Source organism: Choristoneura fumiferana, chromosome Z (assembly GCF_025370935.1).
Source record: "Choristoneura fumiferana chromosome Z, NRCan_CFum_1, whole genome shotgun sequence".
NCBI classification, from domain to species: Eukaryota; Metazoa; Arthropoda; class Insecta; order Lepidoptera; family Tortricidae; genus Choristoneura; species Choristoneura fumiferana.
In genome coordinates this window covers 19,424,918-19,544,178 of record NC_133472.1, presented here as the reverse complement: position 1 = coordinate 19,544,178, position 119,261 = coordinate 19,424,918, and the positions used below count along the sequence as shown (strand labels likewise).

The 119,261-nt window shown below is 37.3% G+C and overlaps 4 protein-coding genes across 15 annotated transcripts; 1 reads left to right on the top strand and 3 right to left on the bottom strand.

Annotated features, from left to right (window-relative positions):
- Positions 1-15,978: 15,978 nt before the first annotated feature.
- Positions 15,979-30,979, bottom strand: LOC141430883 (gustatory receptor for sugar taste 64a-like). Of its 2 annotated transcripts, XM_074091752.1 has the most exons (11): positions 30,901-30,979; positions 29,913-29,996; positions 27,184-27,257; positions 26,030-26,216; positions 25,719-25,928; positions 22,438-22,542; positions 19,775-19,959; positions 19,412-19,584; positions 16,537-16,705; positions 16,362-16,451; positions 15,979-16,124 (listed from the first exon to the last, which is right to left on the bottom strand). In XM_074091752.1, the coding sequence occupies exons 2-11, from the start codon at positions 29,983-29,985 to the stop codon at positions 16,026-16,028; spliced, it is 1,365 nt and encodes a 454-aa protein (XP_073947853.1). In that variant the 5' UTR covers positions 29,986-29,996; positions 30,901-30,979; the 3' UTR covers positions 15,979-16,025. The 2 variants fall into 2 exon arrangements, with proteins under 2 accessions (XP_073947853.1, XP_073947858.1); XM_074091757.1 differs by lacking the exon at positions 29,913-29,996 and having other exon boundaries at positions 30,901-30,972.
- Positions 30,980-34,440: 3,461 nt separating this feature from the next.
- On the bottom strand, positions 34,441-76,177 carry 5-HT2A (5-hydroxytryptamine receptor 2A). 10 transcript variants are annotated; one of them, XM_074091704.1, is made up of 11 exons: positions 75,811-76,169; positions 64,355-64,373; positions 63,591-63,653; positions 58,019-58,121; positions 55,587-55,708; positions 55,299-55,497; positions 52,381-52,506; positions 46,741-46,938; positions 44,982-45,151; positions 35,357-35,483; positions 34,441-34,716 (listed from the first exon to the last, which is right to left on the bottom strand). In XM_074091704.1, exons 3-11 carry the CDS (start codon positions 63,619-63,621, stop codon positions 34,530-34,532), a joined length of 1,263 nt encoding a protein of 420 aa, XP_073947805.1. In that variant the 5' UTR covers positions 63,622-63,653; positions 64,355-64,373; positions 75,811-76,169; the 3' UTR covers positions 34,441-34,529. The 10 variants fall into 10 exon arrangements, with proteins under 10 accessions (XP_073947805.1, XP_073947817.1, XP_073947783.1 ...); XM_074091716.1 differs by having other exon boundaries at positions 58,019-58,171; positions 75,811-76,168; XM_074091682.1 differs by having other exon boundaries at positions 63,591-64,373; positions 75,811-76,172.
- On the top strand, positions 71,050-72,040 carry LOC141438860 (uncharacterized). Its single transcript, XM_074102901.1, has 2 exons — positions 71,050-71,547; positions 71,597-72,040. Exon 1 carries the CDS (start codon positions 71,117-71,119, stop codon positions 71,477-71,479), a length of 363 nt encoding a protein of 120 aa, XP_073959002.1. The 5' UTR covers positions 71,050-71,116; the 3' UTR covers positions 71,480-71,547; positions 71,597-72,040.
- Positions 76,178-84,801: 8,624 nt separating the features above from the next.
- cyp33 (peptidylprolyl isomerase cyclophilin-33) lies at positions 84,802-112,857 on the bottom strand. 2 transcript variants are annotated; one of them, XM_074091664.1, is made up of 6 exons: positions 112,766-112,857; positions 112,451-112,690; positions 108,834-109,025; positions 107,093-107,299; positions 85,084-85,256; positions 84,802-84,957 (listed from the first exon to the last, which is right to left on the bottom strand). In XM_074091664.1, exons 2-6 carry the CDS (start codon positions 112,658-112,660, stop codon positions 84,813-84,815), a joined length of 927 nt encoding a protein of 308 aa, XP_073947765.1. In that variant the 5' UTR covers positions 112,661-112,690; positions 112,766-112,857; the 3' UTR covers positions 84,802-84,812. The 2 variants fall into 2 exon arrangements, with proteins under 2 accessions (XP_073947765.1, XP_073947772.1); XM_074091671.1 differs by having other exon boundaries at positions 112,785-112,851.
- Between the last annotated feature and the right edge of the window lie 6,404 nt (positions 112,858-119,261).

Here is a 119,261-nt window from a genome sequence, read left to right as displayed (position 1 = left end):
CAGATTGTGTGATTATTTCAACAGTATAGTTTGTTGAAACTACATTGCGTGACTTGTTAAAACAAAGTTACAAGTGGTTAAAATAACATGGCGGCATTTCAAATTGACATTCCCTTAATTGTAAAATCAACATTACAGCTACCTTGTTGAAATAACAACATAAATCCTAATCACGTACAAGTAACAAGTTGAGATCACGTTAAATCAACAAAAAAAAATGGGTTATTTTATTTCTATATTACTGCTCGTTGAAACCACATTGTGTTCTTGTAAAATAATGTTTGAAATAACATGGCGGCATTTCAAATTGACATTCCCTTAGTTGTAAAATCAACATTACAGCTACCTTGTTGAAATAACAACATAAATCCTAATCACGTACAAGTAACAAGTTGAGATCACGTTAAATCAACAAAAAAAATGGTTATTTCTATATTACTGCTTGTTGAAACCACATTGTGTTCTTGTAAAATAATGTTTGAAATAACATGGCGGCATTTCAAATTGACATTCCCTTAGTTGTAAAATCAACATTACAGCTACCTTGTTGAAATAACAACATAAATCCTAATCACGTACAAGTAACAAGTTGAGATCACGTTAAATCAACAAAAAAAATTGGTTATTTCTATGTTACTGCTTGTTGAAACCACATTGTGTTCTTGTAAAATAATGTTTGAAATAACATGGCGGCATTTCAAATTGCCATTCCCTAAATAGTAAAATGAACATCATAAATAACTTGTGAAAGATAGGAATACTGATGTCGTGATCTTAATTTTAAAAAGTAAACTAAACAGAACTGTCATGTCAATGTCAATGTCATGCCTGCCATGTCACTTGTCAACCATTCGCATTTGTTTCGTTGCCAATACAAGAATTTGTTATTTGCGTTTGCTGCTTTGAGTTTTGTAAATCTTTCTATATAATAACGACAGGAAGAAAGTAAAAGTATCACCAAGACGTATGCATATACTTGTGTTCTCTGTACTGTTTACTGTATTGGTGTGCAATAAAGAGTTATTGTATTGTATTGTATTGTATGCCCAAGTTGCAAAAACACCGCGTATATATTCGTCGTGCATGTAGATGTTCGATCCTAAATAAAAAGATTCCGAAAAGTGCAATCTATATAATGTGAAGATCATTTCAATGTAAGTCTCAGTCTCACCGGCCTACGAACACATGTTTATAAAACAGGCCTCACTTGGCTGTTTACCGCTCTCCATCTTTACTTTTTTATTTCATCTGAGATGTAAGTACGTAAGACGTTCTTTAAAGTCATTGTAAATTATGTAATAAAACATTTTTAAATCTTTTAATTTTACTTATATTTTAATGTGTTTTTTTTTCTTTTTTAGCTTGAAGATGATTTACATAACTTTTAAGCATGGAAATTTGAAAATGTCAGAGGGATACTGAAGCCCAGAGTGCCAAAGTATGTCCAGGTTCAACCAACAGCGGTAGACAGTTCAGCGTCTACAAAAAAACAGTACGCATGATAAAGATTCACTTGTAATGCCATTGTCAAAATATATATATATATATATATATATATATATATATATTATTTATATATATATTCTTCTGTTGATGGTAGCACCACTAAGTTTATAGGGTCTGAAACTTCCAGCGAATCAGTTAACTTCAAGACGGAAACCCAAGAATCTTTTTGGCAGAAAGTATTAGTTATGTCTGATCAAGGAAAAACACCACGTCTTTATAACATAATTTTAAATTAATGATCTTGATGCATCAATAAGGTTAGGAAAACGCCTCAGGCCAACTCGAACTGACTCAGTTATGTAAGAAAACATTAGACCTTTAAACTTTCATATTTTATTTCTTTTAAAAATGATTTTATTTTGTAAATGTAAATTTCTTAGACAACTATATTTACATTATTAGGTACTAAATTTACTTTTTTGTTATGTATTCAATCTATTATTTTTGCATTATAATTTGCCTAAATTAAAGAATAAAGAACTGAACTGTAATCAAATAAAATATAAATATTATTAACACATACTGTTTTTTGCTCCTACACTCCTGACTAACCTAGCCTTAATCAGTGCAGTGGTATCATTTAACTATAAAGTTGTATGCACCATACCACTTGGTATCGATATACATTAAAAAACTTAATCCACCCATGCCCGTTGAGAAGTGCATCAAGTTGACTATAAGTTATCTTGATGCACTTACTGGGTGCACAAAGTGAATAAAGGTTACTCTTAAGCTTGAGGTCCCCGGTTCGATTACCGTGTCGGGGCAGATATTTGTATGAAAAATACGAGTGTTTGTTCTCGGGTCTTGGGTGTTTACTATGTATTTAAGTATGTGTATGTATCTATCTATATAATTATATTTATCCGTTGCTTAGTACCCATAACACAAGCTTTGCTAAGCTTACTTTGGAACTAAGTCAATTGCTGTGAATTGTCCCATGATATTTATTTATTTAAGAAATAAATTGATTCACCCAGGTGAATCAATCCAAGTGCTTGTAGTAAACTACAGGTGAATTTAAAAAGTATCACCGCTAAGTAGGCTTTACAAGTTAACTAATAGTACTTTTTTGGTCGCTATTAGTTTTAGTCTCATTTCACCTTGATCTTGTATTAGTGTATTTTAGCGCAAACATCAATTAACGCCTCAATTTAATTATTCCCAAGCAAGTATCGATGGCGGCGAAATACGTCTATAGTCAAGGGTTTATGCTTTTGAGGTAAAATACCAACAAATTTTCGCAGCGTAGGCAGTTCATTAGTTCATATAATAGTCATTGCCATTTCTGTTAAAGTACCAACGCTGATGTTTTGTGGCTGTAGTCAATAAATATTAAGTTTTTTTTATATGCCAGGGTTCCCAATTAGTTGCGCGCATTACCACAGGGTAACTATTGAACCGATTGCCATGAAATTATGCTTACATCATACGTACATATTAGAAGGCCAGAATAAATAATAGGATACCTTTTATCCCTAAATTTTTTTAGCATTTATAAATATTAGTATGGATTATGACACTGTTGCATATAATGCTACTGTCAGCTGTCCAGTACTTAAATTTTATTAAATTTATTTGCAGGAAACATCTGAACGGGTTACAGATGTAGGGGAAACCGCGAAACAAAATATCACAAAATTAAATTCATTGATTAATGGAGATGTGGCAGAGACATTAACGTTTGATTCATAATCAAATGAAACCGAATCGGTAGAGGTCAATTCTGTAAGACCAATTCTAATCTACTAAAGTTTATAATTATTATTAATGTTTGCAGGTTCTAAAATTACTTAACAGTTCCATTGATGGAAAAGCCATTTTAAATAGTGGCCAACAAAATCAAGGCTTACTTGACCAGACGCTGAGAAGTCGTCTAGCCAGACTCATCGCCACAAAATAATTGACGAATAATCCTACTGGTGCAGTGCTGGGATGTAGGCTTTTGAAATGTGCACTTGAAATAGCTCAAATTTTTCCAAAGGAATCTCCTTCAGTATATTATATTCCATATATGAGCGCTACATCTCAACAGATAAAAAGAAATGCGCCTGGAAAATTATATGATGCCGTCGTAAATAGAAGGAAAGACCTACGTAAGAGAGGAGTAATAGCTGGATCTTCGCGGTGTTCTAGGAGTTCTTCCACAGACACTAATTCTAGTAATTCTGCAACAGAAGGGGCACCCCTGACACCTCTATCAGTAAATAGTGAAGGTAGATAATTGTTTTTTTTTTATTATTTTATTAGAAAAATAATCCTACAGCACAATTACAATAATGATTATAAAAACGCATATAAACAGCAACATGGGCCAGTTACGGATTTTCACTGTACTGCAAACAACTTTTTTTAAATTGTTTTTTTTTTTTGTCCTGTCTTTGTTCTACTTTTTGTGGGATCCCTTTGTTTCCCATACATTTTTTGTTCCGAAATTTCGATGGTTAGATATTGATATCCATATAATTTATAAACATAAACATTAGCCATAATTTTTGTTGAGTATAATGCTTATTAGCTCTAATATTAATGGCATATAACATTAAATTCTATAATCACAATAAAGTACTTTAATACAATTTATAAAAAAAAATATTTTTCTTTAGAAGTAGAAGAATAGCTGCACTGGTTAAAAAACTGTGTAGATCCATGGCACTTAGTCGAAAGTAATTGGGAAGCCACCACAAATGTCAGATTGGCCACACTACAATCAAAATCTGGAACAGTAGAAGAATAGTTGAACTTGTATCCGGCTCTCAAGCTACCTCAAGGTTATCGTTTGGTAAGTATTGTAGGAACTAGGCTGTATACCGCTGGCAGGTGGTAAAACTGACCACCTGGCAGGTTAGATTAACCTAGTTTTGTATAAAAGGATAGGATTTTTTTATATTGTGTTTCTAGAATTTAACTTTAAAACCTATTGACAGCGGTATACATGCCGGGAGCGCAGATTGCTCCCAATAGCCTAAGTGGCTGGTGCCATTCTATGTAAATGTATTTATAAGTTCTACAATAAATCTGAATCAGCGGAACAATAGCCTTGTTTATTTCTTAACAGTTTAAAGTCACGCGCGTTGATCCCCAGTACCTAAGCTCTTACCAAGTTACAGTCCCCACAAGTGGTGGAGTTAGGCGCGGTCGGTGTACTTTTTATGTTTTAGCTATCGCTTCAGAGGACGACGGAGTACCGCAGCGATTCCAGCGGTCTGTGGACGATTTTAACGAAAAGACGAGCTTTGATGACAACAAAGCGCATGAAAAGTGAAGCAATTTGGTAAATGTATCGATTTTTGAGGAAGCAACTGTGAGTTATTTTATTTTTTCCTCTATCCCAGTGTTTAATAGAATTTGCGGGCAGATAAAGTTTATTGCGGAGAAGAAAAGAAAATGGCGGAAAAATTCGCAGGATATTCGGATGTGGACGATTTTATCGACCAGTTTGAAACGATCGCGATCATAAAGAATTGGTCCGCAGAACAGAAGCGAGTAGCAATGGCACTCTACTTAGAAGGACCTGCGTTGTCCTGGTAAAAGGCCAATTTTACGACATTGGAGTCGTATGATTTAATAAAGCAGAGATTGGTAGAACAATTCCCGTCGCAAGAAGACTATGCCCAGTCTTTTTATTATAGAAAGCAGGAACCGAAACAACCGCTACTATCATTTTATTATGACCTAGAGAAATTAGCGTTGAAAGCAGGAATCACTGAAGATGGCAGATTTATCAAGCATTTTATTAAATCTATCAATTCGCAATGGCAAGCACATTTAGCGTCCAGATTATTCGCGTCAAAGGATGAGCTAAGGAAAACGATTATTCAATTGTGTGATGTATTTAATACAGAGTTGAATATGAAAACACAGAAAGTGGAACTGCCGATTAATGTTCCAAAAGATCATCAACTTTCGTGGGAGCAAGGAGACGCTCCACCGCTCGGATTCACGCCGCGTTCTGAGTATAACACGCCGCAAACGCGGCCAGCAACGGTAGTCCCACAAGAACCACAGCAGGGAACATACGGAAGGTATAATTTGAGGCCGCGCCAGCTACAGCCAATGCCGCAGCAGCGTCAATGGTATCAAGGCCACACGGCAGGTGCGAGTCCATCTCCAGCGGCATATCAGCAGCGTCAGGGATACCAAGGCAATGCAGCAGCCCCGTCGACTTCGTATCAGCAGCGGCGCCCGTATTACGGCAACTCAGCTTATAGGGGGAACCCAAATGCGAATCCACGTCGGTAGAACGCCGGGGGAATCAGGCGTGGACATCATCATCTCCGGTGTCGGAAACTTATAATGTGTATAGTACTGCTAGTAATAAATAACGTAGAGCCCCATTTATTAATGTAGTTGTAAATAATATAGTATGTGATGCGTTGGTGGATTCCGGGGCTTCTCTTTCAGTTATTTCAGATTTTTTAGCAGAAAAATTACATTTGAAAGTCGATGAGACTCCAAATTTCCCGCTTCGAGCAGTAGGAGGTACCCGTATCGGCATCCAAGCATCAGCCAATCCCCATTTATTAATGTAGTTGTAAATAATATGTATGTGATGCGTTGGTGGATTCCGGGGCTTCTCTTTCAGTTATTTCAGATTTTTTAGCAGAAAAATTACAATTGAAAGTCGATGAGACTCCAAATTTCCCGCTTCGAGCAGTCGGAGGTACCCGTATCGGCATCCAAGCATCAGCCAATGTGTCATTGGAAATCAGGAATAATTGTTTTCAAACAAGGCTGCTGGTCGTACATGACGATTCAGAATTATTAATTTTAGGTCAAGATTTCTTAGCGGAGCATGCCGCGATAATTGATTTTTCCGTAGCGAATTTAATTTTAAATAATTCATTGACAATCCCATTCAATTCAATGTCTGATGTCACACAAATTCAGCCAGTATCGGAAACTTCAAATAAAACAACACTAAAAAGTTCCGAATACTTGTATTTTGTGGATTTAGTGAAAAACAATGAAAAGCATTTATTTTCTGCAATTGAAGAGAAAAAGGTAGAATTTAATGTTAATAAGGCATTACCAGAACAATTTAAACAAGAATTGAATGAGATGTTGATAAGTTTTAGGGATACTTTTTCTTTTGCAGCAGGAGAGTTAGGTTGTTATAGAGATTCATTGATTGAATTGAAGACAACTGATGAAGAAGCGGTTCATAAAGTTCCTTATCGAGTTTCGCCGAAACAACGAGAAATCATAGAGGAGCAGGTGGATGAAATGTTGAAGTATGGGATTATTCAGGAGTCGAACAGCCCCTATGCTTCACCAGTTGTGTTGGTGGATAAACCAGAAGGACCCCCAAGGTTCTATATTGATTAAATAGAGCACTGAACAAGAAAATAAGGAGTGATTCGTATCCCATCCCAAGGGTGGATGATTTATTGAGCTGCCTGCAAAGGGCACAATATTTTGCAGATCTGGACATGAATTCCGGATATTGGCAATTAGCCATAAACGAAGGCAAGGAGAAAACGGCCTTCGTGACGCACTCAGGATTGTACGAATTCAATGTACTGCCGTTTGGATTGAAAATCAGCCAAGCGGTATTTCAAAGAGTAATGGATAAGGTGCTCGCAGGAATGAAGTACCGTAATGTCATTGTATATGTGGATAATATTCTAGTATATGGAAATACATTTCAGGAATTCATGGGAGCGTTACGAGAAGTCTTGTTGCGGTTTAGAAAAGCAAATTTAACCCTTAAGCCGTCCAAGTGCAAATTTGGGTATCAAAAAGTGACAGTTTTGGGACATGAAGTCTCAGCTGAAGGAATTGGGCCCGATACCAAGAAGGTGGAAGCAATTAAAAATATGAATCCGCCGAGTAACCTAAAAGAAGTTCGTGCGGTAGTAGGGTTATTTTCCTATTATAGAAAATTTGTCGAAAACTTTGCAAAAGTGGCACTTCCATTAGCCCGTTTATTAAAGAAGGAGAAGAAATTTATTTGGTCAATTGAGGCGCAAAAGGCGTTCGAAGAATTGAAAAATCAGATTACTACTGCACCGATTTTGGGTTATTATTCCCCAGATGAAGGGTTAACTCGATTATTCGTGGATAGCAGTGGATATGCTATTGGAGCTTGTCTGATGCAAGGAAAGGAAGAATTGAAACCAATTGCCTACGCTTCAAGGAAGTTAAGTGAAGCGGAACAAAAATACTCTGTAACCGAAAAGGAATGTTTGGTGCTCATATTAAGTTATTTATGGGGACTTAAATTTCAGGTAATTACGGACCATCGAGCATTGGTATGGTTAAAAAGTAAGCGTGATATGAATGGGCGCTTAGCAAGGTGGGCCTTGTCGGTACAAGGTTGGAATTTCGATATCGTATATTGTCAAGGAAAAGATAATGTAATCGCAGATTTTTTGAGCAGGAATCCACTACTTGAGGAGCCAGAAGGAAAGATAGAACGCGTTCCAGAACAAGAAGACGGATTAAAATTATACGCGATTAGTTTGATAGATTTTCAAACAAAGCAAGAAGCAGATGCATTTTGCAGCCCCATAATTAATCGATTACGAAATGAACAGATTATTAATTATCGTGGTTTTTTTTTACAGAGAGGATTATTATATAAGCAAACCCGGGTCGAACAATCTATGGTAAATTTGTTGGTTATACCTAACGCTTTATTCACAGTTTGTATGGAAGAATTACATGACGACCCATGGACCGGTGGACATTTGAGTCTATATAAAACCTTTGCAAAGTTCAAGCTCAGAAACTTTAAGGTCGGAGCGGAAAAAAAAGTAGAAGCATACGTCAAGTCATGTCAGAAGTGTCAAGAGAGGAATTTGCACAAGACTATCGCACCGCTAATGCCAATTCCAGTTTCCGAAATATTCGAAAGAGTGGGTGTGGATGTTCTTGGCCCGTTTCGCAGATCCGACCGAGGAAATAGATACATAATCGTATCGGTAGAGTATCTTTCGAAATACCTCGTGTGCAAGCCCGTTCCCAGAGTCACGGCAGAAGTGATACAAGAGTTCCTCGTGACGGAAATACTGTGCAGATGTGGAGGCGTAAAAGAAATATTGGCAGACCGTGGAAGTGTTTACGGTGCGTTTGGTACAATGGCCTGCATAAGTGGATGGACACCTTACGTTCTATAATCGTTTGAACACGAGAGTTGACGATTTGGTTAGGTGTTCACAAGAAATGAACTAGATGGCGCTGTTAAACAGTTATTATGATATGATCGATATTTTATCCCCGTAACAGCAATGTGCCGATAGCTGAGTTGGTCGGCTGCTTAGATAAACTCGTAAATGATCATAAGTTCGTATCCTACATATCAGAATTGTTTTTTTTCTTATTTTTTATTTATAAGTTTCTATTTTAATTTTGTAGATAACTGATATGGAAATAAAAAAAAACTCTGAAAAAAGGATAACGTTGCAACAGAAATAATACACGTTTTGAAGTTTAAAACATAATTTTTTTATTCCTAAAACAATATTTCTATTCATTAAATATTGACGCGGTTATTATATACTATATATCAATTAAATAACTGAAAACCAGAAAGTAGTTTGCGCAGAATCCAGAGTAGAATCGATTACACTATGTTTTAAATCAGGTAGTGTTTGAGTTTTTAAATCCTTTTTTTATTGTGCCCAGTCTAAATATTACGAATTCATACGCCAATTAAATGTTTTAGGGATGTTTCAACAACTAACTTAAAATAAAATGAAAAAATATTTTCTGTGTGTCGTGTGAGGTTTTCAGTTATTTTATTAGCACCTGATCAAAAGTTGTATTTTAAAATTTTATTGAGGTATTAGCTTAAGTATTCATTTCCGATTCTGGAAAGAGGATTGAAGCTGAACCACAATAAAAAAATAGTATTTGAAAGTAAATTATACCTGAGACCGGGTTATCATAAGACTCGTACGCGTTATAAACTATAATAATTGAAGTTTTCCAGTTTTAAACATTTACTTATCAATAATTGATGGCGTAGATCCACTGTAGTGTGTTACTGACAGTTATAATAAGATTACAGTCATATATTGAACTTTCACACTTATCTCACATAAGTAAACAAAACTATCAAGGTATAATTAAAAGTTTTGTTCATAATAATCAAATAATTACTTTTCATAACAAAGTGATACCTACAGGATCACAAATAAAGATAAATATTTTGGTTCATATAATACAGTGTGCTAGGAAATCAGATGCGGATATTTTAAGGATCGATTATTTGCATCGTCGTTAATTGGTTTCAATTAAATTAAATTAAAAAAAATACAGTTAATTTAATGTTAATGCGAGGATGAATTTTTTGAACGGAATGGTATTTTTGTATGAAGCAAAAAAATATTACCACACTATACTTAAATAATTTATGTGTATAATTAATTATTAGGTTATTAATTACATACCCTGAAAATATCCGCACCGTATATATTTTTATAACATAATTGTTTGAGTATATAACCCGGTCTACACGTAACTATCAATTTTATTTTAATAACTGTTGTAACCACCATGATTGTCGATAACTGCTTGCAAAAAGAATCGCATCGATGCAACTAGATTTTCACACATATTAGAGCCGCGAATACTGTCCCTTATTTTTACACAGTGGGCTTCTAACGTTTCCGGAGTTCGCTTATTTTTGTTATCCCAACGTTGGACATGGTTATAACAACTCATAATTTTTCAATGGGATTTAAATCCGGTGATCTGGCAGGCCAAGGAACGACTTTAATATTATTTTTGTGTTGATTAAACCAGTCTTGCACAATATAACTGTTTTTATCTGTAACAATAAAAATAAACATGAAATAATATAACGTAGATATCATTTTAATGAAGAAGTTGGTAGGATGAACGTAACCAAAAAAAACTCACATTAACATTTCTCTAGAAATTTCCGACATATTTTTTCCTTCTTCATATAAATTAATAATTTCACAACTTTTAACCATCTCAATATTGCGATGAGAACTCATTTTAAAGAATAATTACGATAATCAGCAGATTCAACTTGAAAGAGACGATCAAACGATGTTGCAAGCAGCTGAACAAGTAGCAAAATCTTTGTAATAAAACTTAGCCTGGTAGTTTGAAGATCTTCAGTCTACCCTCTTTAAGTTTCGTTAAACACGCATGACTTACCGATTAATTTTAAGACGACCCGATATAGATCCGATTTTCATCGCTTATGATAACAGTAATATGGTCAAGTGGTTATGAACTTCGTTCTTCGTTCGTATGTCACAAGTTCAAATCCCACCAGGAGATAATATTGAGTTTGTGTTTTTGTAAATTTACTGCTAGATTTGGAGATTACTAAAGTTGACACTCATTCGCAACATGGGTCATCATAAATAAAGAATTTCATTATCATCAGCCTCCCAGCCTATAGATACACGTCCCACTGCTGTCACAGGCCTCCTCTCAGAATGAGAGGGCTTGGGCCGTAGTTCCCACGCGGGCCCAGTGCGGATTGGGAACTTCACACACACCAAAGAATTGAACAAGAAACGATAGTAATGCGAATAATAATATTCTCCTTCTCTTACGATAAGTACGAAAGAGACAGAAAATGTCGTTACGCGATTCGCGGTATCATCCCACGGTGTCCCACCCAGGCAGGGACATAATTTAGTTACTACGGCAGCGAAATATAAAATTTCTAACATGAGTATAAAATATTTTTTAAGGTCAGCGCCAGCGCCATCTAGTGAGATATTAATAAACTAACTAAGTTAGTAAATAAGTAAATACCGCTAATACACTTCAAACACATAGATGGCGCTGTTTCTCGCGTCAGACGATTATGTTTTGGAATTGTCCATCGACTTTTGCAGGCCATAGTACATGACACGGTGCAACAGTTCGGCGCTAGGATGGTGCATACTACAGCTTTCAATCCAAAGTGCAATGGATTAGTTGAAAAAGCGAATAACACGTTATTGGCCATGATGGCTAAATATATCGAAGACCGGCAGTCAGTGTGGTGTTCTGTGTTACCGTTGGTGACCTTTGCATATAATTCGAGTAAGCACAGAACGACAGGAGTGTCACCTTACAGGGTTTTGTTTGGTAGGGAACCTTTGTGTGCCACGGATATTGCACTGAGTATTAATTGTGTAAATGTTTCAGAATCAGTTCGCGTCAAATGCGACAGGCAGGCAGCCTTGGTTGAGACAATAAGGCAGCGTATAGGACGAGTCCAGGCAAAACAGAAGGCAGTGTATGACAGGAAGGCTAAGGCAGTTTCATTCGAGCCAGGAGATCTGGTAATGTTATTTTGCCCCAAAAGGCTCACTGATAAGTCTATTAAATTGTCGAGATTGTTTAAGGGGCCTTATAGGGTGATAAGGCGAGTCAGTAGGGTTAATTATGTCATTCGTAGATTGGGGGTTCGTAGATCAGGAAAGCAGCACTTAGTGAATGTGAATAGACTGAAGAAGTTTTTTTGTAGGGAAAGTTTATAGGTAATAGTGTGAAGTTTAGGTTAGTTTAGATAGTTAGGATAATTTGATTAAATAATATTTAATTAAATTTACTTTTCTTTTATGCTATTAATGATATAATGAAATTATATGACTAATGGTGTGTTGTAATATTATTGTGACTAATATATGTTTTTTTGTGTGTTTTCAGATTGAGAGATCAGTTAATTAGATGCAGAAATGAGATGGCAATCTGCAGCAGCCATGCAGTGGCTGATGAAAACTGATGGCAGCTCCCAGCTGCTCTTGTCAAAACTGATGACTGACGACATCGCTGGAAAACCAAATAACTATAACTTTTATTTACATTTTGAACTTCGTTTAATTGTTTACATATTCAACTTCACGAATATGAGATTGCCTGTTCATACATCTCCCAATGTGAACTGTAATCATATATGATGATAAAGAATGAGTAATTTTAGTTTATCTCAGCATGTGGGAGTACTTCATAATACCTTCATGTGTTCAATATGCTCAGAAATATGTGGTGTTAATTGATGGTGTATATAATGATTGATTTTCTGTGCCTTTCAATAGTTTTCAAGCAACAGAAGTTCACACAGCCAACTGGGATCGCCGATGGAGCTTGCCCAGTTGGTGGACCAACTTGGATCTATGGCTGTGAAATAAGAAAAAGATGGAAAACTTGGAGCTATGGCTGAGAAATAAGAATAAGATGGAACACTGAGGCCATGGCTGTGAAATAAGAATAAGATGGAAACCCAGCGGCCATTGCTGTCGTTGTTGAACGGCAACTCCGCTCGGGGGTGCTGAGAAGCAAGAACATGAACACCAGGAACCTTCATCACCTGATGAAGGACGATGGGCAGAACATGCAGCATGAAGACTTCCTCAGCTGAAGAAGAACATGAATTTACTTGATCCTGTGGTTTTACAATAAATGATTTGAATCTTTGTCTTTGAAAAAGTAGATAATAACAATTTCAGATTTAGGATGGTAAATTAATGTGTTCAGCTTGGTATTTTAGGTCAGCACATTGATCTTGGTAACCACGAGCTGGATGAAAGCTCAGGTGCACCTCATGGAGGGACCTGGGTTTGCATACATCTCATCTATTCCGGTAATAGATGGAATGTTATGGCAGTTACCGCTGTCATAATGCTCTGTCCAGGAATAGACAAAAACGGGTCTTGTTGGCAGCAACTGCTGTCAAAGCGGATGCTGACAGCATAGACAAGTTATGCTAGCAACATTTGCTAGTAGAGCAGATGTTGGCAGTATGATATTCTTGCCATGAAGCACAGTTGTCTAGTGGCATTATGGCCAAAGATTAAATATGACACGGGTGTTTCTGAAGCAAGAATGACGTGTCGGGTTGCACAGGCAATGCAACGCGTCTTGCATGTAGCTAGGTTTTTTTTTTACTGAAAAGGCGCCGTGCCTTTTTTGTTACGGGGTTTTTTTTTGACGGTGAAGTCCCGTCCTTGATTTGAAAATTTTGAAATGTATAAACCTAATTATAATTGTAGAATTTCATGAAAAGGATGTGACTAAAGACTAGTAAAGACCCTTTTCTGTCTGTAGTATCCCCGTTAGGTAGGGCCCGTAGATAAGGTCCCCACCTCTGAGAGGAACGAGGGATATATAGGAACTAGGCTGCATACCGCTGGCAGGTGGTAAAACTGACCACCTGGCAGGTTAGATTAACCTAGTTTTGTATAAAAGGATAGGATTTTTTATATGTGTTTTCTAGAATTTAACTTTAAAACCGATTGACAGCGGTATACATGCCGGGAGCGCAGATTGCTCTCAATAGCCTAAGTGGCTGGTGCCATTCTATGTAAATGTATTTATAAGTTCTACAATAAATCTGAATCAGCGGAACAATAGCCTTGTTTATTTCTTAACAGTTTAAAGTCACGCGCGTTAATCCCCAGTACCTAAGCTCTTACCAAGTTACATTCCCCACAGTATCTTGAAATGGTTTTCCTCAAAACAAAATTTCATTTGTGTATCATCAGCATCATCTCGGCTTATATATACAGCGTGTATTTTTGGTACTACCTCAAACTTTAAGGGTAGTTAGTGAAGGCCTAATAATCACGTTTTATTATGTTTTAGTAAAAAAAATTAACTTATTATTTTCCTTACAAAATTAATTAGCACGCAATGTCTACGTGATACTACTTTGGTTTTAACCCCTGACGCAAAAAGAGGGGTGTTATAAGTTTGACCGCTATGTGTGTCTGTCTATGGCACCGTAGCGCTTAAACGGGTGGACCGATTTGAATGCAGTTTTTTTTATTTGAAAGCAGGTTTTCTAGCGATGGTTCTTAGACATGTTTTATCAAAATCGGTTCAGCCCAGCCTATACGTCCCACTGCTGGGCACAGGCCTCCTGTCAGAATGAGAGAGCTTGGGCAGTAGTTCCCACGTGGGCCCAGTGCGGTGCTTGTCGGCGCGTAAAAAACGTCAATTAGAATCATCATAAAATGCGTTTAATTACAGTAAGGTAAATCATCAATAACTGGCCACCGTTAGGCGGTAGCCAGTTAGGGCCTTTTCTGGCTTTTGAGGTTCAACATTTTTTTTTTTACATCTATTAAACCTATATATATGTATGTTTCTTACATGGTTCGATAGCAAAATGTATGTAGATTATGGTGATATCAATAACTCAATACCGACAACAAGGTACCTTTTCCCAGATAACGCCACATATTTATTCCGGGTAAAACTCCAGTACCAGAATTTAGTAACCAACTAGGTAATTGAAGTCTTTCATTTCAGTTGTTGCAGGATTTTGATCACATATACCAAAATACCAAGGACTTCCTTTTTTCAAATATCATCCTACACCAAAAAAGCATTGTCAAAGTGGCTAAATCCAAGTTAACGCAGTTAAAAGACAAGGACGTCAAACAAGCGATAGAGAATTACATAGATTCCATTAGTGGTAAGTTCCTTCTCTATTTTGTAACTGACTTCAAAAAAGGTGAAAGTTCTAAATTAGTGGTTCTCTTGATTAGAAAAGAATATCATGAGGAAACCTGCATAGTGAAAGTTACCCAGCGTGCGTAGAACCTTTTTATACAGAGTGAGCAATCCAAATGGGCCAAAACTCATTTTGTTACTTAAGCTAAATAATTTACGAAATAAAGGAGTAGGTTTTTACTATAATTTCAGATAGCAAACCAGAGTCGGAAACAAATGCGGCTTTGTTGTTACTACCATATTTGGTGCCTTCAATTGTGTCAAAGAAAAAAGGAAAGTCGCCATGGAAGCCATCGCGTAGTGAAATCCGGGATGGATTTTTGTTGCAAATAGCTGGCGTTGATGATCAAACAGCAATATCAAGTAGGAGAAAGAAATTGGCGAACATAGGACGAACATTTCAGCCCATGGTTATCTACACAGGCACCGTTTGTGATATAACAAATATTTATGTCGTTGTTGGTCACACTATTTACAAAGTAAATTCATTACTCCAGGGAGTAGATGTGGCATTTAAGATTATACAAGCGACAGGAGCAGAATACTCCGACGAATCTTATCTCATTTGGCTGTTTATACAAAGAGCATTGTATAACATAAACACTAAATTTGATAAATCACCTGTGTTCTTCATACCTTAATCGGCGATTTAAATTTGAATTAGAATGTTAACTTGTTTTGCGTGTAAGGCTCAATTTTCGACTACCCGATCTGTGCTTTGCTGCCTTAGACAAAACAGTGTTTCACTGCGGAGAAGAAGGATGTTTTCGGCATTTTCACTCTATAAAATGACTGTCAAAACATATTAATTTATGTCATGGAAGTGAATTTTCTATCAATAATTTAGATGAACCTTTAAATAATATTCTCTTGTAATGGCTATGTTTATTTAAATAAAGTATTTTGTATTTGTATCCAAACTTTCACATTTATAATATTTGCAGGGATAATTTATTCCATAAATTGTAAACAGTAATATCAAAACTAAAAAATTAAAACATTATTTAAAAAAAATAACTTTAATCGATACTTCTATGATTTAAAACGTCGCATTACTTTCAGATGATCGATACTTCGATGATTTAAAACGTCGCATTACTTTGAGATGGTATGTGTGCCGTTGTTCCATTATCATCAAATTGTATAAGAACAAGCTCGTATGTTATGACTGCACCGGCCATCTGAGGAACAAAAGTTAAATTAACTCACTGATCTGTACTAAATTTAAGTAAATCGCTGCAGGCCGAGTCTTCATCGTAAGCGAAAGCCTGTGTTCCAATTTTTTTACCATACTGTATCCGTATTTATATTATTGTCGTATCAGGTGCGTCAACCTACATATACTATTTATTTAGTCCTTTATTCTTTTGTGGTTTGGCAGCAAATTCATAGCTCTATAAATTTACATCTTTACGTACTTTTAGCAAAATAGATCTGTTCAGCGAAAAAAAACCCATTCCAGTCAACGCAATATATTCCTTACTGAGCTGATTTTGTAGCCTTTCAACCTACAAAGTAACAATTAAATTAAGTTATTCATAATATAGATCAATAGATACCTACAATAATCACTTCTTGGCACACTGAACTTACTTCGATGTTATAGCAATGGGCATCACAAGCGTAAAGGTAGCGCAGCGCTCTTTTCGACTGTACATTGATGTCGGCTGCCGCGAGCACGACGCAGCTCACGCGCACGCACAGCCACACCAGCGACACCAAGTAATACAGGCGTTTTATAAACGACCCGGAAAGTCCTTGACTGTGGATTTAATGTTAACACAAAATATCAAGCTGTTTTTGACACGCCCACCGGCCTATAACATCGGTTAGGTAGTAGGAATTTATGAGATCGGGCGGCATCGAAATGATAGTTTTTACTTAGCATACCTACTAAACACGATGGTATAGTTCCTACTGATAATAGGAACAATGTTTGTGATTATACGAGGAAAATGAAGCATTGGTAAAGAGCAATGTGATAACATAATAATATTCGTCTTCTAACTGAGCTTTAATTTCATCATAACCGCACTAAATACCCAGCATAATGCGGGCCATTTTTGCTTTAAGGTAGAAAAAAATTATGAAAATCCTGTATTGCTTTATTTTTAATTAAATTAGCCCCTTGCCTGCTGTGTACCAAAAACATAAAAAAATTAGGCAAACCGCCGAAAAACCGAAAAGCAAAAAATAACAAACATATTTTAATTATATCATTATCATTTTGTATGAAAATATTACGCAAAAGTTTGGCGGTCATTTTGAGCACTTGATATCGTAGGGCAAGATTTTAAATAAGAATAACATCATCAAGTTATGTTAGTTAATAAAATAAAAATCGGCCAAGTGCGAGTCGGACTCGCGCACCGAGGGTTCCGTTTTTTTTTTTTTGCCAAAATAAAGACAGCTGCCATACAAAGCAAAAGTTTGACAAACTTATTGGCAACCGCACTGACAAGTTTGTCATGTTTGATAACAGGGTTTGTTGCTGACATTAGTTTTGAGATCCAAGATGGCAAACGCGACTTTAAAAAAAAATCAATATGGGTATCAATTCCATGGTTTTTTGGGTTGTCAATTCTGAATACCACATCAATTTCAACATCCAAGATTGCGGACGTGATTTTTTAATAAAAATCAATAAGGGTAAAAGTATCATTTTTGGGATGCCGCTTTTTTTTTAACTTTACTAACGGGAGTTTTTTTTTTCAAATGATGAAGGGGACTAATTTGCGAAATAAAGATGATTTTTGCCTCGCTTGCTATTTACAAAATGTACTTGTTCTCAGAAGCAAAACACGCTGCTTTTTCGACTCGCTCGCTGCTTTTAAAGCAGCGAGCGCACCACCCACCGTACTAGTTTATTTATAAATGATTCAATAATATTATAATATTTAAAAATTAAAATGATTAAAGATATGATGTAGTGCTGTCTACGATGTAGTGTAAAACCGACCTTAAAGTATTGTGAGTTGACTATTAGTGCTTATTCGATATATGTAATGAATTATCTATTTTTTGGTCTGGTACCTCTCCTTTTTTAATTTCAATAAGAAAGAGACGGGAACAATCATTTTAGTACCGTTTTAGTTCGACATATCAACCGACTTTAACGCAATCAAACCTGCGACCCGTGTATTTTATTTTTAATTTGGTAGGGTAACGTCGTTTAATCCTCTTATAGAAGCAGAATCTGGCAGAATAGACATAATACACTGATCGCACGTTTGGCTGCGTTCCTCGCATGATTTTTTTATTTATTCGGTAAATACGTCTAACTAAAACGGTGCTAAACGGATTATACCCGTCCTTCTCTTTTCTTTTCTTATTTTTAAAAATATATTTAGAACTGTTTAAGCGACATGTTTATTACAAATGTCACTTATAAGCTTGTTAAGGCTGGGCGTCACGGCTTTAGCAACACGAGACGGCCGGCGTTTCTATCGTCAAAATTGTTAATCATTTATTTATAACGGTAATATTATTATTTTTTAAATTTACCATTAGTTCAGGGGGAGCTATTATACTGGTAGCACTGAAATATTGCCAAGATTATTTTTTAAACTAATTTTTTTATTAAAGAGTCATTGAATCTTGATACGAAATATATCTCAGGGTGATATTTAATTGAACACAAAATCAGTTTTAGAACAAGAATGAACAATTCTTGACGCAAAAGACAAGGTTGCATTTAGATTCTAGATTCAAAAGATTTGAATGAAGACTCAAGAATTTTAAATTAATAGTATTGTTTTGGTCAGAGAAACTCAACGTTCTTTAACAAAGACGACAGGTATTTATTAAATTAAATTACGGTGATTACCAAAGCGAGAAGTTATGTCCGAGCCTCAACGAACTCCAAGAAAAACATTTAGTTTTAAAAAACAGGACAGTACAACGGTAGAGGTATGTATAAACCGTACTAGTTTTAGTAGTTTTACGAATATCGAACTACCGAATTCCGCGTCATAGTTTAGTCTTCACACTTCATATTTTTTTAATTTTAATATTTTAATTATACAGACTAAAAACTTCCCTTCATACTTTATACAGGCTTAGGACTGTCAGCAATTTTTATAAAGTTTTCAATAAAAAAGTGTACATAAATGATTGTTTTCAAGTTGGCGGAACGTTGTCAGCCGCCGTACTCCTAAATACTCGTACGCTAAAAGAATCGCGGGCGGGAACGCGTACTCACGCGTCCTAGCCAAAACCTATTCCAGTAAATACGTCTCACCTCTGCAAACGGCAATCATAGAATCTCCGGTTCAAAAGGCAGATGCCAAAAGAACCGTCTCTAAATTTTTATATAATCATTTTGAGAAAGGAAGCCATTAATATTAGTATACTTAGATTAGTATAAAAGTATTAATATACGCCTATAAAGTTGCGCGGGCAAAATCCCAATTTAAATAAACAAAATTGACATTGCGAAATATATGTTTTCCATAATGTTCATACTTACGTTATTCCTAAAAAGAGCTGCAAACAAATAAAGTAGAAGTTTACAAGACTGGACAGTAGGATGAGACCTCCCAGCCACGCATCCACGCGGCGGACTAGCATAGCTTGCTTAACATACGCTTCGCGTATTTTTCGCCACGTATACTCATTACGACTATTAAGACTGTTACTTTGCTAAAACAGACGAATTATAATAAGTTTTTGGTTGGTCACTTTACTTAAGTATACGTGTTTGAATGTTTTAGTGCATCATCATTCAATGAAGCGTTCGTTAGATATTTGAGACTAGCACATCAGGGGATCCATTTAACTGTCATGTCTTTAAATGCATAAGGTTTTAAACAAAATATGTGATTGTTCTCACCTTATTTCGGGATAAATCCTTTTTGACTGCTACTGAGAATTTAGCTACAAAGTTATTGAGCCTGTAATAACGTGACGTCAAACCCATGCTCACCGTCACAATCAGTGTATCTTGGTAGTTCCAAAGTATCGTCGCTACCTTACTCAGAAATAGAAGCGGTATAGCAAACCATATCGAATAGTCAGCTTTAAACAAAACAAAAATACATGAAATGCCATACGTTCAAACATAGTATATTAATATACTAATACTGGGATGTCCAAGAAGTTAAGAGACAAAATCCGAAATAAGTCTAATGTAAAAAAATATAATTACATGTTTATACATGAGCTTCAATAAAACGTAATCGTTTTTGCTATTTTATATTAAACTAGCTTTTGCCCGCGACTTCGTCCGCGTGGAATAATAACTTTGGGAAGTATTTAATTTATTTAGGATACATATTCTGCCAATAATAGCACATATAAACTTCCACAGTTTACTGAATAAAATAAACTTAACTGAACTGAACTGAACATCCATACACCCATGTTCTTTGGTAAAACATAAATATTTTGCGGGTAGCCACATTTTAGCAATACGACGTGTATTCTACCCTACCAACACAAAAGGACTAATTATTATTCCTCATAGTGAACTCTTGACACCTTACGTCCTTTATTGTAAGTTAGGAGGGTAGGATTATAATTAAAACGGCATTTTTACTAAGCACAGCTACACATATTTCCGATAAACATACTTATAGTAAATTTGTTTGTAATTACTTAAGAACTTTCATCCCCATATTTATAGGTCGAAATTTTAAAAGCGCCGGAATAAATGATTTTTGGGTTCCGTAGCTCAAAAGGAAAAAATGGAACCCTTATAGGATCACTTTGCTGTCCGTACGTCCGTCTGTCTGTCAAGATCCTCTATCTCGTAAACACGCGGAGTATCTGTATCGAATTGAGATTAAAACCCTAAACCCAGGTCAATAGTCCCGAAATCTGTGAAAAAATCAAACTTCTAAGTCAAGGCAATCAAAAGCTACAGTCATTAAAAAGGTGTGTCCATACAAATTGCCTTAACAGAAAAAGTTATAGGGCACTTCCGGCTGTCCTAAAAACTTGGATTTTTTTTGCATAAAGGTAGCTCTTATATAGCACAATAAATAAGAAAAATCTGGAAATCATAATTTTTCATGTCTGACTGTCTATGTCAATAAGCCATCTATTATAACCCCACATTGCGTACATTTTGCTATGAGCTTAAAGGGCACTGCTAACACTGCATCATTTCCTGTGCTAACATCCCCTCGCCGGTAAAAATTTCAAAAACGCTTGAACAAATATCTATTTATTTCTTATAATGTCCAAATGCCAAGTTTCACAAAGAACCATCGATTTATCTTCAATAATGACGATCTTCCATATAAAGTTTCATCCGTTATTTCACCCTCTCACAGGAAGAATTTTAAAAAACGCGCGAACAAATATCTATTTATCTCTTATCACGTGCCCAAATGGCTAGTTTAATAAATATTCATCGATTTATCTTCGATAATGACGACCTTCCATATAAACTTTCAACCCCTATTTCATCCCCTCACAGGTCGAATTTTCAAAAAAGCTCAAACAAATATCGATTTATTTCTTATTAAGGGCCTAAATGCCAAGTTTCATGGTTTTATCTTCGACAGCGACGAACTTCCACCATATTAACTTTCATCCCCTATTTCAACCCCTTAATAAATAAAGTTAATGATTATATCATGGACAGGGATATTTGGAAATAATTCCGATCCGCATTAGCGATCCCTTCAAATAGCGAACCTACTGTGTTAAAAATAAAGTTGTGTTAAATACTTGTGATGTATACATATCATTTAATAATATTGTAAATCTGTTTTAAAAAAAATATATGTATACCTCGTTGAGTTTCTTGCCGGATTCTTCTCAGCAGAGGTTTTTCCGAACCGGTGGTAGATTTTTCTTGACATTCATAAGTGCTTGTTATAGCCTAAATTGAATAAAGATATTTTGACTTTGACTTTGACTTAAAACCTTTTTTTCGCAATAAAAGATAGCCTATGTTCTTTCCCAAGGTCTATTCTATCTCTGCACCAAATTTCATCCAAATCGGTTCAGCCGTTTAGCCGTGAAAGCGTAACAGACAGACAGACAGACAGAGTTACATTCGCATTTACAATATTAATATATGGATTAAGGGCCTAAATGCCAAGTTTCATGGTTTTATCTTCGACAGCGACGAACTTCCACCATATTAACTTTCATCCCCTATTTCAACCCCTTAAAACCTTTTTTTCGCAATAAAAGATAGCCTATGTTCTTTCCCAAGGTCTATTCTATCACTGTACCAAATTTCATCCAAATCGGTTCAGCGGTTTAGCCGTGAAAGCGTAACAGACAGACAGACAGACAGACAGACAGACAGACAGACAGACAGAGTTACTTTCGCATTTATAATATTAGTATGGAAGTATGGATAGTATGGATTTGCTTGTGCAATGCCTTTTTATACGGCTCATGACGGCTTTTCCTGATCTAGCTGCCACAATTTTAGCTACTGGTCCATCTACATATGTTTAAAGGCAGCCAATGGTTTGGGTTATTCTGCTTGTTTTTTTTTTGTATTCTCGTCTGTTACCAATAAACATGACTTACTCCTGAGTAACAGAAATCCGTGTGACATGAGCGTGTACCGCTTGAGTATAAGCGACGCTGGGCAGTCAAAACCAATTTGCGACATCATGCACATCGTGTGTTCAACTGTTGGAAATGGTATGGGCATTATTAAACATTTTTTTTTGCAAACTGTACTTCGTAATTTGAACATATGAAGGTGCCGTACAGTCAAACCATTAGATATCAGATTAGTACACATTTTTGATACATCTTTAACTTGGGTGGGTAATATATATCAGTCTTTTCAATCTACAACTAGAAACGAAACTGCTAATAGTGTGAAATTACAGAAAAACAATCATTTTTTTTTAACTTCTACAGAAAGTACAGAAGTCAGTAATAAAACCTTCATAAAGGTTTTCTTACATGATTCTCGAAATAAAGGATCAATTTTATTTCGATATTTTCGTTCGGGTGTCAAAACAACTTCGCCGCTTTACAAAAATCCACTTCAGTTGTCTAAAAGATTTTTCGACTTGCACCGATGTTATGGGTACGTAGCGAAAATGTAGATAATGATTGAGTGTTGTCAGTCTGTCATTTTCATTCAACTCAATTTTTTCATATCTAAGTAAACTAGCTAAAAGCAGAACCTTTGTGAAGGCTCGCGTAGTTACCTAGTAGTAATTTTAAAGGTAGTTTTTCATTAATACCTACTGAGTAAGCGTAGCACCTAAATCACAGTACCTACCTAAATGTTTACCTTACCACCACCTTACCACCTAAGGTGTCTGAGGTGCATTTTGAGGATTAAGTGGCAGGATCGCGTTCCTAACTCTGAGGTCCTACGTCGTTCTGGAATGCATGGCATAGAAGCTCTCTTGATGCGGCGGCAGCTTAGGTGGAGCGGGCATGTCCTTCGAATGGATGACCGCCGCTTGCCTAAAGCTGTACTCTACTCTGAGTTGGCGGAAGGCAAGCGGAAGCATGGCGGACAGTACCTGCGCTTTAAGGATGTGCTCAAAAGGCATCTGAATGCCTGCGCTATCGATCCTGAGTGTTGGGAGGAACTTGCTGCAGGGCGGTCGTCTTGGCGGTCTACCATCTCGAGGGGCATCGAATTGTTTGAGGAGGGGCGCCTTACGGCGTTAGACGTAAAACGCCAATTACGAAAAGAAAGACCCAAGTCCTCCTACACGTATACATACAACTCAGCTGGGCAACTGTACTGTCACGCGTGTAGGAGAGTATTTAAAAGTAAATTCGGCCTAGCCAGCCATATTAGAGCCCACAATAGGCGTCTTAATGCATAGAGGATAGTTTTTATGGGGTCGCCGTCATCGAAACCGATGAGGAGGACTATAAATGTTTGGGCTTGGTAACACTAAATGCAAGATGGTGGTTTCAAAATCCTTATTAGTGGTTTCCACGGGTAAGTAAAAACAACAATGACATTCTTTAGGGTAACCATGAATTTTGCAGCTCAATCAAAGTTTTTTTTACAATTTCGTAGTAGGTAGTGGTATAGATAAATTAACGAGAGCGTGGAATTGCATATGTAATATGTAGTGGTATTGTGTGTTTATATGCATTCAGCTAGTTCTTGCAGTACCATCAGCATAAAAAGAGATTTGTAATAATTATATTGAAAAAAATAATGTCAGTGTCAAATTCTAAATATTATTTACGTTGTGCGTATATTTGAAAGAATGTAAATAAAATAAAATCATCATCATCAGTCATAAAATATTATTTCTTTAAATATATTCTATTTTAATTTGATATTTGACATAGGAAATTTGTAATTGTAATAAAATAATTATACGCCTCTCAACATTGCACGCCTGCATGCCGGCTGAATACACTGAAATAAATAAGACCTTCCTGTACTGTATTCTGGCAAATAAATACTTTTGACTTTTTTGACTTTTATTATTATAATAATCAATACCTACTAGTGACAGCACAGATAAATAATTAAGTGATAGCGAATGAAAGCAAAACAGAACTGAGTATTATTTTACTTGTTAAGAAGAGAAGGGTATAATTTTTTTTTATTCGACTGGATGGCAAACGATCAAGTGGGTCTCCTGGTGTTAAGAGATCACCAATTTCATTAAATTAAGAGAAATATTTAGGTTGTTCTCGTTTTCATGCGAACCGTCCAACCACTACAAATGCAATTCCAAGCTCTCGCTAATTTATCCATAAATACGTACCGACTGTATTACGAGGGCTGCCTTTTAAGTTAAAATGAAATTACCGTGAGACTCACTCATATAAATGATATTGTAACGGATAACTCACGTCTTAAATCGAGTTTAACTCGACATGTTTCGGGCTATTTCGTAGCCCTTCTTCTTTCTTCTTCTTGTTAGTGTCGTCGGACAGTCGCGCGAGCAGAGTGGTGGCGCGTAGTGCGAGTGTTGCGGCAGCCGCCGAGTCGCGTGCTCCCTTGAAGAAGGGCTACGAAATAGCCCGAAACAAGTCGAGTTAAACTCGATTTAAGACGTGAGTCGACTTAAAAATTTCAAGTAAATGGTGTCATCAAATCACTACTTTCGATTCTCGTTCTGGTGCACAGATAGCCAATACTTAAAAATAGGATTACCCATGTCGCGGTACACGGTCGCCAATATAGCGTTACGAGAACAACGTAGTCTCTCTGAAGGAAGCGATACGCTCCCCCCTCACTTCGGCGAAGAAATCCGGGACTCCGGCTTCAGCAAACATGGTCGAGGCACTGCAGAACCTCTGTAGCCTCATCCGCGTTCGGAATATGTCATTATACTACACTCTGATGGCGCTATGGCGTTTTTGGTCGTCCTTCACGATGCCTATCACTAAGGGGCCTGTTTCACCACCTGTCCACTAACTTTAAGTGTCAGATAAAAGTAATGCCGTCTGTTTTCAATCTTGTCAACTTTGAACCGACGCTGTACTAAAACGATCTCGAGTCATTCTTTTGTTTTCCGATTCTAAATTCAAATATTTTAAGATGATACTAGTTTTTATTTTTTAATAATCACGGGAAGCTTGCAAACGACAGAACTTAAAAGGCAGCCCTCGTAAATGATATTCATGAGATGAGAGGAATAAAATGAAACGCTTGATACTATTTTGCCACCTTCTTTCTTATTGGACCGATTTGTGTAAAATTCCGAATAGTTACTACATAAGTACTTATGTATTCCTCTATGACGTTGAAGTGGTACGTATCGATAACAGGATTGTCGATGTTATTATTATATCAAACACAAACCACGCGGCGTTCGTGCCAGGAAAATCTCTAGGTCTACTTATAACTTTATTAAACTTACGTATAACACAGGCCATTATTATGAAAGTGACTGAGATCATACGGTTCTTTAAGTTCTTATCAGGCGGCACATTTATCGCCATAGTCTGGTCCACTGAGGCCCAGAAAGCAGCTAATTCATCCCAAGAGGATGATAATTTCCAAGAAAGAATTAGAGTGACGATAGATGATGCATAAAACATCGTTCCAGCCAGCCGAGCGGTAACGCTTCCTAGAATAAATAGAATAATCGAAGTGTAGTCACTACGGTTTTGATATTTGACGTAGGTATAATCTAAAATATTTAAATGCGACACAAATACAAGTACTTACGATGGCCTATAATATCAACTGCCCATCCAGCCAATGCTTTAATAACGCGCCAAATGGCTACGCCTTCTATGATTGCAAGAAGGAGTAATATTAAGATTCCAAATATTTTCCAGACCAAATTACCGGATCCTGCTACTCCAAACCAACGAGAGTAGCAAAATATTTTCGTCATTGTCTGCAAAAAATCCTGAAAAATATGAATTAGGGCGTTTTAAAAAAAGTGCAGGTACTTTTTCTTTCAAAATCTATTTAATTTTTCCATACAATTTTTATGAGTCAGATTTGTGACGCCCATACTGAGCGTTGAAAAAAAAGGTCACGAAACCTGACTTTCTTGTTTGGGTATTTTTTTGATTGAGCTCTTAATTCTGAGTAGGAAAAAACAATTTTCTTCTAAAATTTAAAAAATAAGGAAAAGGTAGGTAAACCAACGAGAGTAGCAAAATATTTTCGTCATTGTCTGCAAAAAATCCTGAAAAATATGAATTAGGGCGTTTTAAAAAAAGTGCAGGTACTTTTTCTTTCAAAATCTATTTAATTTTTCCATACAATTTTTATGAGTCAGATTTGTGACGCCCATACTGAGCGTTGAAAAAAAAGGTCACGAAACCTGACTTTCTTGTTTGGGTATTTTTTTGATTGAGCTCTTAATTCTGAGTAGGAAAAAACAATTTTCTTCTAAAATTTAAAAAATAAGGAAAAGGTAGGTACACCTTTTTGTGAAAATGCCCCTATAAGATTATTTCATTTTTGATACCTACCACTCTTTCACAGATGGACTAAGTATCATGACCCCTTACCCACTTCTTAGTTTAGTTTATTTATTCATTCAAAATAACACATCATAAATTACAAAAATGTCAGCTACAAGTATCTAAGTGTATGTAAGTGCCAGTTGTACGTAAATTTTGAAAATTGTAGGAAGTACGACATAAGGCTTAAATTTGAATATTTAACTTTGAAACGAGTGGCTATTGGGTTGTTATAGTGTTTCCTCCTGTTTTGATTCGCTGTAGTCAGATGGAAAAAATCCCTTTTAACCTTTCTAGTTTCAGTTCTTTTTTATCATGTAGTTGACAATTTCCTATACTTACTCTAGCTTCCATTGTACTCCTATTTATGAGTATATATAAATTAAAAACATCCGCACTCACGTCTGGGTGTAGCTCATAAGGTATGTATTTTTTTACACATCTGCGAACTTGGTTTCGTTTCTTCGCCATACTGTCTGAAATGATTAAACAATCATTGGATAGTTGTGTCCTGCGTAAAAAAAGTAATACCATAACCAATCCTATCAGTCACGATTTAAAAAAATGAATTAGACATGGGGAATAAATAACGTCACGGTGACATTGTCACTGTCACTGTGACTTTGCACAAAAAAAGAAAGTTACAAAATCACATACGTTCCTGCTGTTCCTAGTGCCTAGCGCAGTCTCTGTTACTCAAATCACGACGCTATGGAGTGCTGCGACTGTAAGGTTATTTTGGATCCGGTGCTGTGACGGTAAGGATATTTGGACTTGTGTGACGGTGTGACCAAAACAAGGTCGTAATAGCACCGCGACAATATCGCATGGTGATATGAGTAACAGGCATGACATAGTCACGTTGAAATAACAAGTGTAACCAAAAAAACGTTTATTACAGGACCGTGACGTGTCACTAATAACATGCAGTGATACGAGTATCAGGCGTGACAAAGTCACGATGACTTTTCACTGTTGACTTTTTTGGAACGGAATTGTCAATCACTGACATCAAAATGCAACGCTTTTCCCCATGTCTAAAATGTATACTTTTCTCTTATCAAGCAAAACAAAGCGGTGTCAGCGACATTCAGCATTTTATCTTAGCCCTCTAAGTGTTGCCGGTGTCCATGGGCAGTGGTGATCACTTACGATCAGGTGTCCCATTTGCTCGTTTACCTTAATTTTTAGAGAAATAGACAGATGGCGTTAATGACGTCTTTATTTAAAGTTGAATAAATTAGTTCCAGCAGTTTTCCTGCAATATGGCGAGGTTTTTTTAACTCCTGGTGGGGCTTTACCTACTTATTGAAAACGATTATGTTGCAAAATTGACAAATGACTAATTCGACTATGTGAGAAGTTGGGCAATTAAAAGTAGACAAACTATGATATTGACGAAGCAATAATTCGCTCATTTCCTAAACGAACGATTTCAGATAGCGGCAAATTGAGAAGTAGATCTATTACGAAGTTTGCAAATTATAGTTATTACAAATTAAGAAGTACACAAATTACGATATTGACGAAACAATAATTCGCCAATTTACTAAACGAACGAATTCAGCTAGAGGCAAACTCAGAAGTAAACCAATTATAGTTATGACGAATTAAGAAGTAGGCAATTGTCGCTGACACCGAATAATTTTCAATATTGATTGTGTTTGACGACATTTCTGTGGTTTACTGCTACAATTTACAATTTGTTTATACACTGAATAACTATATTTATAATTAAAGTAACTCTGACTGTCTGTTACGCTTTCACGTCGAAACCACTGAGCCGATTTTGATGAAATTTGGTACATAGATAGTTTGAACCCCAAGGAACAACATAGGATACCTTTTATTCCGTAGACCCGACCGATAACCTAGATCCGCGCAGACGAAGTCGCGGGCATAAGCTAGTAACCAATAATAATTTATCCGGTAATATATCTGTAATCTTCTGATAATTCCTGAAAAACTTTTCTGAGCCACGCTCTGCTACCATGTTGAAATTATTGACTACATTATATTAATTAAAACAAGCAACCTGGAATATCGTACTTATTTAGCGAATTTGTAATTTTACACATAAATGGTTAATTCGATGACAGAAAGAAGACAAAGTAAAAATTGTAGAGGCGCTAGCGTCGCGCCTTAGGGATGCTTTCTATTTCTTCAAAAAGGTACATGACCATGACGTCACGTCTGAGTAAAAAGATTGCACGCGTTACGACACACGAAGCCTTGACGAGCTAATCTTTATAATTCATTCGTTTAATTAACGAAAACAATTAGTTTCTAATATTTTTTGATGATATTACTGACAGACTAATCATATATTTTTATTAGAAATGTATCCGATCCAAATAAATTCATTAATAATCAAAGTTAAAATCAAATGTAATATTAAATATATGACTTTAAGGAGCTCTTTCACCATCCATTGATTAGTGTTAACTGGCGATTAGGTGCGATTTGTGATGCGGTCTCTACTTGTTTTGTTCGAATAGACGGAGACGGCATCACATTTAACCGTCAGTTAACACTAATCAATGGATGGTAAAACAGCCCCTTAATGTCATATTATTTATTTATTTTTAAGGATTTTTAGTTACAGATATGAAATTGGTTTCATTTTTTTTGTTGGAGTATAGACACAGTGTAAGAAAATGTACAGTGGACAAAGTTCTTTATCTGAGCGCGAAATGCCGACAATCGGCTAAACACTAGAAATGTATCAGGGTTGTCACAAAAAGTAATATGCAAGTACGTTCCTCAAGACTAATAAGGTATGTATAAATTAATGTGGGTATATTATGTACCTGCATTCATTTATGCCTAGTTATAATAAAATATTACTTGTGAATATAACCTAACCTAACCAAGAAAAAGTTGGAAAACCCCCGACTTTGTCACTTCAAAGTTCAAGGGCTGAATCGATTTTGATAAAAACATGTCTAAAAACCATCGCTAGAAAACATGCTTTTAATTAAAAAAAATCGCATACAAATCGGCCCACCCGCACACACACACACACACACACACACACACACAGGCACACATAGCGGTCAAACTTATAACACCCTTCTTTTTGCGTCGGGGGTTAAAAACACGACAAATTCGACATCCTTCGCAGCCAGTACCATCGCGCACTGAACGTCGGCGTGGACGGGGCGCCCGCGGAGCCATGCCGCTCTCCCCCGCACCGCACCTCATCGTTGCTCTGTCTAGACAGCCGAGTTTGGTGACTTTAAGTTCTTAGACTTTGGTCTAGATAGTGCCACGAGAGTTGAAGCGAATGGATTACACACACAGCTAAAAAAGGAATAAAATAAGTGTGGTCTAGAATTCTTAAGTAGCTAATTTAAAGTTCAAAAGTCGGGACTCATTAGTAAGAGTTTTTGAGCGTCGTGATTTAAATAGGTCCAGACTGTTGATCTTTTAATTAGCTACTTAACAGTTCTTATTTTCTTCCTTTTAATTTTGGAAGTCGGGTTTTTCGATTTTTTCAATTTAATATTTTTTTTTACACTTTTTTGATATTTGTGTGAAAACGGTAGATTAAAAGTATTATTACCCAGATATATTAAGAATGGGCTAATTATTCGTTTTCATTTGATACCCATGTTGTTACAATACAAAACATTTTTTTTTCATTCCTCCGCCATATTTTTTTTCGCAGACGCCATATTGAAATATTATATAGCCTATGTCACTCCGACAGTTATGTGATACCTCATATGTTAAAACCCGTCTAGCCGTTTAGGCTGCAGTGCGGACCAAAGAAATGGACATACATACATAATACGCTCGAAAAACATAACCCTCCTTCGGGCAGTCGGGTAAAAAAGAACTGATTGTACAAAAGGAGAACGAATGAAATGATTGACTAAACTAATTTATTGAATCAGGCGTTACTTTGCGGAGGTCCATATCAATGAACTAAATGTCAAAATCCTGGTGTTATTATACGACATGTTGTAGCTGTGTGTGCAATCATTTACTTCAACGCTCGTGGCACTATCTATACCTACGAACAAGATATAACATTCGCCTGGACAGATATTTATCTTGTGTTAAACAAGGGTATTTTAAAAATTATTCATCATATTAAATACAATTTTAACTTACATCAGAATAATATGTCACTATCTGCATCCATTTCAAATACAGTTAAACGTTCAGCAAGATGAAATGTTAAATACACAACTACCAATACCTAATGATTTTTGCTTAATCATGGAACACGCGATATGGCGAGTGAAGGTTTCATTACAAGGTATTGATTTTTGAAGTTCAGCTATAATAGTATGTTTTTATACATCTCACGCGATCGCTTTGACCTTGACCTTGAACAGAAAACATGTTTTTTTGTGACCACAAACATCTTGTTATTATGACTGTCGCAATTAAATAATTATATTTTATAAATAATAGTTAGTTTTTATAGCTCCGTACCACAAAGGTGACAAACCGAACCCTACTGCCGTCATACTGGTTTCAGAGCCAAACGGTTGGAGCTACAGTCTCTCAAATTTTCGCAGTAGGTATCTTATCTAAGCATCTTGTTAACCCAAAGGGTGAGGCCATTCAAACGTAATGTTTTGAGTTGTGAATCGTATTATTTCAACTGCATTCGGTTTTATACAAAAGTCCAGTTTGTAGCACACGGCGACGCAAAATGAGTTTTTCTCATAAATGACCGTAAACGTTGATATTATTCTTTACATATCAGAAGGTGAAATGCATAGTTTATGGTCAGCGAAAAATTAAAAAGTTATTGGTAAAAACGAGATACGAGGGGTGATTGAAAAGTTCGCAGCCTGGCCAATTAAAAAAAAACTATTTTTTTTCTGCCGCCATTTTGAACTGTCATTATTGAAATATCTTCCCGCAAATTTTCAATTTGAATAAACTAATGCAATCAGAATGCACACAGATAGAGTCAGCTGTCAGGACAATCTTAGCATATGTCCTAATCCAACATTATTTAAATGCCACACCAATTACTATGAAGTAGATTTCAAAAATCCGAGGCATTTCAAACAACTTGAAGAAGTATATATGGGAGCTAAAGTAACCTTGGGGCTTCAAAGTATGGATAATCCAGAACATGTCAAAAATGACAAATTACGCATTTTAGATTTTTATATTTAAATAAAACAGAGGTTTTCTTTTTTGTATGAAGCGTTTACACAATTGGAGATTTTAGATCCGTTAACAGTGAAGTCGCAAAAATATGGCACAATAGCTCCACTTGCAACTAGATTCCCAAATCTCTTGGATGATGCTCATCTTCAAGATTTAGAGAATGAGTGAGAGAGAAGCCTCCTTCTCCAAAATACAAAACTGGAATATGAACTTCCAGTTGAGTTGTTTTGGCTCCAGGTTGATAAACAACGCTTTGGAAGTGAAGCCCCAGCATTTCCAAACCTCAAGTTTTGTTAATAGCCTTTCAATTCTCCCGCACTCGAGTGCATGTGTAGAACGGGTGTTCTCCACAGTTAATTTGAACAAAACCAAATTACGCAATAGGCTTGGAATCGAAACATTATGTGGGGTTTTACATACCAAGAGAGCTTAGAGGGAAAAGTCAGCATGCTACAATCATGATGTTACTAAATATCTCGAAAAAATTATTAATAGCATGTACCAAGATAGATGCTCTAGATTCTAATTCGGATTCCGACAGTGAAGCATGAAGCATGAGGTTTGTACTTGTGAGCTATATATAACAAAACAAGCTTAAATAACCATACCATAGGTAACAAACATAATCTATCTTTTTGTTATGATCTTTATAAAACACTTACTCTCTGGGGTTATTTTTAGTCTCTGCATTTACTTTTGTAATATTAGTTTTGTTTTTATTAATGTTTTCATGATGAGAAGAAAATAACTATGCAGGTTATTTTTAAGCATGTGTATTGATCCACATATTGTAACATATTCCTTTCATGTACCTTTGAACCTTAGTAAGGAATCACTTCCTTTGAAGATGAGACATGTAATAAAGAATTGTGCCTAAAAAATGATACAATTCCAAAACCGATAAAAATAATTGGTGCTTAGTCTTTTAGTAAGACATTTAGTTTATTCTAGCTTCCACATTCAGAGACTTCTATGTAATGGTTACTTAAGTTAAATAGATATTTTATATGAGCTGTCGGTGATAGGATTTATTACCTTTTAATCACTAACTTACTTTGAGTTATGCAGCTAGAGAAATTGGATTGGTAGATTTTTATAGCTTGTTACTTTAAATAAATTTTTACTTTTAAGTAAATTTATGTAGTTGATAAACAATATTCATCCTTTGTAGTCAATGAAAATGTTAAAAATAAATCATAAATTCAATAACCTAGGGAATACGAGGATTATAAATAAAACATGTTTCCATAAATGTTTTTATTTAAAGTCACCTGTTTTTTTCAGATTGGACCTGGCAACACTGATGATAATGAAAGACCGGCGAATAAAGGTACGGTTTTTTTTTTTGGTGATTATGGCTTGGTAACGAGTACGGGAAATAACTCACTTAGTAGGCACAGAGATGGGCATTTCGTAATCGATTCCTGATTACACGATTACTTAATTTTACTTTGTAATCCTCTATTGGGTGTCAGATTACATGTAACGTAATCAAGTGAAACGGGAAATTACCAATACATATTAAGGAATCCGTAATTATTATTATTATTACTAGTAACAGGGAATCAATGTCTATTCCAAATTACTGGAATTGTTCAATAGATTACTTCCAGATTACTTATATATTATTATTATTATTTAGAAGCCTGTAGAGGTGTCCCACTGCTGGGCAAAGGCCTCCCCCCATGTCCTCCACTCTACCCTTTCTTGGGCGATCTCTGACCAGCTGCGAAGAAAGGCGTCCAGATCGTCCCGCCATCGACGCCTGGGTCTGCCACGCCGCCGAAGTCTATTTTGTGGTATCCAGTCTGTGGCTATTTTAGCCCACCTATTGGGTTCCATACGGCTGACGTGGCCTGCCCAGTCCCATTTCAGCCTGGCAGTCTTGACACCTACATCAGCAATGCGTGTTTTGGAGTATATATATTAAGTTTAAATAAATTTAGCGGAGTTAAAATTGGGCGGGAGTTCGGTCGGTCGGTCGATCAGTCCATCCCTCATTCTGTCCGTTACCTTTCAAGCTTAAGCCTTTATTTATTTATTTTTTGCCGTTTTTGGCATTCCCTTGACTAAGTATAATTATTTCTAATTTTGCCACAAGTTCCATTTTAGAACAACGAAATTCCTCAACAGCAATAATGCATGCCATTGTGTATATAGTATAATATACACCGTGATATTTTTTTTGATATCCGTTAACTTCGGCAGACGGCACATTTCGGTGCTATGAAACGGTCTTTCTAAATTGTACTACAATTATTGTAGTGTCGCGATTACACTACCCTAGATCGTAAACAATTTAGGAAGTAGAGAGACTTGAACCTCAATTTTAGCTTGATTGGATCCGATCTGTTCTAACTAGGTGCGATTTCATTTTCCTGTTTCCTAATTAGAGTTCCTACAAAATAAATAGTGTAATAACACCTTTTTAGAGTTTCGTTAGTCACTCTTCAGGTATGAAACCTTAAACATAAAAAAAAAACAAAGATAAACTATTAATTGATATGAGTAATTTAATTATATAATCTACAATGTACAACAATTTCGCCAATTCAAATTATGCAGTAACATTACGATACGTTTATGAACGTTAAGAAAACGATGTGTGTTTAATAGCGCCGAAACTCTGGTAGTGGCGGTTCTATCATGATAGTTTCGGTAGACTCTGGCATTGCTGTTTCTGGTATATCAGAGGGTCGAAGAGATATCGCCAACGGAAGTGCAGATTGGGCGCACAATTGCGCTGCGCCTCGCGCGGACCCGGCAGCGGACCGGTAAAGCGTGCAACGTCCTCGCCTGCAAAATTATGTTCAACTTAGTAGATAGCAGATACTGATAGATAGTAGTACATTTTGTCAAATGGCATTGTCGTGGTATCTTGTTTTCCTTAGTCTTCAAAATAAACATTTGTGTTTATCAATTAAGTTGTTCTCATAGTACGCAGTATTACAAGCTTATATTTAGTTTCACCTGTTCCGTTATCTGCCTGTTTGTCTGTCTGTAGTCAAATCTTGCAAGTTAAATTCGGCCAACTTCCAGTAGTCGGATTGACTTGAAATTTGGATTACCTCTAAATTGCGCGACAATAAATACAATAAACTGGTAGTGACATCCTGGTAGTCTCGCCAGGATCGTCTCCTTAGGGTTGAACTTTTCAACGGTTATTGGCATCGACTTGAAATTTGGTATCCAAATGTAGACTGACAAAGCAAGTAAAGTCGTCAAAAAGTACAGTTAGCAAAAAAAGCTTGCATTCAAAATTAGTATTTTACCAAAAACTTATTCTATAAATATGGGTAGGTAGTAAAAATTACATAAAAAAAAAGATTGTACATTCACATGTAGAAGATTTGATATATTATATGCGTGTGATTTAGGCAGTGAATTCACCCACCAGTCTCTAGCTAGACGTGAGAAAAGTTATATTATACCTTACCTCGAGCATTGGCAACATAGCAGTCTGAGAAATGCGGCTCGGAAAGTTCTATTAAATATTGTGTAGATTATGGGGTTAATGGTTGATGAAACGTAGCCCAGCCACAAGCAGACATCCACTACGTTATCTGAGAAGAAACATTATGATTTATCAAGTCCGCATTCATAAAATAAGGGGAGAAAGGTGTATAAATTAGTAATTAGAGTCAAAATTATCAAATAATGAAATTATTACACCAGGCCGCGATGCCGACTTTTTGAGCTCTACCCTGGCATGTATTATAATCGAAAAATGGTCCACTAGTAGGTAGAAAATTTTGTAACTGGGTACTGAAAACGATTGATTTCTTTTTCGTCGTATTCTGATTCGACATTTATTCTTGTCGAAAATACAAACTGAAACATAGATGCACAGAAAAACCAGAAAAAGATACCAGCGCTGGGAATCGAACCTAGGTCCTCAGCATTCCGTGCTGCGTGCCATACCGCTACACCACCACTGGACTGGCATTGTTTGTATTCTCGATATGGATTTTACGGGATGACCGTAAAAGTAACAAAATTTGGAGTTTAATGAAATAGAAAATACGAAAAGACTCCAAAAAAACAATCTTAATTTATTCTTGTCTCGACACATTCTTACAGCCTTGGCCAAAAGTATTGAGCACCCTATAAAAATATAAATTCACAAAATATGTTCATCAGAACTTTTTAAAATATTAGTAAATTATAAAAGATAATACACAGTCAATGGTATTCTGGTTAGCAATAAAATAAGCTTAAAAAAAAATATAGCTTTTTTCGCAATCGGTTCTTGTTCGCTTATAATTGAACGTAAACACATACATCAGTGAAAACAAGTAAACATACGTATGTTATCCTTTTAGTATGACAAAAAAAGAGAAGTTATGTTAGTGTAACGCTCACAAATAAAGACTTTTATGGAAGCAGGTCCAGTCGCAGGTGCAAATATCAAAAACTGTTAAATGCTCACGGCTTATTATGCAAAATGCCCTCCAAGGACTGGAAGTGCACTGGCTCAGATAGCACCAGACATAAATCAGGCCGAAATCGTTGCATTACGAAACGCAAAGACAGCCAATTAGTGAGGCTGTCCTTAAAAATCTGCAAGAAAACTTCTTCTGAGCTCACTGCTAACTTTTCTATAGCCACTAATGAAAATGAGAAAAATGAAAATGAAAAGATTTATTCGGGACACACACATATAAATAATAGATACAGAACAAAAACATAATAATAATAAAGTGAAATAAAATAAAATGAGATTACAGAATACAAAAATAAAAAAAATACTTATATATATGCGCCCGAAATGGTCCCGCCTCAGCATAAAATGCGGACTCCTTTGGTGGAGCCAGCGCTGGTCTTCCGGCGAGACCATAAGAGACCATAATAAAAATATTTCTGGACTGGCTGCAAAGCCAGAAAGAAGCCCTGGCTCTCTGACGAAAACATAAAATCTGGCTTCAAGTGCAACACCAAAAGAGAACTGAAGAAGTTTTGTCTAACATTGTATGATCACGCGAATCAAACTATAAAAAAAAGTCAAAATAATTTATTTTCGGATAACTGAGTAGATCCAAGTATTGTTAGTGTATAAAATATTTTTATGAGACTATGGTAGTAAGCAGATAAGATATATTATTATTACATTAAATTAAATTACATTAATTTCCATGACATTCATGTACACTGCCTAATTAATTAATTAACTTCTGTTTCATTTCAAATTAACACATCACATCCAATTAAATTAAACTATATATGTCAAACCAAATAAGTAAAAAATTAATTAAATCAAAGTCACATTTAATTACATTATAAATTACATAATAATATTAATAACAAAAACGTTTATTTCCGGATCTGGTCCCATGTATAACTAAAAGCCTAATTTTCAATTTAATAAATATTGTTTGGTTTCATTAATAAAATAGACGACCATTGTATTAGGGTTACAACTATCATATTGTTTTTATTAATTTGCAGGAGTTCGGGACGTCCGGTGAACCCTACGTACAGTCAGCGTCATATATTACGTCGCAGTCAAGATCACCAAATACTTGGAAACATCCAAATAGTCATTAGCATTGAGCCAATCAAAGCGATCAAATTGCTCAGGACATCCATTGTGTACAAATAAGTCGGAGCACGCACTCACCACTGGTAGCGTAGCAGCCATAATATCCAAAAGTATGGGACACACTAGAAAACTGAGCTTTATTTAAAAGGTTTAAGGTTTAATCTCGAGTTGAGTGCGAAATAACTTAACACGTCATAAGATCCGACTTTTTGTTTTTGACAATCACCGAAAAGAGTACCAACTTCTCAGTGATAGTTCCGTCTCTTTCATTTGGAGCCTGACAGTTTTTTTTTCACATTTTTTATTTACATTGTCAGAATTCCGAATTAACGGATTTCCTTTTAAATATGGCTTGAATTGGCCAGTATATTTATTTAATTAAATAGGTAATGACATGATCGACATGTGCATTTTGCACCAAGAGACTAGCTAACTGGATCATTGGACCCTACACGGTATGTAATAAAGTCAATTTTCCTGTGGTGTCCCATACTTTTGGATACTTTGGCTGCTACGGTACTTATGTCGGCTTGAATGTTATAAAGTATTTGGCGACATGCTTGCTCCGGTATATTTGTACACGATGGATGTCTCGAACAATTTGACCACTTTGACTGAGTCACCGGTAATGACTATTTTGTATGTTTCCAAGTATTTGGTGATATTGACTGCTACGTACTATATGACGTTGACTGTACGACGTCTACCTGGCGAAGAACATACACCAAAGTGTAATGTACCAACAGAAAAACACGGTGGGGGTGGTATAATGGTTTGGGGGCAACGTCTGCCGTGGGACAAATGTACGTGTGTGAAGCCCAGAGTATTAGAAAAACTACATAAATGTGCTCGAAACTACATTAATGCCGTTGTTGTCTGTTGTCACAGCCTTTTGGTGAGCACCTGAAGCGTAAGATCCAAAGTAGTAATATTAACTTCAAAGCAAGAATTGAATCAGTGTTTTCTTGAAGAATGGCAGATGATTATCAGCGATGTGTGTAAAAAAAACTTATCGCCTCTGTGCCTAAAAGAGCAAATTAAATATAAATTTTGGCAATAAATAAATGTGGCCAAGTAATTAAAATTGTGTTGATTTAAATTTTGCATAGATTCACTAGCGAAATCTCATCAAATTATAGGTGTTCAATACTTTTTGCCAAGGCTGCAGTTGGACGTGTTTTAGGCACAGTCAAGGTCAAAGATATCACCATAGAGCGACAAAAAAGCGTATTCATCTAAATAGTCATAAATTCGGCGACATAATAATGTAATCGTACATAAATTAGTATACATGGTTTGAGAGATAAGTATGCATACAACGGATGCAATAATATGTCCTCATTTATTAAACCATAAACTTACAAACACCATAAAGTTCAAAAATATGTATACAACTAACAACCATAACTATTTATATCCAACATGATAATCCATACTTAATATTATAAATGCGAAAGTGCGTGTGTTTGTATGTTTGTGTGTACGTTTGTCCGTCTTTCACGTCGAAACGGAGCGACGGATCGACGTCATTTTTGGCATAGAGATAGTTTATGGGCCAGAGAGTGACATAGGCTACTTTTTATCCCGGAGGGAACAGCGCGCGATAACCGGATTCCACGCGGGCGAAGCCGCGGGCAAAAGCTAGTCTAAAATATGTATACAATCTAAATTCCATAAACACAACTCTATTGTCAGCGGCATAGAACGTATTTTCGTAATATCGAACTCCATAATCTTGATGTAATCAGCCAGCCACTGACGCTTTTCAAGACTTCAGGTCGTATACAACAATTGCTATTGCAAACTCTTAATTTGATACAGTTATTTTGATACAGTAATTCACCATGGGTCCTCCCAAATTGACGTGGGCTATAAATCGGAGTGAGTGGAAGAGGGTGGAAGTTCAGATGCACTGACTTTGCTCTCTAACGCTGACCGATTTCTAGCGAGTATAGAGGAATACCGCTATACTGGGGAGAAGACGCTGGTGGATGTCGGAATTCCAACTCTAACCGAGTGTTGCGAGCTAAGGGTAGAAAGTCAATGGACAACTGCCATCAATCATTATAAGATCAGCCCCGATTTTCGATATTTTAAGGCGTGCTCCCAGTGGGGAGTTCTTAACCCTGTCGACCCCACTTCGGTATTTCTAGGAACTTGGAAAATTGACGAGAATGCGTCGTATCATCAAGCTTTGGCTGGCAGACTACGTGAGACGATGACATATGGATGCTTCAAGCCTTTTCAATGGATTGCGTTTTTTGCAAGACTGGGGCTTACCGATAGCCTCGAACTGCGATCCATTGCGGGCCTAGTCCATAAGAGTGGCGGCGTTCCGTTCAAGGTAAAAAGAGCCGACAACTCAGTGATCGAAGATGTGAGGTTGTTTTACAATGTCGTGAACCTTGTTGAAGCTCTTCTCAATATTGCGAATTTGAGATGTTCCCTGAGTTATCACGAGATAACTCTTTACACTAGCGAGTTACGTGAGAATGTTCACGTTTTGTACGGAACACGATCGTTCTTGACGCCATTCTTGATGAGCTCGTACTAACTTTCGCCGTTGCTCCGAAACAGACGTGCAGGCAGATTCGCACATTTCTAATTTTAATCGTTAGAACGAGTGGCTCTCTTACCATAAAGCAACGAAACTTTGTGCACAATAACGTTAATATGGCTACTAAAGATCGCACCAGCGATCTGAGGCCCTTTGACTTCGACGCTCGTGAACTACTATTACCATTCTTCAACAGTGCGACAATGCAGCAGAGCTACCGTGAGGGCTTAGCCCTTCTAGCTTCGCTAAGAATGAATAAGCTTTCAGAGGCCATACTGCTATACATGCGAGTTTCTCTCATAAAAACTAATCCGGATCATTTCGTGGCCTTTGGAAGTTTCCTACAGGCCATAATGTCCCTCGCCGGTTACGGACGTGCCTTGCCATGTGCCGCCGCGCCTGAGCAAGGTGAGGAACGACGCGATGACCCCCTCAATATCGCTCGTGATATTGAGCAACTTTGGATTGAGCTCGACGCCCAGGCGAAAAACAGAGGATTCGTCCCTCCCGTTGATGAGAAGTGGATACCTGCGTGCATCGCATACTGGAAATCCACCTCCGCGGGTGTTGCTCCCGAAAAGATTGAGCTAGTTATTGATGGAAAGGCACAAGAAGTGAAAGTGAGAAAGAAGGCAGCAATTGGGGCTCTCATGGGAATAAAAGCATTCTCACGTGAGAAGCTGCAGACCAGAGCTGAGAAACAGACAGACTCTTTAGCAGAGAATTACTTACTCTATTTTAAAACATGTGTCACTTGGATTTTTAATACCATTTGAGTTACTTACCGTTTCATATGGTTTTTCAATAATTTTGAAGGCGAAAATGTATCACATAAGCGATCATTTAAAACATAGGATTGTTGCCTTATGCGAGGATGGTATATCCGTGTCTGATATAGCTGACGAATTGGGCATCACGGTAAGAAAAAAATAATATGTCATGTTAATAACAAGAACTTAACGCCGAAAATATCACTTTCTATGGGCTTTAGAATACTTTGTCATAAATAGCACGAATAATTTTCCATTTCAGAGAAAAACAGTTTAATTATGGAAGCAAAGATGGCCTGATGAAGGCGTTATTACGAATCATGTTGCGCACCAGACTGCTTTCCTGCGGTTTTCCTGCAATCTGCGCTTGAGGGGTGGGGTAACTCGAACCGGTGCGGGGCCATTCTGCTAGAATTAAATAGTTTTCAAAAATGGAGAAAATTAAAGTACGTGCCGTATTTTTTTTTATCGAACAGATGCAAACGATCAGGCGGGTCACCTGATGGTAAGTGATCACCGTTGCCTGTGGACACCTACAGCATTATTAGGACTGCGTGTGCGTTGCCAGCCTTGTAATAGGCGATACACTCGCCTTTTGAAGCTACCCAAATCATAGCTAGCACCCAAAGCATAACCCCACAGTGGAAGAGCACCAATCATCGAGATGGAGCAGGTGGAAACCACCCTTATGCCGAGTGCTACGGTGTTGGAACTTAGCAGCTGGGATGAGTTCGAAGAGTTCATCGGAACACTCCCCATTGTAGATCTTATAAAAAACGCAGAGAGAACTAACGCCTCTGCGTAGGGCCAAAGGATCAAGTTTCCCAGAAAGTATTGGATCGCCGATAATACGAGTTGCCCTACGCTGCAGTCGATCAAGTAGAAGCAGCTGATACTGAGGGGCTCTAGCCCAAAGGTGAGAGCAATACTCTTAGTGAGGACGAATCTGAATCTGAATGCCTTGTAGAGCTGTAGGCGATGGCTCGGTTCGAAGTATCGCTTCGCACGGTTGAGAACCCCTTACTTTCTGGCGGCGATTTTGGCTTTATTTTCCACATAATCACAAAATTGGACATTGCTCGAGATGTCCACGCCCTGGATTCTAATACTCTCTGAGACCTTCAAAGGCAGGTTCTCGAAACTCGGTGCTACAGTGAACGGTTTTTTTTGCGGTAAACGCACAAACACCTTGGAGGGGTTGAACCTGACTAGTTTCAGTTGACCCCATTCAGAGACCCTTTCCAGTGCGGAATCTAGGTCAGAAACAAGTTTGTGTCGTCTCTTATCTAATTCCACCCCCGTGCGATTAGTCCTACCGGTATAGCAAGTGTCGCCGGTACTCACATCCACATACCAATGAATAATACCTGAAGCCTAAATGCTTGAGCTATAATTTATTACCACAGAGCAAGTTTAGACTTTCAAGATATTTCAGGGGTTCCTGCTCCTTCTTATTCTACAGTTGCGCGGTGCTGTGCTGAATTCAAAAGAGGAAGACGTTGCACATTAGTCATCATTATGATGAACCCCCGCTCGGGGCGCCCTACCACAGCAGTATTCGACCAAGTGACCAAACATTTCGAGATTTTTTTTTTGACAAATCGTCGTGTTAGGTACTGTTCGTTTTATAGTTGAGGAAGTTAAAATTTCGATAGGGAGTGTTCATAATGTTTTAAGGCTTGAAACGTTACGGATTCGCCAAATTAAAAATGATGCTATTGGGCTCCACACCAACCTTTTTTGTAATGGTTTTAGTAATAACAGCTCTAAAGTCACAAGAATTGAATGGCAGAGAACTTTTTGTGAAAAATTTGCTAAATACCAAATAAAATGAATCAACGTGAACGCCGAGAACTAATCGTCGCCAAATGGCTAGAACATCCTCAACGCCCATACATACATTTTATCAGCAGGGATCTTAAATTGGCGAGAAAAACTGTGGATGACGTATTAAAACGGTACTTCGTGACCTTGTCTACGGCTCAGAAGCCAAGAACCAAAGAACGTAGCGGTCCTCGTGACCTCGCACTGGAAAAGAAAATTCTAAGGACTATACGTTAACATCGCAGTATGTCCGAGCGAGATACAGAGACTATACGTGGAACTAATTAAAAAATGCGTGACATTATGCACGTTAACCGTCAAGGCAAACTTTCAAAAGTTCTGTTTTTTCAACTTGTTTCACCAAAAGTGGCAATGGCTTCCATTAAAGATGCTGGCTTTGAATTGATGAAGCACCGTCCGTATTCAACAGACCTCGCTCCTAGCGATTTCTATCTATTTCCGCGTTTAAAAGAGCATCTCATCTCAATATAACTGCCACCTTACCTTTCACATTACTTATCGAACACCCCTCGTATTATGTGAATGTGATGCCCTCGCCAGATAAAAAATGACTTTTTCACTTCTCATGCTCGTAAAGTTCCTGTTTATGCTGGATCTAGGCGACATAAAATGACTTTTTATGCTCTAGTGCATAAAGTCAAATCTTCTAAGACGAAGGCAATCAGGTGTTAACAGCCACAAACAACGAAGTTTCAACTTATATTTTTAAATTATTTTAAATTTATATAAAACTAAGAATCAGTCAGATCAATCAAAATAACCATGTTTTCAGTCCGTTTCAGGCCACCCTCTATCCGATGACGCCATAACCTGAAAACCCGTTTTCAGGCGTTTTCAGAATCCCTTATGGGCGGCCTCTGAAGTACATTTCAGTATATGGCGAAATTTTCAATAGGAGTGAAAGAGATAGCACGAATAGAAAGAGACAGCTATACTGAGAACATTCTAGAAGGTGTGTGACAAGGATAGCCTATATGTGTGAGAGAGACAGACAGATGATCCTATTTCCGGACTATTCTAGTAACTGTGAGAGAGAGATAGCACATGAAGGAGAAAGGCACTGCTCGCTTCCGGAACATTCGAGATGTAGGTATGACGTCCTAGCTGGACTGTTCTCGAACTTTATGGATCGATTCACTGGGGGTATATAAGCCGGGCGAGGTTGTGGCGGAGGCAGAGTTTTCGAACCCACCCCACGAACGTAACAATAGTAATGCGTAAACAATAAAAGGTACATAGTAAGTGAACAATTATTTCCACTGTTGCTATTCCATTTCCTTGTTATTAAAGTGAAAAGCAGAGTGTAAAACTCGAGCATTAAACCCATTTTCCTCTCGATGTGGCTATATGAACGTCTCGGGTAAAATGGCTCGTTTTATGCTTTTGTTGTACAATCTACTATTGAGAAACGAATACCACGTACCAAGAGACTCCAAGACATTGCCGTTGCGCCAGATCATACAATTGAATTGGCAGGTTTAGGAATCTGTAGTATAACACCTAACACACTTACGATTGATTCACTTACGTGAATCCATTATATCAATACTAGCCTTTACTTTATACATTTTGAACCTACACCCACTTCTAATCATTTTATTCTCCAGCCGCACATCGAAGAATAGGTTCAGTTTTATTTTGTATGAAATATTTTCATTTTAAATTTTGTATGAAAATATTAAAATACAATGTGTTTTAATATTTTAAGATATTATTTATAGTAATTTTATTACATACGCGGAAGTTGAACAAAGTGATGTGATGAACTGTAGATAATTTATTGAATCAGTCGTTACTTTGCGGGGGGCATATTAATGAACGAAAGGAAAGGGGCCATATTGCTCACCCGCGGCCTTTAAACCACTTTTAAGACCTTTTTAAGGTCGCGGGTGAGCAAAGTAATTATTTGAGTTCATGAACATGAAGGTAAGACTGTAATTAATGAGACTAAACGCGAAGGATGGGTAAATACACGACATCTTTGTGGGTAGATGAGTTTTTCATGAGATCCGACTAAGTGTAACTCGAAATCGATAATAAAGTTAAATCAGTTAATAAGTTTGAAACAGTTAATTTATCAACGCTACCTACTGCCTACCTAGTTTTTTTTAGAAAATGCAAACGTACTTATTACGCCCCCCTCTGACATTTCTATACGCCCGCCTAGGGAGACGTGCCTCATGGTTGGGAAGTCTAACTTTGTAGGGCTTAAGCATATTGAATTATGATGAATAATGATATCATGTACCTAATTAAAAATCCCATAGGGGTAAAGGAGACGTATATCAGCATTAAAATACTGAAATTAACTTTTTCTATGCACTCGTTATATAAATAAGTATTTATTTACCTGGGACAGAACACGTTGGGCAGGCAGCAAATAAGATGTTTAACAGGAAAAAAGGAGCCCAACAGAGTACGAAAGTAAAGAAGACCAAGCCAAGTACTTTAGTTGCTTTTTGTTCATTTGCAACTGCATTTGCAGTCATAGAACGCTGTTTCTTACGATTTGGTAAAAATCTGTAAAAGAAAACGTCTTCCATCATTTTTGAAGAAACATTTTGAGGGATTAACTAGTTAAAATCAAACACTATAAATTGAAATTCAATTTAAGACTATATTGACTGTATTGATAGATCCGAATTACAGACCATTTACACCCATATGTTTAGGACAAAAAGTATTTTTCACTGTTCATGCTCGTAAAGTTGGTATTTATGCTGGATCTAGGCGAAATAAAATGACTTTTTATGCTTTAGTGCATAAAGTTCTAAGACCAAGGCAATCAGGCCACAGTAAACAGCCACAAACAAAAAAGTTTCTATATTTTTTAATTTCAATAAAACTAAAAAAAAAAAAATCAAATAAATCAAAATTAATCAAGAAAACTGAATATTTATAATTATTTAGTAATTCATGAAAAATAAAAGGTACCTAGTAAGAGCATAATGAATCCACTGTTGTTATTTATCTCCATCGAAGTGAAAAGCAGAGAGTAAAACTTGACTATTAAATCCATTTTTCCCTCGGCGTGTCTATTCACCCTCGCCGTTCCGGCTCGGGTGCCTATATGAACGTCTCGGGTGAAATGGCTCGTTTTATGCTTTTGTTATACAATCTACTATTGTATTACATATTGTCTGTTAACTCGCTCGACTTTAATGAAAATTTGTACTTTAAAGTTGGATATTTCGCAAACAGATTACTGAATCGAAAAATCGTCTTCACAACCTCGCAATGATTTTAAAAGATCTACGCAACGATACACACTTATAGGGTTAGACTTTATGTCTATGGGAGACACCGTAAAAAGATCTACGCAACGATACACACTTATAGGGTTAGACTTTATGTCTATGGGGGACACCGTAAAAAGAAAACCATTTCGTCTGCATAGTTACAGCTTTCTAGCACAGAGCCTCTGATGAGCAAAGCCGCATACGGACGGACAGACAGACATGGCGAAACTATCAGGGTTCCGTTTTTGCCAATTTGGCCACGGAACGCTTAAAACACCCTCATACTAAAGATGTTTCGATTGTTAGGACTAGGATTGTTATTGTTAGGTCGTTTTGAGGCAGACTAAGTTCAAAAAGACTAAGTACACCTAAAAGATACGATGGCTGGAGTCTTTCCAAAAGCTTAAGTTGTGACTAAAGGACATGATAAGACTCGAAAAAGCACTCGACTCACGACTTAAAAGACTTTAAAGTCTTCTAAGCTCGAAGTTCCGTAAATATGAGTAGAGTTCTTAAAATGTGGACTTCAAAAACTGCGTATCTGAGACAATGTATGGCAATTAGATTATCTGATGCAAAATTGATGTGCGTCAAACGCATTGTGTTAAGCGCAGCGTTTATCACATAATCCAACCGAGCGCTTAAAAAAATCCTGGCCAAACCAATAAAGTAAATAAAAAATTAAATTTACTTTACTTTCTTTTCGAACATCGCACTCATTAATATAAGTAATAAATTGAATACATGATTAAGGAATTTTTGGATTCGGTCCGGTAGTTTTTGAGTTTATTCGTAACAAAAGACAAATCGGTCTTCCTTATAATATGGTATACATATAGATAAATATTATTAATGCTAAAACAAAGTTACCTTAGTGTCAAGGAGTTTGGAGCATGAATGTTCAGTTTCAGTGGTCTAATTACTGCTCGCCTAGTCTCTGCAGCGATACTCGACGGAGTCTGAGTGCTAACGTTGCGTGCTCTCTTGTTCCTGCCGCCCTCGGAGCCGTTCAAGTAGCTTAATTGTGGATGGGAAACACTCATACCCATCTTGTTTCGTTCATGACGGCTATTGGAATAAATTGAAAATAGTAGCTTTTCAATAAAATTTATAATTAAATAATTGTCTTCGGAGGGTAATTTATAGAGATGGGCCGAAATTAGTTGTACATTTGGTTTGACCGAATTTCGGCTCGGTATTAGAAAAAAAGAACATACTTGTATTATTACGACTGAAATTAATAGTAAATATGTCTGTCACATCAGTAAAATATGCAAAAAAAAAAAATTAAATAAACTTAATTAGTCCCTACCTATTCATTTAATTACTTACAATTCGTGTACAACTGTATAATAGGTGTACAACGATAAACATTGATTTCATATCATCTTGAAACAAAGTCTTGAAAATGTAGACTATTCTGTATATTTAAAATAAATAAAAAATACATTTATCCATGAACCACAACTATTTATGTCCGTGTTTATACCATTCTAATATTGAGTCTACAAAATAAAATATCAATTCGCGGTGGCCTGCCTAATTCCTTCTTTTATACAAGTTTGATTCGAACGATTGAAAAATTTTGCACGTCCAAGTCTCAAGATAAAATCAGCTGTAACAAATACGAACAGACAAGAAGAAAAAGAGGGAAGAGAGCGAGAGGTAAGAGTTTGTATGAAATCTGTGCAAGCCATTTTGACTGCGAATTTTCGAAACATACATCTGTCATAATCATAATCTTTTACACAAAGTAATTGGTCCACCAAATAAGTGCTTTACATTTTTAAGACAAGTGCTTACGTCTGAAAAAAAAACAGAGACTTCTATGTGAAAAGAGTATTTGATATTTTCGGTCGTACAAATGACATAGAACCTGAAATATTTTTTTTATAATTGGTGGGTAGGACACGACTGGCTGCCTACATTTTTTTTTTTTTTCGGATGGACTGTTGCTGTTAGCCTCAGACGGCTTTTACAGCTTACCGGAGAGAGGGCGAGCAACCAGATGGGCTGCTCAGCAAGTGGGTTGTTTACTTAGCATGCTCCTATTGAGCCGACCTCGGACTTTGGACGCTAAGGGAGAGTTGCAAGCAATCGGATTTTTATGCTACGTCGTTTCGGAAGGACTACGTTAGTCTCGACTGAGAAGAAACGACAAGAAACTCAGTCGGGTTGAGGTCTGATAGGAGAAAACCTACCCGGGACATGCCGGTAGCGGTTGAAATAGTGGGGTCGCCCACGTGTGGTGTTCTGTGGGGGACGGCGTCGTCGCCTCCTCCGGAGGGGGCGGTGCGGTGAGTTCAGAAAGCTAGTGTCGCCCTGTGATGTTCTTGGGCATCTACTATCTATGTCGGATCGAGCTTGGTTAGTGACGGTGATATCGTCGTCGGGGTCCGTCAGGACGTGACGGGGCCTCCGGAACCTACGGGAAACATCTGGAATCGGATGGTACTCCACCGCCTCCCTAAGGAGACAGTTGGGGTGGTGAGGAGCCGAATCGAAGTACCTACGTGAGGACAGCTTCATAAACTGAGCGACGGTGGGTCCTACATAATGTATGTTCGAAAGAATATGCTTCAATTTAAATATATGACATAACAGGGTTTGGGGCGGTCGGTCTAGAACTATCGACGTATATAATGTATTTGCTGAAGTACAAATAAAATAACAACCCAACACTAGCCTCAAGCTGCGACACCAACATTCAGATGAAACACGCCATTGTTCATAATAAATAATCTAGTGCTTACAAACTATCAAACCTTAGACGAAGTTGGCATGGACTCTTGGTATGAACCTCTAAAGAATTCTTTATCCAGCTTAATTGTTGAAGGAAAATTCAGCAATATACCTACTGAAGAGCTCAAGGAAATATGCCGTGATACTACTTACTATTGGTAAAATACCACTGACTATATTGTTCGACAGTATAGGAAACAAGGACTGCATTGAGTTTTTGTGGTTCAAAGCCTTATTGGATAAACCAACTACTCTTGAGCACAAAAGGGGAAACTTAATACTTTGTCCTAGTCCACGAGAAGAAAGAGACATGTTAATATTTAATAAAAAAATAACATTTCCCGTTCAGAAAAAAGAGAAAATCAGATCGTAAATTTTAGGTATGGAGACATGAGGGACAAATTCACCCATAAATGCAAATAAATAATGTTGGCAAATATATTAATTATAGGTTCCAGTACACGAATAGTATGAATGAAAAAATCAATGACACCCAGTTAGAGAAATTTATTGAACAATCTTCACACAGACTGTTAGATTGCACTAAGTTATCAAGAATTGGAGTTTTTAAGGTGGGGGAAAATTGTGATAAATTTCGTTTTCAGTCCGATGCTGAATATTTAACAACAGGTAGTTACAATGGGACATTGAATGATAAATTAGACATCATTCTACCTACTACAGGCCAGGTAATTCCAGTTCAAATGACTAGAGCATAAAACCCATCTGTTTACTGATGACATAAAATGTAAGAGCTATATATTATTAAACTGCTACAACACATGTATTAAATCAGAATATAATGATAGAAAAAATAAAGGAAGGATATTTTAAGTAAAAAAAACCACTTCTTGAATAGGCACTTAGGAACATCAGGGAAGCAAATGTCGAAGATGGCCAGAATATTGTGCACACAACTCGTCAACAGAGGGTAATTAAATTCAAGAGACATGCCTATTGGCCCAACTTCCTACTCTTTACCTGACGAAAACATTATCGATTTTACTGCGGAAAAATGTGTTTTTGTATTTGATGAGGAAATCTCTAAGTATCGGCTTTATGGGGTGAACGTTTCCAAGACTACCTCAAAAATTTCTAGGAATCAGCTTATGTCGAGGATATTGTATAAACCATTTCTAATGATTTGCAGAACCAAGAGCTGGAGCAGTTGAAGAAATTGTTGGTTGATTATCGGAATACTTTTTCGTTCGCGGCTAACGAATTGGGGTGTTATGAAGACACTTTAAAAATAACGACTATGGATGAGGAGCCGGTGCATAAAGCCCTATATAGATTGTCACCGAACCAGATAGGAAAAAAATAGCTGCGATAAAGGATGTACAGGCACGCAGAAGTCTGAAGGAAATTCGTTCGGTACTAGGATTATTTTCTTTTTATAGAAAATATATAGATAATTATGCAAAAAAAAAAGCTTTACCCATCACTAACTTTATGAAGAAAGACACTAAATTTATTTGGTCTAATGATGCTCAGCAAGCGTTTGAAGAATTGAAGGCTAAAATATGTGCGGCACCGATTCTAAGTTATTTTTCATCAGAACAAGGTATGATAACAAGATTGTTCACAGATAGTAGCAGATATGCCGTGGGTGGATGTTTAATGCAAGGCAAGGAGGAATTGAAACCTATAGCGTATAAAAAAAACCGAGCGCAGCCGAACAAAAATATTCGGTGACTGAGAAGGAATGTTTAGCATTGATATGGACATTGAATTATTTTTAAGCTATCTGCATGGCACACACTTTCAAGTGGTGACGGATCATAGAGCTCTTGTGTGGTTAAAATCGAAGAGAGATATGACTAGAAGCCTTGCGAGATGAGCATTGTCGATTCAAGGATGGGATTTCGATATTATGTATTGTAAGGGGAAAGAAAATGTTGTTGCAGATTTTCTCAGCAGAAATCCATTTTTCGAGAATGAGAGTGGGGTGCAAGAAAGTTTTTCGCAACAAAAGGATGGTTTGGTTTTATGTGCGTTGCAGATGCCAGAAGTAAAGGTAGCTCAATGGTCAGACGACTGTTGAAATATGGTGAGACAAAAATTATTGGAAAATCCTAATATGTCTTATAGAAATTTTGTTACAGGAAGATGTCTTATACAAGCAAGTTCGTGTAAATAATAATGTAAATAATCTTTTGGTTTTGCCTAGTTCTTTGTTCACAGAATGTATGAGGGAGATACACGATGACATGTGGTCGGGTGGTCACTTTGGATTGTTTGAAACGTTTGCGAGGCTTAAACAACGTTACTTTATGGTCGCAGAGGCGTATGTCAGGAGTTGTCAAGTATGTCAGGAACGAAATGTTCGGAAAAATATAGCACCGCTAGTAAACATTCCTGTTCGTGATATTTTCGACAGTTGGTGTGGATGTTGTTGGGCCATTCCGAAAATCGTATACGGGTATGAAAGCAGTAGAGTATTTAACCAAATACGTTGTTTGCAGACCGGTCATGAAAGTGACAGCTGAAATTACTATGGATTTTCTTGTGACCGAGATATTTTGCAGATATGGCGGAGTCAAATACATTTTAAGCGATCGAGGATCAGTTTTCACATCGAGACTAGTGAAGGAGACAGTGAAAGCGTTTGGAGCAAATATATCGCATACTTCAGCGTATCATCCAGCGTGTAATGGAATTTGTGAGGTGACAAATAAAAGTTAAATAGGAATCCTTTCCAAGTATTTGGAACGAGATCCGAAGATTTGGAGCAGTGTTCTTCCAGTAGTCACCGTGGCATATAATTCAAGTAAGCATACTGCCACTGGTGTAAGCCCTTATATGGCGTTATATGGTAGAGAAGCATTGTGTATAGCAGATATAAATCTCGGACTTAACCAATTCCAATTTACAGAATCTCTGCAAGCGAAAATCGCAAGGAAAGCTGCGACACAAAACGACAGTATGACAGGCATGCGAGGATGGAGTCTTATATGCCAGGTGGGAAAGTTTTGTTATATTGTCCACATAGAAGCACTGGCATGAGTTATAAAGGCAGGAAATTTAAAGGGCCATATGTTATTTTAAGGCGTATCAATAGTGTAAACAGAAATGAAAGTTATTTGTTGAATTATGCGCAGAATACTGGTATCCGAGCTGGCAATGAAGCGAGTTGATTCACAATATAACTGATTATAAAAATATTAAACAGTTTTCTTTTAAATAGTGATTTATTAGGATAGTGGATCGTCTGTCCACTACAGTACCAAGTCCCTAATCACCAGAGTCCGGAATTCTCGTAGCACTTTTCAGCTGTCATAGGGACTTCTCGTTTATCGACTTCCGATATACATATTTTATTATATCGATACATTATAGAACACAACACAACATATCAAAGAAGATTAAAAGTACTGGCTGAAAAAGTTAAATAGGGATTAACAACGAAAAGTTAATAGTTAACAATTTTACATTGATTCATTTCAGTTCAGTGTTTTAACATTTATCAACCTCATGTTCAAAGTCTGGGTTAGAGCTAATAAGTGTTTCATTGTTATTTTAATTTCTATTTATAATTTCCTAAAATTTGGTATCCAAAGGTTATCTCGAAGAGATCGCTCATTCGCGATAACACTTCATGTTGTTTACTTCTACTCGTAATCATATTTTACATATTGTACTTATTCTGTATTTATCGTTATACATACCTATATATCGGAAGACGATAAATGAACTCTGCTAATCACCAATATTAATTATTCTATTGTAAACAAAAAATCAATATTTGTTGCGTGTGTTGATTCTTACCCAACAGATGTACCAGTAACCCTCCAAGTAGTTTGTCTAGACTCAGACCGACCAGATGACAGGTTGGGGGAACTTTTTGCGCCTATCCGTCTTATGCCGTGCTGTCCCGTATCAAAACCGCATAACCTGGGATATTTAAAAAGTCAATTTAAGCAATTAAAAAAAATTGGTCAAAAACGAGTCGGACTCGTACATGAAGGGTTCCGTAAACAGCTTAGTAAAATTTTGTCTTAAAATTCTTCTAATATAAGTTTTTTTTGGCTGACTGTACTTTATGCTCCTTGTTACCAAAGTACTTGTCAAGACGAATCTAACGAGTCCAAACTCGATGCAGTCGTGCCGTTTATCACAGAGTTCCTATGGTCCCCCTTTAGCTTTATCATCAGATCAACTCTGTCATAATAATATTGCATTGTCTTCAGATTTATATAAGCGTGTAAAATTTCAGTTCAATCGGTTGAAAATGTCCACTTCAAATTTGAGTTGAAAGATTCCATCCACCCGAGCAACACATAGTTAGTTACATTACTCGTACATTACATTGCAAAAATGCTTGTACTTAATAAGTTTTTGTTAAAAAAAATATTTTTAATACAAGCTTTTTTTGCTGACTGTACTTGCTTTGTCATCTAAACTACATTTAGCACCAAATTTCAAGTCGGTATTCAGGAGTTCCCTCCTGCAGAGACGATCCTCGAAGGACCACCAAGATGTCACTACCAGATGCATTGTCACCATATTAGTTACTTACATACATAAATATGCCAAATTTCAAGTCAATCGAACCACTGGAAATGGGTCAAATTTAGCTTCCAAGATTTGACCCAAACAAACACAAATAAATAAATAAAACAACAGAAATAAACAAACAGGGCAAGCTAAAGAAAAGCTTGTGTGCGTGCGTGCGTGTGTGTGTGTGTGTGTTTGTATGTGTATGTTTGTATGTGTATGTTTGTTTGCTACTCCTTCACGCTACAACGGCTGGACGCATTTCGATGGAATTTGGTTCGTAGATAGCTGGACGTCTGGAATAACACATAGGTTTTTTTCTATCCCGATATTTCCACGGGATAGGGATTAAATCTCGAAATAATAACCTCTGGGCTTAGAATCATGAAATTTGGTATGTAGGCAGCTGGACGTCTGAAATAACACGTAGGCTACTTTTTATACCGATATTCCCAAGGGATAGGGATTAAATCTTGAAATTTCTGCCGCTGGGTTTATTTTGGACAGTTTTTCTTAACACAACCTCAATGAAGACCACGATATACAATTTGGGAATTCCCAGGGGAATATTGTAAAATCCCGGAGTTTCAATTGTAACTACCAGATCGAATAGTTTGCGCGTGCAAAGCCGCGGGTAAATCTATCTAGTCTTTTATAAAACACCAAAGACGAACCATTCACTCCGGAAGACTCATACATTAAGGGGTTACATGGGTGTACTCGGGGGAAAAAAGGTCTATTTTCAACAAAAAAAATTTTATATTAAAAATAAAATATTTTATTCAAAATTTTGATAGATTTACATTTGAAAAAGAATTTCTGAAATTTTCAAAGGAAAATATTCAAAACTCCACCATTGTGACGTCATTTCCCGTGACCCCTCCGAAAAAAGTTGCGTCCGCGTTGACAGTAGAACTCATGACAGGATCATCTGAAATGAAAAAAAAAATCGTCTTTTAGTTAAGACCATAAACTAGAATTTGGACGAAGGAAAAAAAGTGAAAATTGGATTTTTGTTTTGGCAGTTTTTTTTACATTAAAATCGAGATACAATTTACGAGGACTTGGACGAAGGATTTTTTTTTCAATCACTACTATTAAAACAAAATTTGCTCATCATTTTTTTTAATAGTAGTGATTGAAAATTTTACCAAAATTTGCTCATCATTTTTTTTAATAGTAGTGATTGAAAAAAAAATCCTTCGTCCAAGTCCTCGTAAATTGTATCTCGAAGACCTGTAAAATTTCATCAAGATCGGTTGAGTAGTTTTCGAGAACTTTTAACAACCAACTTTGAAAACAGTTTCGACAAAATAACGTTTAAAATTTTAAGTAACAATAAAACTGGCCTACCTGACTTTGAACACGCACCGTCCCAGGATTGTATCTCCGAAACTTTTATTCGGATCGACTTGAAAATTTAGGATAATATTCTCGAGATGTTGTAATTACGAAGCATTGATAGGAAAAAATATTGAGCCGGTTCCACGTCTACTAAACTAAAACTTTCACGACGGCACCTGACATAGCCATTGATAAGAAAAAACAAAAGGATGAACTTGGAACATCTGAGCACAAAGAACTATTTTGTTTTTATTTACATATTATTTTGCATTTTTTAAACCGTAACCGTACTATTTTAAGTCCAGAAAATGGCTGTTATTTCGACATAATTTCGAACTAAACTAATTTAAGGACATGAAATACGATACTTTTTGTTTTAAAAACTTACTGCTTACGATATGACCTACATATAGAACCTGGTTGTATTGAGGATGAGGCAAACAAAATTACACTACATACTTTTCTTTCGCTGTCGATTATGTAATGTATTACATAATCGGAGTTTATCTCTCCAATTTCAACAAATTTTCGGATGTAGTCTTAGTCCATTATTTCAACTGTAAAAACAAGGTTTTACAGTTTATCCCCAAAATATTGTATGTGTACGTTTCTTTACAAAAATTATTAAGAAAAATTCGTAACAAAACGGAAACATCCATACAGTATTTTGGGGACCCAGATGTGTCCCTGTTTTACAGCTTGGAATCATGTGGCTGAGTCCACCTCCCAAATTTTGTTGAAATCGGAGAGATAAAGTCAGGTACAACGGTAGATAGAAATGCCCATCTCCGAACTGAAAAATAGTTGCTGACCCAAATCAGTTGCTTATCTCTTTCCCGGCCTACCTTCTTTGAGTTCCTCCAGAGACAGGCGTAGCAGCCAGTTTCGCTTGTTTTTTCAGCAGATGGACTGTTAATGCAAACGACACAACCATTGTCATCATTGGTATGTAAAATGCGACGAGTGAGCCAAAAATCCAGAAAAGTCGATTGTTTATAACACACACCTTAGGATTCGGCATAACGTTTTTCTTATTGATCAAGCCTGAAAAAGATTAAAATCTTTTTTAAGTTTCTTTGTTGGGTCTTTCTAAACGATTTTATTTAGCTTGAACTACATAGATGTACACTTGCCCAAGATGGTGATAGAGCTTGACACAATCATGCTCAAAAGCCAGACCAAAGCTATTTTGATGAATACAACTCTCTTAGTAGAATGATGACGACTCTTCAGTGGGTTTCGAATTCCCACACATCTGCAAGGAAATTTCGAGGTTAATCAAGTAAGTATCGTTTTAATGAAATGTTAGGTTCTTCTACCTAAGGCTGCACATTCACCAGTGATGTGCGAGAAATGGTGAGCGAGAAAATATTCCACCAATCGAATTATTTTTATTACACAGCTCCGCTTCGTTACATTTCTATGCTGCTACCCATCTCATCTGACGGTGGTACTCATTTCTATAAAATATTTTGTGTCACACTTCAAAAATTATGGAAGATTGATGAAAATTAAAGGCATATCAAGGAGAAATCTCACTGAAAAGTATAATTTCACTTCAGCAGGTACGAGGGTCATGCCAAAAGAAATTAGTTACTCCATGCTCGTTTGATTGATACTGGCCAGTTATACACCACCATGAAGGCTGATTAAATAGCTATAACTTTTAAAATGGAATACTCCGGAAATCTGCGTAATATTTTTTTAAATATTTTTTTTTCTGATTGATTTTGTGCGGGAATTTGCGGTTACAATGGAACTTAGTTGACGTGGTTTTCGAGTTATGATCTATTATGACTTTAAAAAAAGGTTTAAAGCCTCAAGAATGTTTTAAACTCTTAGCCACGACTTTTGGTGGGTCTGCTTGTTCTCGTGCAACTGTCTTTAATTGGTTTGCTGAATTTAAAAGAGGGCGGGAGAGCTTTGAAGATAAGGCGAAGTCGGGGCGACCGCCAACCGCAGTTACTCAAGAAAATGTGAAAGCCGTGGATAAAAATATCCGTGAGAACCGACGACTTACATACGTAGAGCTTGAGCGTAATCTAGGCATTGGATCAGCAGCACTGCAAACCATAATTCATGGACAACTGTTCCTCCATAAGCGTTGTTCGAGATGGGTGCCGCATAAACTCAACGATTTGCAGAAAGAACGCCGCGTGGATTGGTGTAAATTTATGATAAATAAATTCGATGCTGGCGAGAAGAAAACTGTGTATAATATACTGACAGGTGACGAAACATGGATGTATAACTAAGATCCTGAAACAAAGCGGCAGTCAACGGTATGGTGTTTTGAAGATGAACCGACTCCAACAAAATGTCGCCGAGCACGAAGCACACAGAAACAAATGGATGCCTCATTTTTCTGCAAGACAGGCCATATTGCGACTGTGGTGCTAGAGGATCAAAGAACTGTCAACTCAGAATGGTATGTGATAGTTTGTGCTCCACAGGTGCTATCAGCTTGGTGTGACAAGCGGCCAAAGTCAGGAACCCAGCACCTGCTCTGGCACCACGACATCGCCGCCCCGCACACTTCTTTCAGAACAAATCTAATCTAATAAGTATCTACTGTATTTTTTTGTACGTAATTATTATTATTGTGTGCCCTTACAGGGCGTCATGGACTGACCGATAATAACTGAAACACAACTATGTACATGACTTTACAATGAATAAATGAATATGAATATGAAATGCAAGAACGTACACGCATATCTTGCATATACTTAGCTACCTATCATAAGGTCACGGGTGAGCAAGGAAATTATTTTAGTTCAGCGCTTTTTTGATATAATAATTTATTAAAGGAATGGGTATATAAATGAATATGAACTTATTTCTACCTGCCGACCCAGTAGCAACGCCAGGCTTAATAGACAATATTAGACAACCCAACGTTTGTATTTTTACATATATATTATATCATCTATGGGCTTCATACAAATTTTAAGTCATGAGGGTGCGGTTCAAAAAAAAGTGATTTTAGATTTTTTAATGAATAATACTTTGTGGACCAGGAATTTTATTGACCAACCCACTCGCAATTTAAATCGACATTAATAGGTACATTAAATTTTGATATGTAATACTTATCATCCAATAGTTCAATACACAGAATCTGATGTAGAAGAATTTAGAATCAAAAATAATATCTAGTCTCACACGAGAAAATGTGTTTTAAATTTCACAAACGAAGGCGAATCGCAGCACGTTACTACAACCATTTTATGGAAATTAATCATCCGGAAATATTTATGTAATGATTTAGATGAAATTAGCTGTGTGTAGGTTTTCGGTACCTAAGAAGGGATTTAACTTGGTTTTTATCTTTGGAAGGCGTGTTTTCAAGTGTTGGCAATAAAAGAACTCCAGGCAAAGCTCGGTCGCCCAAATACTAGTCTAATCAATTCAACACTAATTTACGCTACCGCTATTTTTTCTCCTAAGTATGAGAATCGGTTCTTTGCTGATTTCGAGTAGAAATTTTAAAGTGTGTCAAAGTCTTTCATACTATGAGATGGAAAAATACGTATTTTTTTGAAAGTTCTCGAGGTATACTAACCTGCCAATGCTGATGAAGCACATGTGCATGATGCTGGCCGAGCACGCCAGCACGTCGCACGTCACGTATACGTTGCACCACGCCACGCCAAGTGGCCAGTGCCCTGACCACAAAACACAGGTGCTTTCTTGTTGTTGCACTATTTTTGTAGTACTAATTAAACACAAAACAACATTGACGTACAAAATATTAGATACTAATATTATAAATCCGAAGCGATGTTACTTTTTCAAGCTAAAACTTCTGGACTGATTGAATAAACTTTGGCATGTACAAGTACTTGGATAATAATAATATATAGCTCTCTATTCTATAATATAGTTGATATCTGCAAATAGGGCAATAAAAATAGCATTTTTACAAGAATTAATTTCCAGCAAGCTCGAAATCGTTTTAATACGTTCATTTTGGTCCTAAATGCGTGCAATCCACAGAACTAACGAGATAGAACTAAAGAGTATCGCCACCCCCACCATGCCGCCCCGAGCCCTCGCCGCCGTCTGTCACAATCCAGCATTAGAAGCGGGAGGTCTGAGCGAGAAGTCAGCGTAATGAGGGCTATCGCGAATGAATTCGCCGCTAGAGGCGCTAGTGTAGCGTGAGGTCTCCGAAATGTCAAATCTCATAGTTTTTGGGTGAGCTACGCGGGTCTATTTATAATAAGATTTTTTTGTGAATATTTTGCAAAACCTGAAATTAATTCTGGCAATTATGCGTTAAGGGGCAATGAATGTCTGTGTTTTGAGACAGTTTTGTCTTTCGGAAACTTTTGTCCTTCCTTTTTTTCCGAACAAAACGGGACTTAGCAACACTGTGGTTGCTGGATATTTTTATGGTACGGTTTTAAGGTGTTTTAAATATGATTTTAACCTAAACTTTGTTTTAACGCCCGTAATAACAGACTTTGAAAGCCATACTTATAAAACCTCACGCAACAGTGCGCCATCTAGTGAGACAAAAAATTATAGCCCTCATTGGCGACATCAGACGTTCGTCTCCGTTATGAAAAGAAGTGCATATCTTTAACTTTATTCGTGCCATCGTGCCACCACAAACAATTTACTCAAATACAAAAATATTTATTTGCTTAATAATTCACAAGTACTCGCACCTAATTATCACTAAGGCATTAGAGTTCTCTGCTAAGATGATATTTGAGATAGGACCATATATAAGGAATGAGAAGAAGTCAAAGGGAGATAAGGCAATACGCTTCAGGTTCCCATATGCTAAGACTGAATTGGCAGAGAAGAGCCTGTCTATCAAAGTTGTGATAGTTTCAACATTCAAGGAAACAGTATTTAAAGAAAATGAAGTTGATGGCAAGCTCATACTTACATTTAAACAGGCAGGAATGCTTGCAATGACAACATTTAGCAAGGCTGCTGAGTATGCCTATTCTAAGAGCTCAAAGATATTGATGTCCCCACTATGTGGTGCAGTGTTCTCAAAAGAGTCAGTAACTGACAAGATGCATTTGCAGGCGTCATTATTTTTACACAGCTCAATATTATTAATTTATTATGTTTTCTGTTTGAAACGACAATGCCAGTGCCAGTGCAGTGCAGTGTTTTTTCATGTTGTTGTCTGTTTGCTGCTACCGTGATATTTTGGTTTTGCGTTTTCAATAGTTTAGTGTACATTAGCTTATGTTTTTTGTATTTTTTTTCATTGTATTAGTTATATTTTTAAGTCTATACCTTAGCTTTAATCATTATCTTTTAATGTCGCTCCCAGATGTTGCCACACAGACCTCAATCGATGACCAAGTACAGTGTCCATTTTGCCCTCAAATCCGCTATTTTAAAGGACAGAGAGGTCTGAAAATCCACTTGAGTCGTATACATCATTCTATTTCTCCTTCGGCCACAATCTACAACCATGCAACTCAAAACCAATCACCGCCCAACACATCTAACAACACTTGTATTGAACCTTTTTCAGATATTTTGAGCCAACTTAAGAACTCTATACAAGTCATCAAACGGATACCTAGAGGTGCCCGCATATCAGTCGCAGATAAACTTTCTGAAGATATCCAAACAGCAATTATCGATAACTCACCTCAAGCTTGGGAACTACTCACATTTCCTTTTAGGATATTACATGTCAAAGACACTGTTAGGAGGAATATTTCTTTAACTAGCCGCATTAAGCAAAATTGTACTAATCCAAATAATTTTTACGATCTTCATAGCTCCACCTTTATTCGTAATGGCTCGTTATACCGTCGTGTGGAAACCAACGTCGGGGTAGGTGATATTAAAGGCGCCGCCAGACTCCTCTTTTCCAGCGATGCTATTGCTCCAGACACTCCTGAAACCCTTGCAGCGCTACAAGCCAAGCACCCGCCCCCAGCAGTCAACATGAGCCTTCCAGACCCTCCAGACCCTTCACAACCCTATCTACAAATCTCTACTGACCAAATTCTCAGAGCCGTCAATTCTTTTCAGAGTGGTTCCGCAGGGGGATTTGACGGCTTGACACCACAACTCCTCAAAGATCTCTTTAGCCAGAGTTCTGGAAACTCTGGCGAGCCGCGAGACGCTGCTTGCAAATCTGACGGCTCTATGTAATTGTATGTTGGCGGGAAAAATCAATACAGACATAACTGAAATTTTTTATGGTGCTAACTTATGTGCCCTTATTAAAAAGGACGGTGGGATCAGACCCATAGCGGTTGGTACAACCTACCGCCGCCTTGTTGCCAAAACTTGCTGCAACGCATCTTCCGAACTGCTGAGTAAGCATTTTCAGCCTACTCAGTTGGGTTTTGGTTCCAAAGGCGGATGCGAAGCAGCAGTTCATTCCCTTCGGACCAAAATGTGTACATTGTACCAAAATAGCCAAACCTATCCAGCTGTCCTACACTTCGCCCAATTGAACGTTACTGGGCTCACATGAAGAGGGATTTGAAGAACACTAAAATTAAAACCGAAAATATTCAAGACTTCAAAAAAAAAATTAGAAAACAGGCCGAAATGATGGACAAAATCCATGTTCAAACTCTCATGAAGAGGGCGAAAGCTATAGTCCGAAAATTTTGGCATGGATGAATATGTTTGTCTATTTTTGGGTAGATATTATTAATTAGATCATTTTTGTTACATACTTAAAATAAAAATATCAAAACTATTGGATTGTGTTTCGTATTGGTATTATAATATTATCTGCTACATTTTTTCTGGACCACTTTTTATAATATTTGTGTTGTGCTACAAGCAAAAACCAGAAAAATGAGCAAAACTGTCGGTTATTTGGCCTCCAGACGTTATGCACACCTCCTGGAAAGTGGCTAAATCTGATTACTATTTAGGAAAAAATAAGATATTAAAACGATTTCCAGCTAAATTCTTAAAAACGCTTTTTATGGATTTCATTCGACTGGCGTAAAAAAACACATGTTCCTTTTTATTTCGATATCCCCACGTGATCCGAATGTAACATCCAAAGTTCTCGACCCTTTAAGTCTAGAGACATGAAATTTTACATTGGTGTTCTTCATATAAAGTAAAAACCGGACAAGGGAAAAAAAACACGTTTTTTGTATGGGAGGCCCTCCTTAAACAATAATGTTATTTTAATTTAATATTAATCAACGTTCTTTATTAAAAAATTAAATTATAAAATGACAAAATTAATAAAATACAATAAAAGACAACTTAAGCCTATATAAATGTTCTCAATTATATTTTAACTTAATTATTTATCTTTTAATTAAATATACAACTAAATATTTTGAGAATATTTAATACGTCTACCTGTTGCCATTATTAATATCGGGCAAAGAACTACGAATAAATAATAATTCAGGAAGCGTAAGTGCGTTATAAACATGGAAACTGTGTCCCAAGTGTGTCCTGCGTTATGGTGCGCATGCGCGTCATTTAATTTTGACTGACATTTATTTTGCAAGTTGAGCTCACGTCAAATTTTCGAATTGTTGATTGTGAACAGCTCTAAATTATCATGCCAACGTCTGTTATGAAATGGTGCGGGAACAATGCAAAATAAAAATGTGCAGGAATCACTTTCCACTAGTAAGCAGTCGTAAATTTAGATTTATATTCAAAAATGTTCAAATACATTATTAGTTGGAGATGGTCAGTATTATGCAAAATCAAGTATGTGGTCTATGGCTCACATAATGCAAATTACAGTTTCCTCGCCCCTCTTCATACTTTCTTCTTTCTTGCGTTTAGCCCAAACAATAAGTACAAACAGTTTTTATTTTTCCGACAACTAAACTTAAATATTGAAAGTTTTTCGTTGATTTTTGTTATAATTTTTTTTTTCATGATTTTTTGTGTGAATAATATGAGATACAATAGTTACTGTCAAGTGCCCATCACCTTATACAAAAGATTGCTTTTTCCGATGCAGAGACGTTCATTATTGAAGAGTCCTGGTGAATCCACCACCCGTTCCGTTTCACCATATGCATTACGAGGAGCATACATTGCTTAGCAACCGTGTTAAAATAATTGGGATTAAACCCGTGAAATACTTGTTATTGAGTAGTACCTAACTCGGGTGGTCAACGGTGGTCTTCACTTGTGTTTATCATTAGTTCCACTTCACCAAATGATGATGTTCAAGAGCAAATGCACGAGTTACTATTTAAAATATCGAAAATACCATAGGTGTCCCTACAATATTTGAAGAGTTCCCTCGATTTCCTTAGGATCCAAACATCCGATCCTGATTTCGTGCCTATGGGAAGTAATTGGAGTATTCCTATACAAACGGGGTTTTTTTTTCGATTCATAAATAAATGACGGAGTTCTGAGGTAACAACCAAAAAAATACAACCGAATTGATGATCTCCTTTTCCTTTAAATAGCTTAAAAGTGATCCGTCTGAACGTCAGGTTGTCTATGTAGTTCGTTAATCTGACATCGCATCACGCGAAATAACCAATCCCTGCATTCTTACTGAATTTTAACCAATCAACAAGCACGTCTATTTGCAACCTCGAAATTGATTCGTATTTGAATCATAAGTCGTTATGGTTTTAGGTATGGCCACTTTTTGTGTGGAATTTGTTCCGAGTTACGCTTCCTGATATTATTTGTTCATAGGCAAAAAACGGCAAAACAATCATGTGTATTGTATGGGAGCCCCCTAAAACCTTTATTTTATTGTTTTAGTATTTATTTTTATAGCGGCAACTGAAATACATCATCTGTGAAAACTTCAACTATCTAGCTATCACGGTTCACGAGATACAGCCTGGTGACAGACAGACAGAAGGACAGTTAAGTCTTAGTAATAGGGTCCCGTTTTTACCCTTTGGGTACGGAACCCTAAAAAAGATCATGATACCTATTTTCTTACCTACCCACTTATTTAATCGCTATGCATCGAGCTTACTCTGCATATTTATTTGTTGGCCAAATAGGTATGTAAAATATGTATAGAAAGTAAGTTTTTTTTTTCTACTTGGAAATATGGTTGTTTTATTTAATTATATTTTAACGGTTTATTAAGTAACAGTTAGGTACTGGCCACTTGTATCACGCCCTTACGTTGCATTAAACATAATTAAAATCAACGGGCATCTACTACTCACCAAGAAATCCCGGTATAGCTCCCATTGGCATCACAAACAAGCTGACAAGTAAATCAGCAATCGCTAACGACAGTAAAAAATAATTAGTCACATTTTGTAATCGCTTGTCTAAACAAACTGCCAAGCAAACCAGGACGTTGCCTACGCCACCAGCAGTAATAAACAAGATTACAAACAGAAAGCTCCAGTCATATTCTATTTGTTTACTCAATGACTGTTCGGAGACGTTTTTATCATTCCACATGCATTGAAAGTCTTCCAAAGTATCATTGGCCACCCGACCATCAACATTAATAACATATTGGAATGTTCTATTGAAACTATTAAGGTAACAAGATAATTGATCCCAGTCACAGATCTGATTCACTGGGAGACTTAACCACAACTTTTTTAACGCACTTTCAAACACAAGTGGCGCCATATTTAACTTGAAGTCAGCGTCACATATCGAATCGTTGTGATAAAAATCCAAAGTTTCATTTAAACATCTGCTGCACGTATAGGAAGTTTCATTTTGAATATCAATATTTAATTTGCATTGAAAGTAATTTCGAATTGATGTACGTCCACTTTCTTGGCATTTAAGCCCATACGTCGTTTCTCCACACGCTGCAGCCCTGGTGTATGAACATCTATAATCTTGCGATGGTAAATCGGTGATATTCAACATGCCGATTCATAAATTTTCTGCTTGCGCTGAGCCACACCTGCAATCTCTGAAACGTTTTGATAGTTGGGTCCTATTTATGTTAGATAATAGGTACCTTATTATTTTTCAGTTATCTGTAAAAAAGATAAGCAGTTGAAATTGAAAGTATAAACGACAACATTCCTGATAGCTAAGTACAATATTATGCTTAACAACCAACGGCACTCTTTAAACATTTAAATATTTGCATTACAAAACGCCTTGAAAGATGCAGAGATGGAAAATACACAAACACCGCAGTTATTCCGGAGTGAAGCATGTCATTGTCAATGGGTGCAAACTTTACTACAAGTGTGTCATATCGGGTGATTCACATATCATATATATTATAAGATTTATAAATAAACTAAAAAAGTCAGTAGCCATCTATTCATTTAACACACGGTTTTTTTAGTATTTAGTATTTGAAGCTAATATTGCTTGTTTTTGATAAGCAATACGTTTACACAAAAAAAAAATTACACCTATAATAAGTTTTTGTAACAAAAAACCACTTTCAATACAAGCTTGTTTTGCTGCCTCTACTTTTTCGTCGACTGTGATTGAATTACAATTGCGTACCAAATTTTAAGTCGATGCCATTAACCGTTGACAAGGTCCGTCCAAGATTTGACCCGAGCATACGAGTGGCGGCCGAAAAATAATCTCCTATGGCAAAAAAAATATGCAAAAAGAATACTGGCTGAATTGCATTACAAAATTTGAAAATAGAATAAAAAACCGGTCAAGTGCATTAGTAAAAAAAATGGCCAAGTGCGAGTTGGACTCGTACAATGAAGGGTTCCGTAAACAGTTCAGTAAGTTTATCTTAAAATTATTCTAATATAAGCTTTTATTGCTGACTGTACTTTATGCCCCTGGTTACCAAACTACTCGTCAAGACGACAAACGAGTCCAAACTCTATGCGGTCGTGTCGTTCATCACAGAGTTCATATGGTCACCCACTAGCTTTATCATCAGATCAGATCAAATATATAATAATATTGCATTGTCATCGGATTTATACATGCGTGTAAAATTTCAGCTTAATTGGTTGAAGATACTAAGATTGGCAGGTGTCCGGGCGGACCTTGTGCAAGGTCCGCCCGGATTGCTACCACCATCTTGCTCGCTAATCCTGCCGTGAAGCAGCAGTGCTTGCACTGTTGTGTTTCGGCGTGGAGAGTAAGACAGCCGGTGAAATTACTGGCACGTGAGGTATCCCATCTTAGGCCTCTAGGTTGGCAACGCGTCTGCAATACCCCTGGTGTTGCAGATGTTTATGGGCGGTGGTGATCTCTTACCATCAGGAGACCCATTTGCTCGTTTGCCATCCAGTCAAATACAAAATAAAATAAAATAAAATAGATATCCACTTCAAATTCCATCCGAGCAAACATAGTTACTTACTTACACTGCAAATAAATATAATACTTAGAAGTTTTTGTTAGAATTTTTTTCTTTAATACAAGCTTTTTTTGCCGAATGTACTTTTTGTTGACTGTACTTGCATTGTCGTCTAAACTACATATCTGTACCAAATTTCAAGTCGGTAGTATTAACTATTGAGGAGTTCCCTCCTACAGAGACGATCCTGGCAGGACCACCAAGATGTCACTACCAGATTATTGTATTGTCACCAAATTTACATAAGAATGCCAAATTTCAAGTCGATCGGACCACTGGAAGTGGGTCAAATTTAGCTTCCAAGATTTGACCCAAACAAACAATAAATAAATAAATAAACAAACAGGGCAAGCTAAAGAAAAGCTTCTAAAAATATCGCCGAAATGTAAGCACTTGTGCTAGTATTTCGAATAAAAAAATAATTTCAATTCCTATCCTCTTTGGTGCTGGCTGTTTGCTTCTGAAACCATTGCCCGCATTGCTTATTATATTTTTAGTATTTGTTGTTATAGCGAGTAATACATAATCTGTGAAAATTTCAAGTCTCTAACTTTTACGGCATCAGAGATAGAGCCCTATGACAGACGGACGGACGGACGGACGGACGGACGGACAGACACAGACAGACAGACAGACAGACAGACAGACAGACAGACAGACAGACAGACACACACACGCACACAGACACAAAAAATAAATAGACGTGAACATTATTATGTGCTGTGTACAAGAAAGAAATTTGTTGAATTCAACTCCATATTTGTGGAACATAAATGAAAGGTAAGGAATTAATTTGATAAGTAGTAGAATGAGTAAAATTTCTTATAAGCTATTGTGTCACTAGTAAACACGCACAAAATACAATATTTTTCTAACTGTGCTCCAGGGGTTACGTAGCATAACATCTATCTAAAATCAAATGTCAAAAGTTCGTTTTTCATACGATCAAAATATATACGGTCAAATTGCATAACGTATCATAAATTTAAAAATTCTACGGTCTAAATTCATAACGTTTGTAAGCTATACTGCTCACTATGCATAACGTTCATAATACATAGTCAAATTACGTTATTATTTATTTGTATTTTTCATGTAGCGACTTTTCATGAAGCGTTTTATATTATTACAGTTTATTTTTATCAGTTGCATATATTTTCAGCAGCATTAGGCAACCCACGCCTGATGTCGACGCGGGGCTCCTATTTCTGGGCCCTTCGGGCGTCTGAAGATACCTAACGAACCTATCCTACCTATTAATTTGTCATAATGTGGACACCTAGGGGTAAAGATTTGTTAGAATAATGATTTCGAGTTAATACCTATATAACAAATATTTATTTAGACTTTCGACATTCCAGACGTATGTGTATCAAGTTCCTGACAAATAATATTATACAATACAATACAAATATTCTTTATTGCACACCATAAAGCAGTAAAAAAACTTATAATATAAACACTTAGATTCACGGTAGACAATAGGCGGTCTTATCGCTGAAAAGAGATCTCTTCCAGACAACCATTATTCCATTATTCGTTTTGTACTTCGATATTATATTCATTCGACCAGTTGTGTTGTATGTATTTCGAACGTTATAGATTACGAACGTTATTCATTCAGGCTTTCGACATTCCAGACGTATGCGTATCAAGCTTATGACATCTGATTTTAGATGTTATGCTACGTAACCCGTCCAGGCTCCACAACTTCCAAGTGGGTTAGATAGTGTGCAAAAAAGACGTCAAAAACAAACAATAAAGTTATAATGTATGGAAATTACAAATAAAGGAAGAACTTCAATTTTGCTAACGGAAGAAACGAAAAATTAGATAGGTATATATCAACTTACTACCTTAAAGAAAACACAGACCACCAAAAAGTAAAAAACACCTAAAACAACCCGTGTTTAAAGATAATGTTTCCTTGTGTTGCTGGTGTCCGTATATAAACTTTTTAAGCGTTTTTCTTAACTCATTTACACTTTGCAGGTTCCTGAAGGGCGGCAGTGTATTGTGTTTTAGTATTAGGTATAGTCACAGAGTAGATATAAATAAATATGCGCAAAAACAGTTTGAAACAAATAGTAGCCTATATTTTTACAGGACCACTAGAAAAACGTAAAACAGTTAATTCTGAGTGGTACACGGCCATTTATTTGCCGAAAGTCTTAAAAAAGAATTCGAAAAGATAATAATCATTCTTCATCATGACAATGCCAGCTGTCACTTATCAGGCGGGCGAAACAAGTCGGTTTTTGAAAGCTAAGAAGATCGAATTAAAGAGTCATTCATAGATTGACTACGACGCTAGAATGCCTGCACGAATTTCGATGAAATTTGGAATTTGTGTTGATAGAGTCACGATGTTTAGCACTGTTGTTTATAATGCAATTGCATCAAAAGCAAAGTGCAAAACGACCACAATGTAATTTTTGGGAATACCCATGGGAATTTTGAAAAAATCCCGGACTTTCAATTCAATGCGTGCGAAGGCTCGGGTAAAAACACCAATAGGGTATAGTATAGACCAGCTGCGTTTTTAGTCAAATTATCTAACCCAATAAATATGTATTATGAATCAAAATTTTGGTTAAATTGTAATGATTTAGAGAAAATTGGGCAGAGAGATAGATCAATTTCTGGAGAAAGACTTATTCTGGAAAATATCGCTATCACGTTGTTCCCAAACAGATCATATCCAATAATGATACTTTTAATTTCTGTAATGAGCTAACTGAAATGAAATTCTGTTTCTTGCAGCGTAGCCGCGGCCATAATAATCAACATAAAATCCAAAATTCGACTTCCAAACAAGCCTAACACAAATAAATATATTTCGCATACGTCATGCCAAAATCAAAGATACACATACATAATACAGTGTAATTTGAACTGTGTGACACGAACTTAAGGTACATGTTCCATAAATCTTTCGATCTTTATGATCACCTTGAATGTGTCAATATCTTTGACGTTCTGTGCCTTCTGATATTTACCTCCTTAATTATGTGTTTCGAATTTATTGAAAAGTCGCTTCTGTTATATTTATGATTGCATGTTCTAACTTGATGTTATTGGGAATTTCTAGCGTAATGAATTTATTGAAATTTAAAGCTGGTCCGAAATATTTGACTACCTCGTCCGCTACGATATATCTGATGGCGACTGTACCTATGAGTACAATACACGCTCTCCCTTACAGCTAACCATTTGGTTAAGCTGAACACATAACATGTAAGTACGCTGCTTAATAACCAAAGTTCTGAATCTGGAACAACACGTATAAAATAAACGACAGCACTTTGACGCTGACTTGGATTTATTGTCCTGCATGTTGCAAATGCGAGAGCTGTTCTTAAAGTTCCTAGCTGTTATAGTGACACTCTTTCCCAGCCCGGATAATACCGACATGGAGATACCGACCCTGGTTTTTGTGTACACGGGCGTGTACAAACTGACATGAGCTTCTATGGGCGTCTGGGCGTGGTAACGAAAAACAGGATCGGTATTTCCATGTCGATATTATCCGGGCCGGGAAAGAGTGTCACCCCCTGTGATAAACCTATTTGTAAAATAATACTTTTTATCCTAACGCTGAAAACCATTTTTAAATGACTTTAAAGTCCTGGCCTTAAAGCTGGTAATAAACGTTAAAGGTGGAGTCATCCCAAAATATTTATTGTGAATATTGTATATAAGACTATCTTTCATGAAATACAGTTTTTAGTAGATCGAACTTATTCACTGTGTAGTGTGTAATATCCATAGTACAAGCTTTGCTTAGTATGGGACTAGGTCAATTCCTGTGAAGTGTCCCATGATATTTTTTATTTACTGTTTGTTTCTTTTAAAAAAATATGGCTCTGTCCATTCGAGGACAATTTTGCCAGTGTCTAGTTTTTGCCGTTGTACGGTAAAAAAATTCTAGAAAACGAAATATGAGAGGTAATGGTGCAATTTTTATTTATATTTTGTAAACTTATCAGTCGATATCGGATTCTAGTGACTATTGATTTCAAGCTAGACTTATGTCAGATGACGTAACTGTCAATGCGATTCTTTAATTTTTGAACTATGTCATAATTCCTCAAACTATGGACGAACGACTGTGGAGAAAGTATTCCGAACTCGAAGACAATTTGCTAGACCCAGATAGGGTAATCGAAGATAAAGCTGCTTTTTTACGAAGTGATGAAATAGAAGGAAGTTATCTAGCTATTTACGACGAGATTTACAACGATTCTTCAACGAATCGGGCGCAGCCATAGACTTCAATTTGAACAAACAAGAGGGCGTGCACGACGTCGATCCTCAAGTTCATTTTCATGGCGTAATAATGATTCTAATACATCACGAATATTACTTACAGGTCATATGAAGCCTAAACGACACAAAACTATATTAATGACGGTTTAAGAATTATTGAGAGTTCCCATCACATTATAAACGCAATCGATGATAGAGCAAACCAATATTTATGGTTCTCGTTTAAAAAAAGAAGCTATGCTATCAGCTAACAGATATGAACAGATTAATTAATACATTTTGATATTGTCCCTAGCAGAGCCTACGTAAGACTGGCCAAACTGTTTATTTTCGGTTTTTATTTGATACTACATATGTTATCCTACTTATATAATAAATGCGAAAGTTTGTAAGTCTGTTTGTTTGTCTGTTACTTTATAACGTCTAAACCGATGAACCGATTTAGATGAAATTCGGTATACAGATAGTTTAGAGTCCCGGGGAAGGACACAGGATAATTTTTATCCCGGAAAATTGCATAGTTCCTGCGGGATAGTGAAAACCGAATTCTACGCGGACGGAGTCGCGGATAACGGCTAGTTCTAAATAAAATAATAAAGAACCAACTATAAGTGACTTGCGCCGACAATCTTGACTTTAAAATAATGGCCAACAAGAATAATAAAGCACTTATGACGGTTGACCTACTTTTGTTGGGACTTAACAGGTAAGTCAATGAAATATAATCTCAGTTATGCACTGAGACATGCAAAAGACCGGTTTAAATGCGCAGAAATGCATGCTCCAACGACTATAACTGCATGGTCATAGTTGAGTGTCACTTCAGTTTAAGATACTACGCTGGATGAATACAATTTATATTTATTTTTCATGTATAAAATGTATTTTAGAAACCATATCTGTTAAACAAAATCACGTCAGACGTAAAAAATGTAGGTACAAATAAAAAACTCAAAAGAGTATGAATTCTGTCCCCACCGGTGTCGGGAGTCCCAAAAGAAGGCAATGAGTTCTCCGACCCCAATAGGCTCACGGCCCTGGAAAAATGGACGAGGGGGAACAGTCGAATAAGTAAGCTGGGGGGGGGGGGAGCTTAGGGGGGAACGGGAGAGGCTCAAGAAACTTGAGAGGGAGAATCCGTTCCTTGGGAACGGGAAGGGGATGCTCACGTCCAAACCCAAAAAGAAGTCGGCGCCGACCCAGACAGCAGCAGACGACCCCAATCGGAGCGCCTCCTCCGGCACGGGGGGAACGTCAGGGAAGAGGAAGCCCTCGCTGGAGCGCCCCGGGAGCTCTTCTGTTCCTAAGAAAAAGAATCCGGCGACTAGTCCCGTTGCCCGGAAACTGATTCTTACGGATCTTCCCGAGGCGATGTGGGGGCCACAGGCGGAGCGAGGGATCATCCAGCGGAAGGAGGAGGTTCCTGATCCGTCGGACTCCATCTCCGATATTCCTAACTGTTATCATGTACTTGGCGCAAAACCTTTTGCATTTTGGTTTCGTTCGCGAAACCGTTATTTTTAAACCGGTTTTTAAGGGAACGTTTCCATAAAGTTCTTGTCAGATTAACCGGTTTAGAACAATAAAAACCGGTTTATTCCGGCGCAGGATAAACATCGCCGCCCGCCGCCGGCCGACCAGCTGTCACTCGTCGAATAAACCGGTTTATTTAGGTTATAGTTAAGTTCTTAAAAACGTTCGCGTTCTTATGAAAGTTCGGAGTTAAGCCGAAATAAACCGGTATTTACCGCTATTTTCTAAACCGGTTCCGAGCCTTGACCGGGGGAGCCCATCAGGTTACTTAAACCTCGCTGACGAGACTTTGTGGCAAGAGTCGAAAGGACAAGATGCCCCTCAATTCCAACTCCGGATCCCACGGGGAGTTCAACTCTTTGGGGGAAACCTTTCCGGACCCCCCCTTGAATTAATGGATACTACTAAACGTAAAACAGTTCTTCGGGGAAGCGTCTGTCTCAAGCCCGCTCCCATGTTTCACTGCTCTACACCGAGACTCTGCCAAAGCCATGGTCTATGGCTACACTCCGACATTTTATGTGTATCATGCATTTTATCAACAGTAAAAAAATCCGGCCAAGTCTGTGTCGGGCCACGCGCACAGCGTCGCGAAGTACCGTTTTGGAATAAAATGTTGACGGTAGTATGGAACAACTGGAAGTAACTGGAGGTCAATGGAGAGGGGGGGGGGAGGGGCTATGTCCAACAGTGCACTTCTTACGGCTGAAATGTTGGATGACGTTGATGAATATGGAACCACAGGCACGCCCATAACATGTAATAAATAATAAATAAAGTTACGTCCCCTATTTTACCCCCTAACAGGAAAATTTTTTAAAAACGCGCGAACAAATACCTATTTATCTCTTATCATGTGCCCAAATGCCAAGTTTTATAAAGAACCATTGATTTCTCTTCGACAATGACGATATTCCATATAAACTTTCATCCCCTATTTCACCCACTCACAGAAAGAATTTGTAAAAAAACGAGCGAACAAATATCTTATTTATCTCTTTTCACGTGCCGAAATGGCAAGTTTAATAAACATTCATCGATTTATCTTCGATAATGATGACCTTCTATATAAACATTCATGCCCTATTCCATCCCCTCACAGGTCGAATTTTCAGAAAAGCTCAAACAAATATCAACTTATTTCTTATTAAGTGCCTCAATGCCAAGTTTCATGGTTTTATCTTCGACAGCGGCGAACTTCCACCATATAAACTTTCATCCCCTATTACAACCCCTTAAAGCCAATTTTACGCGATAAAAGATAGCCTATGTTCTTTCCCAAGGTCTATTCTATCTCTGTACCAAATTTCATCAAAATCGGTTCAGCGGTTTAGGCGTGAAAGCGTAACAGACAGACAGATAGTTACTTTCGCATTTATAATATTAAATATAGTATAGTATAGTATGGATTAACCCTTACCTTCCTTTTGCTACTCGGTTTTTAAATTTCAAAATATTAACCTGACAAGTACAACATTGACTTAAGAATAAAATTTCTGTAATAAACGAAATTATTAAGTACACATTTTTAAACTAAACTTTGTTTCTCTATTTCTTAAAATTTTATATTTTTTATAAAAAATGTTAGCCACAGTTTTAAATAGGTATATTATGAATAATTATTTAATTGTTGATACTTTTTTTTTTTTCCTTACACAATAATACACATTTAGAAAAAGGTTAAAATATCTGAAATGTTCACTTGACAATGACGTAAGAAACTTTTGACACATTTGGCAAAGCAACTCATGAGTACAAGTACGATTATCTCCACTTCGACATTTGGTCAGGCTATCCCCACTCGTCCAAGGCCGCCTGCCTACTTACAATCTACGTTTCCCGCGCAAACAATTCGTTTGCCTTAACCGAAACCTACCTATACCGAAAAAGAAAACAAACGAGCGAAGGCGCGAGAAAAAGCTACCGTTTACACAACAGAGGCAACCCTAGCGCACATTTCCATGACGTTGCGTCATCCGCGCCCCGATAGGAGCGTTAGGCATCGATTCGATAGCGGTGGGATCGCCCTCCGTCCATACAAGTGATGTGATGTATCTGTTACGTAGTAATTTGTATATAATCTGTGATTTAGTCATGGCCGCGACTACGTCAAACCGGCTTTTGTATATTAGACAAGGTAAAGAGCTTGATAGTAAAAAACAAAACAAATCGTAGTCTTAATTTGTTTTCATCTCTCCTGTTTGGAAATTTTAATTTTCATGGGTAGGTAGGCGGGTGAAAAATTGCTTTTTGATCTCTAGGGTGGAAAGTATATTTTTTTTAATTTTTCGATTAGCCACGGAGTCGAAGATAATTGAGTTACGTCAATGACACTTTTTTTTCACGTTTCGGCATGACCATATAAGATGCACGTCGTGACCAAGGAGCTTATATACAACACTGGAGGTTGAACGCCTAACATCCGTTTGAAACAAGAAATTTGATCTTTAGTTATTTCGTCACGAACATATTCCATCTCTTTCTTTAGTTAGGTTAAGAAGAGATGGAATATATAAATAAGTAATAAAGGTCAAACTTCTTCGTAAAGTAAATAAGCTACTTGGTCGTGACCAACTTGATTTTTTTTATAGTCGGCCGTGGCAAGTGGCAAGTCGAAAAGGTACCGTTGGAGGTTGGATGTAAGTAAACTCAATTTATTATTATTCTAATTTTTTTTTAGTACTTTACTTTCCTCACAATCGAAATGAAAAGTAGAGTGTCTAACTCGGGTGAAATGGGTCGCTTTCCACCCTTGGTTATCATCAATCTACTATTGTAATTTATCTTACCATTTAAACCTAGACATCAAAGTAGAAATAATCGGAACGAGTTGATAGGGTACAGCCATGGGATAATAAATGTATGCACCTTACCAAGACATCAAAAATAAAAATATCTATACACCATATATCGATACAACCATAGCACTATATGATATTATTTGGTGCTATGGTTGTATCGATATATGCTTTCGACTGTACAAAAAACTGTTTGCTTGCTAGCAAAAGGTAATAGATTTTTTATATTCGAGCCATAAAAATCACACTAAGCCGCTTATATATTTGTCATATTTTTTGCGTTAAAACTAGTAAAGAGCTAAGCTTCTTAATTTTAAAATTAATCAATCTAACCCCATTTTACGGTAGGTTAGGTTTTATATAACTATGTTTCGATAAAGGGTGAATATTTTTATTCTTATGTGTATTATTGTTCTTTTCCGCCCGTAAGTAGGTAGGTAGGTAATGTTCAAAATTATTAAAAAAATCGCAATTAAAGTCGCTCGGCATTGCATATTTAAAAAAACTCGCAAAGCTGTATTTTCCGTATTCGGATTAAAAGATTGCAACTTCTTACTCTTTTATGAGACAATTTCAAGCTACATTTCAGTCAGTGGTGACGAGAACAAAGTTTTTTTTTTCTTTCAGTAGGTATGCATTAGAAGAAATTAGTTAGCCACTAATTAATGTCATTGAATTATGCGACTTTTTACAAGCTTTGATTTAGTTTCACCTGTCCCGTTGTCTGTCTTGTCTGTAATCAAATCTTACAAGTTAAATTTGATCAACTTCCAGTAATCGGATTGATTTGAAATTTGGCATACTTACGTAAATCGTGTGACTACAATAATCTTGTAGTGAAATCCTGGTAGTCCGGCCAGGATCGTCTCCGCAGGACGAAACTCTTGAACGGTTAATGGCTTCGACTCGAAATTTGGTATACAATAGTTTGGGTGACAATGCTAGTAAACTCGACAAAAGTACAATCAGCAAAAAAAGCTTGTATTAAAAATGATTTTTTTACCAAACAACTTTTTAACCTAACATAGGTTTTTAATAAGTATAGAAAAAACATTTTTTTAAAATAACTTGATATAATCTAGGTTCCTCTATAAAAATAATAAATACTACTACCGATACCCATTACAAAGTCATTAATGTCTAATTTTGACAAAATCACGCGTCTTCGTGGATGGCACCAGGTACAAGAAGTTAATTTAAAAGTCAGCCTCATTTTACTACGTCCTCAAAATTATACCCGAAGAATATTTTATTAAATTCATCTTATGACACCATATGATTTAATTGATTGTCACGGTATACAATTTTTCATGACTTACCCGTGGTTCAACTATAGTTTGTCAAACTGCTTAAGCTAGTTTGTCCAAGCTTGCTCTTTCTGGCATTTTTCGCTTCGGGCAACTGAAGTTACCTAACTAAACTAACCTACCTATTTTTGTATTAAAATATAATATTTATATAAATAAATAAATATAGATATAATAATTCCGGATTGGACAAATAAGTTGGACCACGGCTACGTACCTCAATTTTTGCTGTATTTACTTGTCACCACTAGTACATAATTAATATGTATTTTTACCTCAAACTGATATGGCTAGGCAATCGCACTTATCATAGTCGAATTAAAATAATAGGGCTTTTAGTATTTGAAGTCAAAAAAACCCGACACGTGCGAAAAAACTGCGACAAATGATTGCTAGCTTTCAAACGTCCGGGTTTGTCGGTATCTATAGGGAAACTGGCGGGAAATCTGGCTCATCTCGTGGGAAATGCGCACAACGTGCGTTGAGCGTCGGGCAGGCGGGACCATACTCGTTGTTTGCACCTCGACGCCGTGATCAACCAAGGCACGACCTCTACCTTTGGGAATCTACGACCACATTATTTACTTGTGTTTATCATTCCATTGGATTAAGGAACTGAAGGAGTAAATCCATCCATCCATACTTTATTTTAATAATATTATAACTGCGAAAGTAACTGTCTGTCTGTCTGTTACGCTTTCACGCCTAAACCGCTGAACCGATTTTAATGAAATTTGGCACAGAGATAGAATAGAATTGGGGAAAAAACATAGGCTATCTTTTATCGCGAAAAACAGCTTGAAGGCGTAGAAATAGGGGCTAAAAGTTTATATGGTGGAAGTTCGTCACTGCCGAAGATAAAACCATGAAACTTAATAAGGGGTTGTAATTAACGCAGCTTCCTTAAACTGTCATTTCTGCCTTCAAAGGGTCTAGCAGGCTAAGCGATCTGGTCATTCTTTCAGATGGTGTACGTGTACTGGCAAGTCCTAAGAACACTATGCTTAATATCAGTCCTCGATCTTTTTTTGGTTTTCGAGTTATTCAGGATAATGTAAAATCATCAGCGTATCATTGAAAGTGGCATATTTTGTAAACTGTTCAAATTAGATTAACCAAACAAAATAATATTTGACACTAATAAAATAGGCTACAAAATACATATAGTCTACACACTTAACCCTTTACCAGGCCCCTTAGAACTAGCGTGTCTTCATACGTACTCTATATACTTTTACAACCGTATTTAACGCCTTGTAAAAAATGTATTTACGAAAGTCGGAGATGTTCCCTTAAACCAGAAATAAAAATGTGGGTTACGGTTATCCCATCGCCTGTCTAAGTAATTAACTGTCATACTCGATTTTGTCTTATTATATTCTTGATCAGGCGAAGGGATATATTCCTCCCACATCTTATTCTTCAGGGAAAGTCTTTAAAAGGAGATTTTACAGCTAGGTACATGAATTCGCTCTAGGTTGAACACCAAAACAGTTTTATTACTTACGCGAGTTTTTATGACACGACAAGACAATTTACCGGGCCATGGGAAGAATAGCTCCCGCACAATTAAACTCTTAATAAGGCCATGGGATAATGTCAACCCACATCCTAATTTTGGTCATACACAAAAATGCATGAATATTTAGCAATGTTTAAGATTACATTACCTTTCAACACTCAAAATCTATAAAATATCAAAAAATTGTTCGATCTATGTACTTCTGTTTCATAGAAATTAAGGAGTGTTCCAATTTCTCCGTAGTTTACTGAAATTAGAGTTCAAGTGAATCTAAACGGCTGCCAAAGATATATTACGCGATTGAGAAGCGTGTTGTGAATGAAGATAATAAAATACTATTTTCAGGGATCGACAAAATATTTTGTAGGACGTTTGGAGTTAAAACCTGACTACGGTAACCGATATAAGATGTGGGAGGAATATATCCCTTCGCCTGGTAAAGGGTTAATCCATCTCTTCTCCAGACCGCGAATTCCATTTAAAAAAAAACTTTTTCTCGACTCTCCAAATATGCCTCTGCAGCGGCTAAGACCTCGTTGTCGTTCAAAATTTTTTTTGCCTCTGAGGTGTTCCTTCAGTCGTGGAAACAGATGAAAGTCGCTGGAGGGCTAGGTCGGGTGAATACGGGGGGTGATCTAGCAATTCGAAGCCCGCGTCCTGGATTGCAGCCATTGCAACTCTGGCCTTATGAGGTGCGTTGTCTTGGTGGACCAAGAAAGACCATAAAAGAAGAAATGGATTCTCTTTACCGCGAGTCTGCTTCTTCTTTATCTACGTGCCAGAAGTGGTCTAGTGAATGTAAGCGTTGGAGAGCATCAAAGACAACCCTGGAGCTGGTCGGCCTAACGAGGCTACTTCACTAGAAAATTACAATAAATTGGAGAAAATAATATAAGAAAATGGTCAAGTGAAGGTGAAATCTATAGCACAAAGGACCAATCTTTCTATTGGTACTATCCATGATATTATACATGACCACCTCAATATGTCAAAAGTAACTGCGTGATGGGTGCCGCGAATGCTGTCACCGGTTCAGAAAGATACGCGTGTAGCTTGTTGTTCAGACTTTATTGAGTGTGCGGTGAAAATCCTGATGAGGTACTTCAAAGAATTGTTACCGGAGATGAAACCTGGTTTCATCATTATGATCCTGAGAGCAAGCAAGAATCCATGCAGTGGCACATTAAAGGAACACCTCATCCCAAGAAGTTCAAAGTCATGCCTTCAGCTGGTAAGGTCATGGCCACAATATTCTGGGATTTTGAAGGAATATTGCTGAGCGATTTTAAATCAAAGGCTGTAAATATTACCGGGAGTACTACGCTAACATTCTACGTCAATTAAGGAAAGCAATCAAAGAGAAGAGGAGAGGAAAGTTAAGCAAGGGAGTTCTGCTGCTGCATCACAACGCCCCGGTGCATACTGCTTGTATTGCCAAGGCCGCTGCTTTTGAATCTGGGTTCGAAACTTACTCATCCACCGTATAGTCCAGATTTAGCCCCTGGCGACTCCTTTTTGTTTCCCAATCTCAAAAAAGATCTTCGAGGTAATCGATTTTCTGACGATGAAGCGCTGAAGGCAGCAGTTCAGGAGCATTTTGACACCAAAGACGAAAAATATTTTTATTAGGGTTTAAAAAAAATCGACCGATCTAGTAAGTGTATAAACATTGAAAAATAACAAAAAAATTACTTTCACTTTCTTTTGTTTTCATTATTATAACGAAAATTTATTGAACGCCCCTCGTATATAATCCTTCTTTATCAAACAAGTGCACCGGCCACTTGAAATATAAGATTTTCTTTGCGCATTTCAAAGTGAGAACAAACTCATTACAATGTCATGACATAATTGTGTTTGACAAATTAATTTCTGTTCAATATGAATAATTCAAGAGAAGAGAAAAAACGAATATTCATTAAAAATAACAAAAATAATCCTGCTTTTTTATGCGATAGCTATCGCTACAGCTAGGTGTCAGATAATAAAAATGGGAACTCGTTTTGGCGTTGAGCAAAACGAAAAGTGTTGTACTTCCGTAACGTTAAATCGTGAAAAGACACTAATCATTCGAGGGTTTGGTAGTTTGCACTGCTGTGACAAGATTTTGACAAGATGCATCAAGACTTCGTGATCGACGTAACAAAAAAAAAGTGTGTGAATGACGGCGGTGAAAAGAGTTTATGAACGTACCGTAGGCACCGTGAGGAAAGAAAATCAGAGGTCTCCAATACCACATGAAATTCCACCCTCACCTGCAATGTAAGTTTCTACTACACTTTGTTGTCATTAAAGTCTACTTACTACAATAAGTTTATGAAATATATTTTTTTCATTTAAGGTACGTTGAATGTGGTGGCAGTGCCAACAGCACACCTTCAAGCGGGTATCAATTTAGTGTTCAGGTGTCGATAGAGGACAACTTTTCGGAACACCATTACGGAAACAAGAAAAGTATGTATCATAGCATAATTTGTATTAATCTCATTAATAAAATGAAAGCTCATGGTTTTTTTTCTTTCAGTATAGAATGTAGTCCAAAACGTGTGCGCCGGTCCCTTTACGAGGAACGACCACAACTGGCCGTGACAAGTCCTGTGGCAGCTTCTTCATCAGATAGGTACATACCTATCTGATGAAGAAGCTGCCACGCACATGCCTTTGATTTTTTTTATATCCATAATAATCTTATTGGTTAAATAATACAACATGATGAATTTGATTCTTATAGGAACCCTGCGACTTCTTTGCGGCCTCAACGACCTCTGCGCGGCCTAGAAATTGAAGATCTATTACATTACGGTAAGTATATTATTTAACTGAAATTTAGTTAGGACTAGGACGCTGAAATTAAAGATGTACTAAATTGTTATTGGTTAAATCTGTCAGGAAGTGAAGAAGAGAGCGATAGTGAAGATGATTATGAACTTATAGCTCCTGTGCTCGTTGCAAGAGCGTTACGGGTGCTCTGGGAGACTCCCGTAGATGAAGAGGAAACTGAGTACTGAATACTGAATGAAGTATAGACTTTTAAGATTGGCTTTTGGAGGTTACCTAATGATTCGCCGACTATTTTTAGGCAGATTATTGATTGGCAGACAACGTTTCGCCGAGTAACGATACGCCGATGAATTGTACGCAAATGTTTGTTCGCAGACTAACGTTTCGTAACTCAACCTTTAGCAGACTATTTACTTGGCATATGAGTCAGTAAGCCGTACGACTATTTACAGAAATTCGTTTAGCCTATTAATCACTACAATTGCACATTTGTCGAACAACCTTGCTTTTGTAACGGTTGAACTTCACGGTTGATTATTCAGTGCGCATATCAATTTTCGCATCTTTTCGTTTCGCATGGGGACTGGCATTCAATACCGTGAGTATGTGTGGATTACACTAATGCATTTTTACACGCCGTACTGACCGCGCACTTTATGATTTTTTATGTACCTCACAAGTTTCAAATGTATAACGCAAGTAATAAACGTATTTTGACATCATTTGTATTTATTTTACATTGGAGAAACGTTGCGATGCTAGCAGTTCGGTTCTGGCACTTCGCCGACGAATTCTGCTGAACCTAACTTCATTTTGATATAGTATCAACTCAGTAGTCGTTTGATTTTATCTACGCAGATTACGATCGACTGAGAATGCCATATGGTGTCTCGACGAAAGTTGTTCGGTTAACTGAAACAATTACGAAACAAACAATACTAAACGTAAATCTGATCGCTATTCTTATAAAACGAAGAATAGGCGTAACGAAATTATTTAGTGAAACTGAGTACTGAAACTTTTTGGAGATGTTTGGTATTTTTCATTTTTATTTTTATTTCAACTCGAAATTTTGTTACTTTTACGTTCATCCCGTAAAATCCATATCGAAAATACAAACTGAAACAAAGATGCACAGAAAAACCAGCAAAAGAGACCAGCGCTGGGCGATGGAGTTTTGAAAGTTTCTCGAGGGCTAAAACATAGATGTCGCTAGTGTCGCTGCTTAAGTGACTAAATAAGAAACAAACAAGCTGAGATATGTGGTGCATATGAGAAATTTGTTTCTGTACTCCTGTCCAGTGGTGGTGTAGGGGTGCACGCAGCACGGAATGCTGAGGACCTGGGTTCGATTCCCACTCCCAGCGCTGGTCTTTTTTACTGGTTTTTTTGTTTGTTATAGACTTTCACTGTATTTTGATTTTTTCCTGAATCTCCGGTTTTTTTCTGCATATTTCTACTGCTTCTTTTAGATTTCATCATGCAACACTGAGAACAAGCCTTATCAAAACGTCTGTTATCTCGTGCCCATGTAAAATATAAAAATATTCTTTTCGCGGACGAAAAATATAAAAATATTCTTTTCTCAAACATGCTCGGAAATGTATGCGTTAATGTCACGAAATGGAGACATGAAGTTCCTCATTTATGGCTCCCTACCACCTCCCTACATAACTTCTTGGCCTAGGCCATCAAGTATGTATGAAAATCCATTATTGTCCGCTGCTCTAACTTTTTAAATTTGCTTACTAACATTAAACTGACAAAGGAAAAATTACGAACAGCCAACCACCACTACTCTGTAAGCATTTGCGATACTGCGATGTGATGCGATGCGAGCGAAGCGACGCGACAGCGTAGCTGACTGCAGACTCAAATCCAATCTCTCCGGCCCAAGAGAGAGACCTTACAATGCGGTAAAAGATGTCCTGTATAGAGCACGTAGAAGAAATCTGGGTGTTATTAAAACAGAGTTTCAAACGTCAATGGATGTTGTAGTGCCAAATGCTATAAAAAAACAATTTTAGTCGCGGGATATGAGCTTAATGATGAAAATGAAAAACTCCCTGTGTTTAGCTCTCAATATTGCATGCAACATTATGCAATGCAAAAAAAAAATTTCTTTGCTGACGGGACATTTAAACGGGTGCCGAGTCGTTTTTATCAACTGTTTTCGATACATGTCGATATAAACATTTCTCAAAATTCTACAAACATCGTCCCTGTCGTATTGGCCCTGTTGCCGAATAAAAGAGACACAACATTTATAGCTTTGTTAACTGTAATTCGCGATGTCCTCGGAGTACAGATACAGATATTTAAAACAGACTACGAAATAGCACCTATTAACGCATTTGAAATTTTCCCAAGTAGCAAAATTACCGGTTGCTACTTTCATTTTAACAGGGCGATATGGAAAAAGGCCAATGACATTGGTTTAGCCAACACTCATAAAGGACGGTAAATAACAAGAATGACAGCAAATTTGCCTCTGATACCAGCAGCATCATATATAATAAATGCCTGGCAAGCAATAGTGGCAGATGCTGAAGATTCCCTACAGATGGAATCTTTTGTGAAATACTTCCAACGACAATGGATAAGGAGTCCTAATCTGATTTCGTGTGCAAAGGAACCGAACAAATAACGGATTGGAGGTTTGGCACCGTCGACTAAACATGAGAATGCAATATAAATCGACACTGATTTTATTCATGGTTAACTTAAAAAAAGACGCCGCACTGCAAGTATCTGAAATAAGTAATTCACTTTTTGCACGTGTCAATCGCAAAAAGAAAGACATAATATTTGATCGCGAATATCGACAGTTAGTAAACAGTCTTGAGATGGAAGTGATAACAACTGTGGAATTTTTGCAGAAAATCTGTAACTTAAAGCGAAAGTTAAAAAAAATCGATCTAGTTGAATCGAGATTTGGGCTTATTGATATCTGGTCCAATCGCGATTTAGTCCTATCGATAATTAGTCGAATCGAGATCTGGGCTTATAGATACTAACCCATTTATTTTTCTTTGCTAATATATAATAACATGGGGAGGCCTTGGCCCAGCAGTGGGACATCAATCCAGGCTAGATAATTAATTAATATATAATAAAACAAAACATCTTCTTGTCTCTTATTATTTAAGAGCTTCACTCTTATCATGATTGGTTTTTTGGAGTCTTTTTGTATTTTTTTTATTTCAACTCCAAATTTGTTACTTTTACGGGTATCCCGTGAAACCATATCCAGCGTCCAGCGTCCAGCGGTGGTGTAGGAGTTATATCACGCAGCACGAATTGCTGAGGACCTGGGTTCGATTCCCCGCGCTGGTCTCTTTTTCTGGTTTTTCTGTGCATCCATGTCTCAGTTTGTATTTTCGATATGGTTTCACTCTTATCGATGTACAGTCAAGGGCAAAGATATCGACACGGCCAAAGTTGCAAAAATATGTATACACGGCCTTAATGTTAAGTGCATAAAGTCGTGTATACATATTTTTGCAACTTTGGCCGTGTTGATATCTTTGCTCTTGACTGTCAACTTGAGCTCAATGCTGTATGATTTTTTTAATATCTTTCGGATCATTGGATATATTTATTATCCAATTATTCGATGGATCTGCCAATTATGTTTTATCCCTTTTGCGTTTGAGCCTTTACTTTTATGCAATGTAGTTTGTTATAATGCAATGATATCGAATACAAACAGTGAGGTATTATTGTTCAAAATAGGCATAAATGACAAATATTTGCCGTAAAGCATCAAACAAACAAAAATGTGCATTTTAACGTGCAAGACATTAGACCTTTTTTTTTTTATTCGACTGGATGGAAAACGAGCAAATGGGTCTCCAGGTGATAAGAGATCACCACCGCCCATAAACATCTGCAACACCTGGGGTATTGCAGACGCGTTGCCAACCTAGAGGCCCAAGATGGGATACCTCGCGTGCCAGTAATTTCACCGGCTGTCGTACTCTCCACGTCGAAACACAACAGTGCAAGCACTGCTGCTTCACGGCAGGATTAGCGAGCAAAATGGTGGTAGCAATCCGGGCGGACCTTGCACAAGGTCCTACCACCTGCCTGCCTTAGGGTGGAATTTCTCATAAAAGGACACTTATGGATGCATTTAAATTGCTTTGAAATTCATAATAATACAGTTCAATTACCTTTCCGTGACAGTAACTTTTTAAATTTAGGATTCCTAACCTCTAGTTTTTTTTTTATTTCATGACCATGGATACAAAGTCCTTTAGTAGCCTCAATTTGGAATAAATAAAGAATTTACCATGAAATTGAAATCATTTCGCAACATTTTTATTTAGTTACTAATCAATAATCGTTTTAAAATATAATTTAGTATCCATATTTTGTAAACAAAGAATTATTATTGTTTACACTGGCAATTTAGAGTGAATAAAAAAAATTACCATAAAAACAAAATAATTAAGTATGTCAAATTTCATTCCCGGAATTGGCGGGAAACGTAATTCGCTTCATTCATATTACATACCGTGTTGAATGTGTCACATGAGTGTAGAAATCGAAGTCTTCAGCCTGATGATGATGATTTAAAAGTATTCGTAAAAAAAGTATTGTATACAACGCTGCATTATAACGTTGAACTTTCGTGATTTTTCTCATAGTCAAAATACGCGTGTGCGTGTGTGTGTGTGTGTGTGTTAGCGTGATAACTCCTGTTTGTGGCATTTTGACTAACGTTGCATTACATGGTCTTTAAACGCTCGTGGTGTTTTTTTAAAGCGATGCCACGCCAACTCGCGTTTTAAAACCTCACTTATACAACAGTTGCATAAAATACTATAGAGACAAGAATCAATCAGGAGAAAAGACGCATGGGTTCTATAGTTTTGTAACAAACAAATGAAAATCATTGAATGAAACTCAACTTATTGTAATTCACCACAATTGCTAATTACAACCTTGGCTGACACAGTCCCACTTTTGCTTCCGTATCTTTCTATTTTCTTCAACACGTCTAATCCAGAAATGACATGTCCAAATACAACGTGCTTTCCATCCAACCAATCAGTCCTGTAATAAATAAGTTTTTTTTTAAAAAACAGGTTAGGTTATCACCTAGGATTATCAATGTAAACTGCAAATGAATACGTTATAGGTATGCAAAAGTCAAAATTATTTAACTACATATTCACTTACTTAGCAGTACAAAGGAAGAACTGCGATCCATTTGAATTGGGACCAGAGTTGGCCATACTCAACACGCCAGGACCTGTATGTCTAAGAGTAAAGTTTTCATCATCAAATTTTCGTCCATATATAGATTTTCCACCAGTCCCATTATTATTTGTAAAATCTCCGCCTTGACACATCTGATATGATTAAGTTAAGAAAATAATTATACTAATATAAAAAATCCATCAAAAACGCATTAAAAAAAGTTTTTCTAATCGCGTAGTGTAATGTGCTACTAACGATATCGCTATCAGTAATCCAATGAGGTGCATTGTGTGATCGCAACTTTGACATTTCAAACGTTTCACAATGTTCTTTTATGCACTGCAAATGGCGGGAATTTAACTAAAAACATCAACCATTCTATTTATTTACTTAATTTTATTGTTAAATCGACTTTATAGATTAATTAAAATATGTTTACATAAACAATTATTGAATAACTAGCTTTTGCCCACGGCTCCGCTCGCGTGGTATTCGGTTATCGCGCGCTGTTCCCTCGGGAACTGTGCATTTTTCCGGGATAAAAAGTAGCCTATGTCACTCAATCAGTCGCTCCGTTACGGCGTGAAAGACGGACAAACATACAAACACACTTTCGCATTTATAATATTAGTAAGTATGGATTAAGTGCTTAAATGGCAAGTTTTATGGTTTTATCTTCGACAGTGACGAACTTCCAACATATAAACTTTCACCCCCCTATTTCAACCCCTTAAAGCCTATTTTTCGCGGTTAAAGATAGCCTATCTTCTTTCCCAAGGTTTATTCTATCTCTGTACCAAATTTCATCAAAATCGGTTCACCGGACAGACAGACAGACAAGAGTTACTTTCGCATTTATAATATTACTAGCTATTGCCCGCGGCTCCGCCCGCGCGGTATTCGGTTATCCCGCGCGATTCCCTCGGGAACTGTGCATTTTCCCGGGATAAAAAGTAGCCTATGTCACTCTCGGGCCCATAAACTATCTCTATGCCAAAAATCACGTCGATCCGTCGCTCTGTTACGGCGTGAAAGACGGACAAACTTACACACAAACACACACACTTTCGCATTTATAATATTAGTATGGATAAGTAGGATAAGTAGGAATAGTAGGATAGTCAGTTACCTGCTTATAGATCTAGTGAATAATGTTTTTTCATCGTATCAAGATCGCAACAATTAATAAATAAAACAAACAGGGCAAGCTACAGAAAAGCTTCTAAAAATAGCCAAAATGTAAGCATTTGTGAAAGTATTTTGAATAAAAAACAATTTGAATTCTCATCCTCCTTGGTTCTGGCTGTTTGCTTCTGAAACCATTGCCAGCGAAAGCCGCGCGCAGCAAAAAAAAAATTGCTGCCTGTCAGCACAGTTCATTCGCGGGAAATTCGGCGGACTTCGTATGTTGTGTAATTAAATAATAAGAAGCTCGACTAGTGTGAATAAATTTTAAACTGTATTATAAACCTAGTAAATAGTGTTAAATACTTAGTAAGATTGTTTTGGTGTAAAAAACAATAGGTAAACATAGTGATTAATACGGTGTGGATTTGGCGAGCGCTTTATCAAAGTTGGCTTCATTGAGGTTTGTGGTTCATAAATTGCTTTATTAATTTGGCACAAAAGCGAATAAACCACACATTATATTATAGAAGCTTTTAAAATACATCATTAAAATCGACTTAAGGTAAATATTCAAACGACATAGCTACTCGATGCTAGGCGACTCGCACTTTAAAGTTGAATATTTCGCAAACAGATCAATGAATCGAAAAATCGTCTTAGTAAACCCCTAATGGTTTTTAAAAGACCTATCCAACGTTACCCCACAATATGGGGTTGGATGAGAAAAAAAAACACCCCCACTTTACGTCTATGGGAGGCAACTTAATTTTTTTTTATTTTTTTTTATTGTACCATTTTGTCGGCATAGTTTACATATATATCCGTGCAAAATTACAGCTTTATAGCATTGATGGTCCCTGAGCAAAGCCGCGGACGAACGGACGGACGGACACGGACGGACGGACGGACGGACAGACGGACAGACGGACAGACAGACAGACAGACAGGACCCTAAAAAGCACTAACGGATTTAAAATTCAAAGTAGGCGCTATGCGGAGACAAGAAAGTAGTGCATGCCAACTAATAAATTCAACCAACGCCGTCGACATCTCCAGCTGCACATACTGCATCTAAATCGTCTATTTGGAACGTCTTTGACGAAGAAATTAACTTAACCTAACCTAACCTAATTCAGAATGCTATTGATGCTCTGACTATCGAGAATGTTGCCGTCATGGGTGATCCAATAGAACGGGTGGTAGAAGCTAACAACCTTGGCCTCCTTATGGACGGCAAGCTGAGCTTTGAGAACCACATTTTAAAAGTTGTGAGTAACTGCTTCTACCGTCTCAAAGTTCTGTACAATATACGCGATTACCTTAGTGTCGATTTGCGTGTTGACCTTTGTGAATCGCTTATATTGTCCAGATTAAACTATTGTGATGTTGTGTATGACGGCTGCATTGTCGGTCGTTCTAAGAGGCTTTTACAGCGGGTGCAGAACGCATGCGCTCGTTTTTGTTTCCGTGTCCCTCCCCGCTGCCACATCACTCCGTACCTGAACGCCGCTAACTTGTTGAACATGTCTGCACGCAGGCGCATGCACCTCGCTACCCTGCTGTTTGGTGTGAGACGCTACAGGACCCCATTGTACCTCCACAATAAAATTGTTTGGTCGAGGAGTGAGCGCAGGAGCGCAATGGCTCTTGTGCCCAAGCACCGGACTGCAGCATTCCGCGGAAGTTTTAAGTTTGCGGCGTCCAAGTGCTGGAATGATATTCCTCCCCCTACCCAAGGATCGTGTAGTGGGTATACCTTCAAGCGCAAGCTGAAGGATTACTTATTGACGCTCCAAAAATCCTTTCCCTATCCAGCACTTTGACATGCCAACCACATTGATGTTTAAACAATCCAATTTTTCTTCTTTCTTTTAATTATTGTTCGTTGTAATTTATTTATTTCTTGGTTCGTTATAGTTATTATTATTATTTTTTCTCTTAAGTTTATTTGTGTATGTATAGATAAGTGGTTTATTTATTTATTATATTTGTGTATCGTTCCGTGAGTCACAGACGGTTCTGGCAGAAAATCAGCGCTGCAGGCGTTTAACGCTTCAGCATAATGCTGAGTCAGCGACCGTTTCACTTTCGCGGGGACACACATCATTGTGTATATTGTATTAAATATTTTCATGTGTTTTTCTGTAATTTTTTATTTTTTTTTTATTTTATTTGTGTTAATTTTGCTGTATATGTGTGTCTTCTGTGTAAGTGAATAAATGTCTTCTTTCTTTCTTTCTTTCTTTCTAGTGCCTGAAAATGACACAGCAGCTGGAATCATAGAAATTGACAAATATATTCAAGAGCCAATAATTAGCAGGTCAGAAGATCCCCTTTTTTGGTGGCACACCAGAAAGCTTGTGTACCCGATTTTATACAAATACGTCATGAAATGATTAAATATTGTGGCGACATCAGTGCCGTGTGAAAGGTTATTTTCCAAAGCAGGATGGACGCTAACCAATCGAAGAAGTCGACTAAAGGCAAATAAAGTGTCGGAACTACTTTTTATTGGCAGCAATCACAAACAAAAGAGTACATACATTAAACAAAGTTATAAAAAAATACAAAAAATATGTATTTAAATAACGTAAAAACATGTAAATAAAGAATCTAGAAATAATGTAAATAAAATCAATTGATTTATAAATACGCCAACCTAAATAGTAACTAATTTCATACATAATTTTTTTTAAGTACATGGTATAAATAAGACAAGTAGGTAGTACTTTTTGGTTGACAGTCCTAAGCCTGTCAAGTATGAAGGTAAATCGAATTGATAATTATTAAAAGTAGGTATGTACAGTCACCAGCACCAATATCTGACACAGCAAGCGTGCATAAATATCTGATAAGACTCCATTACTAGGGCCGGAAGGACGTGTCAGATATTTTTGCACGCTCTGCTGTGGCAGATAGTAATGCTGGTGACTGTACCACATAGTGTAAAAAGTCATCCAAATGACATTTAATGTTTGCAGAAGAACAATTTTTACGGCATTTTTATGGAGACATAAAATAAAATGTAATTTAAATCAAATACTTACGATACAACAACTTTCAATTCAAAAGAAAATTCAATCTAGCATGCTTGCCACCTTCGATGGAAGCTGCCCATCAAATTTACAGGACCAAATCCAAAAATGTGACTCAATTGAAAAACCACCTACCGAATGGGGTTGGATATTAGTTGATTTAGAACCAGTGATGACCTTGATTGATCCCGCACCCAAACAAATTTTGAGTATGATTTCCTGTAAAGGTTGAACACGCCAAAACTTGGTCATACAAAAATGGTTATTTTTACGCAAAAAATGGAGATATACACATTTTGTAAACTAATTTTTATTCACAAAGAACTAGTTTATAATATGACGACAGTTTTTTTCTTCTTTTATTTTGTCGTTGCCAAAATATCGAGCACACAACATCAACAGCGCAAACGTATCTTGCACGAACATGTAGAAAATCCAATGTATAGCTACAGAGATATCGCGAAAAGACTGAAATGTCCACAATCTATGATTTGTCGCGTATTAAAAACGTTCCATGAACGCTTGACAATAGATAGAAAGCCAGGAAGTGGTGGCTTGCAAGGAGTCAAGAAAAAAGGAAGAAAGTGTTGTAAAGATTTTTGCCTCAAATCATAAGATATCATTTCGTGATGTTGCTAAAAAGTGAAAATATCTCAGTCCTATGTTCAAAAAGCTGATGGACCAATACGCTCATAGACCAATAGTCAATACGTAAAAGGACCAATACATATAGGTAAATGGACCAATACGCACATGAACCGGTGAATACGGTCTTAGGTTCTATCCCCGGCTCGTACCTACCAATGAAGTTATCGGAACATTTGTACGAAATTTAATTTATTATTCAGGAGCTTATTTTCGGACCAGAAGTAGGAAACACGATGACTAACCGTTTTATTAGGACTGTACCTATTTCCACTTCTCGTTGGTCCACCTCCTGATGTATAAATAAATACTCTTTATTATCACTTACTGCCCTTACCTTACTGGCCACTTCATATTTTCTTTCAATGATTCAAATGACACAAGGTGACAATAGGCGGCTTGCTGTTACTAACTAGGCGTATTTAATATTATTTGTCATGGATGAATTAATATTTTGCAAAAATCAGAAAGGAAACGATACCTTGTTGCACTCAGGTTATCGCTATAATAAAAATTCTCGAAGGAACATCAATTAAACAACTATATGGCGATGTGTAAAAAAAAGTGAATGTTCTGTAACAGTAACAATTGACAGTTCAAGAACAATTATTTTAAGGCAAGGCTTTCACACATGTCTAGCCAACGAAAAGACAAATGTAATTTATGGAATCCGTGCAGAATGCCAAAATTTGGATGCACTAAAGAGCATATATGAAACCGAATTCGAAGACCTAATTGAAGACTACGCTGAATACCTACCATCCTTAAAAAAACATCCAGGACTCACTATACAGGGCCAGATTCCAACTCGGCCACAAGTGATTTCAATGAAGTACACACAACTGATATTATACAAATTATTTAAAAGTGTGTTAGAGATGATTGAATTAACCGTATCGTCAGCTCTACGTTGATTCGGTTCCTAGTAATTATTTTAAGTCTTAAGCTATAATTAAAAATGCATGTGTTAACTTAAATTTGAATATATTATATGTCTATAAAACATACAACTGGAATCATATATCTCCATGATTATGATCTTACAAACGACATGTATCTCATTTAGGGTCCTTATGCTATTAATGAGCATGGGAAACAGTACCTTAACTCTTTCAATCTATTTGATTATGGTCCATATGCGTATAGGTCCTAATACGTATAGGTCCTAATTCGTATGGGTCCTAATGCGTATGGGTCCTAATGCGTATGGGTCCAAATGCGTATGGGTCCAAATGCGTATGGGTCCAAATGCGTATTGGTCGTTTTTGACCATTGGTCCTTATGCGTGTAGAGGGAAGATATAAAGCCCAGGCCGCACCAGATCGAGAGATCGAGACACAGAATTGCTCAGTGCTTTGTACTAATTGTGACGGAAGAGTGTGTAATGGCATTGATGAATCAGAAAATAATGATGATGCTTACATTGAAAATCTGACTGGCTGTAACTCAGATGGAAATCCTTTAGACACGGATGCTATTCCAAATGATGATGACAAAGTTGACAAAAGGAACTGACTCTGAATCAGACTTGGACAGCCCGAAAAGGGTAAAATTTGGAGATGGGAATAACATATGAGAATAACTGTCCAATAGACAGTAATATTTTTCGAATACATAAGCATATCCGATAGTAATTTCAAATTTACTTGTGATAATTTTTAACAACCTCAAAAGGGGGTTTAACGCTTCTTGAGTGCTTTGAAAAGCTGACTACGGTTTTAAATAATAAAGCACCATGCATCCGGGCTGTGGAACGCTGGTATTTAGAATTTCTACGTGGTTGCTTAGTCTTAGTGATAGGCACCGTGAAGGCCGACCAAAAACAGCCGTAACCCAGGAGAACCAGGAGAAGATCGCCAGGCGACATACCGTTCATTAAACATTTCAGGGACCAATGTTCAAAATATACTAAGCGGCAAAAAATGTGGCAATTTTGTATGAAGTGTGGGCCATGTTTTGTGCCGCTGAGTATATTTTACATGATCACTTAGACGTAAAAAAATTGATCTCACGCTGGATACCACATTTACTTAGCGAAGACCAAAAAGTGGCTCCCGTTAGATGGGGTCGCAAAACTGCGGCAATTCAACTGAGGAGACTCTAAACAAGTTTATGACATTATCAGTGGTGACAAATCTTGGATATATACCTACGATCAGGATTCTAAACAGCAGTCGACTGTTTGGGTGTTCCAAGATGAGTCAAAACCGACCAAAGTAATACGCTCACGGAGCACTTTAAAAAAAATTGTTGCCATGTTTGTAGCGAAAAATGGCCACGTTGCCACCATCGTGATCGAACACCGTAAAACAGTTAATGGTGACTGGTATACCGCTGTTTGTTTACCTGAAGTTATCGGCGAGTTCCGAAAAAATAACCCAAGACGTGTCGTATAGTATTGCACCACGATAATGCGAGCTAGCACACCGCCCGGCAGACAATTGCGTTTTTAAAAGAGCAAAACGTAGAAAATCTGGAACAACCGCAGTACAGCCCAGACTTAAGCCCTAATGATTTCTTCACTTTTCCAATAATCAAGCAACGACTTCGTGGTCAACGGTACCGGACGCCTGAAGAAGCGGTTGAGGCATACAAAACGACCCTTTTGGAGACCCCGACTTCGGACTGGAATAAATGTTTCGAAAACTGGTTCGATCGAATGAAAAAGTGTATTAAGGAGTGGTCCGGAAACAATGTAGCTATACAAACTTTAAATTAAATAAGAAAACATTATAAAACAAATGACTATCCTTTGGTAGACGTCAAATAGATAATCCAAGAATACATTTTAGCTGCAAGGTTGTGATTATATTTTATAGTTACAATAATGTCATCGTCTGAAATTAGTCGTCGTAAACTAATAGTGAACACGCACCTTGAAAATCCCAGTTGGAGTAAGGTTATAGTTGCCAAATATTTAAATCTGCCTAGATCTTCTGTCGGAAAAGTTTACCGATGCTACAAGGAGAGGTTGACCATCGAAAGGAAACCCGTTTCCGGTCGAAAAAGAGGGTTTCAGGACAAAAATATCGTAAAAAAAATCAAAACTGCTTATAAGACTAACCCTAACATTTCCGAGGGAAAACTTGCCGAAACGTTAGGAACTACTAAGTCTATGGTTCATCGAGCTAAACATAATAGTGGACTGAAAACATTTGTTCAAAAAGTTCCAGACAGGACGCCTGAAAAGGAGAAAGTGGCTAAATCAAGGGCTAGGAAGTTATACATGAATTTCTTCACAAAGTACGACTGCTGCGTGATGGATTACGAGACGTACGTTGTTGCCGACTTCAAACAAATTCCGGCCCAAGAATTCTATGTTGCTAGTCAAAAGGATAATATCAACCCTAAACATAAATGCAAAATGGCCAGCAAATATCCCCAAAAGTATATGATCTGGCAAGCCATATGCACTTGCAGTCTAAAAAGTGAAGAATTCATTACAACGGGCACGGTTAACGGCGATATTTACGTAAAAGAATGTCTGGTTAAGCGGTTATTACCACTTATACGTAAACACAATACATCTGTGTTCTTTTGGCCTGATCTAGCTTCTTGCCATTATGGAAAAAAAGCTAAAGATTTTTATTCTGCGAATAAAGTCCATATTGTCCCAAAAGAGGCGAACCCACCTAATTGCCCAGAGCTTCACCCAATTGAGCGTTAGTGGGCTCATATGAAAAAAAAAAAAACTCAAAAACACAAAATCCGTAGCTGGAAACATTCAAGATTTTAGAAAAAAGTGGAGAAACCAAGTCAAAAACATCGACAAGGCCCATGTTCAAACTCTCATGAAAAGAACAAAAGCTAAAGTACGCAAATTTTGGCATGGCTAAAGTAGAATTGATATTATTAATGTACATAATTAAAAAGTTAAATTCATCCATTTTTCATGTATAATAAACATTTACGAAACTACCTTTACTTTTATTCAAATACTACTAAAACGACTTGCTACATTTTATCCGGACCACTTCTTACATATCATACCATTTAACACTTAAATTGTTTTTGGTTTTTCCAAACAACACAACTTAAAAGGCAACCCTCGTAGTAGAGTGTAAAATCAATAACAGGCGGCGGAAGTTACCTCTAGCGCATATCATTCCGGTTTCATTTATCATAATGGGTCGTTACGTGATTTGAGCGAAACGAAACGAAACTGGTGAGGTGACAAGAATCACGTCACTGGTTAGGTTACTAATGATTTTAGCAACCAGTTTATTTCATTGTACGTACGCGGTGCGGTGACACGTTTTGTGACTGTCACTGTAACCGAGTATTTAACGTAGTATTAAGCTATTGAGCTATGACGTTATTTATCACAAGCGTGAATTTTGCCTGTAGTCATATCAATTACTTCATGATGGCTAATTTAAACTTTAAGTTCTGTAACTGTAACTGATACTTTATAATACTTATTAATTAATATAGTAGGATTCTTCTATCAACCTAATTTATACCTTACTGCAATACAAATAATATTTAAATTCATGTAAGGCGCCAACCAAACTCTTACAGCGGGTAAGGGTAAGCGGCTATAATTTTGACTCCATTCCATATCATCCGTTCCGTATGTACTTAACGTCTATAACGTTGAAACAAAAATCGCATCACAACAAACAAAGCAGCTCGTTACAAAAATCACCACTTGTCGCTTGAGTGAAACGTGAAACCATGTCATTCGTTTCGTTCCGTTCGTGACGTCTATGACGTTGAAACGAAACTCGCATCACCTCAAAAGAAGCTCGTTACAAAAATCACCACTTTGTCGCTTGACATGAAAGCAGTGATTCGGTGACTGGTCACGTCACTGGTTACTGTAACCGGTGACGTTAAATAATGTCCACCTCTATATCATAAAACTGTAACAGTCTGGATAATACTAAAGAATTAACTGATTTTAGTTTTTATTTTTTTATTTTATTCCTTGGCTTAAGTAGAATGTCTGACCTACACAGAAAGGTTCTTTCTGCTTAGGTGAATCAGTCATAAAAATCTCTGGTTCTAATTCCGCGGAGGTTTCGAGAAAATTAACTTTAAACTAACGCGTTAGGGTTGTCACCAGAACTGACCTTTCCTTTTTAGTGGTTAGTCAGGATTCCTGATTTAAAATTATATTAAGTTCTTTACTTATAATAATTTCTAATAAGACCACAAAAATAGCTTTCTCACAAATTCAATTTCAGTGAGCATGAAAACCTACCAGTGGAAAAAATAATTATAAATAACCATACAAAATTTTGATGAAAGTGTATGAGTGGCGTGGGAAGCGGTCCACCCTCGTTAGGCTTTTGCTGAAACCCCACGCCAACACACATAGTCTGGAGGAACGGGGGTGAGGCACCATGGAGCCGCTACAGACCCATGGCGCCTCTTTGCCTCAGCAGGGGCTTACCCAACCTGCAATACTGGACTGCGCTATCCGATAAATACCGCTATGTTGATATCTTAGGTCTACAATCAGCCCTACTCGATGACTTCTATAATATTTTAGTCACAATATCATGTTACTGTGAGTTGCCAATTGACTCCAAAAAGTTTGGTGATTATTGCCATGCAGTGGCCGAAAAAGATGTAACATTATATAATTAGCACCCCATGACGGTGACTGTTCACAAAACTTTAGATCATCGAATCTAATGCCCTTCCAATAGGTATGCTCTCGGAACAATGAGCCAAACAATAAATACTGGCGTAGAGACAGAGAGCACCATTGTCGAAAAGTGGACAGGAAAAAGACTATAATTGATCTATTCCACCGAGAATCGGAATCATGAGATCCCGCCATTTCAATAACCAACGTTCGTCGTCGTCAAAAGTTTTCAAGGCGTCTTCCACTACCAGCTGCTGTTCGAGATTTGAGAAAGGCCGTTGGCGACGATACAATTACAGATGAGGATGATGATGACGAAGATGACACTATAACAGAACAAGAGTGGTCACATGGTATCGGAGATGAAAATTATATTTTCTTGACCACAGAAACTGAATTACTAGAAAAAATATTGTTCATTTAAATGATTATCGATACCAAATCACCCTATGAAGTGTATTAGGAAAATTGCAATAAATTCAATTGCCTGCGACCTTTGTGACAACCCTAATTTTTGAATATTGATCTCGGATATTTCTCGAAACCTCCGCGGAGTTAGAACTAGAGATTTATGTATGAGTGATGCACCTAAGCAGTAAGAACCTTTCTGTGTAGGTCAGACATTCTACTTCAGACTAGGAATAGAATAAAAAAATAATAACTAAAATCAGTAAATCCTTTAGTATTATCCAAATTGTTAGTTTTTTGATAAATGAAACCGGAATGATATGCGCTAGAGGTGACTTCCTCCGCCTGTTATTGATTTTACACTCTACGATACGAGCCCCGATGCAAAATAGTTTGTCTAGTCATCCATTGTGGAGCCTATAATACATAAAATATCAATTTGTTGTTTTACATAATTACATTAGCTGTAAATATTGATATATATGTACTAACGTACTAGATATATCGATCCGAACACTCATCCTGTTACACTGCTTTGGCCCGTTGAAGGTGCAACGGACTTTAGTGCGACTTTGACATTCATGAGCGGCGAACGAACTAATTTTTGATTGTGACTCCAAATGTGAGCGTGAACCTGCACGTAAGTAACAATTCGCTACTCAAGTAAGCAAAATTACATGTTGTTCAAGTGATTAAGCAGCTAATAATATTATAATACCACAATACAAACATTTTTATTAAATAAAACGTCACACCATCGTACAATCATAGACTAAAACATGCAGACGTTCCCATTACAAACTTGTTGTAGGTAAAAATTGTGACTGAACTTGAATGACAATTTGTTTAATTGCTTATACAGAGTTTGATATTTTTGAATATTTATTTTATCTACACCCATATAGTAAATCCTCAATTATGCGAACAAAAACCACAGGTAATGACCAGCATTACGACATTGGATTCTATTATGAACACGGCTGTATCGTAATGGTCATTACACAACCACGTGCAGCAGCAGGTCGTCGCGCGCGCAGCTCGTGGGGCAGACATACCTACATACCTACCTATGGTCCGTCCCATAATTCGAGATACTAAAATGACGTTTCATGTGTTACCTGTTTTCTGCGTCTCATAAGTAGTGAGTGATGTGCCGCAACCGGTTATCACCGAAAGATTTTGTAGGTACCTATGTATGTATGTCGTAAAATATTAAAATATGAACGGATCCGTGATGTACTAAAATGTAGGGCACTTAGGACATTCTAGAAAAGGTAAAATAGGTCTAATATAAATGCGACCGTTTTCGAGATATTTCGACTTTTTATAGATGTTGATGTTTAAGTTTCAATTTCATCCTTTGGCCTCTGTGTATACATATTTGTACGTATTTACAACCATACACTTCTCGGCTTTGCTAAGAGGTTGACGTTTCCGTTTTTCCCGAGGCGAAAGTATTTCTTCGCTGTCGTCTATGCGACGGAGTACTTGGCTGCTCAGAGTCCATGTTTAATCAAACAAAACTCAACAAAAACACGACCAAACAAAATTAACAAATAAAAAGTCTATCTCAACAAATTTAACAAATAACTTCAACAGCAACAATAACATGAGAAAACGCACTGATCACATCCGATGACAATACGAGTAAAGTAACGAAAATCGGTTGAATACCACTTGAATACGAAAAACATGAACAATGACGTTGTGTGATATCTGAGGAATTCGAAAATCAAAGCTCGTACCGCAACGCCCCTCCCATCCCCGCACTAAATAGTAGTGTCAGAAGGACGGAACGCCACGAACATCGACTTTCGAATTTCGTAGTAGCCCTGCTGGCCCTAACTACGAAATGCAAAACTCGAACCCCGTATGTTGCCGTCCCGCTGACGCTTATCTCATTTAACACGCGAGTGAAAGGGACGGTGCCATACTTACTTCGTTTTTCTAGTTTTATAGTAGCCCCTCTGTATTATTTTTTACGTTGGCACTAAGTGATGAACACTGCATTTTTACCTGTGCTTAGATTTAATCACTTTATCGTAAAAGTGCATTTCATCATCATCATCATCATGTCAGCCGAAAGACGTCCACTGCTGGACATAGGCCTCCCCCAAGGCTCTCCACTCAGACCGGTCTAAAAAAGTGCATTTATATTTACAAAATGGAAAGTAGAATATTGAATACTATTATGTTATTTTTGCTATCGTAAAATATACATTTTATCGGTTATTTACGAAACCGCAATCATGGAGCAGCACTGTTCCTTTTATGCTGGCCACATTAGTTTTACTTTTGACATTTCAGACTGTCATTTTAGTATCTTCATTTTAGAAATAGACCATAGTTTTCGTTAATCAGGCGAAGGGATATATTCCCCCACATCTTATATTGGTTATCATAGTCAAGGTTTAACTCCAAATCTACTGCGAAACATTATATCAATCACTGAAAACATTATTTTATGATCTTCATTCACGGCACGCTTCAAAATCCAATAATGTATTTTTGGAAGCCGTTTAAATTCAAGTACCGGGACATTGGAAGAATAGCTCCCGCAAAGTTAAAACTCTAATAAGGCCATGGGATAATGTCAACCCACATCCTAATTCTGGTCATACACAATAATGCACACTCAAAATCTACAAAATATCAAAGAATTATTCGACCTATGTACTTCTGTTTCATAGAAATTAAGGAAAGTGTGATCTGAGATGATATAATTAACGAATACTGTGAACGAGAACATTTCACCGAAATTTGTGAAGGGTCATGGTCATGGGGCTTTGATGGCAGTACAGGCCAATCCTTTTATACACAAAAATCTCCCCAAGATCCTTCGTATGACGAAAATACCATCTTTGCCACGACGTTTGTGCCCTTAAGAATAGTTGAAACCGGTCGCAAAGAAACTTTGTGGTTAAATTCAACTCCCCAGTCTTTTAGATCCTGCAGACCTTTACATATTCAATACTGAAAAGAGTCAAAAGACCTTATTCTTGGGGAAAAAGATTATGTAGAGGATCAATTGCGACACTTAGCTCCAATCACGGCAGTGACATCCAAAGAATTCAGTATAAAAACGACTTGCAATCTTACCTTGAGCATCATTGATGGTAAAGTGTATAAATATCATACATAATACGTATTCACAACTTAGATGCCCCATTTGTAAATATGACATCCACAAAATTTAATGATTTTGATTTGGCATTCTCTACGCCGATTGACGAAGAAGCAATAAAAAATGGTATGGAGTCCCCTTCATGCGTTCATAAGGTGTTTGAAGTTTTTGCTCCATTTAGGATATAAAAATGACCCCAGTGTAAGACAATGCCGAGTCTCAAATTCATCCGAAGCTGGAAAATAACCGAAGACCGCAAAAAAAGGATACAAGCGGAAATAAGGGACGGGCAATTAGGATTACTCGTCGACGTTGTCCGACCCAGATCCGGAACAACGAATGACGGCAATACAGCTCGACGGGTCTTTTCCACTTACGAAAATCGCGGAATATTTGCCGACATACTTGGGCCAAATAGATGGCTTGTGGACGATATACATGTCATTCTTGTCGCCATAAATTGTGGGCTGCCCATCGACTCTGTAAAATTCGGCAATTTTAACAAAATTTTGGCAAAAAAATACGTAGAGCCTTGTAACTGGCACCCCATGACCACAACTATGCACAAAATTTTAGTTTAGTTCACGGCCAAAACATTATTGAAAGTTTAGCGCTGCCAATAGGATTGCAGTCCGAACAGGCTGGACAGTCCAGAAACAAATTTTGGCGATATGATCGCGAACACCGTAGCCGGAAAGACAATAGACAGCACAGTATTAAAGATTCGTTCCAAAGAGCACTTGAGTCTTCCGATCCAGTCGTATCCAATACAAGGCTGACAAGACGTCAAAATAGCCTGAAAAGAATATCTTTGCCTCGTCCGGTCATTGAAATGTTAAAAACTTTTGACTTTAATAACAACGATGACGATGATGACGATGAGAATTTTGAGTGCACTGAAACTGATGAAAGTGAATTTACATCAGTTCTTACTAACGAAAATGATAGGTTTACAGTACATGGCTAAACACATAAATACGACAATGTTTTATCATAATCCCGGAATCCGTTTTTTTTTTCAAGGAATGATATCTCCGAAGTTCCGCGGTTCAAGCGGCTGAGATTTTTTGTGGTTATAGTTTACACATATGGCTACATTTTAAAACAAAAAGCAGCCGGTAATATTGAAGTTCTTAGCCAGATTTTTTTTAACTATTTTCATATAAACGTGATTAACATGGGACCGACTAATATTTCAAAATGTAGCTATATATTAGCCCTCTCGAGCCATGTTACAAAAGTGGGTCTTACGGTTGTAGTATATATATTCATCATCATCATGTCAGCCGAAAGACGTCCACTGCTGTACATAGGCATATATATATATTTCTGTTTGTTTATATAATTCCGGGACTTAAAGTTTGAAACTCATTTTCTCAAAAAACTATGCCACAGAGCACTGAGTGAGTTTTTGTCTTACATTCGTGATATATTGTAGTATTTGATTATACAATAAAATGAGACTGTCCCAAAATGAGGTCCAAAAATACACGGGCGAACCTGCTCCATAGAGAGTAGAGCAAAAACCGTCCCAAAGCTGGAAAGGTCATGGCGACCGTTTTTTGGAATTCAGAGGGTATTATATATTTTGACTTCTTATAAAATGGAAAAACGATAACAGGGCAGTACTATTTATTGGATAAATTTAACGCTTTGTTGAAGAAAAAACGACCCCATTTGAAACTACTTTTTTCTTTTCAACCACAACCAACACAACTCTGGACGAATGAGCTGGTGTCGTGATGAAACAGTACGTATTCGATCTGGTACTTACAATTGAAATGCCGGAATTTTACACAATTCCCCTGGGAATTTCCAAAATTTATATCGTGGTCTTCATTGTGGTTGTGTTAAGAACAACTGTCCAAAATTTCAAGATTAAACGCAGCGTTTGTTATTTCGAGATTTTAGCCCTACCCCGTGAGAATAAAAAGTAGCCTATGTGTTATTCCAGACGTCCAGCTGTTATCAGGGGTGAAAATTTAATGAAAATGCTAGAGTAGGGGACTGCACATTAATATTTTTAGTGTGTATAATTTGATAACCTATTTGATGAAAACAATATACTATTTTTATTCATAGGTATATTGTATGCCAACGGGTTTAAAAAAAGGTTTCATTTGGGCGTAAAAGTCCATAATCATAAATAAATGTCTTTTATATATATACAAGGTGTTAATTAATTAACTGAAAACCAGAAAGTAGTTTGTACAGAATCGAGAGTAGAATCGATTGCACTTTATTTTAGGGTAGCTTGTGTTTCTTTTATTAAATCCATTTTAAACGGTGCCCTGTCTAAAAGTTACATATGCAACATAGCACTCCAATGTATTGGCGAGGTTGCATATTTACTGGCCGTTTTTCTGTTAGTTTTGATTTTCTAAGTTGATACGTCATGTCATGTCATTTACTTCTGTAAAACTCGAGGTTCTAAGTTTTCTCGCAATAACTATCACGATGGCGTTTAGATACACGAATGTTTAATATTGTGAAATGGTTCGGATGCTAGCGCGTTGCAACGATAACGTCAATTTAGCTGTGCTACTTTTTGAGAAGAGTTTGGTGTTACGGTATCCAACGGGACAATGTCAGCAGCTACGCAGATGCTCCCTCAACAGCCGTAGGTAGAGGTGCTGAAGTCCTGGATCCAGGTTTGGAAGACGCAATATTGGATTATTTCCGTAATAAGCCAACGGCAAGCACGAGACAAGCAGGAAGACGTTTCGCCTGTAGCCACATACAAGTGTGGAATATAAAAAAAAAAATTATCAACAACACCCATATCACTACAGACGATGCCAAGAGTTAACTCCCTTGGACTATGAGCCGCGTGTTACGTTCTGTGAATGGTTTCTCAGACACTGGGATAGGAACATTCTTTGGACTGACGAATGTACCCTTCACAAGAAGAGGTTTATTTAACCAGCATAACAGGCACGACTACCCTTACGAGAACCCGAGAACCCTTTTTTATTGGAAGAAGATTCATTTCAACATCGGTTTTCATTGAATGTTAGGGCAGGAATCATAGGACCTTACGTACTGGGGCCGGTGTTTTTGCCACGACTAAATGGTGAGACATATTTGCACTTTCTGAGGGATACTCTTTCGGAATTGTTATTTCAGTGGCGTGAAGAGAATGACGTTCCTTTGGAAAGAGCTAGGAATATGTACTACCAGCATGACGGCGCGCCGGCTCATTTCCAAATTAACGTCAGAAGACATTGGGATGAACAGTACGGACGACATTGGATCGGCCGTGGAGCTCCAGTCCAGTGGCCTGCTAGGTCCCCTGATTTGACGACTTACGTTTATGGGGTCGGGTGAAGACCATAGTCTACGATGATGAATACGTCCCATCAACTGAAGCTGAGCTGCGACGAAAAATCATAACAGCATTCGAAGCGGTGAAGAATAATAATGAAGCGCTCAACTCGCTCAAAACCAATTTGAGACGACGAGCATTACTTTGTATTCAGCAAAATGGCAGGCATTTTGAGTCGTTGCTCGAGTAAGCTGTATGCCACTACGATTCGTAGATATTTTTTGATAATGGTGTTTGTAAATAATAGTAGTAGTGTTATTAAATGAGCATATTTAATGGAAGTGTTTTTATTTACTAAATAAAGTTAAAATATCAAATACTACCAGCACCGTATTTGAGATCCTCGGTTGTATTAGAGAGGCAAGACCATTGAAACCGAATTTTGAAGACTTTTGTCTCTAAAATATTTACCTAAAATCTAGGAAGATATCAAAAACTCAGACACAAAGTGAACAAATAAATGTCTTCACTGGATACGAACGAAGGACCACTAGTTTCTGGCAGACAGAGACTACCTTACCTACCTACTAGGTTAAGGTTGCGTTTGCACCAGAGATATGCGGGGATGTGTTGCGACAGCGAGGAATGCATTTGTCATGAACCAATAAAAACGCTTCATTTACCTATCCTCGCTCCGCTCAACTATTTCCACCAGAGATGTGCTGTGCGAGGATAGGTAAATAAAGCGGTGGTTCATGAATGGCAAACATATTCCTCCCAACACATCCTCGAACACCTCTGGTGGAGACGCAGCCTAAGGCATTGACAAACGTCATGCATTACGTCACGAGAAACGGCAAAGCTCCACTGACAAGCACTAATTGCTAGCGTAGAGTTACAAGTAAAGTAGAATTACTGACTTAACAAAACATACGAATATCTCTTGAAATCATTAAGATACTAGATGAAAACCCGGCTTCGCTCGGGTAAAATGTAGACTCATAATAATGTTTGAAAAATTTTTTTTGCCAGTGTAATGACTGTCGTAGTCGTACTTACCGAAAATTCGACGTATATTCCCAGCCTTAATATTATCACAAACACTTTCACAGCTAACCTACGTCGGTATTTCACCAGTAGATATTTTTCCTAAATCTTATTTGCCCAAATAACTATGATGCTGTACGATCGATCTGATGAAAAACGACGAATCGTACCGTGTGTGGGGCCTTTAAGAGGTCACAATGGAGAACGAAATACGAACCTGTGACACGTGATGACGTGACACTAACGCCACTTTGATGTAATGACATTGACATGTTTACTTCGCAACGCCATTATATACTTAGTAATTTATTCAAGTTTATATTGAAAATACTCGATAATCCGAATTTTCCGCCTACAAGTTGTCGACTCGGATTGACTAATTTTTTACGCTCTTCAATTTGATGTGCATGTCGTTCGAGTCTACCGTAGACCGGTACGAAATTATTAATATAGATTTGTAAACAAAAGCATTAAAATAACTTAAAATAAAAAAAAAATTTGGGGTGTATGAGGTTTTCAGTTATTTAATTAACACCTTGTAGATATTGTATGAACACCCTATGATTCGATTTCATTAAATCTTTACCACTGATAACGGGGTCTGTTCAAATAACGGGGTAAGCCCAGCGGTTGTTATTTCGAGATTTTATCCCTATCCCGTGGCAATATCGGGATAAAAAGTACCCTATATTTTAATCCAGGTTTTTATCTAACTTTTTGCCAAATTTCATCCAGCCGTTTCAGCGTGAAGAAGTAACAAACATACTCACACACGAATTTTCACATTTATAATATTAGTAGGAGTAGGATAAGTCCTTTCACTCATCTAAACGTGTTTACAGATCTATTGAATAATGTTTTGCCATTGTACTTTGTCGGAAAAGTTCGTATTTATCTTGCTTTCTCAACTAGCTTACTGAAGCTTATTGAGAAAGCAAGATGAATACGAAGTTATTCCACAAAATACGATGGAAAACATTATTCAATAGATCTGTACTTGTGAAGTTTTAAACATTTGCACCAAAAAGATAAATCTAGTTTAGGGCTGCGCTGCAACTAGAGATGTGTCAAATTGTGTTGCGAGGAATGTTTTTCAGGAGCCAATAGGAACGCTTTATTTACTTCGCCTCGCTCCGCTCAGCTGTTTCCATTATAGCGGTGCTGTGCGAGGATAGGTAAAAGAAGCGTTTCTATTGGTTCATGAAAATACATGCCTCAAAACACCCTCGCACACCTCTGTCGCACACACAGCCTTAGTTTTAAATTCAGCTGTGTCAAAACCTGGAACTGTCGGGCTTAAATCAGATTTAAGCTTAATTTTATTTTAGATCTAGTTGGTGCAGGCTGGCCTATACAGTCGTGGCCCACTAATTAAGGACAAACACATTTTACATAGCTCGATACAGAACAGACAAGTTCTGATGCTTCCATCAGTAACACCATAGTAACATTGGTTTTAGAGAGGAAGTGGAAATATCGAAAGGTTACCGAACACCTTAAATGTTCGAAAACGAAAGTATTTAATGCGATTAGATATTTTAAGAAGAATCGAACATGCCAGAAAGTCCAGCGGAAACAACGAGCACGTAAAACAACCCCCCGAACTGACGCCCTAATTGTTAGGATGGCGAAAAAAAATCCTACACTGTCAGATAAGATAAAACTACAACTTTTTGGAAACAATCTGGTCTGGGAGCTCGTACTATAAGGAAACGATTGAACGAAGCGAATTTATTTGGTAGGGTAGCTCGCAAGAAACCATTAGTCAACAAGAAAAACAGAGATGCAAGGGTTAAATTTGCAAAATAACACAAAGACTGGACTTTGACTCAGTGGAAGCATGTGTTATGGTTTGATGAAACAAAAATAAATAATCCCAAGTACACAACTGTAACAGTGAAACATGGCGGAGGGAATATTAAATTATGGGTTTGTATTTCTTGGCATGGCGTGGGACCATTGGTGCGAATTGACGGTATTATGACAGCATGTGTACAGAGACATTTTGGAGAGCACCATGCTGCCATACGCTGAAGAAAATTTACCAATTGTTTGGGAATTTCAACAAGACAACGACCCCAAACACACTGCGAAATCTGTAAAGGACTGGTTCCATCGTAATTCTGTTTCTGTAATGACTTGGCCCTCCTGCAGTCCAGATCTCAACCCTATAGAGAACATTTGGAATGACGTCAAAAAAATTCTGGCCAATAAAAATATTAGAAATCTAAACGAACGTTATGAGGCGACACTTGAATCATGGAGATCTATACCTGTAGAAAGATGCAGTGCCCTCCCTAGTGGAGTCTATGACGAAAAGATGTCTAGCAGTGCTACAGAATAAGGGATTCCCTATCAAATATTAACATAACTTCAGCAATGTCCTTTGTAGTTCATGTGTTTTCGTTTCCGTTATAATTAGTATGCCAGTTTATTTTCATGGGATAAATTAATTTCAAATGTCTTTTTTTATAATTATCTATATTTTTTTTGCTGTTAAAACTTGTTTTAATCAACTTCATATATACTTCAATTAAGTAAGTAATAGTTAAACAAAATAAATAAGTTTTAATATTAAAATACAACTTAGCAGTTTTATAAAAAGTATATATAATACTAAGGCTGTTCATAATTAGTGGGCCACGACTGTATGTAAAAAATTATGAAAAACCATTAACAACCGCCAGTTATCGTTATCGCTAACGTACTTAACTAGACGGTTTCACTTGTAGACTGTGTAATTAATCCCTACTTAATATTATAAATGCGAAAGTAACTCTGTCTGTCTGTCTGTTACGCTTTCACGTCGATACCACTGAACCGATTTTGATGAAATTTGGTATATAGGTAGTTTGAACCCCAAAGATCAACATAGGATACCTTTTATTCCGGTAGAGGTAGCCACCGCGCGATAACCTAGATCCGCGCAGACGAAGTCGCGGGCATAAGCTATTACAAAACAATTTTAGTTTTTATCAAAAAAACATTGACTTAACACACTATAATCTACAGAAATATTTAATCCTAATTCATTGGCAAGTCTACAACGAACTCATATCATATCAGCGGCTTGTATAAGCATATACAGGATGCTTATCGACTCGCCAAACGTGACAAAACTTTACTAACAAAAGCGGCCCCAGTGAATTTGAAATTCTTAGGGGCTGTTTCACCATCCTTTGATTAGTGTTAACTGACGGTTAAATGTGATGCCATTTATGTCTATTCGAACAAAACAAATACAGACGGCATCACATCTAACCATCAGTTATCACTAATCAATGGATGGTGAAACCACCCCTTACTATTTCGAGTCTAAGGTGCTGTTTCAGCATCCATTGATAAGTGTTAACTGACGGTTAAATGTGATGCCGTCTCCGTCTATTCGAAGAAAACAAATAGAGACGGCATGACATTTAACCGTCAGTTAACACTAATCATTGGATCGTGAAACAGTACCTAAACCTAAACACACAGCTCTCAGCCAATAGTACGAAAGGATAAGCAGCAGGGTCCAATTTCCAAGCAAGCAATTTTATTTTTATGTAGGTATCATCGAAGATACGGGAATACCGCGTAACTAAAATTTTTCATAAGGTATAATTTTCACTGCACTAACAGTACTGACATTGTACTGTCCTGACAGTGCAAATTACCTTATGGAAAATGCTAGTTACGCGGTATTGCAGTATCCCCGACGGAATGTAAAGTTATGCACAGAAGAAAATTGAAAAGGATACAAAGTCTGGAATAATGCGATGAAAGCTGCTCCCTTGATATCCAAAGCCTTTTTCATGAGTACACAGAGCTCTGAAGTTTTCTGCAGTTTTTGGAACTACATCGGCTCTTAGCATAATGATGATGCGACCAAGTTCCTGCTTTCCAACATTCATGTCAAAATAAACTTGAGGGTTACGTTTTTCTATTGGTTTTGCTACTGCCTGCACCTGCGAAGAAACAAATAAATTGATCAGTTCAACGCGTCATCTATTAAAAAAAGACACGGGACAAAGCAAAGCTTGTGTTATGGATACTAAGCAACGGATAAATATAATTATATAGATAGATACATACTTAAAATACATATTGAACACCCAAGCCCCGAGAAGAAACATTCATATTTTTCATACAAATATCTGCCCCAACACGGGAATCGAACCCGGGACCTCAAGCTTCATAGTCAGGTTCTCTAACCACTAGGCCATCTGGTCGTCTAAAATCTATGCTTTACTAAAAGTAAAATTGAGTTTCATGTTTGGAGAACTTGACTAAGAAGCTCACATAACTACTCAATCCCAGATTGGGGTGGAAATTAATATAAAAAATATGAATATCGGAACAATTATTTTTTGGGATATTCCCTATCCCATTATTTCAATCGGCAATCGGTTCAGCAAGGATTGTTCTGTAGTCATGAATGTTCAATGTATTTAAGTATGTATTAAATATTATTATACGTATTAAGTATGTTTAGGACTGTCAGTCAATTAGTTTACAGAAGAGAGCTGGTTTGGCAAGCGTTATCATTCACAAAGATCCCATCATACATCACTCTAATTCAAGATATGTACGGTACGTCAGCACTAGATAAAGAGAGCAGGGATTAGCGACCCGTAGGAGTAACCAAGGTTCTAAGTCACTACTTTTTAACCTTACTTGGACCATATCACCAGATCCCATGGTGCATGTTTCTGCGGAACATTAATCAGGCTACAAAATACTTTCAACACATGGCTGGGGAGCTTGAACGGCACGGCCTGCGAGTTAGTCGTAAAAACAGAATTCATGGAATGTGACTTTGGGGCTCTGAAGAAATATGTGACATACTTATTGACTCCACAGCACTACCCATTCCCGCTTTAAATATCTGGCCATGCTTACGACAGATGCGCACATAGAAGAAGACGTGAATCATCGAGTAAACAAGCTTGGCTGAAATGGCGATCCCTATCTGGCGTCCTCTGCGATAACAAAATGCCAATAAAAACTAAAGGCAAAATTTACAAAACTGCTGTCAGACCCGCAATGACTTATGGAGCAGAGTGTTGGACCACCCTCAAAAAGCACGAACAAAAGTTGCACACAGCCGAAATGAAAATGTATTTGATAAAGTATTCATTTAAAGTGGCCCCAGTCGCAGAGAATAAAGAAAGTCGACTTCGCTGGTATTCCAGTATTCTACTCCGTTAATAGTTAAACATGTGCAAAGGAAACCGCCGTTACACAACTAATGGAGAGGGAGAAAGCCCGAGTTATCTCACCTTGACAACCAGGACAGATGTCTGATACAGAGGGACCCCAGTTTGGGATGTCAAATTGTCTCATCCCACTTTATCCAACTTTTCTGCAGTGTAATTTTTGTATCATTCAACAAAATTATCATCCATCATCTAATATTATTGACATGAAAATACATAAGACTATATACTGGATATGTATATAGGTATGTAGTTCATTTGAGTAATTAGGTATAATACTCACAGTGTTTTTTTGTGATTCAGGGTCATCTTTTTGTTCCGATTCTGCACCATCTTTCTCTAAAGGCAGGGTTTCCCCTGCATGCTTCTGCAGCCATGTATCTTCAGACCATACTGGACGTGTAGAGCCTTCCTTGATGCGCTGTGGTGCTGCAATATTCACTCTGACAGTCCGACCAAACAGTTCAGAATCATTCTGGAAAAGTTATGCAGGCTACATCAATACATATTACTAGTCTTTACCTGCGGCAGCACACGCGTAAACCGTTAAATCTAGCAGTTGAATTGAAATACCGTATTTAAAAAAGTCCCTGGGGTCCCAAAAATGTAATCATGGTCTTCATTAACATAGCATAAAATTAAAAGCAACAAATTTCTCGGCCCTAAACAGCTTCTTAAATTTTGGAATTTCTTCAGTCGCGTGGGAATATTGTGATTAAAGTATCCTACTTACGTTTCATTTTTGCGGGGACACACAAAATCATATATTTCAATTTTTGTATTTCTTTTTTTTTTGTTTTATTTGTGTTTGCTGTTGTTGTTTTATAGTTTGGTTGTATTTGTGTGTCTTTGTGAATGAGAATAAATGTCTTCTATTCTATTCCATTCTATTCTATTCTATTCTACTTATAATGTTAGACCACATAATATGGCATGCAGTGAAAATTTCCGTTACACAACTTGGAGAGTGAGACAAGCGCGAGTTATCTTGTCTTGTCATGCATGACTGATGTCTCCAATCCAGAGGGAATAAAGTTCTTACGGCGCCACTCTACTGCGACAAATATCAAATTTTTCATCCCACTTCATCCAACCGTTTTAGCGAGGAGTAATGAACGCAGCCCACTCACAAAACAATTGCATATATATAATACAAGGAAAGTGAAATTGAATTTGAAATCTTAACACATAAAAAGTTGACTGAGTACTTACTAGAAATTTACGATTATTGATTACCAACTTTTACCCGCGGAACCATTCGCGTAAGCCTTTAGATTAGACTGAAGAAAGATTAGATCTGACAAATTAATTTTTTCAAATCTTACTTTCATACTGACTTAGGTACATCCTTCTCTCAAGATCTTTTTGGTTTCAAAGAATACGCGCTTAGGTAATATTTAAGGTCAACTAATGTTTTCTATCCCGCAGGAATTCCCAAAAACCACAATCATCAAATAAAAAATAATACCTGTATCTCTAAAATTATCCAAGTCTCTTAACAGCTAGAGCTAAACAGATCAAATAAATATTTTTGTGTCTAATCCCCAGGGAATCTTGAATAACTGTTCTATTTACCTGTATGCAAAATTTGCAGTCATTATGGCTATGAAGATATTATTAACCGAATTCAAAAAAGGAGGAGGTTATCAATTGGGTTGTATTTTTTTTTTATGTTTGTTACCTCAGAACTCCGTCATTTATAATTATGAACTGATTAGAATTTTTTTTTTGCATTTGTGTACAGATGTCTTTAATTAGGTCCCATAAGCACCAAATAAGGATCTGATGATTGGATCTTAAGGCAATCAAGGGAACTCTTCAAATGTTGTAGGGACACCTATAGTAAATTGGATATATTTAGTAGTAACTCGTGCATTTGCTCTTGAAAATCATCATTTGGTGAAGTGGAACGGATGATGAAGACCACAGTTGACCATCGGAGTTAATACTCAATAACAAGTATTTCACGGGTTGAATTTTAATTACTTTGACACAGTTGCAAAGCACTTTATGTTCCTCGTAAGGCATATGGTAAGGTAAAACAAGTGATGAAGCACCAGGACTCCTTAATAATAAATAAATAAATATAAATATCATAGGACACTTGAAACCAATTGACCTAGTCCCAAACTAAGCAAAAATTGTACTATGGATACTAGGCAACGGATAAACATACTTATATAGAACTTAAATACATATTAAACACCCAAGACCCGAGAACAAACATTTGTATTATTCATACAAATATCTGCACTGGCCAGGAATCGAACCCGGAACCTTAAGCTTCATAGTCAGGTTCTCTAACCACTTGGCCATTCGGTCGTCATTCATAATGAGTCTCGACATCGGAAAAAGCAATCTATCGTAAAAGGTGACGAGCAGTTGTATCTTAGATTACATACATTAAAGAGTGTGAAAAAAATTATAACAAAAAATTGAACCGATTACAAAAAAACCATGAAAATATTTTTCTACCAGTTTGATGTTGGTTGGTGCCTGAGCACAAGTCAGCAGGAGTGATTAAAGCCCAATATAAAGTGCGTATAAGTGAGGGAGATGACTATAGGTCACAACTTGCTGAGGTCCAATCAACTTTTTAGTGTAGCTTGTTGCCATGGTAATGTCTCCAGAGCTACTTATTAAAAGTATGATTTTATGGTGTACAAATCCACTTAAAGTTAGGAGTTGTGACAGTTTTAAGGCAATTCCTTCATGGCTCATCTAAGCATGTTAATACTATAAACAAACAAACATATTGCAAACATTGTTCTAAGAAAGTGTATCACTGTCTCCTGAGTTTATATGGGACAGCATAACATACATTTAAAAGTTGATTGACCCAAATACATAGTATCCGGAATAAGAATGAAGGAACTTCAGGAGGTGATTACATTGGAGTGTTAAGAGTTCCAACCCAAATGTCTTAGTCAAGTGAGTTACATTCAATTAACAAACTTCAAAAAAGGAGGTTCTCAATTTGACCTATATGTATGGAAGTTTGCACTAGCTTTTGCCTGTACATACAAATGCGCTGTTCTCTTGGGAACTGTGCATTTTTCCAGGATAAAAAGTAGCCTATGTCACTCTTTGATCCGTTGCTTCGTTGCAGCATGAAAGAAGGACAAACATACAAACACACATTTCACATTTATAATATTAGTGTTTAATTATATATTAATTTACCACAAACATTAATAGGCTTACAGTTTAGACCAAAGCACCTATTAAGCCTCCATCCAAATATTATACTTTGTCACTAAAACCAAGGCAAAAGGAGGATCAAAACACTAAGTATACATAGAAATTATGAGTTAAATCTGCTGGTCAAGCATTCTTTAAGTAAGACAGTAAGTTGTTGAGTGCCACTTTAGTTAAGTTCTAATATGAATGCAAATTTAGTGCCAATATAGAAATTTTGTGTTAATTATAATTAATTTCTAGAAAAATTAGTGAAATTGCTCTTGATTTGAAATAAAACAACATGGATAAAGGCTACTACCTTAAGCGAGCAGCAATCTTTTGCTGAGCTCCCTATCCTGTTATAATTTCGCAAACTCCAATCTTTATTCCCTACAGACAAAGTATTGTCTATGCAAAATTTCAACATTTTAGGTTCAAGATTTGGGGGTCGAAGTCAGTCTTAACAGCCAGTCAATGTTGAATAGTTCTCAACAACAGCTAGCCTAAAATGAGTTACTTGGCGTGTAGCGGTTAACTGTTTGATTGTCTACATGTTTCATAATAATAATGTCCTGATTAAAAAAAAAATCCTTACTAACACACGTCTTTTAAACAAAATCTACTGGAGGTACTAGGATCTCAATGCAAGGGGCTCGCACGAAGTTGTGGGAAACACAAGAGCTAGTAATTCATTATATTAATTTATTATCACATACATACCATGTTGTCAATAGCCGCCGCAGCATCCTCTGCATTCTCGAACTCAATGAAAGCAAAGCCCCTATGTTTTTCTGTCTCGTAGTCAAGAGGTATCTGAACATCTACCAGGTCCCCGAAAGGCACAAAAGCGGCGTTGAGAACCTTCTCATTTACTTCCTCGGCGAGGCCCCCAACGTATATCGTGCGCTTGGAATTTGGCTTACTGGTCATTTCGCTAAATTCTGAACTTCCTTCAATAATCTGTTCAAAATGGCGGTTTAGAAACCTTATGAACTTGTTTTATACCTTTTAAACAAATTGTAATCAAAATAATACCAAAATTTCCGCGTATCACCGGCACCGGCACAGCCACCAGCCAGAAATCCTTCCTTTCCTTTGCTCGCTGTGCTCCTGCCTGCTCCGCTCGCTGCTCGCTCGGCAGCGTAGTGTTGCCAGCAGGGCTTGTTAACGTTACCAAATTCACACTTTAAGTAACGTTAAATAACGGTAATAAACATAAAAATACCTAGTACCGGTATTGAAATTTAACGTTAATTGATAACTTAACATTATTTAAAGTTACCTAATTACCGTTATTTTTACCGGTAAATTTACTTTACATTGTAGGGCTTGTTAACGTAACCCAATTCACATTATTATAACGATACCGAAGTAACACTATCAGTAATTTTTGCTATGCTACCGAGTGTTGCCAATTTAGCGCGTGCATACTCGCTCGATAAATGAGGATAATCTACCATTTAACGTTACCCAAGCTTACCGGTAAATAGTAATATAAATACCGTTAAAATGATTTAACGATACTTTTGAATTAACGTTAATTTAATGAATAGCTGATAACGTTACCATTTTTTATACCGGTAAAAAGTTGTATAAGTAACGGTAAATCGTTTAACGTTAATTATCATTTAACGTTAAATCGGTTTGACAGTTGGTAACGTTACCACTTTTTAACGGTATTTAAAGCCCTGGTTGCCAGATGCCGGCCGGAGTACAAAAAGCGGGAGCGGAGCTGCGCTTTCATAGCGCAGATTTTTAAATGAAAATGCGGAATACGTTTATAGGTTTTTTCTGAGTATACGCTACTGTGTGAGTGAAGTGGCTTTATCGCAAAAGCGCACAAGTGTGAATAGTACAACTAGTGCTTCCGCTGCGCCGTAAGCGTTCGGCTGTTTCGTTCGTTCGATGTTTTGAATTTACCACCTTTTTCCACGAGCAAGTGGTAACATTTAAAAGTTGTTCGTTTGATTGTTCGTGTATAATATTTTAAAAAAGCGGATCCGCGTTAGCTTAACGCGGATAGTGGGGCCAGTGCCAAAAACGCGGGGTAAAAAGCGGCAAAGCGGGGTGTCTGGCAGCACTGCTGCAGCGCTGCCAACCCAACACTGATATATGTATAAACTGAGGGGCTACTACGAAACTTGCAAATCGAAGTACGTTCGTATCACACCGTCCCTCTGTGTCGGAAATCGCATTCTATAAGAAATATATTTCGATTTCGTGTACCGATAATTAGTAATTATCGAACGCACAGAAGAAATATCACTTTAATTTTTTTTTATTAAGTAATTGCATTTCGGATATAAAATGTAAAATATTCTTATTGAGAAAAATAAATATATAATTCATGACAAAGATTTTTATCGGTAACGAGGCTTCGTTCGCTCAAGAAAACCATAGAAAAGAAGGTCAACGGCCAATCTTGGTATTTTTGCATACAAGGACCGAGTAGTCTTGTAACATAGTACGTAACACTAAATAACAAAAAATTGAACCGACTACAAAAAACCATAAAAATAATTTTCTACCAGTCTGAAGTCGGTCGGTGCCTCAGCACGAGCTTATGTGCCCGAATATGGCTGGCAAAGCCAAACTTAGTCTTAAAGGTCCTATTACAGGGCGCGCAATGTAATTGACCATTATCATTGTACGTGTAAGTGTAGGAAGGTCTCGGGTCAGGTTCGCCTTTGTCGGACACGACATGGAGGACATCATATCATATCATATCATATACTCTTATACTATTTAATACGAGAGCGAGAGGGACGGCGCGACACGAACTTCAAGTTACGAGTTTCGTAGTAGCCCTGCTGATCGTAACGTAAAATACAAAAATTTTAAAAAAATGACATGTCAGTCATAACATAGACCTTGCATAGACCTCTACTTCTAGGCATATAGGCCATGCATGCATAGACCATGCATAGACCGCTAACCTCCACAGAATATATATATTAAATAAAACCAAAGAATAAAACGGAACGAGCGAGCTCTTTACTACACCTTTGAGTATTCAGCTAGATTTACACGCTTGCCAAGCTTCGGCAAGCTGTAAGAGCTTGTAAGAAGCACAAGCGTTTAAACGGCCCGTTTGTATAGGCTTACGTGAGCTTGCCGGCGCTTGCTGCCGATCAGCAGGGCTACTACGAAACTCGAAACTCAAAGTTCGTGTCGTGCAGTCTCTCTGACACTTTCACCATTTAATACGAGAGCGAGAGGGACCGCACGACACGAACTTGGAGTTTTGAGTTTTGTAGTAGCCCTGCCGGGTCGGTATCGGTTTTTCAACAGAGATTGCGGCAAGCGCTTGCGACGTTTTTACACGTTGGCTCAGAGGGGTGTTATAAGTTTGACCGCTATGTGTGGCTGTGTGTCTGTATGTCTGTCTGTGTGTCTGTCTGTGACACCGTAGCTCTTAAACGAGTGGACCGATTTGAATGCAGTTTTTTATTAATTTGAAAGCAGGTTTTCTGGCGGTGGTTCTTAGACATGTTTCATCAAAATCGGTTCAGCCGTTTCAAGATCATCAGCTCTTGTTGGCTGCGGTAGGAATCTTAGACGTATAATTGGTATTTACTTTACTTTCAAACATATTTGGGACCTAAAATTTGAAACACCCATCCATCCATCCATATCCATCCATACTAATATTATAAATGCGAAAGTGTGTTTGTATGTTTGTGTGTTTGTCCGTCTTTCACGCCGTAATGGAGCAACGGATCGACGTGATTTTTGGCCTAGAGATAGTTTATGGGCCCGAGAGTGTCATAGGCTACTTTTTATCCCTGAAAAATGCACAGTTCCCGAGGGAACAGCGCGCGATAACCGAATACCACGCGGGCGGAGCCGCGGGCAAAAGCTAGTGTATGCAATATAACTATGCAAGATTATGGAATCCTCGGGCTGATGCTGCAGCCAGGATATCCAGAACACAAGTAGGTACACTTTTGATAAAATCATAGCAAATATATCGTGTTTGGATTCATTTTGATCAGTATTTGAGTCTACATACAATGCAATGGTGGCAACAGGATGAGCTGATGCTGCAGCCAGGATATCCCTTTACCAGGCCAAGGGATATATTCCACCCACATCTTATATCGGTAACCGTAGTCAGGTTTTAACTCCAAACCACCTACAAAATATTTTGTCAATCCCTGAAAATATTATTTTATGATCTTCATTCACAACACGCTTCTAAATTGCGTAATATATCTTTGGCAGCCGTTTAAATTCACTTGAACGCTAATTTCAGTAAACTACGGAGAAATTCGAACACTTTCCATAATTTCTATGAAACAGAAGTACATAGGTCGAACAATTTTTGATATTTTGTAGATTTTGAGTGTTGAAAGCTAATATAATCGTAAACATTGCTAAATATTCATGCATTATTGTGTATGACCAGAATTAGGATGTGGGTTGACATTATCCCATGGCCTTATTAGAGTTTAACTGTGTGGGAGCTATTTTTCCCATGGCCCGGTAAATTGTCTTGTCATGTCATAAAAACTCACGTAAGTAATAAAACAGTTTTTGCGTTCAACCTAGAACGAATTCATGAACCAAAGAGACCCAAAATCTAATCGGGCCATGGGAAGAATAGTTCCCACTGCAGGAGTATTTAGCAAAATATATGATTACTAGCTTTTGCCCGCGACTTCGTCCGCGTGGAATAGTAACTTTGGGAATTATTTAATTTATTTAGGATACCTATTCTGCCAATAATAGCACATAGAAACTTCTACGGCTTACTGAAAATAACCATTTCAATACATTGCTATAAATATAAAGTATTTTTTTTGTTTATCCATCCATCCATGTTCTTTAGTAAAACATAAATATTTTGCGGGTAGCCACATTTTAGCAAAACGACGTGTACTCTACCCTGTCAACACAAAAGGACTAATTCTTCATAGTGAACTCTTGACACCTTACGTCCTTTATTGTAAGTTAGGAGGGTAGGATTACAATTAAGACGGCATTTTAGCTACACATAGTTCCGATAAATATACTTATAGTCAATTTGTTTGGAATTCCGTTAGAACTTTCATCCCCATATTTTCAAACTTCTAAGTCAAGGCAAACAAAAGCTACAGTCATTAAAGAGGTGTTTTCATACAAATCGCCTTAACAGAAAAAGTTATAGCGCACTGCCGGCTGTCTTAGAAACTTGGAATTTTGCATAAAGGTGGCTCTTATAGCACAATAAATAAGAAAATCTGAAAATCATAAATTTTTCATGATGACCTCACATTGCGTACATTATTCTTATGAGCTTAGCAGGTTCTGCTAACACTGCATCAGCCCCTCGTAGGTAGTTTTCAAATGAAGACATTTTTCATAAACTTTTTTTTTGTTATTCATCATCATCGATCATCATCACCACAATCACCATCATCATCACCAATCATCATAATCAGCACCACTATCATCACCATCACCATCAATCAGCTCCACAGCCTCCGCTCCGCTCAGCAGCGTCCGCTCCGCTCTACTGCCTCCGCTCCGCTGCCTCCTCTCCACAGCCTCCGCTCCGCCAGCCGCCGCTCCGCCAGCCTCCGCTCCGCTAGCCTCAGCTCCGCCAGCCTCCGATCCGCTCAGCAGCGTCAGCTCCGCTCCGCTGCCTCTGCTCTACTTGACTGCCTCCGCTGCAGCCTAGATTGTCTCCGCTCTATCCGTTGCCTCCGCTCCACTCCGTTGCCTCCCTGCCTCCGCTCCGATGCCTCCGCTCCATTGTCTCCGCTCCGCTCCACTGCCTCCGCTCTGTTCCGCCAGCCTCCGCTCCGCTCAGCAGCGTCAGCTCCAGTCAGCTGCTTCCGATCTACTTCACTGCCTCCGCTGTAGCCTGCATTGTCTCCGCTCCATCCGTTGCCTCCACTCCACTCCGTTGCCTTGTCGATTTATCTTCGAAATGACTACCTTCCATATACACTTTCATCCCCTATTTCATCCCCTCATAGGTCGAGTTTTCAAAAAAGCTCAACCAAATATCGATTTATTTCTTATTAAGTGCCTAAATTCCAAGTTTCATGGTTTTATCATCAACAGCGACGAACTTCCACCATATAAACTTTCATCCCCTATTTCAACCCCTTAAAGCCTCTTTTTCGCGATAAAAGATAGCCTATGTTCTTTCTCAAGGTCTATTCTATCTCTGTACCAAATTTCATCAAAATCCGTTCAGCGGTTTAGGCGTGAAAGCGTAACAGACAGACAGACAGACAGACAGAGTTACTTTCGCATTTATAATATTAGTATGGATATTACCTTACAATCATTAAAATCATGAAAATAACAAAAAATGGTTCGATATATCTGCTTGTGTTTTTCTTAAATTCAGTAAAGTGTTCGAATTTGTAAACAAACCACTAACATCACTGGTCAAGTGGATTTAAACGGCTGCTAAAGATATTTTATTGGATTTTAAAGCGTGTCATGAATGAAGATCATAAAATAATGTTTTCAGTGATTGATATAATGTTTCGTAGGAGATTTGGAGTTAAACCTTGACTATTATAACCGATATAAGTTGTGGGTGGAATATATCCCTTGGCCTGATCAAGAATATAATAAGACAAAATCTAGTATGACAGTTCATTACTTAGACAGGCGATGGGATAACCGTAACCCACATATTTATTTCTGGTTTAAAGGAAGATCTCCGACTTTAATAAATACATTTTTTACAAGGCGTTCAATACGGTTGCAACAGCATATTAAGTACGTATTAAGACACGCTGGTTCTTCGGGGCCTGGTAAAGGGATATACAGGCACACTAGTACACTCTATAAAAAATAATAGCACATATGTCGTGTTTGGATTCGTTTTGATCAGTAATTGATTCTACACACAATGCAGTGGTGGCAACACGACGAGCTGATGCTGCAGCCAGGATATACAGCACACCAGTATACTCTTGCAAAAATAACAGCAGATATGTCGTGTTTGATTCCTTTTGATCATGATTGGTTTTTTTGAGTCTTTTTGTATTTTTCATTTCCACTCCAAATTTGTTACTTTTACGGGTATCCCGTGAAACCATATCGAAAATACAAACCGAGACATGGATGCACAGAAAAACCAGAAAAAGAGACCAGCACTAGGAATCGAACCCAGGTCCTCAGCATTTCCTCCTTGTCCTTTTGATCAGTATCAGTATATGTGGGTAAGATTAAATTACGGGTGTGGTTCGACACTAGTACGCAAATTCAACGGAAAATACAGTTCCAATTATTCTTTCAACTAACACTTTCCTGCACTGAAGCCGAAGATGGTAGAAGGGCGCTGGTCCGTGGGTGTAGGGTACGACACCCAACAGCGGGCCGTCGCTCTGGCCGAAGTGGAGAAAGTCACGTGACAAAAGGTGGGCCCCAAATGAGCCAACCCGAACCTGGGACCCCGAGATTGGGGTTCACAGTTGCACAGTTACTATTTTAATTAGATTTTAAATTATAACGCAGGCTAACGCGTAAGGACGACAACAGCTGACGGTTACGTGAATAACGTAGTAGGACCGGGAGTGCCGTG

Bases quoted from the DNA above. Each gene is read 5' to 3' on its own strand.
- LOC141438860 (XM_074102901.1), top strand. From the start codon at position 71,117: ATGCTCACGTCCAAACCCAAAAAGAAGTCGGCGCCGACCCAGACAGCA.
- LOC141430883 (XM_074091752.1), bottom strand. From the start codon at position 29,985: ATGAGGTGCGGTGCGGGGGAGAGCGGCATGGCTCCGCGGGCGCCCCGT. The intron at 19,960-22,437 runs GTAAGTCATGTT...TTTTGTTTAAAG, and splicing joins CGGATTTCTGTTACTCAGGA to CTGACTATTCGATATGGTTT. The intron at 19,585-19,774 runs GTGAGAACAATC...CGTCTGTTTTAG, and splicing joins AGGATTTATCCCGAAATAAG to CAAAGTAACAGTCTTAATAG.
- 5-HT2A (XM_074091682.1), bottom strand. From the start codon at position 64,260: ATGTTGAATATCACCGATTTACCATCGCAAGATTATAGATGTTCATAC. The intron at 58,122-63,590 runs GTGAGTAGTAGA...TTTTGTGGTCAG, and splicing joins AGCTATACCGGGATTTCTTG to GGCACTGGCCACTTGGCGTG. The intron at 34,717-35,356 runs GTAAGGTATAAT...ATAATTTTGCAG, and splicing joins CTATGTTGCCAATGCTCGAG to GCGAGGACGTTGCACGCTTT.
- cyp33 (XM_074091664.1), bottom strand. From the start codon at position 112,660: ATGACCAGTAAGCCAAATTCCAAGCGCACGATATACGTTGGGGGCCTC. The intron at 109,026-112,450 runs GTATGTATGTGA...TAACTTTTCCAG, and splicing joins CGGCGGCTATTGACAACATG to AATGATTCTGAACTGTTTGG. The intron at 84,958-85,083 runs GTAAGTGAATAT...TATTTATTACAG, and splicing joins TTCTTCCTTTGTACTGCTAA to GACTGATTGGTTGGATGGAA.